Source organism: Salmo salar, chromosome ssa16 (genome assembly GCF_905237065.1).
Source record: "Salmo salar chromosome ssa16, Ssal_v3.1, whole genome shotgun sequence".
NCBI classification, from domain to species: domain Eukaryota; kingdom Metazoa; phylum Chordata; class Actinopteri; order Salmoniformes; family Salmonidae; genus Salmo; species Salmo salar.
In genome coordinates, this window is record NC_059457.1 from 86,537,141 (window position 1) to 86,681,319 (window position 144,179).

The 144,179-nt window shown below is 45.4% G+C and overlaps 5 protein-coding genes across 14 annotated transcripts in view; 2 read left to right on the plus strand and 3 right to left on the minus strand.

The window, feature by feature from the left end:
• Positions 1-23,146, plus strand: part of LOC106574804 (cullin-4A) — a 24,961-nt gene extending 1,815 nt beyond the window's left edge. The window contains exons 3-19 of one of the 2 annotated variants that reach the window (XM_045698383.1): positions 1,898-2,001; positions 6,508-6,577; positions 6,684-6,757; positions 7,024-7,186; positions 7,650-7,739; positions 7,865-7,947; positions 8,095-8,162; positions 9,289-9,407; positions 9,534-9,726; positions 9,903-10,118; positions 12,511-12,596; positions 15,049-15,156; positions 15,484-15,597; positions 16,385-16,490; positions 20,159-20,331; positions 21,212-21,364; positions 22,382-23,146. In XM_045698383.1, the coding sequence (XP_045554339.1) occupies positions 1,898-2,001; positions 6,508-6,577; positions 6,684-6,757; positions 7,024-7,186; positions 7,650-7,739; positions 7,865-7,947; positions 8,095-8,162; positions 9,289-9,407; positions 9,534-9,726; positions 9,903-10,118; positions 12,511-12,596; positions 15,049-15,156; positions 15,484-15,597; positions 16,385-16,490; positions 20,159-20,331; positions 21,212-21,364; positions 22,382-22,477 (2,016 nt within the window). In that variant the 3' untranslated portion in view covers positions 22,478-23,146. Of the gene's footprint in view, positions 1-1,897; positions 2,002-6,507; positions 6,578-6,683; positions 6,758-7,023; positions 7,187-7,649; positions 7,740-7,864; positions 7,948-8,094; positions 8,163-9,288; positions 9,408-9,533; positions 9,727-9,902; positions 10,119-12,510; positions 12,597-15,048; positions 15,157-15,483; positions 15,598-16,134; positions 16,195-16,384; positions 16,491-20,158; positions 20,332-21,211; positions 21,365-22,381 lie in introns of those variants that run through there. The other variant, XM_045698384.1, reaches the window with a different exon arrangement.
• Positions 23,147-28,024: 4,878 nt separating this feature from the next.
• Positions 28,025-56,243, plus strand: lamp1 (lysosomal-associated membrane protein 1). Its single transcript, NM_001165374.1, is given in 9 exon segments — positions 28,025-28,289; positions 40,446-40,564; positions 40,728-40,944; positions 41,988-42,149; positions 44,685-44,893; positions 45,046-45,171; positions 45,542-45,608; positions 45,931-46,098; positions 54,807-56,243. Coding segments are annotated over 9 exon segments (1,260 nt in total). The 5' UTR covers positions 28,025-28,237; the 3' UTR covers positions 54,947-56,243.
• A 103-nt stretch (positions 56,244-56,346) lies between these two features.
• LOC106574934 (growth hormone-regulated TBC protein 1-A) lies at positions 56,347-70,946 on the minus strand. 4 transcript variants are annotated; one of them, XR_006759874.1, is made up of 9 exons: positions 70,144-70,942; positions 68,260-68,411; positions 67,229-67,396; positions 64,754-64,878; positions 60,191-60,287; positions 59,683-59,855; positions 57,762-57,947; positions 57,236-57,475; positions 56,347-57,155 (listed from the first exon to the last, which is right to left on the minus strand). XR_006759874.1 is itself a non-coding variant. In XM_045698385.1 (8 exons), the coding sequence occupies exons 1-8, from the start codon at positions 70,254-70,256 to the stop codon at positions 57,383-57,385; spliced, it is 1,107 nt and encodes a 368-aa protein (XP_045554341.1). In that variant the 5' UTR covers positions 70,257-70,942; the 3' UTR covers positions 56,347-57,382. The 4 variants fall into 4 exon arrangements, 3 of the variants coding, with proteins under 3 accessions (XP_045554341.1, XP_045554342.1, XP_045554343.1); XM_045698385.1 differs by having other exon boundaries at positions 56,347-57,475; XM_045698386.1 differs by lacking the exon at positions 57,762-57,947 and having other exon boundaries at positions 56,347-57,475; positions 70,144-70,946.
• A 16,910-nt stretch (positions 70,947-87,856) lies between these two features.
• Positions 87,857-103,182, minus strand: LOC106574464 (protein ADP-ribosylarginine hydrolase-like protein 1). The gene is made up of 7 exons (XM_014150360.2): positions 102,711-103,182; positions 98,368-98,532; positions 97,980-98,105; positions 97,211-97,351; positions 97,003-97,130; positions 89,052-89,184; positions 87,857-88,885 (listed from the first exon to the last, which is right to left on the minus strand). The coding sequence occupies exons 1-7, from the start codon at positions 102,922-102,924 to the stop codon at positions 88,716-88,718; spliced, it is 1,077 nt and encodes a 358-aa protein (XP_014005835.1). The 5' UTR covers positions 102,925-103,182; the 3' UTR covers positions 87,857-88,715.
• Positions 103,183-108,951: 5,769 nt separating this feature from the next.
• LOC106594144 (DCN1-like protein 2) overlaps positions 108,952-144,179 on the minus strand; it is a 50,470-nt gene continuing 15,242 nt past the window's right edge. For 5 of the 6 annotated variants that reach the window (XM_045698404.1, XM_045698406.1, XM_045698405.1 and 2 more), the window contains exons 5-7: positions 115,761-115,843; positions 112,859-112,955; positions 108,952-112,515 (exon numbers count right to left, since the gene is read on the minus strand). In XM_045698404.1, coding sequence (XP_045554360.1) covers positions 112,436-112,515; positions 112,859-112,955; positions 115,761-115,843 — 260 coding nt within the window. In that variant the 3' untranslated portion in view covers positions 108,952-112,435. Of the gene's footprint in view, positions 112,516-112,858; positions 112,956-115,595; positions 115,629-115,760; positions 115,844-144,179 lie in introns of those variants that run through there. The other variant, XM_045698409.1, reaches the window with a different exon arrangement.

A 144,179-nucleotide genomic window follows, 5' to 3' on the forward strand; every position in this document is an offset into this window, starting at 1 on the left:
TCACCCTTTACTGTCTGTATCTGTACCATTACTCCAGCTGTCTTGTCATGTGACCTGCTGGTTGTCCTTTACTGTCTGTATCTGTACCATTACTCCAGCTGTCTTGTCATGTGACCTGCTGGTTGTCCTTTACTGTCTGTATCTGTACCATTACTCCAGCTGTCTTGTCATGTGACCTGCTGGTTGTCCTTTACTGTCTGTATCTGTACCATTACTCCAGCTGTCTTGTCATGTGACCTGCTGGTTGTCCTTTACTGTCTGTATCTGTGTACCATTACTCCAGCTGTCTTGTCATGTGACCTGCTGGTTGTCCTTTACTGTCTGTATCTGTACCATTACTCCAGCTGTCTTGTCATGTGACCTGCTGGTTGTCCTTTACTGTCTGTATCTGTGTACCATTACTCCAGCTGTCTTGTCATGTGACCTGCTGGTTGTCCTTTACTGTCTGTATCTGTACCATTACTCCAGCTGTCTTGTCATGTGACCTGCTGGTTGCCCCAGCCAGTCTGGGTTGGTGGTGCCAACTGACACCCTATTCCCTATGTGGTGTACTATTTAGGGTATAGGGTGCCATTTGGGACATTACCCGATTCCAGCTGGGGCAGCATAGATCGGTCCTAGGACACGCTGCCTCTCTAGTCTCAAAGTATTGGAGAGGAGCGCTGCTCCATGCCAGCCAGCAGGTTCTGTAGCTCACATCAGCAGTCAGTATACCCAACCACCGTGCTGACCGTTCACCAGCCTGTTGACTTGGTTAACCCTATCACTCTGACCGTTCACCAGCCTGTTGACTTGGTTAACCCTATCACTCTGACCGTTCACCAGCCTGTTGACTTGGTTAACCCTATCACTCTGACCGTTCACCAGCCTGTTGACTTGGTTAACCCTATCACTCTGACCGTTCACCAGCCTGTTGACTTGGTTAACCCTATCACTCTGACCGTTCACCAGCCTGTTGACTTGGTTAACCCTATCACTCTGACCGTTCACCAGCCTGTTGACTTGGTTAACCCTATCACTCTGACCGTTCACCAGCCTGTTGACTTGGTTAACCCTATCACTCTGACCGTTCACCAGCCTGTTGACTTGGTTAACCCTATCACTCTGACCGTTCACCAGCCTGTTGACTTGGTTAACCCTATCACTCTGACCGTTCACCAGCCTGTTGACTTGGTTAACCCTATCACTCTGACCGTTCACCAGCCTGTTGACTTGGTTAACCCTATCACTCTGACCGTTCACCAGCCTGTTGACTTGGTTAACCCTATCACTCTGACCGTTCACCAGCCTGTTGACTTGGTTAACCCTATCACTCTGACCGTTCACCAGCCTGTTGACTTGGTTAACCCTATCACTCTGACCGTTCACCAGCCTGTTGACTTGGTTAACCCTATCACTCTGACCGTTCACCAGCCTGTTGACTTGGTTAACCCTATCACTCTGACCGTTCACCAGCCTGTTGACTTGGTTAACCCTATCACTCTGACCGTTCACCAGCCTGTTGACTTGGTTAACCCTATCACTCTGACCGTTCACCAGCCTGTTGACTTGGTTAACCCTATCACTCTGACCGTTCACCAGCCTGTTGACTTGGTTAACCCTATCACTCTGACCGTTCACCAGCCTGTTGACTTGGTTAACCCTATCACTCTGACCGTTCACCAGCCTGTTGACTTGGTTAACCCTATCACTCTGACCGTTCACCAGCCTGTTGACTTGGTTAACCCTATCACTCTGACCGTTCACCAGCCTGTTGACTTGGTTAACCCTATCACTCTGACCGTTCACCAGCCTGTTGACTCTGCTAATCCTGTCTTTCCTGTTATAAAGCCACTAAACAGGCAGGGATGACTTCCAGAATTGAGGAATACTTAGTATGTTTCTCTCTCTGTTTCAGGCGGTGGAGAACCTGTGTTCGTATAAAGTCTCCCCTACACTCTACAAGCAGCTCCGTCAGGTCTGTGAGGACCATGTCCAGGCCCAGATACATCAGTTCAGAGAATATCCTTTCCACTGTGTGTCTGTGTCTTTGTGTATGAAAGTGTGCTCCTATATCTTTGCCAGTGTGTGTGGATGTTTATAAAAGCCTGTTTGGTAGGTTACAAGTCGACTTGATAAGAACATCTGTCATTTATGATGCTGCATGACAGTGTCTCCTCTGAGGAGATAAACATGTTTTATAGAAAAGTTGATTTGTATCGCTGCACCTTGTTTCTTGGCTATTTACATTGTTTTGTTCACAAGCTACGTTGTTTATCAATGTTTGGCTTTGCTTCAACTACCAGTGAAGACGTCAGACTAGTCTACTGTGTTATAACCTGGCTGGTTCCAGCCCTGAATGCTGATTGGCTGACAGCCGTGGTATGACAACATTTTGTACTGCTCTAATTACATTGGTAACCAGTTTATAATAGCAATAAGGCACCTTGGGGGTTTGTGGTATATGGCCAATATACCTCGGCTAAGAGCTGTATCCAGGCACCCTGTGATGTGTTGTGCTTAAGAACAGCCCTTAGCTGTTGTATATTAGCCACATACCACACCTCCTCGGGCCTTATTGCTTAAATATCTCACAGCCACACTGTCACGGACCATCCAGCGGCTGGAATACCATCATTGCCACGATAACCTTGGCCTGGGTCTCTCTGATAACACTTGTTTATCTGGTTAGTTGTGACTGGTGGGGCTTAAAAGGAACCTGGCAACCTCCTGTCTTAGAGCTGTCTTCTCAGCGGGCCGCTGTGTAGTAGTCTCTCTGTACCAGCTGTATGTCTTCTCAGCAGGCTGCTGTGTAGTAGTCTCTCTGTACCAGCTCTATGTCTTCTCAGCAGGCTGCTGTGTAGTAGTCTCTCTGTACCAGCTGTATGTCTTCTCAGCAGGCTGCTGTGTAGTAGTCTCTCTGTACCAGCTGTATGTCTTCTCAGCAGGCTGCTGTGTAGTAGTCTCTCTGTACCAGCTGTATGTCTTCTCAGCGGGCCGCTGTGTAGTAGTCTCTCTGTACCAGCTGTATGTCTTCTCAGCAGGCTGCTGTGTAGTAGTCTCTCTGTACCAGCTGTATGTCTTCTCAGCAGGCTGCTGTGTAGTAGTCTCTCTGTACCAGCTGTATGTCTTCTCAGCAGGCTGCTGTGCAGTAGTCTCTCTGTACCAGCTGTATGTCTTCTCAGCAGGCTGCTGTGCAGTAGTCTCTCTGTACCAGCTGTATGTCTTCTCAGCGGGCCGCTGTGCAGTAGTCTCTCTGTACCAGCTGTATGTCTTCTCAGGAGGCCGCTGTGCAGTAGTCTCTCTGTACCAGCTGTATGTCTTCTCAGGAGGCCGCTGTGTAGTAGTGTCTCTGTAAGAGCTGTATGTCTTCTCAGGAGGCTGCTGTGTAGTAGTCTCTCTGTACCAGCTGTATGTCTTCTCAGCGGGCCGCTGTGCAGTAGTCTCTCTGTACCAGCTGTATGTCTTCTCAGCGGGCTGCTGTGTAGTAGTCTCTCTGTACCAGCTGTATGTCTTCTCAGCAGGCTGCTGTGCAGTAGTCTCTCTGTACCAGCTGTATGTCTTCTCAGCAGGCTGCTGTGCAGTAGTCTCTCTGTACCAGCTGTATGTCTTCTCAGCAGGCTGCTGTGCAGTAGTCTCTCTGTACCAGCTGTATGTCTTCTCAGCGGGCTGCTGTGCAGTAGTCTCTCTGTACCAGCTGTATGTCTTCTCAGCAGGCTGCTGTGCAGTAGTCTCTCTGTACCAGCTGTATGTCTTCTCAGCAGGCTGCTGTGCAGTAGTCTCTCTGTACCAGCTGTATGTCTTCTCAGGAGGCCGCTGTGTAGTAGTCTCTCTGTACCAGCTGTATGTCTTCTCAGGAGGCCGCTGTGTAGTAGTGTCTCTGTAAGAGCTGTATGTCTTCTCAGGAGGCCGCTGTGTAGTAGTCTCTCTGTACCAGCTGTATGTCTTCTCAGCGGGCCGCTGTGTAGTAGTCTCTCTGTACCAGCTGTATGTCTTTTCAGCGGGTCGCTCTGTAGTAGTCTCTCTGTACCAGCTGTATGTCTTCTCAGCGGGCCGCTGTGTAGTAGTCTCTCTGTACCAGCTGTATGTAGTCTCTCTGTACCAGCTGTATGTCTTCTCAGCAGGCTGCTGTGCAGTAGTCTCTCTGTACCAGCTGTATGTCTTCTCAGCAGGCTGCTGTGTAGTAGTCTCTCTGTACCAGCTGTATGTCTTCTCAGCGGGCCGCTGTGTAGTAGTCTCTCTGTACCAGCTGTATGTCTTCTCAGCAGGCTGCTGTGCAGTAGTCTCTCTGTACCAGCTGTATGTCTTCTCAGCAGGCTGCTGTGTAGTAGTCTCTCTGTACCAGCTGTATGTCTTCTCAGCAGGCTGCTGTGCAGTAGTCTCTCTGTACCAGCTGTATGTCTTCTCAGCAGGCTGCTGTGCAGTAGTCTCTCTGTACCAGCTGTATGTCTTCTCAGCAGGCTGCTGTGCAGTAGTCTCTCTGTACCAGCTGTATGTCTTCTCAGCAGGCTGCTGTGCAGTAGTCTCTCTGTACCAGCTGTATGTCTTCTCAGGAGGCCGCTGTGTAGTAGTCTCTCTGTACCAGCTGTATGTCTTCTCAGGAGGCCGCTGTGCAGTAGTCTCTCTGTAAGAGCTGTATGTCTTCTCAGGAGGCTGCTGTGCAGTAGTCTCTCTGTACCAGCTGTATGTCTTCTCAGCGGGCTGCTGTGCAGTAGTCTCTCTGTACCAGCTGTATGTCTTCTCAGCGGGCTGCTGTGCAGTAGTCTCTCTGTACCAGCTGTATGTCTTCTCAGCGAGGCTGCTGTGCAGTAGTCTCTCTGTACCAGCTGTATGTCTTCTCAGCAGGCTGCTGTGCAGTAGTCTCTCTGTACCAGCTGTATGTCTTCTCAGCAGGCTGCTGTGCAGTAGTCTCTCTGTACCAGCTGTATGTCTTCTCAGCAGGCTGCTGTGCAGTAGTCTCTCTGTACCAGCTGTATGTCTTCTCAGCGGGCCGCTGTGTAGTAGTCTCTCTGTACCAGCTGTATGTCTTCTCAGCAGGCTGCTGTGTAGTAGTCTCTCTGTACCAGCTGTATGTAGTCTCTCTGTACCAGCTGTATGTCTTCTCAGCGGTCCGCTGTGTAGTAGTCTCTCTGTACCAGCTGTATGTAGTCTCTCTGTACCAGCTGTATGTCTTCTCAGCGGGCCGCTGTGTAGTAGTCTCTCTGTACCAGCTGTATGTCTTCTCAGCAGGCTGCTGTGTAGTAGTCTCTCTGTACCAGCTGTATGTCTTCTCAGCAGGCTGCTGTGTAGTAGTCTCTCTGTACCAGCTGTATGTAGTCTCTCTGTACCAGCTGTATGTCTTCTCAGCAGGCTGCTGTGCAGTAGTCTCTCTGTACCAGCTGTATGTCTTCTCAGCAGGCTGCTGTGTAGTAGTCTCTCTGTACCAGCTGTATGTCTTCTCAGCGGGCCGCTGTGTAGTAGTCTCTCTGTACCAGCTGTATGTCTTCTCAGCGGGCCGCTGTGTAGTAGTCTCTCTGTACCAGCTGTATGTCTTCTCAGCAGGCTGCTGTGCAGTAGTCTCTCTGTACCAGCTGTATGTCTTCTCAGCGGGCCGCTGTGTAGTAGTCTCTCTGTACCAGCTGTATGTCTTCTCAGCAGGCTGCTGTGTAGTAGTCTCTCTGTACCAGCTGTATGTCTTCTCAGCAGGCTGCTGTGCAGTAGTCTCTCTGTACCAGCTGTATGTCTTCTCAGGAGGCCGCTGTGTAGTAGTCTCTCTGTACCAGCTGTATGTCTTCTCAGGAGGCCGCTGTGTAGTAGTGTCTCTGTAAGAGCTGTATGTCTTCTCAGGAGGCCGCTGTGTAGTAGTCTCTCTGTACCAGCTGTATGTCTTCTCAGCGGGCCGCTGTGTAGTAGTCTCTCTGTACCAGCTGTATGTCTTTTCAGCGGGCCGCTCTGTAGTAGTCTCTCTGTACCAGCTGTATGTCTTCTCAGCGGGCCGCTGTGTAGTAGTCTCTCTGTACCAGCGGTATGTCTTCTCAGCAGGCTGCTGTGTAGTAGTCTCTCTGTACCAGCTGTATGTCTTCTCAGCGGGCCGCTGTGTAGTAGTCTCTCTGTTCCACTACGTTTGACATGTTGTTCATTTAGCAGACACTCTAATCAGAGATACTAACAGGAGAAATTAGGTTTACGGTGCTTTGCTTAATGGCACATAGACATATTTTCTCCTAGTCGGCTCGGGGATTCGAACCAGCAACTTTCCGGTTACTGGCCCAACTCTCCTAACCGCTAGGCTACCTGCCGCCCAGGGGGCACTTTGGACCTCTTCAGCCAGCTAGCTGCACACAGCGACACGCTGCTTGGACTGATGGCACATAAAACAATGAACATCCCTGTAACAGGGATCTCTATAAACTAACTACAGTTTGTAGTCATCGGAAGGTCATGTTTTTTAACCACAACCTGGTGCGACCCGAGGGCCCCGTCCAAAGAGAGAGTGTTTGACTGTTGTTTGATTGAATTGAGGCCCGTTCCTTAACCTTAGCGCCTCACAGAGTCCCTGGACAGCCTGTCTTTCCTGAAGAGGATGAACCGATGCTGGCAGGACCACTGCAGACAGACGGTTAGTCAGACAGCCTTTATCTCACCTTTGTGTTTATCATGTGATATTTCATGTATGTTGTAGATTAGTGTAATGTAAGTGTGTTGTGTAACCTGGTTTACTGCAGATCATGATCCGGAGTATCTTTCTGTTCCTGGATCGTACCTACGTGCTCCAGAACTCCCTGCTCCCCTCCATCTGGTAAGAGCCTTGTCCACTAGCTATTAGAAACACACACATTCATCCATTCTCTGGCAAACGGCTTTTCCTGTTCTGAGATGGGCAACGTTTGTTTCTGTCCTCTGACAGAGACCATGTCTGAAATGGTTCCCTATTCCTTACGTAGTGCACTACCTTTGACTAGGTCCTGATTGGGCTAAAAGAGTTCACTATGTAGGAAATAGGGTGCCGTTTGGGATGCAGACCGTTACTGTTCACCGTCCACCGTGACTGTGTGTGTTCCACAGGGATACCGGGCTGGAACTCTTCCGGAACCACATCGTGAGCGACGGGGCTGTCCAGAAGCGCACGGTGGATGGGATCCTGGAACAGATCGAACATGAACGCAACGGGGAGACCGTGGACCGCAGCCTTCTCCGCAGCCTACTGGGCATGCTCTCAGATCTGCAGGTGATTGGTCAATGCTTCATAAAGCTTGTCTTACCATTTGGCCAATGAACCAATCAAGTCAAGGCAGTCAATTGCTAGTCATATGAGTGCATTTTCTTAGCAGTCTAAAACTATTGTTCCATAGGCAGATAGTATGTAGATTCTCTGATCTCCTGGTGTCTATTGTCTCTCTCCTCAGGTCTATGTAGATTCTCTGATCTCCTGGTGTCTATTGTCTCTCTCCTCAGGTCTATGTAGATTCTCTGATCTCCTGGTGTCTATTCTCTCTCCTCAGGTCTATGTAGATTCTCTGATGTCCTGGTGTCTATTCTCTCTCCTCAGGTCTATGTAGATTCTCTGATCTCCTGGTGTCTATTCTCTCTCCTCAGGTCTATGTAGATTCTCTGATGTCCTGGTGTCTATTGTCTCTCTCCTCAGGTCTATGTAGATTCTCTGATCTCCTGGTGTCTATTGTCTCTCTCAGGTGTATAAAGAGTCGTTTGAGGAGCGTTTTTTGATGGAGACTAACAGACTGTACGCTGCAGAGGGACAGAGGCTGATGCAGGAACGAGATGTGAGTGACAACCGCCAATCAAATGCTTTAATTCCATATTATGACCACGCCCCTATATAGATAGCATACCTGACTTTCTCCTAGTGACGGTCATACGTGACGTGTGTGTGTGTGTGTGTGTCCAGGTGCCGGAGTACCTGCATCACGTGGCTCGTCGGTTGGAAGAAGAGAACGATCGTGTCATCAGCTACCTCGACCAGAGCACTCAGTAAGACCCGCCTCTTCCTCCACACCCCTTAGACTGACAGGCCTGTGCTCCAATCAGAGTACACTAGATCGTCTCACAGATTTACTTTCTCTTTCACCCCCTTGTCCATCTCTTTATCATGTCTCTCTCTCTGTTTGTATTCAACAGGAAGCCACTTATCTCTAATGTAGAGAAGCAGCTGCTTGGAGAACACATGACGGCCATCTTACAGAAAGGTATCTATCAGCAGTATGTGATATTGACCCTCTCCTCCAGGTCTCAGTATTCTGTTAGACGGTAACCGGGTGATATTGACCCTCTCCTCCAGGTCTCAGTATTCTGTTAGGCGGTAACCGGGTGATATTGACCCTCTCCTCCAGGTCTCAGTATTCTGTTAGACGGTAACCGGGTGATATTGACCCTCTCCTCCAGGTCTCAGTATTCTGTTAGACGGTAACCGGGTGATATTGACCCTCTCCTCCAGGTCTCAGTATTCTGTTAGGCGGTAACCGGGTGATATTGACCCTCTCCTCCAGGTCTCAGTATTCTGTTAGGCGGTAACCGGGTGATATTGACCCTCTCCTCCAGGTCTCAGTATTCTGTTAGACGGTAACCGGGTGATATTGACCCTCTCCTCCAGGTCTCAGTATTCTGTTAGGCGGTAACCGGGTGATATTGACCCTCTCCTCCAGGTCTCAGTATTCTGTTAGACGGTAACCGGGTGATATTGACCCTCTCCTCCAGGTCTCAGTATTCTGTTAGACGGTAACCGGGTGATATTGACCTCTCCTCCAGGTCTCAGTATTCTGTTAGACGGTAACCGGGTGATATTGACCCTCTCCTCCAGGTCTCAGTATTCTGTTAGACGGTAACCGGGTGATATTGACCCTCCAGGTCTCAGTATTCTGTTAGACGGTAACCGGGTGATATTGACCCTCTCCTCCAGGTCTCAGTATTCTGTTAGACGGTAACCGGGTGATATTGACCCTCTCCTCCAGGTCTCAGTATTCTGTTAGACGGTAACCGGGTGATATTGACCCTCTCCTCCAGGTCTCAGTATTCTGTTAGGTGGTAACCGGGTGATATTGACCCTCTCCTCCAGGTCTCAGTATTCTGTTAGACGGTAACCGGGTGATATTGACCCTCTCCTCCAGGTCTCAGTATTCTGTTAGACGGTAACCGGGTGATATTGACCCTCTCCTCCAGGTCTCAGTATTCTGTTAGGCGGTAACCGGGTGATATTGACCCTCTCCTCCAGGTCTCAGTATTCTGTTAGGCGGTAACCGGGTGATATTGACCCTCTCCTCCAGGTCTCAGTATTCTGTTAGATGGTAACCGGGTGATATTGACCCTCTCCTCCAGGTCTCAGTATTCTGTTAGATGGTAACCGGGTGATGGAGCTGGCTCTGCTCTACCAGCTCTTCAGTAAGGTGAAGGGAGGACTCCCCACTCTGCTGCAGCACTGGAGAGACTACATCAAGGTACGCTCTCTCCTGTCTCTCCTCTCTCTATACTACTCTCACTCGGTCTCTCTCTCTCCTCTCTATACTACTCTCACTCTGAAACACTTCTATTGATTCCTGTCTCACTGAGATGTCTCCTAACAGAGTTTTGGTGGTGAGATTGTGGGCACCCCAGAGAAGGATAAGGACATGGTTCAAGACCTGTTGGACTTTAAGGATAAGATGGACAACGTGGCTCAGGGCTGTTTCAACAGAAACGAGAGCTTCATCAACGCTATGAAGGAGGCCTTTGAAGCTTTCATCAACAACAGACCCAACAAACCTGCTGAACTCATCGGTGAGGACAAGACCGCTGTGTGTGCAAAGAGTCAGGGCAGGAGATATTTAAAGGCACCTACCTGGAATCTTAAAACAAATTGCTTATAATACCAGTCAGAGGTCCAACGCCTGGTATGTTGATATGAGTGTTTCCTGTATGTTTTATCTAACTGGCGATGTCCTGTCTCTGCACAGCGAAGTACGTGGACTGTAAATTGCGGGCGGGCAACAAGGAAGCTACCGAGGAGGAGATGGAGAGGATTCTAGACAAGATCATGATCATCTTCCGCTTCATCCATGGGAAGGATGTGTTCGAAGCCTTTTATAAGAAGGACCTTGCCAAACGCCTGCTGGTTGGGAAGAGTGCCTCCGTGGACGCTGAGAAGTCCATGCTGTCCAAACTCAAACACGGTAAGTTGTCCAAACTCAAACACTGTATGATAACAGGATAGAATGCAGTGATCTCCAATGCAGTGTTATGATATGTGTTGTAGCAGGCTTTGTCTGTGGGTAGGGACTAAAACTAACTTTTTGGTCTACCAGCCACTCCAGTTTTATTACCAGACAAAATATTGTTTTGTTACAAAAGAAACCAATGAGCAAGCTTTGTAATGCTTCAAAAACAAATGTATTACTAGTAAGAAGTGATGTGGTATAGTGCTAATCATTTTAACAAACCTTTTTAACCAAAACATCGCAGATGAGACATGTTAAGGTTACCGTGGCAACGATGGTACTCCAGCTGCTGCTGCCTGTGAGATATTAGAGTAGATGGTCTGACTCGTAGCTGATGTCTTCACTGGCAGATGAAGCAAAGTCAAACATTGAAACTCAAACGTAGCTTGTGAACAAAACAATGTAAATAGCCAAGGAACACAAGTTCTCACTTCAGTGGACTTTCCAGTAAATTAGACATCTATGCCTGTGCATCTTGAGCACTTTCAATCCCAGTGTTCACAGCTCCCCAGCCAGGCATTGTTGCTGCGCCTCACTGGAGATATATATATATATATATATATTTATTTATTTATTTATTTTAGAGGATACCTAGTTCTTTGTGATTATCTACCATCTATGAAACAAAATGACACAGTTACTGCAGCATTTATTTAGTTATAAATGTTCTCCTACTTGACTTCTAACTACATGTTTATTTGTAAATGTAAGTGAAATGCTCGAGCTCTGTTGCCCTGACCACCCACCAACATGGCTGGTGAAATAGACGTCTTCACCCACCAACATGGCTGGTGAAATAGACGTCTTCACCCACCAACATGGCTGGTGAAATAGACGTCTCACCCACCAACATGGCTGGTGAAATAGACGTCTCACCCACCAACATGGCTGGTGAAATAGACGTCTCACCCACCAACATGGCTGGTGAAATAGACGTCTCACCCACCAACATGGCTGGTGAAATAGACGTCTCTACCCACCAACATGGCTGGTGAAATAGACGTCTCACCCACCAACATGGCTGGTGAAATAGACGTCTCACCCACCAACATGGCTGGTGAAATAGACGTCTCACCCACCAACATGGCTGGTGAAATAGACGTCTCACCCACCAACATGGCTGGTGAAATAGACGTCTCACCCACCAACATGGCTGGTGAAATAGACGTCTCACCCACCAACATGGCTGGTGAAATAGACGTCTCACCCACCAACATGGCTGGTGAAATAGACGTCTCACCCACCAACATGGCTGGTGACATAGACGTCTCACCCACCAACATGGCTGGTGAAATAGACGTCTCACCCACCAACATGGCTGGTGAAATAGACATCTCACCCACCAACATGGCTGGTGAAATAGACGTCTCACCCACCAACATGGCTGGTGACATAGACGTCTCACCCACCAACATGGCTGGTGAAATAGACGTCTCACCCACCAACATGGCTGGTGAAATAGACGTCTCACCCACCAACATGGCTGGTGAAATAGACGTCTCACCCACCAACATGGCTGGTGAAATAGACGTCTTCACCCACCAACATGGCTGGTGAAATAGACGTCTCACCCACCAACATGGCTGGTGAAATAGACATCTCACCCACCAACATGGCTGGTGAAATAGACGTCTCACCCACCAACATGGCTGGTGAAATAGACGTCTCACCCACCAACATGGCTGGTGAAATAGACGTCTTCACCCACCAACATGGCTGGTGAAATAGACGTCTTCACCCACCAACATGGCTGGTGAAATAGACGTCTTCACCCACCAACATGGCTGGTGACATGGGCGTCTCTACCCGCCAATGTCAAAATCTACCCGCATTTGGCGGGTGTTTTTATTTTAGGCCCTGTGTCTGTGGGATAATGTCAAATGTCCTCCGGCAGATGCTGATTGTTGCCTCAGCAGGGAGGTTAGCCCATCGGTGGTTTGTCAATACCGCTGGTGTGTGACTGTAGAACCACCACCACAGTCAACAGGTCATGCAATGTATTTAAGCAGTAAGGCCTGTAGCAGGTGTGGTATAGGGCCAATACACCACGGCTAAGGGCTGTTCTTAAGCACGACGCAACGCGGAGTGCCTGGATACAGCCCTTAGCCATGGTATATTGGCCATGTACCACAAACTCCCGGAGGTGCCTTATTACTATTATAAACTGGTTATCAACGTAATTAGAGCAGTAAAAATAAATGTTTTGTCATACCCGTGGTATACGGTCTGATATACCACGGCTGTCAGCCAATCAGCATTCAGGGCTGGAACCAGCCCGTTTGTAATACTCTATAAAACTTGTTAACAGGAAGTGAGTGTGATGGTTTGTGACTTCCTGTCCCTGCAGAGTGTGGAGCGGCCTTCACCAGTAAGCTGGAGGGGATGTTTAAGGACATGGAGCTCTCCAAAGACGTCATGATCCAGTACAAACAGGTTAACACACACTCCTCTATCACTGAAGTAGTTACTGTAATTTACATTTACCACCAGGGAATCATAGATGCCATCTGACTTGAGACAATGTTGTCATCACTCCTCCGTGACGCTCGTCCCTCAACCCATCTGTCCTGTAGGTCACTCCTCCGTGACGCTCGTCCCTCAACCCATCTGTCTTGTAGGTCACTCCTCCGTGACGCTCGTCCCTCAACCCATCTGTCTTGTAGGACGTGGAACTCCTATTTGAATATTTAGTGTCCACCATTTTAAAATCAAAACATACTGTAGTTCCTCATTGTTTTATTTCACTGCGCTCTCGGTATGACTCCATGAAATAGGAAGAATAACTAGCTAAATTATTACAAATGTTGTGACGGGGATTTATCAGTTTGCAATTGTGAGAAGGAAGAAAACGGGTAGCTGTCTCCTGTACAAGTTGTGTGGCAGGACGTTGGTCACCAGTGCCGTGACTTTCAGCTGTGGAGCTGTTGTAGCTAGCTAGTCTACTGACATGGCTACAGTTGTAGCTAGCTAGCCTACTGACATGGCTACAGTTGTAGCTAGCTAGCCTACTGACATGGATACAGTTGTAGCTAGCTAGCCTACTGACATGGCTACAGTTGTAGCTAGCTAGCCTACTGACATGGCTACAGTTGTAGCTAGCTAGCCTACTGACATGGCTACAGTTGTAGCTAGCTAGCCTACTGACATGGCTACAGTTGTAGCTAGCTAGCCTACTGACATGGCTACAGTTGTAGCTAGCTAGCCTACTGACATGGCTACAGTTGTAGCTAGCTAGCCTACTGACATGGCTACAGTTGTAGCTAGCTAGCCTACTGACATGGCTACAGTTGTAGCTAGCTAGCCTACTGACATGGCTACAGTTGTAGCTAGCTAGCCTACTGACATGGCTACAGTTGTAGCTAGCTAGCCTACTGACATGGCTACAGTTGTAGCTAGCTAGCCTACTGACATGGCTACAGTTGTAGCTAGCTAGCCTACTGACATGGCTACAGTTGTAGCTAGCTAGCCTACTGACATGGCTACAGTTGTAGCTAGCTAGCCTACTGACATGGCTACAGTTGTAGCTAGCTAGCCTACTGACATGGCTACAGTTGTAGCTAGCTAGCCTACTGACATGGCTACAGTTGAAGTCGGAAGTTTACATACACTGAGGTTGGAGTCATTAAAACTCGTTTTTCAACCACTCCACAAATTTCTTGTTAACAAACTATAGCTTTGGCAAGTTGGTTAGGACATCTACTTTGCATCACACAAGTTATTTTTCCAACAATTGTTTACAGACAGATTATTTCACTTATAATTCACTGTGTCACAATTCCAGTGGGTCAGAAGTTTACAAACACTAAATTGACTGTGCCTTTAAACAGCTTGGAAAATTCCAGAAAATGTCATCGCTGTAGAAGCTTCTGATAGGATAATTGACATCATTTGAGTCAATTGGAGGTGTACCTGTGGATGTATTTCAAGGCCTACCTTCAAACTCAGTGCCTCTTTGCTTGACATCATGGGAAAATCTAAAGAAATCAGCCCAGACCTCAGAAAAAAAATGGTATTCCTCCACAAGTCTGGTTCATCCTTGGGAGCAATTTCCAAACACCTGAAGGTACCACGTTCATCTGTACAAACAATAGTACACAAGTATAAACACCATGGGGCCACGCAGCCGTCACACCACTCAGGAAGGAGACGCGTTCTGTCTCCTAGAGATTAATGTACTTTGGTGCGAAAAGTGCAAATCAATCCCAGAACAACAGCAAAGGACCTTGTGAAGACGCTGGAGGAAACAGGTACAAAAGTATCTATATCCACAGTAAAACGAGTCCTATATCGACAACCTGAAAAGCCGCTCAGCAAGGAAGAAGCCTCTGCTTCAAAACCGCCATAAAAAAGCCAGACTACGGTTTGCAACTGCACATGGGGACAAAGATCAAACTTTTTGGAAAAATGTCCTCTGGTCTGATGAAACACAAATGGAACTGTTTGTCCATAATGACCATCGTTATGTTTGGAGGAAAAAGGGGGAGGCTTGCAAGCCGAAGAACACCATCCCAACCGTGAATCACGGGGGTGGCAGCATCATGTTGTGGGGGTGCTTTGCTGCAGGAGGGACTGGTGCACTTCACAAAATGGATGGCATCATGAGGATGGAAAATTGTGGATATATTGAAGCAACATCTCAAGACATCAGTCAGGAAGTTGAAGCTTGGTCGCAAATGGGTTTTCCAAATGGACAATGACCCCAAGCATACTTCCAGAGTTGTGGCAAAATGGCTTGAATGTATTGAATCAGGTTGTCTGTCTCCTCCAGTACATGAATGTATTGAATCTGGTTGTCTGTCTCCTCCAGTATATGAATGTATTGAATCTGGTTGTCTGTCTCCTCCAGTACATGAATGTATTGAATCAGGTTGTCTGTCTCCTCCAGTACACCCAGAACCAGAGTGAGCCCAGCCAGCTGGAGCTAACAGTCAACATCCTCACCATGGGCTACTGGCCCTCCTACACTCCTATGGAGGTCCACCTGCCCCCTGAGGTATGTCTGTCTCTGTCTGTGTGTGGTTGGGTGGTGTGTATGCTAGCAAAAAGTATTGTGGAAGGTATGAATCTAATCTGAGTGTTGGTTAGGTTTTATGAAGCCTATATAAAGTTTCTCTCCCCTCCCTCCTCGCTCTTCCCCTCCCTCCTCGCTCTTCCCCTCCCTCCTCGCTCTTCCCCTCGCTCTTCCCCTCGCTCTTCCCCGCTCTTCCCCTCGCTCTTCCCCTCGCTCTTCCCCTCGCTCTTCCCCTCGCTCTTCCCCTCGCTCTTCCCCTCGCTCTTCCCCTCCCTCCTCGCTCTTCCCCTCCCTCCTCGCTCTTCCCAGATGGTGAAGCTCCAGGAGGTATTCAAGCTGTTCTATCTGGGGAAACACAGTGGCAGGAAGCTCCAGTGGCAGCCCACCCTGGGCCACGCTGTTCTGAAGACTGAGTTTAAAGAGGTGAGACTGAAGGGTATCCCTACAATAGTGCTTCTCTGGTCCTCAAATACCCACCAGGTTAAACATGCTGGGATACAATAGAAATGGTAGGTGAGGACCAGAGCAACACTGTCCTAGAAGATGGGCAGCTTTCTTTGTTTGAAATGTCAAATTTGTAATGCGTCTTTTACCAAGGAGCTGCAGGTCTCTGTTCCAGACGTGTCTAACTGTGTGTCTGTCTACAGGGTCAGAAGGAGCTGCAGGTCTCTCTGTTCCAGACGTGTCTAACTGTGTGTCTGTCTACAGGGTCAGAAGGAGCTGCAGGTCTCTCTGTTCCAGACGTGTCTCTAACTGTGTGTCTGTCTACAGGGTCAGAAGGAGCTGCAGGTCTCTCTGTTCCAGACGTGTCTCTAACTGTGTGTCTGTCTACAGGGTCAGAAGGAGCTGCAGGTCTCTCTGTTCCAGACGTGTCTCTAACTGTGTGTCTGTCTACAGGGTCAGAAGGAGCTGCAGGTCTCTCTGTTCCAGACGTGTCTCTAACTGTGTGTCTGTCTACAGGGTAAGAAGGAGCTGCAGGTCTCTCTGTTCCAGACGTGTCTCTAACTGTGTGTCTGTCTACAGGGTCAGAAGGAGCTGCAGGTCTCTCTGTTCCAGACGTGTCTCTAACTGTGTGTCTGTCTACAGGGTCAGAAGGAGCTGCAGGTCTCTCTGTTCCAGACGTGTCTAACTGTGTGTCTGTCTACAGGGTAAGAAGGAGCTGCAGGTCTCTCTGTTCCAGACGTGTCTCTAACTGTGTGTCTGTCTACAGGGTAAGAAGGAGCTGCAGGTCTCTCTGTTCCAGACGTTGGTGCTACTGATGTTCAACGAGGGGGAGGAGTTTAGCGTGGAGGAGATCAAATCAGCCACTGGCATAGGTACAGCTCCTCCCTCTGTCTGTCTGTCTGTCTGTCTGTCTTCATAGGTACAGCTCCTTCCTCTGTCTGTCTGTCTCTCTTCATAGGTACAGCTCCTCCCTCCCTCTGTCTGTCTGTCTTCATAGGTACAGCTCCTCCCTCCCTCTGTCTGTCTGTCTTCATAGGTACAGCTCCTCCCTCCCTCTGTCTGTCTGTCTTCAAGGTACAGTTCCCTCTGTGTCTTTTCATAGGTACAGCTCCTCCCTCCCTCTGTCTGTCTGTCTTCATAGGTACAGCTCCTCCCTCCCTCTGTCTGTCTGTCTTCATAGGTACAGCTCCTCCCTCCCTCTGTCTGTCTGTCTTCATAGGTACAGCTCCTCCCTCCCTCTGTCTGTCTGTCTTCATAGGTACAGCTCCTTCCTCTGTCTGTCTGTCTGTCTGTCTCTGTCTGTCTCTGTCTGTCTCTGTCTGTCTCTGTCTGTCTCTGTCTGTCTGTCTTCATAGGTACAGCTCCTTCCTCTGTCTGTCTGTCTGTCTGTCTGTCTGTCTGTCTGTCTGTCTGTCTGTCTGTCTGTGTCTGTCTGTGTCTGTCTCTGTCTGTCTCTGTCTGTCTTCATAGGTACAGCTCCTTCGTCTGTCTCTCTGTCTGTCTTCATAGGTACAGCTCCTTCGTCTGTCTCTCTGTCTGTCTTCATAGGTACAGCTCCTTCCTCTGTCTGTCTGTCTCTGTGTCTGTCTGTCTCTGTCTCTCTGTCTTCATAGGTACAGCTCCTTCCTCTGTCTGTCTGTCTCTGTGTCTGTCTGTCTCTGTCTGTCTTCATAGGTACAAAGGTCTACATGAATTTTCTCTGGTCCTTAGATCAAACTAACTACTCTCCTTATTTATCTCCAGTTTAGATTGATTAGGATCCCCTTTAGCCGATGCCAATGGTGACAGCTAGTGTTACTGGGCTCCGACACATTATGAAGAAGACATTAGACTGATTTTACAATGTACAAACATTTAAACATTAACATGTAGTCTTGTCATTGTAACCAGAAAATAAAGTAACATCACGGCACCAGGCCTCTCCCCATGTGACCTGCCTGTTGTCTGTCCGTTCCACATACATGTCAGTACACACACACACACACACACACTCACACGTAGGTCACATGGGGAGCGGCGTGGTGCTGTGATGTTTGCTGTCCACTTGCGCTCTGTAAGACAGAAGAGTTCCATGCAGTCATGGCTCTGTATAATACTGTACATTTCATTTGTTCTGGACCTGGGGACTGTGAAAAGACCCCTGGTGGCATGTCTGGTGTCAGTTGATTAAGCAAACCATTTGGAATTTCCAACAGTGTTTTTATAAAAACAAGAAGTGATGCAGTCAGTCTTTCCTCAGCTCTTAGCCAAGACAGACTGGCATGCATAGTTTCTATATTATCCCTCTGATTACAATGAAGAGCAAGACCTGCTCTGTTCTGGGCCAGCTGCAGCTTAACTAGGTTTTTCTTTGTAGCACTTGACCACATGACTGGACAATAATGAAGATGAGATAAAACTAGAGCCTGCAGGACTTGCTTTGTGGAGTCAAAAAGCAGAGCATCTCTTTATTACGGCTATTTAGTCTCCTCAACTTGTTCAACAGCCACACCATTCATTACCAGATTCAGCTGAGGTCTAGAACTTAGTGAATGATTTGTACCAAATACAATGCTCTTAGTTTTAGAGATGTTCAGGACTAGTTTATTACTGGCTACCCATTTCACAACAGACTGCAACTCTTTAAGGGTTTCAGTGACTTCACTAGCTGTGGTTTCTGATGTGTATATGGTTGAATCATCAGCATACACAGACACACATGCTTTGTTTAATGCCAGTGGCAGGTCATTGGTAAAAATATACTGAACAAAAAATGTGAACTCAACAATTTCAACAGTTTTACTGAGTTAGTTCATATAAGGAAATCGGTCAATTAAAATAAATAAATTAGGCCCGAATCTCTGGCGCAGCCAGTCTCAGCCAATCAGAATGAGGTTTTCCCCTCAAGGCTTTATTACAGACAGAAATACTGGTCAGTGTCATCAGCTGTCTGGGTGGCTGGTCTCAGACTAACCTGCAGCTGTGGCAGTCCTGGGCTGGTGTGGTAACAGGTGGTCTGCTGTTGTGAGGCCAGCTGTGGCAGTCCTGGGCTGGTGTGGTAACAGGTGGTCTGCTGTTGTGAGGCCAGCTGTGGCAGTCCTGGGCTGGTGTGGTAACAGGTGGTCTGCTGTTGTGAGGCCAGTTGTGGCAGTCCTGGGCTGGTGTGGTAACAGGTGGTCTGCTGTTGTGAGGCCAGCTGTGGCAGTCCTGGGCTGGTGTGGTAACAGGTGGTCTGCTGTTGTGAGGCCAGCTGTGGCAGTCCTGGGCTGGTGTGGTAACAGGTGGTCTGCTGTTGTGAGGCCAGCTGTGGCAGTCCTGGGCTGGTGTGGTAACAGGTGGTCTGCTGTTGTGAGGCCAGCTGTGGCAGTCCTGGGCTGGTGTGGTAACAGGTGGTCTGCTGTTGTGAGGCCAGCTGTGGCAGTCCTGGGCTGGTGTGGTAACAGGTGGTCTGCTGTTGTGAGGCCAGCTGTGGCAGTCCTGGGCTGGTGTGGTAACAGGTGGTCTGCTGTTGTGAGGCCAGCTGTGGCAGTCCTGGGCTGGTGTGGTAACAGGTGGTCTGCTGTTGTGAGGCCAGCTGTGGCAGTCCTGGGCTGGTGTGGTAACAGGTGGTCTGCTGTTGTGAGGCCAGCTGTGGCAGTCCTGGGCTGGTGTGGTAACAGGTGGTCTGCTGTTGTGAGGCCAGCTGTGGCAGTCCTGGGCTGGTGTGGTAACAGGTGGTCTGCTGTTGTGAGGCCAGTTGGACGTTCTGCCATATTATCTAAAACTACATTGGCTGCAGTTTATGGTAGATAAATGAACGTTCAATTCTCTGGCAACAGCTCTGGTGGACATTCCTGCAGTCAGCATGCCAATTGCACACTCCCTCAACTTCAGACGTCTGTGGCATTGTGTTGTGACACAACTGCACATTTTAGTTGCCTTTTATTGTCCCCAGCACAAGGTGCACCTGTGTAATGATCATGCTCTTCAATCAGCTTCTTGATAAGCCACACCTGTCAGGTGGATGGATTATCTTTGCAAAGGAGAAATGTTCACTAATGGGGATGTAAACAAATTTGTGCACAAAATTTGAGAGAAATGCGCTTTTTGTGGTTATGAAACATTTGTGGCTCTTATTTCTGCTCATGAAACATGGAACCAACACTTGTTGTGTTTATATTTTTGTTCAGTATAGAAAAAAGTAGAGGACTTTGAGCGGCACACCACACTTTACATGTTTGACATTAGAGAAGGTTCTATTAGATTACCATAGCGTAGATTCAGAGCTGTGGTTAGAAAACCCACGTTTTCTCAACCGGTTAGGGTCAATAATATCAAATGCTTCACTGAATTCTAACAGTACAGCTCCTGCAATCTGATCCATTTCTTTTAACCAGTCATCAGTGATTTGTGTCAGTGCCGTACATGTTGAGTGCCCTTCACATCACCTCTATCTCTCTTCTACATTAATCTCATTGTGTATTTGGGGTAAATAACATTTTGGCTCATTCATGAAACACAAGTCATTTCCCCAATTAAACTTGATGAAAGGAGGTAGTGTAACTGTGATCTGTGTCCCCAGAGGAGGGTGAGTTGAGGCGTACCCTGCAGTCTCTGGCCTGTGGGAAGGCGCGCGTCCTCAATAAAAGTCCCCGGGGGAAGGACATAGAAGACGGAGACCGCTTCAACTTCAACAACGACTTCAGACACAAACTGTTCCGCATCAAGATCAACCAGATTCAGATGAAGGAAACGGTAGGGTTAACACCTCTCTGTCTCTGTGAAGGAAACGGTAGGGTTAACACCTCTCTGTCTCTGTGAAGGAAACGGTAGGGTTAACACCTCTCTGTCTCTGTGAAGGAAACGGTAGGGTTAACACCTCTCTGTCTCTGTGAAGGAAACGGTAGGGTTAACACCTCTCTGTCTCTGTGAAGGAAACGGTAGGGTTAACACCTCTCTGTCTCTGTGAAGGAAACGGTAGGGTTAACACCTCTCTCTCTCTGTGAAGGAAACGGTAGGGTTAACACCTCTCTGTCTCTGTGAAGGAAACGGTAGGGTTAACACCTCTCTGTCTCTGTGAAGGAAACGGTAGGGTTAACACCTCTCTGTCTCTGTGAAGGAAACGGTAGGGTTAACACCTCTCTGTCTCTGTGAAGGAAACGGTAGGGTTAACACCTCTCTCTCTCTCTCTCTCTCTGTGTGAAGGAAACGGTAGGGTTAACACCTCTCTCGCGCTCTGTCTCTCGCGCTCTGTCTCTCGCGCTCTGTCTCTCGCGCTCTGTGTGTGTGTAAAGGAAACGGTAGGGTTAACACCTCTCTCTGTGAAGGAAACGGTACATTGTCAGGTCTGTGCCTGCCTGTTGAACAGAAAGGAGTGCTGACTCCTCTAATCATTCTGTCATATCAGACTAATTCATCCATATAATGGTGCTTTCCACTGAGGTTGACACCAAGTTCCCCTCATTTAAATCTTATTGCCTAAGTTTTGAGTTCTCCCTTGCCCATCGTTGGAGGAAGTGTGGCCATTATGCATTCACACAGTCAACTCCAGTTGGAGTCATTTCATTCAGGAAGTGAAACGTTCACAGAAAATAAATGGTGAATTACAATTGTGTGTGTGTGTGTGTGTGTCCAGGTGGAGGAGCAGGTGAGCACCACTGAGCGTGTGTTTCAGGACAGACAGTACCAGATCGACGCGGCCGTTGTACGCATCATGAAGATGAGGAAAACTCTGGGCCACAACCTGTTGGTGTCAGAACTATACAACCAGCTCAAGTTCCCCGTCAAGGTACTCTTTCATTTTCTCTCTCTCTCATTTCTTTCGCTTTTGTTCTTTTTTTCCTACTCTGAAATATAGTCGCATGCGAAACAGGCATTCACATCAAGTAAACTGCACTGTATACCCTCAGCTCTAAGCTGCATACCCTTCAGTCATTCCTGTGTTCTCTCCTCAGTGTCATTCCTCTGTGTTCTCTCCTCAGTGTCATTCCTCTGTGTTCTCTCCTCAGTGTCATTCCTCTGTGTTCTCTCCTCAGTGTCATTCCTCTGTGTTCTCTCCTCAGTGTCATTCCTCTGTGTGTTCTCTCCTCAGTGTCATTCCTCTGTGTGTTCTCTCCTCAGTGTCATTCCTGTGTGTGTTCTCTCCTCAGTGTCATTCCTGTGTGTGTTCTCTCCTCAGTGTCATTCCTCTGTGTTCTCTCCTCAGTGTCATTCCTCTGTGTTCTCTCCTCTGTGTCATTCCTCTGTGTTCTCTCCTCTGTGTCATTCCTCTGTGTTCTCTCCTCAGTGTCATTCCTCTGTGTTCTCTCCTCAGTGTCATTCCTCTGTGTTCTCTCCTCAGTGTCATTCCTCTGTGTGTTCTCTCCTCAGTGTCATTCCTCTGTGTGTTCTCTCCTCAGTGTCATTCCTCTGTGTGTTCTCTCCTCAGTGTCATTCCTCTGTGTGTTCTCTCCTCAGTGTCATTCCTCTGTGTGTTCTCTCCTCAGTGTCATTCCTCTGTGTGTTCTCTCCACAGTGTCATTCCTCTGTGTTCTCTCCTCAGCGTGTCATTCCTCTGTGTGTTCTCTCTCCACAGCGTGTCATTCCTCTGTGTGTTCTCTCTCCACAGCGTGTCATTCCTCTGTGTGTTCTCTCTCCACAGCGTGTCATTCCTCTGTGTGTTCTCTCTCCACAGCGTGTCATTCCTCTGTGTGTTCTCTCTCCACAGCGTGTCATTCCTCTGTGTGTTCTCTCTCCACAGCGTGTCATTCCTCTGTGTGTTCTCTCTCCACAGCGTGTCATTCCTCTGTGTGTTCTCTCTCCACAGCCTGGAGACCTGAAGAAGCGGATTGAGTCGCTGATCGACAGAGACTACATGGAGAGAGACAAGGAGAGTCCCAACCAGTACCACTATGTGGCCTGAGGGGGGCGCCACCTCCATCCTCACCACCCCTCCGGTGCCCTGCCAGTGGGCTCAGCTAGTCAGCATCAGCTGGCCCTGATATAGCCCCACCCCTCACCGCCCTTCTCCCCTGCTTCTGGGGCCCCAGCTCTGAGAGGGCCAGTCTGGAGGCCAGAGACCAACCTGGTCCAACACCAGCCCAGCCCACACCACCCTCGGGGCAGGGCAGGCTGGGTCCTGGGGCTGGAGGAGTCTGTCTGGTGGGTGGAAGGCCGGCCGGCACAAATCACCGCTGACGATGCTAACAACAAGAACAATGTAGCACTTTCTCAAATGTGTTGTTTTGGATGGGGGGGTGGGGGGGGGCTGTGATCATCCACATGTCTTTATCAGTCTCAGTTCCACTGTAGTTTAGCTCCTGTTGATGATCTTGTTTCTGTGAGGTAACTTAACGTACCGGCCTGGGGTAACACTGTGGCAGTGTTGTCAGACGGGGCAGGAACAGTTTGGGGGGGGGTCACATGGATACCGATACAAGGAGTGACAAGGGGAGGGATGATTTTGGGTCGGGAGACACTCTCCTGTGTTTTGACCAACACTTTCCACGCTCTGAATTTTGTAGACCAGATTGTATTCTTTGTAAGAGAGAGAAAGGAAACATGAATAAATTGATATTTAATGGAGAGTTAATTCATGGTGTGAACATCAAATGGATTGAGTACTTGTGTATAACATAAGTGGTGTGACTGAGTAGTTGGTTGACCTTGTGAGAAATAATCCTCGACTGAATCAAGTGTTCTCCGTTCATCCTTTCAACTGTGTTTACCAACATGATGTTAATGTGTGTCTATGGAGGGAGCTCCAGTCCCCGGGCCCGACGGGCGGCTCCAGTCCCCGGGCCCGACGGGCGGCTCCAGTCCCCGGGCCCGACGGGCGGCTCCAGTCCCCGGGCCCGACGGGCGGCTCCAGTCCCCGGGCCCGACGGGCGGCTCCAGTCCCCGGGCCCGACGGGCGGCTCCAGTCCCCGGGCCCGACGGGCGGCTCCAGGCCCCGGGCCCGACGGGCGGCTCCAGGCTCCGGGCCCGACGGGCGGCGCAAGTCCCCGGGCCCGACGGGCGGCGCAAGTCCCCGGGCCCGACGGGCGGCGCAGGCTCCCGGGCCCGACGGGCGGCTCCAGTCTCCGGGCCGACGGGCCGATGTGGTTTCTGCCTGTGAAGCGTAGTCATTCCTCAGAAACAAATTCTAATTGCTTTAGTGGGAGGAGCGTGAGTGACCTGTGATGTCAGATTCTGGTCCCAGCTGGTCTCCATCCCTGGGTGTCTAAAGTGGCTTCTTCTTGTCTCCTCTCCATCTCAACTAAAACTCAGTCTGTTTACCAGCAGGTTGCTATTGAATAATGAAATTATTTCACAAGTACAGTAAAGCAAGGTATTTTAAACTATTGCAATTCTCTTCAGTGAGGCTGCCCCTCCACTCCTCCCAACAGGATGTATGTGGCTTAGTGATGAGTCAGAGGAGCTGCTGCTGCTTGTAAGTGTTGCATTTAGAGTAGTCCTCTTATCACACCACCACCCCTACATTCTCAACAACCTTACTGGCTAGGAGCCCTGAAGAAATCAACCTTACTGGCCAGGACCCCTGAAGAAATCAACCTTACTGGCCAGGAGCCCTGAAGAAATCAACCTTACTGGCCAGGAGCCCTGAAGAAATCAACCTTACTGGCCAGGAGCCCTGAAGAAATCAACCTTACTGGCCAGGAGCCCTGAAGAAATCAACCTTACTGGCCAGGACCCCTGAAGAAATCAACCTTACTGGCCAGGAGCCCTGAAGAAATCAACCTTACTGGCCAGGAGCCCTGAAGAAATCAACCATGTTGTTTTAGTCAAATAAAACCCACATACGCACACACACTTTTACACATTTGAAACATACTATCTATGATGCCTAGTCACTTAACCTGCCTTCATGTACATATCTACCTCAAATAGCTCGTACCCCTGCATGTTAATCTGGTACTGGTACTTCCTGTATATAGCTCCACATTGATCTGGTACTTCCTGTATATAGCTCCACATATTGTATTCTGATATAGCTCCACATTCATCTTGATTCCTGTATATAGCTCCACGTTGATCTGGTACTCCTGTATATAGCTCCACATTCATCTGGTACTCCTGTATATAGCTCCACATTCATCTTGTACTTCCTGTATATAGCTCCACGTTGATCTGGTACTCCTGTATATAGCTCCACATTCATCTTGTACTTCCTGTATATAGCTCCACGTTGATCTGGTACTCCTGTATATAGCTCCACATTCATCTGGTACTTCCTGTATATAGCTCCACATTCATCTGGTACTTCCTGTATATAGCTCCACGTTGATCTGGTACTTCCTGTATATAGCTCCACATTCATCTGGTACTTCCTGTATATAGCTCCACATTCATCTGGTACTTCCTGTATATAGCTCCACATTCATCTGGTACTCCTGTATATAGCTCCACATTCATCTGGTACTTCCTGTATATAGCTCCACGTTGATCTGGTACTTCCTGTATATAGCTCCACGTTGATCTGGTACTTCCTGTATATAGCTCCATGTTGATCTGGTACTTCCTGTAATATAGCTCCATTGTGTATTTCATTCCTCTTGTTACCATTATTTTTTAACTGCATTGTTGGGTGGCTCGTAAGCAAGCATTTCACAGTGAAGTCTACACCAGTTGTATTCGGCGCATGTGGCAAATAAAATTTGATTTGATATATCTGTTTGGGCTTCTTACAGTCAAATTGCAGTCTACAAATATATTTTTTTATCAGCCCGCAACTGAATCTAGTTGATGATCCCTGGAATAGACGGATGAAACAGAAGACGAGCCACCAGTTGTCTCATATCTCGCCTTGATACTGCTTGTATCCCAAACGGCACCCTAGTCCCTATTTAGTGCACTACTTTTCACCAGAGCCCCTATAGGGTGCTGTGATAAGAGGTCAACATAACTATGTAGTGATAAAGGTCAGAGTAACAGTACTACTGGAAGTCCAGGCATTCATGGCTTCACTCATTCCTTCCCAGGTTCCCAGGTTCCCGCACCCCCTCCTCAATTGCTAGAGAGAGAGAGAAAGTCGATACACACCCCAAATGACACCCTATTCCCTATATAGTGCACTACGTTTGAACAGAGTCCTTAAGATCCATAGTGCTCTGGTCAAAAGTAGTGCACAATATAGGGAATAGGGTGCCATTTGAAACACCGAAACAGTCAGCTGACTGCCCAGGGCGGTACTCTACCCTGACCTGGCTCCTCACATGGCTCAGTCTCACTGCCTTTCCTCTTTACTATAAGATACTGACTACTGCTGTCTGCTGTTCCTCTTTACTATAAGATACTGACTACTGCTGTCTGCCGTCCTCTTTACTATAAGATACTGACTACTGCTGTCTGCCTTTCCTCTTTACTATAAGACACTGGCTACTGCTGTCTGCCTTTCCTCTTTACTATAAGATACTGACTACTGCTGTCTGCCGTCCTCTTTACTATAAGATACTGACTACTGCTGTCTGCCGTCCTCTTTACTATAAGATACTGACTACTGCTGTCTGCCTTTCCTCTTTACTATAAGATACTGACTACTGCTGTCTGCCTTTCCTCTTTACTATAAGATACTGGCTACTGCTGTCTGCCTTTCCTCTTTACTATAAGACACTGACTACTGCTGTCTGCCGTTCCTCTTTACTATAAGACACTGACTACTACTGTCTGCCGTCCTCTTTACTATAAGATACTGACTACTGCTGTCTGCCGTCCTCTTTACTATAAGATACTGACTACTGCTGTCTGCCTTTCCTCTTTACTATAAGATACTGACTACTGCTGTCTGCTGTTCCTCTTTACTATAAGACACTGACTACTGCTGTCTGCCTTTCCTCTTTACTATAAGATACTGACTACTGCTGTCTGCCTTTCCTCTTTACTATAAGATACTGACTACTGCTCTCTGCCTTTCCTCTTTACTATAAGATACTGACTACTGCTGTCTGCCGTCCTCTTTACTATAAGATACTGACTACTGCTGTCTGCCGTTCCTCTTTACTATAAGATACTGACTACTGCTGTCTGCTGTTCCTCTTTACTATAAGATACTGACTACTGCTGTCTGCCGTTCCTCTTTACTATAAGATACTGACTACTGCTGTCTGCCTTTCCTCTTTACTATAAGATACTGACTACTGCTGTCTGCTGTTCCTCTTTACTATAAGACACTGACTACTGCTGTCTGCCTTTCCTCTTTACTATAAGACACTGACTACTGCTGTCTGCCTTTCCTCTTTACTATAAGATACTGACTACTGCTGTCTGCCGTTCCTCTTTACTATAAGATACTGACTACTGCTGTCTGCTGTTCCTCTTTACTATAAGACACTGACTACTGCTGTCTGCCTTTCCTCTTTACTATAAGACACTGACTACTGCTGTCTGCCTTTCCTCTTTACTATAAGATACTGACTACTGCTGTCTGCCTTTCCTCTTTACTATAAGATACTGGCTACTGCTGTCTGCCGTCCTCTTTACTATAAGATACTGACTACTGCTGTCTGCCGTCCTCTTTACTATAAGACACTGGCTACTGCTGTCTGCCTTTCCTCTTTACTATAAGACACTGACTACTGCTGTCTGCCGTTCCTCTTTACTATAAGATACTGACTACTGCTGTCTGCCTTTCCTCTTTACTATAAGACACTGGCTACTGCTGTCTGCTGTTCCTCTTTACTATAAGATACTGACTACTGCTGTCTGCCTTTCCTCTTTACTATAAGATACTGACTACTGCTGTCTGCCTTTCCTCTTTACTATAAGACACTGGCTACTGCTGTCTGCCTTTCCTCTTTACTATAAGATACTGACTACTGCTGTCTGCCTTTCCTCTTTACTATAAGATACTGACTACTGCTGTCTGCCTTTCCTCTTTACTATAAGATACTGACTACTGCTGTCTGCCTTTCCTCTTTACTATAAGACACTGACTACTGCTGTCTGCTGTTCCTCTTTAACATAAGACACTGGCTACTGCTGTCTGCCGTTCCTCTTTAACATAAGACAATATACTTTATATATCTCTCCACATAGATCACAGACAAGTTATAAAACATTGGCTACCATCCTTTATTTAACCAGACAGGTCACATTGACATCTTTTCCAAGTGAGCCAAGACAGCAGTATACATAGTTAACCAACATAAAACACATAAATCTACTAGATCATTAGTACTTGTTTATCTGCTATGTAAATATGTTTTTCCTTTTTGAGTTTTGCTCGGCCTCCCCGTGGCCTATAAATAGCTGTTTTTAAATATCCAGAATGAAATAACCCATTCTATGATACAGTATTTTACAGTAGAAATCTGATTCTGATTTGAGCAGGGTTTGCCAGTAGTAGCATAGTACTGAGTTGTGTCTGGGAGGGGAGCTGTAATAAGAGGGTGTTGCTGGCCTCCTCACGTGACGGTGCTGGGTGCTTCTAAAGCTGGGTTCACGTGACTGGACGTTCCCTCCTCGTATGAAGGACATGAAAGGGAGCGATACTGTCCGGCTTCTGCAACATGCTCGGAAAACAGGACCACGAATAGGAAAAAAGATAAATAACCGCCAAATAAAGGGGACTAACAAGAAAAGGAAGGTAGATCTTTACTTTTCGGGGTTGTTATTGCACTGCCTGGACAGCTGCGTTGGACAAGCGGTGTGTGCTATCCATTAAACTGAACTCTGGACTTGAAACATGACTCGAACATGTCCGTTCGTTGTCGGGATCGCCTGCTTTGCGATTCTTGGTAAGTGTTTCTTATAGTGATGGTCGATCGAGGACCGTTACTGAGACGGAGGGGGAATGAAACGTCGTCATAATCTCCGCTAGTGTTATATTATCGTGTAGTATGGTGACTGTTAATTCGGCGTAAGGAATTTAGAAATAAATAGATAATTCTATAGGAGCATATGACATAAAGCATATTATTTTATTATGTATTTGAATATACGTTTTTATTTATGGACGTTTCAGTGTAACGTGTTATTTTTTTCTCTCTGTCGTATTTGTACACAACATGTTGATTTCGTCACGATGACCAGGACATGTTGTGTGACAGACAGTAGAAGGTCAAGTGAATCAAATGGGAACAGACAAACGGGCAGTTTGTTTTCCTAAAATCAACAACGCGTCTGTTTCTCTGTCAACCCATTGTTCCGGGAACGCTTCACGTGACCGTAGAGGTGCTTTGTGTGTTGAAACACTGGATCCTCTATGACCGACCATTAGCTGGCCGGTGGCCGCTCAGACTGACACACACACACACACACACACACGAACACACAGATGTGTTGTCACAACACTGTCAAGTCAATCGACTATAAGCTATAGGCCTAATGTAGGTTTGTTTCTACTGTTTTGTGGACAGTTTGTGTGCTGTGCTGCTGTTCATGGACCAGGTCACAGTTTGTGTGCTGTGCTGCTGTTCATGGACCAGGTCACAGCGCTAAGGTAATGTGCGGCTGCTGTTCATGGACCAGGTCACAGTTTGTGCGCTGTGCTGCTGTTCATGGACCAGGTACATTTTGCGTGTTGCTGTATGGACAGGTCACAGTTTGTGCGCTGTGCTGCTGTTCATGGACCAGGTCACAGTTTCATTGACATTTGAAACATTTGCCTTTATTTAATGTTGATAAGATCCAGGCCTACATAAGAAAGGGAATCAGGATGCTAAGGTGTGTGTGTGGTAGTTAACCTGTGATTACAGTTTTGAGTCACATGTCTTCTCTCTACTGCTGTGGAAACAGTGTTATAGTGTTATAGTGTGGTTGCTCTTTGTTTCAGTGTTTTGTGTGTGTGTGTGTGTGTGTGTGTGTGTTTTTTAGGGAGGATGTGAGGCAGGCAGGGTCATGTTCAACCCCTGGAGTAAATCTCCCTGAGTCATCACACACACACACACACACACACACACACACACACACCTTTCTGGTCTATATCTGTGTGATGTGATCAATCAGTTTATTCCAGTTAAGAATAAAAATGATTTGTATTTTAACAGTTCCAACCTAGACTAGTTTTCAACAATAATGTCTACAGTGAGATGTATAGTAGACCTGATCATTTCTACAGTGAGATGTACAGTAGGCCTGATCATTTCTACAGTGAGATGTACAGTAGGCCTGATCATTTCTACAGTGAGATGTGCAGTAGGCCTGATCATTTCTACAGTGAGATGTGCAGTAGGCCTGATAATTTCTATAGTGAGATGTGCAGTAGGCCTGATCATTTCTACAGTGAGATGTACAGTAGACCTGACCATTTCTACAGTGAGATGTACAGTAGGCCTGATCATTTCTACAGTGAGATGTACAGTAGACCTGATCATTTCTACAGTGAGATGTACAGTAGGCCTGATCATTGTTGATCTGTACTGTTACTTAGTGTTGCTCTATCAAAAAGCCTGCGTGTCTGTTATGTTCTGTGTGATGTGATCAATCAGTTTGTTCCAGTTCAGAATGAAAATGATTTATTGAATTTTAACAGCAGCATGTCTATTCTGGGCTCTGTTTATGACAGTGTAACATTTAGGTCATGCTCAGCCTTGAAACTGTTTCTGTACTTGTTTTTTAAGTAATCCAGAGTTGAGAACCCTGACTCACATAGATATGTGGTGCCAACTGGATCAGAACACCTACTGGCTTTCTCAGTCAGGCAGGAGACCCCTTCCTTCTGTAGATGAACAACCCAGAACTGTGTGAGTGTGTTCTCAGTCAGGCAGGAGACCACTTCCTGCTGTAGATGAACAACCTAGAACTGTGTGAGTGTGTTCTCAGTCAGGCAGGAGACCACTTCCTGCTGTAGATGAACAACCCAGAACTGTGTGAGTGTGTTTGCCTCAAACAGCATCTTGCTTCAATCAGTTTATTCCAGTTCATAATAATCATTTTATCTTCATCTGTACTGTTACTTAGTGTTGCACTATCAGTAGCTAACTTGCTTTGGTGAATGTTAGCTATTAGCTGTGTACAAGGCCAGGGGATTGTTTGAAAGAGAAACTCACATCTACTACTATGAGAGTTAGTTAGTGCTCCCTTATTTCTGCTTATCATCACCTGTTATAAAATGACAACATTGATTTGCTAGTTGACTTACTTTTCCACTGTCGAAGCGACGTTTCCTGAAGCATTCTGCCCTGTTCTGAAAGAACTCCCTGGGTTTACCGTCATGCTGTGGATGTTTGGTCAGGATGTGTCGTTTTATTAATTTGTTCCTTATGAGAGACTCATTACCAAGTACTTCCACACACAAAACACATTGTGGGTGCTCCTCGTTATAAGTTTGTATGAAAGAGAGAGAAACTCATCGCTGTATATGCGTTTCATGACAGTTGAGTCAGAACTTGCTGTGGCTAGCTTGACTCCATTTAATGACAGCGGTGAGTGGCAACAACAAGTCATTGGCTGACAGCGCATCATCTGCTGCTGAACCACAGTGCTGCGTCGTGTGGGTCGCGGAGTGATCTTCAAGAAAACCGCAGAAAAAAGACCCGGTAAACCGCGAACACATCTCCCTCTCCCTCACTCGCCCAGCTGCCGAACTGACCAGAGACCACTGCTTAAGCAGAAAGCGCACTGAACAGAGAGCAGATGCATTTGGCCAAATCAATTCCAGTAATGAATGAAACCAGAGCCAGCATCAGGCCTCGTCAGGCTCCTTGCTCTGGATGCTGATGACCTCATCTTAGATAGACAGGCTGTGTCCTCAAGTGGCACCCTATTCCTAATGTAGTGCACTACCTTAACCAGGGCCTATAGGGGATAGTGCACTACTTTTGACCAGGGCCTATAGGGGATAGTGCACTACTTTTGACCAGGGGCTAAAGGGGATAGTGCACTACTTTTGACCAGGGGCTAAAGGGGATAGTGCACTACTTTTGACCAGGGGCTAAAGGGGATAGTGCACTACTTTTGACCAGGGGCTATAGGGGATAGTGCACTACTTTTGACCAGGGGCTATAGGGGATAGTGCACTACTTTTGACCAGGGGCTATAGGGGATAGTGCACTACTTTTGACGAGGACCTATAGGGGATAGTGCACTACCTTTAACCAGGGCCTATAGGGCTGCTCAAAAATAGTCCTGGTCAAAGTAGTTCACTATATAGGGAATAGGGTGTCATTTAGAATTCACTCTTAGTTCATCTGACATTCATTCTGTCTGAACACTAGTGCTGATTTGGATGAATTGATCCTCTGAGGAGAGATAGGAAGCCAGTCTAGACTATTGAGGCACGCCCTCTGGTCAGGCACTCCTTAGCCACACACGAATAGCCTGACCTTTAAACAGTATGTCAGTAGACACATATTTAACCCCTCGACCTCTGTCTGTTGTGGTAGCCAGCAGCTGTAAATGAGTCTGAATAGTGCACTATATAGGGTGTGCCATTTGGAACACATAGTAGGTATTAATAGTCTGTAGTAGGCTGTGTGTGCCAGACTAGAGGGTTGGTAATAAAGGGTTTGGTAATGGTACATGCGAAGGAGGAGGGAGGGACCTGCCAGTTTTACATCTGTACTGTCATTACATCATCACGGGAAACATTCTAGAACTCCTCTCATGCTTGGAACTGAACTGCTAGAACTTAATCTGGTCGTACGGACAGGTGGTGATGCTTCTCAGCTGTAGACCTGAGGGTTCTGGATTATGTTCTAGACTTGTGTTCAGGCTGTGAAATCACTTATCTGTCTATCTAGATTGATATGTGACCTGAGTCCCTGTCTCAACTCTAGATTGATATGTGACCTGAGTCTCTGTCTCAACTCTAGATTGATATGTGACCTGAGTCCCTGTCTCAACTCTAGATTGATATGTGACCTGAGTCCCTGTCTCAACTCTAGATTGATATGTGACCGGAGTCCCTGTCTCTGTCTCAACTCTAGATTGATATGTGACCTGAGTCCCTGTCTCTGTCTCAACTCTAGATTGATATGTGACCTGAGTCCCTGTCTCTGTCTCAACTCTAGATTGATATGTGACCTGAGTCCCTGTCTCTGTCTCAACTCTAGATTGATATGTGACCTGAGTCTCTGTCTCAACTCTAGATTGATATGTGACCTGAGTCCCTGTCCCTGTCTCAACTCTAGATTGATATGTGACCTGAGTCTCTGTCTCAACTCTAGATTGATATGTGACCTGAGTCCCTGTCTCAACTCTAGATTGATATGTGACCTGAGTCCCTGTCTCAACTCTAGATTGATATGTGACCTGAGTCCCTGTCTCTGTCTCAACTCTAGATTGATATGTGACCTGAGTCCCTGTCTCTGTCTCAACTCTAGATTGATATGTGACCTGAGTCCCTGTCTCTGTCTCAACTCTAGATTGATATGTGACCTGAGTCCCTGTCCCTGTCTCAACTCTAGATTGATATGTGACCTGAGTCCCTGTCCCTGTCTCAACTCTAGATTGATATGTGACCTGAGTCCCTGTCTCAACTCTAGATTGATATGTGACCTGAGTCCCTGTCTCAACTCTAGATTGATATGTGACCTGAGTCCCTGTCTCAACTCTAGATTGATATGTGACCAGAGTCCCTGTCTCAACTCTAGATTGATATGTGACCTGAGTCCCTGTCTCTGTCTCAACTCTAGATTGATATGTGACCTGAGTCCCTGTCTCTGTCTCAACTCTAGATTGATATGTGACCTGAGTCCCTGTCTCTGTCTCAACTCTAGATTGATATGTGACCTGAGTCTCTGTCTCAACTCTAGATTGATATGTGACCTGAGTCCCTGTCCCTGTCTCAACTCTAGATTGATATGTGACCTGAGTCTCTGTCTCAACTCTAGATTGATATGTGACCTGAGTCCCTGTCTCAACTCTAGATTGATATGTGACCTGAGTCCCTGTCTCAACTCTAGATTGATATGTGACCTGAGTCCCTGTCTCTGTCTCAACTCTAGATTGATATGTGACCTGAGTCCCTGTCTCTGTCTCAACTCTAGATTGATATGTGACCTGAGTCCCTGTCTCTGTCTCAACTCTAGATTGATATGTGACCTGAGTCTCTGTCTCAACTCTAGATTGATATGTGACCTGAGTCCCTGTCCCTGTCTCAACTCTAGATTGATATGTGACCTGAGTCTCTGTCTCAACTCTAGATTGATATGTGACCTGAGTCCCTGTCTCAACTCTAGATTGATATGTGACCTGAGTCCCTGTCTCAACTCTAGATTGATATGTGACCTGAGTCCCTGTCTCAACTCTAGATTGATATGTGACCTGAGTCCCTGTCTCAACTCTAGATTGATATGTGACCTGAGTCCCTGTCTCAACTCTAGATTGATATGTGACCTGAGTCCCTGTCTCAACTCTAGATTGATATGTGACCTGAGTCCCTGTCTCAACTCTAGATTGATATGTGACCTGAGTCTCTGTCTCAACTCTAGATTGATATGTGACCTGAGTCTCTGTCTCAACTCTAGATTGATATGTGACCGGAGTCTCTGTCTCAACTCTAGATTGATATGTGACCGGAGTCTCTGTCTCAACTCTAGATTGATATGTGACCTGAGTCTCTGTCTCAACTCTAGATTGATATGTGACCTGAGTCCCTGTCTCAACTCTAGATTGATATGTGACCTGAGTCCCTGTCTCAACTCTAGATTGATATGTGACCTGAGTCCCTGTCTCTGTCTCAACTCTAGATTGATATGTGACCTGAGTCCCTGTCTCAACTCTAGATTGATATGTGACCTGAGTCCCTGTCTCAACTCTAGATTGATATGTGACCTGAGTCCCTGTCTCAACTCTAGATTGATATGTGACCTGAGTCCCTGTCTCAACTCTAGATTGATATGTGACCTGAGTCCCTGTCTCAACTCTAGATTGATATGTGACCTGAGTCCCTGTCTCTGTCTCAACTCTAGATTGATATGTGACCTGAGTCCCTGTCTCAACTCTAGATTGATATGTGACCTGAGTCCCTGTCTCAACTCTAGATTGATATGTGACCTGAGTCCCTGTCTCAACTCTAGATTGATATGTGACCTGAGTCCCTGTCCCTGTCTCAACTCTAGATTGATATGTGACCTGAGTCTCTGTCTCAACTCTAGCCCTCTACTACCCTCTGCTGGTCATTTCTTAGTACTGATGTTTCCCTGCACTGGATGGAGTTTGCTTGATGTTGTTGCTCAGGTTGTACAGTCGTGGCCAAAAGTTTTGAGAATGACACAAATATTAATTTCCACAAAGTTTGCTGCTTCTGTGTCTTTAGATATTTTTGTCAGATGTTACTATGGAATACTGAAGTATAATTACAAGCATTTCATAAGTGTCAAAGGCTTTTATTGACAATTACATGAAGTTGATGCAAAGAGTCAATATTTGCAGTGTTGACCCTTCTTTTTCAAGACCTCTGCAATCCGCCCTGGCATGCTGTCAATTAACTTCTGGGCCACATCCTGACCGATGGCAGCCCATTCTTGCATAATCAATGCTTGGAGTTTGTCAGAATTTGGGGGGTTTTGTTTGTCCACCCGCCTCTTGAGGATTGACCACACGTTCTCAATTTGATTAAGGTCTGGAGAGTTTCCTGGCCATGGACCTAAAATATCTATGTTTTGTTCCCAGAGCCACTTAGTTATCACTTTTGCCTTATGGCAAGGTGCTCCATCATGCTGGAAAAGGCATTGTTCGTCACCAAACTGTTCCTGGATGGTTGGGAGAAGTTGCTCTCGGAGGATGTGTTGGTACAATTCTTTATTTATGGCTGTGTTCTTAACCTCTCTAGGGTCGGCGGGACGAAATCGTCCCACCTACTCAACAGCCAGTTGAATCCCGTGGCGCGTTATTGAAATACCTTAGAAATGCTATTACTTCAATTTCTCAAACATATGACTATTTTACACCATTTTAAAGACAAGACTCTCGTTAACCTCTTACATCTAGACGTTCCGCTAGCGGAACACCTGCTCCAATATCCAATGATAGGCGTGGCGCGAATTACAAATTCCTCAAAAATACAAAAACTTCAATTTTTATATGACTATTTCACAGCATTTTAAAGACAAGACTCTCCTTTATCTAACCACACTGTCCGATTTCAAAAAGGCTTTACAGCGAAAGCAAAACATTAGATTATGTCAGCAGAGTACCAAGCCAGAAATAATCAGACACCCATTTTTCAAGCTAGCATATAATGTCACAAAAACCCAGAAGACAGCTAAATGCAGCACTAACCTTTGATGATCTTCATCAGATGACACACCTAGGACATTATGTTATACAATACATGCATGTTTTGTTCAATCAAGTTCATATTTATATCAAAAAACAGCTTTTTACATTAGCATGTGACGTTCAGAACAAGCATACCCCCCCGCAAACTTCCGGGGAATTTGCTAACAATTTACTAAATTACTCACGATAAACGTTCACAAAAAGCATAACAATTATTTTAAGAATTATAGATACAGAACTCCTCTATGCACTCGATATGTCCGATTTTAAAATAGCTTTTTGGTGAAAGCACATTTTGCAATATTCTAAGTACATAGCCCAGCCATCACGGGCTAGCTATTTAGACACCCGGCAAGTTTAGCACTCACCAATATCAGATTTACTATTATAAAAGTTTGATTACCTTTTGTTGTCTTCGTCAGAATGCACTCCCAGGACTGCAACTTCAATAACAAATGTTGGTTTGGTCCAAAATAATCCATCGTTATATCCGAATAGCGGCGTTTTGTTCGTACGTCCCAGACACTATCTGAAATGGTAAATCAGGGTCGTGCGCATGGTGCAATTCGTGACAAAAAAATTCTAAATATTCCATTACTGTACTTCGAAGCATGTCAACCGCTGTTTAAAATCAATTTTTATGCAATTTCTCGTAAAAAAGCGATAATATTCCGACCGGGAATCTCCTTTTCGGCAAACAGAGGAAAAATCACAAAGACGGGGGCGGCCAGGGCACGCGCCTAAGCCCACAGTCCCTTGATCGGCCACTTGAGAAAGGCGATAATGTGTTTCAGCCTGGGGCTGGGATGACGACATTCTGTTTTTTCCCGGGCTCTGAGCGCCCATGGAAGACGTAGGAAGTGTCACGTTAGAGCAGAGATCCTTTGTAAAAGATAGAGATGGCAAAGAAGTTCAAGAAATGGTCAGATAGGCCACTTCCTGTAAAGGAATCTCTCAGGTTTTGACCTGCCGTTTGAGTTCTGTTATACTCACAGACACCATTCAAACAGTTTTAGAAACTTTAGGGTGTTTTCTATCCAAAGCCAATAATTATATGCATATTCTAGTTACTGGGCAGGAGTAGTAACCAGATTAAATCGGGTACGTTTTTTATCCAGCCGTGAAAATACTGCCCCCTAGCCATAACAGGTTAATCTAACCACACTGTCCGATTTCAAAAAGGCTTTACAACGAAAGAAAAACATTAGATTATGTCAGCAGAGTACCCAGCCAGAAATAATCAGACACCCATTTTTCAAGCTAGCATATAATGTCACATAAACCCAAACCACAGCTAAATGCAGCACTAACCTTTGATCTTCATCAGATGACAATCCTAGAACATTATGTTATACAATACATGCATGTTTTGTTCAATCAAGTTCATATTTTTATCAAAAAACAGCTTTTTACATTAGCATGTGACGTTCAGAACTAGCATACCCCCCCGCAAACTTCCGGTGAATTTAATAAATTACTCACGATAAACGTTCACAAAAAGCATAACAATTATTTTAAGAATTATAGATACAGAACTCCTCTATGCACTCGCTATGTCCGATTTTTAAAATAGCTTTTCGGTGAAAGCAAATTTTGCAATATTCTCGTAAAAAAGCGATAATATTCCGACCGGGAAAGCGTGTTTAGGTTCAAAGACGAAAGAAAATAAAACATGGGGTCGACTCGTGCACGCGCCTCAGCCCATTGTCCTCTGATAGAGCACTTGCCAAAAGCGCTAATGTTTTTCAGCCAGTGGCTGGAATTACATCATTCAGCTTTTTCCCGCCTTCTGAGAGCCTATGGGAGCCGTAGGAAGTGTCACGTTACAGCAAAGATCCTCAGTCTTCAATAAACAGAGTCAAGAAGCTCAAGGAATGGTCAGAGAGGGCACTTCCTGTACAGAATCCTCTCAGGTTTTTGCCTGCCATATGAGTTCTGTTATACTCACAGACACCATTCAAACAGTTTTAGAAACTTTAGGGTGTTTTCTATCCAAAGCCAATAATTATATGCATATTCTAGTTTCTGGGCAGTAGTAATAACCAGATTAAATCGGGTACGTTTTTTATCCGGCTGTGTAAATACTGCCCCCTACCCCCAACAGGTTAAGCAAAATTGTGAGTAAGCCCACTCCCTTGGCTGAGAAGCAACCCCACACATGAATGGTCTCTGGATGCTTTACTGTTGGCATGACACAGGACTGATGGTAGCGCTCACCTTGTCTTCTCCGGACAAGCTTTTTTCCGGATGCCCCATACAATCGGAAAGGGGATTCATCAGAGAAAATGACTTTACCCCAGTCCTCAGCAGTCCAATCCCTGTACCTTTTGCAGAATATCAGTCTGTCCCTGATGATTTTCCTGGAGAGAAGTGGCTTCTTTGCTGCCTTTCTTGACACCAGGCCATCCTTCAAAAGTCTTCACCTCACTGTGTGTGCAGATGCACTCACACCTGCCTGCTGCCATTCCTGAGCAAGCTCTGCACTGGTGGTGTCCCGATCCCGCAGCTGAATCAACTTTAGGAGACGGTCCTGGCGCTTGCTGGACTTTCTTGGGCGCCCTGAAGCCTTCTTCACAACAATTGAACCACTCTCACTGAAGTTGTTGATGATCCGATAAAGGGTTGATTTAGGTGCAATCTTACTGGCAGCAATACCCTTGCCTGTGAAGCCCTTTTTGTGCAAAGCAATGATGACGGCACGTGTTTCCTTGCAGGTAACCATGGTTGACAGAGGAATAACAATGATTCCAAGAACCACCCTCCTTTTGAAGCTTCCAGTCTGTTATTCGAACTCAATCAGCATGACAGAGTGATCTCCAGCCTTGTCTTCGTCAACACTCACACCTGTGTTAACAAGAGAATCACTGACATGATGTCAGCTGGTCCTTTTGTGGCAGGGCTGATATGCAGTGGAAATGTTTTTGGGGGATTCAGTTAATTTGCATGGCAAAGAGGGACTTTGCAATTAATTGTAATTCATCTGATCACTCTTCATAACATTCTGGAGTATATGCAAATTGCCATCATACAAACTGAGGAAGCAGACTTTGTGAAAATTAATATTTGTGTCATTCTCAAAACTTTTGGCCATGACTGTACAGCAGCTGTGAGATGAGACTAGCACCACAACATTTCTAAACCAAGACTGCTTACGAAGTGCATCACACAGGAATGCTTGCGAAACAGACCAGGCCAGAGGTTTGGGGTTTGAGAAGTCAATAAGAGAAGTGAAGAATTCTTCCTTAGTAGTTGGTTTTCTCTAAATCTTGAGTCACAACCTAGATTGGAGGCGATGTCTGAAGTAGTTGAACATGTTATTACTCCATGTAAGAGGTTCTAGTTTGGCTGGTTCTAGTGAATGGTGATGGCCACCCAGGGGCTCCTGACAGAGTGACTGATTCAGAACTTCTCTTCAACCACTTGGATCCATTTTTATTCAGCCAGGTCAATCAGAGAACAGTGAAGTTATAGGATGTAATATGTATGTATGGTTTCTGTAACTGATGGAAACAAGTATTACGGTTTAAATAATCAATGGAACAATAAGCATTATAAAAGATAAAACCTTAACATACTGTGAACTGATCAAAGTACACGATAGTCCCAAGGTAATAGACAGGGGTTAGTAGGCTACAGTTAACCCAATATTTTTAAATGTTTTTATTTAACCTTTATTTAACTAGGCAAGTCAGTTAATAAGAACACATTTTTATTTACAATGACAGCCAAACCCAGACGACGCTGGGCCAATTCTGCACCGCCCTATGGGACTCCCAATCATGGCCGGATGTGATTCAGTCTGGATTCGAACCAGGGACTGTAGTGACGCCTCTTGCACTGAAATGTAGTGCCTTAGACCACTGCGCCACCCTAATATAATATAATGTGCCCTAGTGCCGTCGATAGGCTATAAAACATCATCATATATATATATATATATATATATATTTATATATATATTAGTGTGTGTGTTATATATATATATATATTTTTAAACATAAAGGACCGTAAGTAGCATAATGTGAACCACAACGTGGTCCTTAGGTCAATACATACCTGAATGGGCCCTAGCAAACCATATGCTAAAGGCTACTAGTTAGCATTATCATACAACATGGGTTCTACAATCTATTAACAGTATGTCCTTAATATAGCACAGGACACAGATAACTCGCTTAGTCAAGAAGGCATACTGGAGAGTTCTCTGATGGCTACCAAACAATGTCTGGTGTAGTGTGTGTGAATGGTGGTCAGCTGGTGACATCTGACGCGTCAGGTGAGCGGTCAGGTGACTTGGCGGCCATTTTGGAGAAACACTTTGCCACTGTGATAGTGAGTTTGATAGTGAACTGGGAATAATCCACAACACTCCAACCTCATGAGAGTGAAAAACTTGTAATTTTCCTGAAAAACAACTTAATGTCAAAGGAGGGTCTTTGATTTGACGGCATGCACACGTGCAGTTTGGCATGAGACCACCGTTAGAACAGATAACGTGTTTCTGCACATGCGCTTGATATCACTTTATAAGCCTGATCATGGATTTCTATTGGAGAAGCAGTTTCTGCCTGTCTTCATACTGTACTGACTGATAATACTACTCAGGTTGTGTGACAGTAGTCCAGTCAGTCATGGTTATAGTGGTAATGATGATATCTCCTCCCAGGTTGTGTGACAGTAGTCCAGTCAGTCATGGTTATAGTGGTAATGATGATATCTCCTCCCAGGTTGTGTGACAGTAGTCCAGTCTCAGGTCACTCTGGAGGTGACAGAGGGAAACTCCACCTGTATAAAAGCTGAACTCTCCGCCTCCTTCTCCATCACCTATGACACCGCCAACGGCACGGTAAACTACATCCCCCACAATCCTCTCCGGCTTAGAGAAACAGATTGTACATTTGATAATGTCCTGAACATAAGTCTCTCTTCCCAAGACAACTGTGTGCATGAGTTTGGGCAAACCATACTATCCTGAACATGTTTTAAATGTACAAACTTCTTCTCTCCAGCGTACGGTGATGGTGCCCCTCCCAGGGTCGGCGGTGGTGGGTGTGGCCAGCTCGTGTGGGGGTGACGGCCGCTCCCCCTGGCTCGTGGCGTTGTTCGGGGATGGCCACGCCCTGGGCCTCGGCTTCTCATCCAATGACAGTCTGTACAGCGTTGCTAAACTCACCCTGCAGTATAACCTCAGTGATGTCTCCAACTTCCCAGAGGCCAACAGCACCGGTGAGAAAGAGACACACACACACACACACACACACACACACACACATTAACACACGGAGGCACGCTTTGCGCATACACACACACACACACACACACACACATTAACACACGGAGGCACGCTTTGCGCATACACACACACACACACACACACACACACACACACACACACACACATTAACACACGGAGGCACGCTTTGAACACGCATACACACACACACACACACACACACACATTAACACACGGAGGCACGCTTTGCGCATACACACACACACACACACGGGCGCACACACACACACACACACATTAACACACGGAGGCACGCTTTGCGCATACACACACACACACACACACACATTAACACACGGAGGCACGCTTTGCGCATACACACACACACACAACAAACCACACACACACACACATTAACACACGGAGGCACGCTTTGCACAACACACACACACACACACATTAACACACGGAGGCACGCTTTGCACACACACACACACACATTAACACACGGAGGCACGCTTTGCACATACACACACACACACATTAACACACGGAGGCACGCTTTGCGCATACACACACACACACACATTAACACACGGAGGCACGCTTTGCGCATACACACACACACACACACACATTAACACACGGAGGCATGCTTTGCGCATACACACACACACACACACATTAACACACGGAGGCATGCTTTGCGCATATACACACACACACACACATTAACACACGGAGGCACGCTTTGCGCATACACACACATACTAACACACGGAGCCACGCTTTGCGCATACACACACACACACACACACACACATTAACACACGGAGGCACGCTTTGCGCATACACACACACACACACACACATTAACACACGGAGGCACGCTTTGCGCATACACACACACACACACACACACATACTAACACATGGAGGCACGCTTTGCGCATACACACACACACACACACACACATTAACACACAGAATGGATTATTTGATTTCTGACCAATGTGTCTTGTCTGTTTTTCTACAGATGTGGTAACTGTGGAGACGACCTCTGTAGGGATGGTTGCTAGGGTCAACACCACCTACAGATGTATCAGCGCCTCACCTGTCATTGTGGGAGGAGCCACCGTCACCTTCTCTAACGTCACCATGGAAGCCTTCATGACAGGAGAGGATCTGAGCTCCAACGGTACAGCCCCCAATCCCACCCTTTTCCCTAGATAGTGCACTACTTTGGACCAGGGATCATTTGGGATGCACCCTTATTGTCCATCACTGACCATTAACCACTGACCATCAACCATTAACAACTGTACACTGGCCATCAACCATTAACAACTGTACACTGACCATTAACAACTGTACACTGACCATCAACCATTAACAACTGTACACTGACCATCAACCATTAACAACTGTACACTGACCATCAACCATTAACAACTGTACACTGACCATTAACAACTGTACACTGACCATCAACCATTAACAACTGTACACTGACCATCAACCATTAACAACTGTACACTGACCATCAACCATTAACAACTGTACACTGAACACCATTAACAACTGTACACTGACCATCAACCATTAACAACTGTACACTGACCATCAACCATTAACAACTGTACACTGACCATCAACCATTAACAACTGTACACTGACCATCAACCATTAACAACTGTACACTGACCATCAACCATTAACAACTGTACACTGACCATCAACCATTAACAACTGTACACTGACCATCAACCATTAACAACTGTACACTGACCATCAACCATTAACAACGGTACACTGACCATCAACCATTAACAACTGTACACTGACCATCAACCATTAACAACTGTACACTGACCATCAACCATTAACAACTGTACACTGACCATCAACCATTAACAACTGTACACTGACCATCAACCATTAACAACTGTACACTGACCATCAACCATTAACAACTGTACACTGACCATCAACCATTAACAACTGTACACTGACCATCAACCATTAACAACTGTACACTGACCATCAACCATTAACAACTGTACACTGACCATCAACCATTAACAACTGTACACTGACCATCAACCATTAACAACTGTACACTGACCATCAACCATTAACAACTGTACACTGACCATCAACCATTAACAACTGTACACTGACCATCAACCATTAACAACTGACCATCAACCATTAACAACTGTACACTGACCATCAACCATTAACAACTGTACACTGACCATCAACCATTAACAACTGTACACTGACCATCAACCATTAACAACTGTACACTGACCATCAACCATTAACAACTGTACACTGGCCATCAACCATTAACAACTGTACACTGACCATCAACCATTAACAACTGTACACTGACCATCAACCATTAACAACTGATACCATTAAACTGACCATCAACCATTAACAACTGTACACTGACCATCAACCATTAACAACTGTACACTGACCATCAACCATTAACAACTGTACACTGACCATCAACCATTAACAACTGTACACTGACCATCAACCATTAACAAGTAACTGACCATCAACCATTAACAACTGTACACTGACCATCAACCATTAACAACTGTACACTGACCATCAACCATTAACAACTGTACACTGACCATCAACCATTAACAACTGTACACTGGCCATCAACCATTAACAACTGTACACTGGCCATCAACACTTTGGTTATTCCTTTACATGTTTGACTTTGACCATTTACCTTATGGTGTTTAAATGAACAGTATGAGGCTATTGACCCGTGTTGTGTGATAGCTGGTCTGAACCGTATGAGGGTATTGACCCGTGTTGTGTGATAGCTGGTCTGAACCGTATGAGGGTATTGACCCGTGTTGTGTGATAGCTGGTCTGAACCGTATGAGGGTATTGACCCGTGTTGTGTGATAGCTGGTCTGAACAGTATGAGGGTATTGACCCGTGTTGTGTGATAGCTGGTCTGAACAGTATGAGGGTATTGACCCGTGTTGTGTGATAGCTGGTCTGAACAGTATGAGGGTATTGACCCGTGTTGTGTGATAGCTGGTCTGAACAGTATGAGGGTATTGACCCGTGTTGTGTGATAGCTGGTCTGAACCGTATGAGGGTATTGACCCGTGTTGTGTGATAGCTGGTCTGAACCGTATGAGGCTATTGACCCGTGTTGTGTGATAGCTGGTCTGAACCGTATGAGGGTATTGACCCGTGTTGTGTGATAGCTGGTCTGAACAGTATGAGGGTATTGACCCGTGTTGTGTGATAGCTGGTCTGAACCGTATGAGGCTATTGACCCGTGTTGTGTGATAGCTGGTCTGAACCGTATGAGAGTATTGACCCGTGTTGTGTTGTGTGATAGCTGGTCTGAACCGTATGAGGCTATTGACCCGTGTTGTGTTGTGTGATAGCTGGTCTGAACCGTATGAGGGTATTGACCCGTGTTGTGTGATAGCTGGTCTGAACAGTATGAGGGTATTGACCCGTGTTGTGTGATAGCTGGTCTGAACCGTATGAGGGTATTGACCCGTGTTGTGTGATAGCTGGTCTGAACCGTATGAGGGTATTGACCCGTGTTGTGTGATAGCTGGTCTGAACCGTATGAGGGTATTGACCCGTGTTGTGTGATAGCTGGTCTGAACCGTATGAGGGTATTGACCCGTGTTGTGTGATAGCTGGTCTGAACCGTCTGTACTGTTCTTCCCAGAGAGTGTGTGTACTGCTGACCAGAGCTTCACCACAGCCCCGCCTCCACCCCCCTCCACCACCACAGCAGCCCCCGCCCCCGTCCCCACCCCCCCTGGAACCCCCAGCCAGGGCAGCTACTCTGTCTCCAATAGCAACGGGACCGTCTGTCTGCTGGCCCGCATGGCACTGCAGCTCAACATCTCCCACTTCTCTGCCTCGCAGAATAAGGTAACCCACACGCTCATGTACACACACACACACACACACACACACACACACACACACACACACACACACACACACACACACACACATACACTCACACACACACATTGTCTGAGAAACACACAATAACCTGTCCCTCTCCTCCTCTTTGACAGACTATCCAGGAAGTAGTAAACCTGCTGCCCAATCAGACGACCAGCTCAGGATCATGTGACCCCACCAGCGCCACCCTGGTGCTGACGCAGGCCAATGCCACAAACCTCAGCTTCCTGTTTACTCTGGTGACATCATCACTCTACTGTTTACCTGTCTGTCAGTCTTTTACACTTTTGTGTGTGTCTGTGTCTGTCTGCCTCCCTGCCTGTCTGGTTATCAGTCTGTCTGTCTCCCTGTCTGTTTACCGGTCTGCCTGTCTGTCAGTCTCTTTACCTATCTGTCTGTCTGCCTGTCTGTCGGTCTCTTTACCTATCTGTCTGTCTGCCTGTCTGTCGGTCTCTTTACCTATCTGTCTGTCTGCCTGTCTGTCGGTCTCTTTACCTATCTGTCTGTCTGCCTGTCTGTCTGTCTCTTTACCTATCTGTCTGTCTGCCTGTCTGTCTGTCAGTTCTCTCTCCTCTCCTCCGTGACTGATGTTCTTTCTTCTCTTTCCAGAACAGCACGTCTAACAGGTACCACCTGACTGGTCTGTCTGTGGTAGCAGCTTGGTCTGATATGACAGGTTAGTGTTTCCTCTGTTATCAATAGTGTCCATATAGACCAAACAGGACTGAGATTATATATACTACCCCTCACCTTTACCACCTCTCTCTATCTATCTCTCTATCTATCTCTCTTTCTATCTCTCTCTCTCTAGCTCTCTCTAGCTCTCTATCTATCTCTCTTTCTATCTCTCTCTCTCTCTCTCTAGCTCTCTCTAGCTCTCTATCTATCTCTCTGTTGAGGATTTACTGTTCCATAACAATGTCTGGATCTCTGTTCACCTCTACCTCTCTACACTACCCCTCTCTCTCTCCCTCCGTCCTGTCTCTCCCTCCCTCCAGCCCCGTTCAACACCAGTAACAGTAGTCTGGACTACCAGCGTGGCTCCCTGGGCCGTAGCTACATGTGTATTTCAGAACAGACTCTGGTTGTAGACCAGAACTTCTCCCTCAACACCTTCCAGCTGCAGGTCCAGCCCTTCGGCATCACCAGAGGACAGTTCGCACAAGGTACTGGATACGATCTAATCTAGTGTTCTCTCTCTCTACCCTTTCATATGATCTATCCATCTCTCTTCTCTCTCTCTACCCTTTCATATGATCTATCCATCTCTCCTCTCTCTCTCTACCCTTTCATATGATCTATCCATCTCTCCTCTCTCTCTCTAACCTTTCATATGATCTATCCATCTCTCCTCTCTCTCTCCACCCTTTCATATGATCTATCCATCTCTCCTCTCTCTCTCTACCCTTTCATATGATCTATCCATCTCTCCTCTCTCTCTCCACCCTTTCATATGATCTATCCATCTCTCCTCTCTCTACCCTTTCATATGATCTATCCATCTCTCCTCTCTCTCTACCCTTTCATATGATCTATCCATCTCTCTCCTCTCTCTACCCTTTCATATGATCTATCCATCTCTCCTCTCTCTCTCTACCCTTTCATATGATCTATCCATCTCTCCTCTCTCTCTACCCTTTCATATGATCTATCCATCTCTCCTCTCTCTCTCTACCCTTTCATATGATCTATCCATCTCTCCTCTCTCTCTCTACCCTTTCATATGATCTATCCATCTCTCTCTACCCTTTCATATGATCTCTCCTCTCTCTCTCTACCCTTTCATATGATCTATCCATCTCTCCTCTCTCTCTCTACCCTTTCATATGATCTATCCATCTCTCCTCTCTCTCTCTACCCTTTCATATGATCTATCCATCTCTCCTCTCTCTCTCTACCCTTTCATATGATCTATCCATCTCTCCTCTCTCTCTCTACCCTTTCATATGATCTATCCATCTCTCCTCTCTCTCTCTACCCTTTCATATGATCTATCCATCTCTCCTCTCTCTCTAACCTTTCATATGATCTATCCATCTCTCCTCTCTCTCTACCCTTTCATATGATCTATCCATCTCTCCTCTCTCTCTCTACCCTTTCATATGATCTATCCATCTCTCCTCTCTCTCTCTCTCACCCTTTCATATGATCTATCCATCTCTCCTCTCTCTCTCTACCCTTTCATATGATCTATCCATCTCTCCTCTCTCTCTACCCTTTCATATGATCTATCCATCTCTCCTCTCTCTCTATCCTTTCATATGATCTATCCATCTCTCCTCTCTCTCTCTACCCTTTCATATGATCTATCCATCTCTCCTCTCTCTCTCCCCTTTCATATGATCTATCCATCTCTCCTCTCTCTCTCCACCCTTTCATATGATCTCTCCTCTCTCTCTACCCTTTCATATGATCTATCCATCTCTCCTCTCTCTCTCCACCCTTTCATATGATCTATCCATCTCTCCTCTCTCTCTCCACCCTTTCATATGATCTCTCCTCTCTCTCTACCCTTTCATATGATCTATCCATCTCTCCTCTCTCTCTCTACCCTTTCATATGATCTATCCATCTCTCCTCTCTCTCTCTACCCTTTCATATGATCTATCCATCTCTCCTCTCTCTCTCTACCCTTTCATATGATCTATCCATCTCTCCTCTCTCTCTACCCTTTCATATGATCTATCCATCTCTCCTCTCTCTCTCTATCCTTTCATATGATCTATCCATCTCTCCTCTCTCTCTCTCTACCCTTTCATATGATCTATCCATCTCTCCTCTCTCTCTCTACCCTTTCATATGATCTATCCATCTCTCCCTCTCTCTCTCTACCCTTTCATATGATCTATCCATCTCTCCTCTCTCTCTCTACCCTTTCATATGATCTATCCATCTCTCCTCTCTCTCTCTACCCTTTCATATGATCTATCCATCTCTCCTCTCTACCCTTTCATATGATCTATCCATCTCTCCTCTCTACCCTTTCATATGATCTATCCATCTCTCCTCTCTACCCTTTCATATGATCTATCCATCTCTCCTCTCTCTCTCTACCCTTTCATATGATCTATCCATCTCTCCTCTCTCTCTCTACCCTTTCATATGATCTATCCATCTCTCCTCTCTCTCTCTACCCTTTCATATGATCTATCCATCTCTCCTCTCTCTCTACCCTTTCATATGATCTATCCATCTCTCCTCTCTCTCTCCACCCTTTCATATGATCTATCCATCTCTCCTCTCTCTCTCCACCCTTTCATATGATCTATCCATCTCTCCTCTCTCTCTCTACCCTTTCATATGATCTATCCATCTCTCCTCTCTCTCTCTACCCTTTCATATGATCTATCCATCTCTCCTCTCTCTCTCTACCCTTTCATATGATCTATCCATCTCTCCTCTCTCTCTCTACCCTTTCATATGATCTATCCATCTCTCCTCTCTCTCTCTACCCTTTCATATGATCTATCCATCTCTCCTCTCTCTCTCTCTACCCTTTCATATGATCTATCCATCTCTCCTCTCTCTCTCTACCCTTTCATATGATCTATCCATCTCTCCTCTCTCTCTCTACCCTTTCATATGATCTATCCATCTCTCCTCTCTCTCTCTACCCTTTCATATGATCTATCCATCTCTCCTCTCTCTCTATCCTTTCATATGATCTATCCATCTCTCCTCTCTCTCTACCCTTTCATATGATCTATCCATCTCTCCTCTCTCTCTCTACCCTTTCATATGATCTATCCATCTCTCCTCTCTCTCTCTACCCTTTCATATGATCTATCCATCTCTCCTCTCTCTCTCTACCCTTTCATATGATCTATCCATCTCTCCTCTCTCTCTCTCTACCCTTTCATATGATCTATCCATCTCTCCTCTCTCTCTACCCTTTCATATGATCTATCCATCTCTCCTCTCTCTCTCCACCCTTTCATATGATCTATCCATCTCTGCTCTCTCTCTCTACCCTTTCATATGATCTATCCATCTCTCCTCTCTCTCCCTACCCTTTCATATGATCTATCCATCTCTCCTCTCTCTCTCCACCCTTTCATATGATCTATCCATCTCTCCTCTCTCTCTCCACCCTTTCATATGATCTCTCCTCTCTCTCTACCCTTTCATATGATCTATCCATCTCTCCTCTCTCTCTCTACCCTTTCATATGATCTATCCATCTCTCCTCTCTCTCTCTACCCTTTCATATGATCTATCCATCTCTCCTCTCTCTCTCTACCCTTTCATATGATCTATCCATCTCTCCTCTCTCTCTACCCTTTCATATGATCTATCCATCTCTCCTCTCTCTCTACCCTTTCATATGATCTATCCATCTCTCCTCTCTCTCTCTATCCTTTCATATGATCTATCCATCTCTCCTCTCTCTCTCTACCCTTTCATATGATCTATCCATCTCTCCTCTCTCTCTCTACCCTTTCATATGATCTATCCATCTCTCCTCTCTCTCTCTACCCTTTCATATGATCTATCCATCTCTCTCTCTCTACCCTTTCATATGATCTATCCATCTCTCCTCTCTCTCTACCCTTTCATATGATCTATCCATCTCTCTCTCTCTCTCTCTACCCTTTCATATGATCTATCCATCTCTCCTCTCTCTCTCTACCCTTTCATATGATCTATCCATCTCTCCTCTCTCTCTCTACCCTTTCATATGATCTATCCATCTCTCCTCTCTCTCTCTACCCTTTCATATGATCTATCCATCTCTCCTCTCTCTCTACCCTTTCATATGATCTATCCATCTCTCCTCTCTCTCTCCACCCTTTCATATGATCTATCCATCTCTCCTCTCTCTCTCCACCCTTTCATATGATCTATCCATCTCTCCTCTCTCTCTCTACCCTTTCATATGATCTATCCATCTCTCCTCTCTCTCTCTACCCTTTCATATGATCTATCCATCTCTCCTCTCTCTCTCTACCCTTTCATATGATCTATCCATCTCTCCTCTCTCTCTCTCTCGCCACCCTTTCATATGATCTATCCATCTCTCCTCTCTCTCTCTACCCTTTCATATGATCTATCCATCTCTCCTCTCTCTCTCTAACCTTTCATATGATCTATCCATCTCTCCTCTCTCTCTCTACCCTTTCATATGATCTATCCATCTCTCTCTCTACCCTTTCATATGATCTATCCATCTCTCTCTCTACCCTTTCATATGATCTATCCATCTCTCCTCTCTCTTTCTACCCTTTCATATGATCTATCCATCTCTCCTCTCTCTCTCTACCCTTTCATATGATCTATCCATCTCTCCTCTCTCTCTCTACCCTTTCATATGATCTATCCATCTCTCCTCTCTCTCTCTACCCTTTCATATGATCTATCCATCTCTCCTCTCTCTCTCTCTACCCTTTCATATGATCTATCCATCTCTCCTCTCTCTCTCTACCCTTTCATATGATCTATCCATCTCTCCTCTCTCTCTCTAACCTTTCATATGATCTATCCATCTCTCCTCTCTCTCTCTACCCTTTCATATGATCTATCCATCTCTCCTCTCTCTCTCCACCCTTTCATATGATCTATCCATCTCTCCTCTCTCTCTCTACCCTTTCATATGATCTATCCATCTCTCCTCTCTCTCTCTACCCTTTCATATGATCTATCCATCTCTCCTCTCTCTCTCTACCCTTTCATATGATCTATCCATCTCTCCTCTCTCTCTCTACCCTTTCATATGATCTATCCATCTCTCCTCTCTCTCTCTACCCTTTCATATGATCTATCCATCTCTCCTCTCTCTCTCTACCCTTTCATATGATCTATCCATCTCTCCTCTCTCTCTCTACCCTTTCATATGATCTATCCATCTCTCCTCTCTCTCTCTACCCTTTCATATGATCTATCCATCTCTCCTCTCTCTCTCTACCCTTTCATATGATCTATCCATCTCTCCTCTCTCTCTACCCTTTCATATGATCTATCCATCTCTCCTCTCTCTACCCTTTCATATGATCTATCCATCTCTCCTCTCTCTCTCTACCCTTTCATATGATCTATCCATCTCTCCTCTCTCTCTCTACCCTTTCATATGATCTATCCATCTCTCCTCTCTCTCTCTCTACCCTTTCATATGATCTATCCATCTCTCCCTCTCTCTCTCTACCCTTTCATATGATCTATCCATCTCTCCTCTCTCTCTCTCTACCCTTTCATATGATCTATCCATCTCTCCTCTCTCTCTCTCTCTACCCTTTCATATGATCTATCCATCTCTCCTCTCTCTCTCTCTCTACCCTTTCATATGATCTATCCATCTCTCCTCTCTCTCTCTACCCTTTCATATGATCTATCCATCTCTCCTCTCTCTCTCTACCCTTTCATATGATCTATCCATCTCTCCTCTCTCTCTCACCCTTTCATATGATCTATCCATCTCTCCTCTCTCTCTCTACCCTTTCATATGATCTATCCATCTCTCTCTCTCTCTCTACCCTTTCATATGATCTATCCATCTCTCCTCTCTCTCTCTAACCTTTCATATGATCTATCCATCTCTCCTCTCTCTCTCTACCCTTTCATATGATCTATCCATCTCTCCTCTCTCTCTCTACCCTTTCATATGATCTATCCATCTCTCCTCTCTCTCTCTACCCTTTCATATGATCTATCCATCTCTCCTCTCTCTCTCTACCCTTTCATATGATCTATCCATCTCTCCTCTCTCTCTCTACCCTTTCATATGATCTATCCATCTCTCCTCTCTCTCTCTACCCTTTCATATGATCTATCCATCTCTCCTCTCTCTCTACCCTTTCATATGATCTCTCCTCTCTCTCTACCCTTTCATATGATCTATCCATCTCTCCTCTCTCTCTCCACCCTTTCATATGATCTATCCATCTCTCCTCTCTCTCTCCACCCTTTCATATGATCTCTCCATCTCTCCTCTCTCTCTCCACCCTTTCATATGATCTATCCATCTCTCCTCTCTCTCTCCACCCTTTCATATGATCTATCCATCTCTCCTCTCTCTCTCCACCCTTTCATATGATCTCTCCTCTCTCTCCACCCTTTCATATGATCTATCCATCTCTCCTCTCTCTCTCCACCCTTTCATATGATCTCTCCTCTCTCTCTACCCTTTCATATGATCTATCCATCTCTCTTCTCTCTCTCTACCCTTTCATATGATCTATCCATCTCTCCTCTCTCTCTACCCTTTCATATGATCTATCCATCTCTCCTCTCTCTCCACCCTTTCATATGATCTATCCATCTCTCCTCTCTCTCTCCACCCTTTCATATGATCTCTCCTCTCTCTCCACCCTTTCATATGATCTATCCATCTCTCCTCTCTCTCTCCACCCTTTCATATGATCTCTCCTCTCTCTCTACCCTTTCATATGATCTATCCATCTCTCCTCTCTCTCTCTACCCTTTCATATGATCTATCCATCTCTCCTCTCTCTCCACCCTTTCATATGATCTATCCATCTCTCCTCTCTCTCTCTACCCTTTCATATGATCTATCCATCTCTCCTCTCTCTCTCACCCTTTCATATGATCTATCCATCTCTCCTCTCTCTCCACCCTTTCATATGATCTATCCATCTCTCCTCTCTCTCCACCCTTTCATATGATCTCTCCTCTCTCTCCACCCTTTCATATGATCTATCCATCTCTCCTCTCTCTCTCCACCCTTTCATATGATCTCTCCTCTCTCTCTACCCTTTCATATGATCTATCCATCTCTCCTCTCTCTCTTCACCCTTTCATATGATCTATCCATCTCTCCTCTCTCTCTCTACCCTTTCATATGATCTATCCATCTCTCCTCTCTCTCTCTACCCTTTCATATGATCTATCCATCTCTCCTCTCTCTCTACCCTTTCATATGATCTATCCATCTCTCCTCTCTCTCTCTACCCTTTCATATGATCTATCCATCTCTCCTCTCTCTCTCTACCCTTTCATATGATCTATCCATCTCTCCTCTCTCTCTCTACCCTTTCATATGATCTATCCATCTCTCCTCTCTCTCTCTACCCTTTCATATGATCTATCCATCTCTCCTCTCTCTCTCTACCCTTTCATATGATCTATCCATCTCTCCTCTCTCTCTCTACCCTTTCATATGATCTATCCATCTCTCCTCTCTCTCTCTACCCTTTCATATGATCTATCCATCTCTCCTCTCTCTCTCTACCCTTTCATATGATCTATCCATCTCTCCTCTCTCTCTCTACCCTTTCATATGATCTATCCATCTCTCCTCTCTCTCTAACCTTTCATATGATCTATCCATCTCTCCTCTCTCTCTCTCTACCCTTTCATATGATCTATCCATCTCTCTCTCTCTCTCTCTCTCTACCCTTTCATATGATCTATCCATCTCTCCTCTCTCCTCTCTCTCTCTACCCTTTCATATGATCTATCCATCTCTCCTCTCTCTCTCTACCCTTTCATATGATCTATCCATCTCTCCTCTCTCTCTCTACCCTTTCATATGATCTATCCATCTCTCCTCTCTCTCTCTACCCTTTCATATGATCTATCCATCTCTCCTCTCTCTCTCTACCCTTTCATATGATCTATCCATCTCTCCTCTCTCTCTACCCTTTCATATGATCTATCCATCTCTCCTCTCTCTACCCTTTCATATGATCTATGTATCTCTCCTCTCTCTCTCTACCCTTTCATATGATCTATCCATCTCTCCTCTCTCTCTCTACCCTTTCATATGATCTATCCATCTCTCCTCTCTCTCTCTACCCTTTCATATGATCTATCCATCTCTCCTCTCTCTCTCTACCCTTTCATATGATCTATCCATCTCTCCTCTCTCTCTCTACCCTTTCATATGATCTATCCATCTCTCCTCTCTCTCTCTACCCTTTCATATGATCTATCCATCTCTCCTCTCTCTACCCTTTCATATGATCTATCCATCTCTCCTCTCTCTCTATCCTTTCATATGATCTATCCATCTCTCCTCTCTCTACCCTTTCATATGATCTATGTATCTCTCCTCTCTCTCTCTACCCTTTCATATGATCTATCCATCTCTCCTCTCTCTCTCTACCCTTTCATATGATCTATCCATCTCTCCTCTCTCTCTCTCTCTACCCTTTCATATGATCTATCCATCTCTCCTCTCTCTCTCCACCCTTTCATATGATCTATCCATCTCTCCCCTCTCTCTCCACCCTTTCATATGATCTATTCATCTCTCCTCTCTCTCTACCCTTTCATATGATCTATCCATCTCTCCTCTCTCTACCCTTTCATATGATCTATCCATCTCTCCTCTCTCTCTACCCTTTCATATGATCTATCCATCTCTCCTCTCTCTACCCTTTCATATGATCTATCCATCTCTCCTCTCTCTACCCTTTCATATGATCTATCCATCTCTCCTCTCTCTCTCTACCCTTTCATATGATCTATCCATCTCTCCTCTCTCTCTCTACCCTTTCATATGATCTATCCATCTCTCCTCTCTCTCTCTACCCTTTGTCAATGGTTGTCCTTGATTAGAAGTTCTCTATTTGTATCAATGAACTTGACATTATTTTTTCTGTTTGTGTTTCTCCCTCCCTCCTCTCTCCCTCCACATCCCTCCTCTCTCTCCCTCCACATCCCTCCTCTCCCTCCCTCCACATCCCTCCTCTCCCTCCTCTCTCTCCCTCCACATCCCTCCTCTCATCCCTCCTCTCTCTCCCTCCACATCCCTCCTCTCTCTCCCTCCACATCCCTCCTCTCCCTCCCTCCACATCCCTCCTTTCCCTCCCTCCACATCCCTCCTCTCCCTCCCTCCACATCCCTCCTCTCTCTCCCTCCACATCCCTCCTCTCTCTCCCTCCACATCCCTCCACACCCCTCCTCTCCCTCCCTCTAGCGGAGGAGTGCCAGTTGGATCAGGATAACATGTTGATTCCCATCGTTGTGGGAGCCGCTCTGGCCGGCCTGGTTCTCATCGTTCTCATCGCTTACCTCATCGGCAGGAAGAGGAGCCATGCTGGATACCAGACCATCTGAGAACACTGACACACAACCTGTGTGTATCAAACGGCACCCTATTCCCTATATAGTGCACTACTTTTGACCAGAGGTCTATGGGGTAGTGCACTACTTTTGACCAGAGGTCTATGGGGTAGTGCACTACTTTTGACTAGAGGTCTATGGGGTAGTGCACTACTTTTGACTAGAGGTCTATGGGGTAGTGCACTACTTTTGACTAGAGGTCTATGGGGTAGTGCACTACTTTTGACCAGAGGTCTATGGGGTAGTGCACTACATTTTTAGTCATTTAGCAGACGCTCTTATCCAGAGCGACTTACAGTAGTGAATGCATACATTTCATAAAACATTTTTTTTCCCTCCGTACTGGTCCCCCGTGGGAATCGAACCCACAACCCTGGCATTGCAAACACAATGCTCTACCAACTGAGCCACACGGGACTAGAGGTCTATGCGGATTCTGGTCAAACTTAGTGCACAATATAGGGAGTCTTTTCAGACAGACTGCAGAGAGCCTGACGCTCCAACCAACCACTGCTACTGATGACTGACTGGACCATGTACAAACCCAGCCCTCTCTGCAGTGTGTGTGTGTCCTCTGTATATTGTTATTCACAGCAGCTCATGCTCAGCTACCTACTAACAGACTACTGCCTGGTCAAACCTACTATCCCCCTCGTCTCTCTGTCTCTAGCCCATCTCCACTGCAGCTGGCTCAGTATACCTTTTTAGTTCTGATATCATTTCATGTTTGACTTGGGTGGATTCTCGCTTTAAAAGGAATTTAAAGATTTTTTAAAAATAAATCTGATATTAAATGATAGTATTCTCTTATGGAAGAGTGGGTCTTTGCTAGAACCACGTTTTGTGGTGGACTCAACCAGCTTCCCTTCCTTCCTCATCTCCTTTCCTTCAGGACCACCATCTTTTCTATGACATCACCTAGGGAGGTCTGAAGACTCCTGTGGGGGGAAAAAGGGAAACTTCAATGTCTAACAACTCCACTGTGGTCAGAAATACTGACCGGATTATCTTGTATGTCACAAGAACATTTGACAGGCCGTATGTGGGGGGTTGTGTTTTTACTGCATTTCAAAACAAAGGGGTGTGGACGGTGTTGGACTGAGGAACAGAACAAGCTGGTTACCTGATGGATGTGTTGAACTGGTGTGAAATATAGTGGAACTCTTCCTCTCCTCCCATGAGATTGTGTTGATATCGATTGTAGCAAGTTGATCTGATTTTTGTAGAGAATGCTTTGATCATTTTTCTTATATGCGTCTTGCTAAGGTCAATAAAAGACATTTGAAACTTTCTTCTGCTTCCTGAGTTGAGAATAGATGGGGTTTGTAGTTCCCAGCATTAGAGACTACAGGGACTACAAACGTATCAAAAAACAGACGGGGGTCACACGATTGTGAAGGAGGATTGAGTCAGTAGTTTATTTAATAGTGTCTGGTGTACAAAGAATCAGGGTAGTTTATAGTGAACTAAAACGGACACTATCATTCATGTACGACAACATACCATATGCTTCTAGTCTACTTCTCATCACTCAGGAGAAGAGTGCAAAGTCATAGAATCTTGTTCTTAAATAAATGTTAATTCCAGTTAACATGAGCTTCAGTCAGCAACATGAATCTCACATCTCAATTGGCACCCTAGTCCCTATATAGTGCACTACTTTTGTAGGGAATAGGGTGCCACAATGGAATCCTCAGTTAGCAGGGTGTGAGTTAAGACATGCTACATGTATACATTCAGGGCTGGTTTCCCCCAATGCAGATGAACACCAATGCTGGACTAAAAGTCATGTTACTTCCTGCATCTCTACAGTGCACTGTGCAGCCACCATTTGATGAATGATATCCAGCGATGTCAGTCTGGTAAACTCACCTGATGTGTCCGCTGCTGTCTGATCATCTCGGCTTTCTGCTAAATGTCACTTACTGCCAAACCACATCGCATCTGAGCGGATTCCATGTTTTCATGTCCATTCACTAAATATTTTTATTTCATGTGACTTTCATACAGTAATGATAATAGTGTAATAGCCAAAAGGTTTCATTGGCATCTTTGTTGTTAACTACTGTGATTCTCATGTTTAACCGGTACGGCGTACCCCCACAGCATAGTTATTCATTTACCGGTACTCCTAACACCTTATTTTCATCCCTAGTAGTCTACATAGCTACATGGTAGTCTACATAGCTACATGGTAGTCTACATAGCTACATGGTAGTCTACATAGCTACATGGTAGTCTACATAGCTACATGGTAGTCTACATAGCTACATGGTAGTCTACATGGTAGTTATGCTAAAGAGTACACAACAGTCTAGGACACTGTCCCAACAGTGAGGGATAGGATCCGAGGAGAGGAGACCATTAAGGAGTGTTGGGACCCAGCCCGGAATGTGCAGTGTGTTTGATTGACAGGTCAGGAGGATGGGGTCAGGACTCCTCAGCGATGATGCGCGCTCGACACCTCTCCCGGAGCTTGGTGATGGTTGCCATGGAGAGGCTTCCGGGTTCTGTGAAGATTTTCTGGGAAAGCAGCAAGACAAAGGATTACAGAGGGATGAACAGAGATTATTATGGTGTACAGCTAACCTTGTGGGGACACACAATTTAGTCCCACTTAAAATCCTATTTTCCCTAACTGTAACCCGTACTCTTACCCTAACCTAAACCCCCGTAGAAATAGCATTTCACCTTGTGGGACTAACAAAATGTCCCCAGTTGGTCAACTTTTTGTTTGTTTGCTATTCCACAAGAATAGTTAAAACACATCCACACACACACATTCATTTCAGTGTGTGTGTGTGTGTACCTGCATGAAGGTGTGGCAGTCCTCTATAAAAGGCCCTCTGGTCATGTGTTTGAAGCTGTCACAGACGTCAGGCAGGGAACCGGCCTGTTGGACCTCAGCCTGCTGGTTCCTTATCAACGTCAGAGCCACACGGAACAGTATCTTAGAACCCTCGTAGAACAGACAGTCCCAGATACGCAGAACCGTCTGAGGACGAGAACCAAGGAGAGAGACGAGAGAGTCAGGCTTAAATGGGCCGCAGGACAGTCGGGCTCAATGGGCCGCAGGACAGTCGGGCTCAATGGGCCGCAGGACAGTCGGGCTCAATGGGCCGCAGGACAGTCGGGCTCAATGGGCCGCAGGACAGTCGGGCTCAATGGGCCGCAGGACAGTCGGGTTTAATGGGCCGCAGGACAGTCGGGTTTAATGGGCCGCAGGACAGTCGGGCTCAATGGGCCGCAGGACAGTCGGGCTTAATGGGCCGCAGGACAGGTCATCAAGCTGAGATGGTACAGTGACACTAGGCATGGTGATGAAATATGTAAAGATTGATCTTCATTATGCTGTCTCATTCTTCCCTTCCTGCTGCTCCAGGACACAGCCCTGGACTTAGTTCAGCTCAGCAGACTGATCTCCTGACACACAGAACACATCCTGCCCTGTAAACCTGATTCAGTCCTGTGGTGGGGCTGTGCCATTCTGCCCTGTAAACCTGATTCAGTCCTGTGGTGGGGCTGAGTGCCATTCTGCCCTGTAAACCTGATTCAGTCCTGTAAACCTGATTCAGTCCTGTGGTGGGGCTGAGTCCCATTCTGCCCTGTAAACCTGATTCAGTCCTGTGGTGGGGCTGAGTCCCATTCTGCCCTGTAAACCTGATTCAGTCCTGTGGTGGGGCCGAGTGCCATTCTGCCCTGTAAACCTGATTCAGTCCTGTGGTGGGGCCGAGTGCCATTCTGCCCTGTAAACCTGATTCAGTCCTGTGGTGGGGCCGAGTGCCATTCTGCCCTGTAAACCTGATTCAGTCCTGTGGTGGGGCCGAGTGCCATTCTGCCCTGTAAACCTGATTCAGTCCTGTGGTGGGGCTGAGTGCCATTCTGCCCTGTAAACCTGATTCAGTCCTGTGGTGGGGCCGAGTGCCATTCTGCCCTGTAAACCTGATTCAGTCCTGTGGTGGGGCTGAGTGCCCATTCTGCCCTGTAAACCTGATTCAGTCCTGTGGTGGGGCCGAGACCCATTCTGCCCTGTAAACCTGATTCAGTCCTGTGGTGGGGCCGAGTCCCATTCTGCCCTGTAAACCTGATTCAGTCCTGTGGTGGGGCCGAGTGCCATTCTGCCCTGTAAACCTGATTCAGTCCTGTGGTGGGGCCGAGTGCCATTCTGCCCTGTAAACCTGATTCAGTCCTGTGGTGGGGCCGAGACCCATTCTGCCCTGTAAACCTGATTCAGTCCTGTGGTGGGGCCGAGTCCCATTCTGCCCTGTAAACCTGATTCAGTCCTGTGCTGGGGCCGAGTCCCATTCTGCCCTGTAAACCTGATTCAGTCCTGTGGTGGGGCCGAGTCCCATTCTGCCCTGTAAACCTGATTCAGTCCTGTGGTGGGGCCGAGTCCCATTCTGCCCTGTAAACCTGATTCAGTCCTGTGGTGGGGCCGAGTCCCATTCTGCCCTGTAAACCTGATTCAGTCCTGTGGTGGGGCCGAGTGCTCATTCTGCCCTGTAAACCTGATTCAGTCCTGTGGTGGGGCTGAGTCTCTGATAAAGCTCAGCACTGATAAAACATTATTTAATAGCCCTTCTACAACAGATCACTGACCCAAACCTGACTGGGTGTTTACATGTTCAATAGTTACATCAACTTAGTAATAGTACTCCAACAACAACGAAGATTTGGCCAAAGTTCTCTCCTTGCTTTTCAACCCCCCCCATCCCCCCCATCCCCCTCACCTCTACAGGCAGGACGTCTATGTAGAGACAGATGAACCACCTGGAGACCACCAGGGTCCACATGACGTTGTGTTGCCCCATGGCCTGCCACACAACTGGGGCTTTGGTCCTCACAAGCTCCCCTAAAACCTCCTGGTCCATCTTCAGCCCCAGCATGGCCGGGGTGTAGTAGTCTGGACAGGAGACAGACAGGACACAACTTAGTATCAACAGTCCCTTCCATTACACGGTTGCTTTTTTACTGTCTTCAAGGGACAGCGCGCACACACACACACCTCAAAGATATGAGCCCTGAACTCAGTGACGAATGTGATCTCAGATCAAATCCACCTGTTTGTCAGAGTGGAGCCCGACTATGGCAGAACAGGAAGTGAGGTAGTGGGTTGGGGCGTGATTTAATTTCCTGTGTGACATCATCGGATTACCCCCTCCGTGTGACGGGACATGGTTCTTAACGAGGCTCAGACCATGTGACCTCCACTGGGTTATACATAGACCCACTACCCACCTGGTAGTATCCTGCTCAGTAGAGTGTCCATCAGCCAGAATGATTTCTCCTCATCTTTAGTGATGATGATGAGGTACCCAGCGATGAAGTTCATGCCCTGAAGACAAGACAGTTTAAATACATATGAATATTACATTTCAGCCACAATAAATGGTTAATAGTTATGCAACAGTGTTTAAGGTGATGTCTGTAGGTTGTAGACATCCTCTCCTTGACAGCTTAGTGAGGGACACAAGCCATTCTAATTCAACAGCCCTCTCTCTCCCTCTCTCCCTGCTAATACAGCCTGTTGCTAAGAGGAAGAGAGAACAGGTCTGTATTCTGGAAAATTAGTTCAGAGAGGGAGACATGAACAGAGATACACAAGAGTCCCAAATGGAACCCTTATTCGCTATATAGTGCACTACTTTAGACCAGGGCCCTATATAGTGCACTATTTTTGACCAGGGCCCATGGCACCCTATTCCCTATATAGTGTACTACATTTGACCAGAGTCCTATTCCCTATATAGTGCACTAATTTTGACCAGGGCCCATGGCACCCTATTCTCTAGTAACTATTGGAATTGATGTGATTTAATGTGTCTTTGATGGTCAAAAAGACAGGCTAATAAACAGAGAAGCAGACAATACGAGAGACAGACAGACTAATAAACAGAGAGACAGACAGGCTAATAAACAGAGAAGCAGACAATACGAGAGACAGACAGGCTAATAAACAGAGAAGCAGACAATACGAGAGAGACAGACAGGCTAATAAACAGAGAAGCAGACAATACGAGAGAGACAGACAGGCTAATAAACAGAGAAGCAGACAATACGAGAGAGACAGACAGGCTAATAAACAGAGAAGCAGACAATACGAGAGACAGACAGACTAATAAACAGAGAAGCAGACAGGCTAATAAACAGAGAAGCAGACAGGCTAATAAACAGAGAAGCAGACAGGCTAATAAACAGAGAAGCAGACAATACGAGAGAGACAGACAGACTAATAAACAGAGAAGCAGACAATACGAGAGACAGACAGACTAATAAACAGAGAAGCAGACAATACGAGAGAGACAGACAGGCTAATAAACAGAGAAGCAGACAATACGAGAGAGACAGACAGACTAATAAACAGAGAAGCAGACAGGCTAATAAACAGAGAAGCAGACAGGCTAATAAACAGAGAAGCAGACAGGCTACAGGACTAATAAACAGAGAAGCAGACAGGCTAATAAACAGAGAAGCAGACAGGCTAATAAACAGAGAAGCAGACAGGCTAATAAACAGAGAAGCAGACAGGCTAATAAACAGAGAAGCAGACAGGCTAATAAACAGAGAAGCAGACAATACGAGAGAGACAGACAGACTAATAAACAGAGAAGCAGACAATACGAGAGAGACAGACAGACTAATAAACAGAGAAGCAGACAATACGAGAGAGACAGACAGACTAATAAACAGAGAAGCAGACAATACGAGAGAGACAGACAGGCTAATAAACAGAGAAGCAGACAATACGAGAGAGACAGACAGACTAATAAACAGAGAAGCAGACAATACGAGAGAGACAGACAGACTAATAAACAGAGAAGCAGACAATACGAGAGAGACAGACAGGCTAATAAACAGAGAAACAGACAGACTAATAAACAGAGAAGCAGACAGGCTAATAAACAGAGAAGCAGACAGGCTAATAAACAGAGAAGCAGACAGGCTAATAAACAGAGAAGCAGACAATACGAGAGAGACAGACAGACTAATAAACAGAGAAGCAGACAGGCTAATAAACAGAGAAGCAGACAGGCTAATAAACAGAGAAGCAGACAGGCTAATAAACAGAGAAGCAGACAGACTAATAAACAGAGAAGCAGACAGACTAATAAACAGAGAAGCAGACAATACGAGAGAGACAGACTAATAAACAGAGAAGCAGACAATACGAGAGACAGACAGGCTAATAAACAGAGAAGCAGACAATACGAGAGAGACAGACAGACTAATAAACAGAGAAGCAGACAGGCTAATAAACAGAGAAGCAGACAGGCTAATAAACAGAGAAGCAGACAGGCTAATAAACAGAGAAGCAGACAGGCTAATAAACAGAGAAGCAGACAGGCTAATAAACAGAGAAGCAGACAGACTAATAAACAGAGAAGCAGACAATACGAGAGACAGACAGACTAATAAACAGAGAAGCAGACAATACGAGAGAGACAGACAGACTAATAAACAGAGAAGCAGACAATACGAGAGAGACAGACAGGCTAATAAACAGAGAAACAGACAGACTAATAAACAGAGAAGCAGACAGGCTAATAAACAGAGAAGCAGACAGGCTAATAAACAGAGAAGCAGACAGGCTAATAAACAGAGAAGCAGACAGGCTAATAAACAGAGAAGCAGACAATACGAGAGAGACAGACAGACTAATAAACAGAGAAGCAGACAGGCTAATAAACAGAGAAGCAGACAGGCTAATAAACAGAGAAGCAGACAGACTAATAAACAGAGAAGCAGACAGACTAATAAACAGAGAAGCAGACAGACTAATAAACAGAGAAGCAGACAATACGAGAGAGACAGACTAATAAACAGAGAAGCAGACAGACTAATAAACAGAGAAGCAGACAGACTAATAAACAGAGAAGCAGACAATACGAGACAGACAGACTAATAAACAGAGAAGCAGACAATACGAGAGACAGACAGACTAATAAATAGAGAAGCAGACAGACTAATAAACAGAGAAGCAGACAATACGAGAGACAGACAGGCTAATAAACAGAGAAGCAGACAATACGAGAGACAGACAGACTAATAAATAGAGAAGCAGACAGACTAATAAACAGAGAAGCAGACAGACTAATAAACAGAGAAGCAGACAATACGAGAGAGACAGACAGACTAATAAACAGAGAAGCAGACAGACTAATAAACAGAGAAGCAGACAGACTAATAAACAGAGAAGCAGACAGACTAATAAACAGAGAAGCAGACAGACTAATAAACAGAGAAGCAGACAATACGAGAGACAGACAGACTAATAAATAGAGAAGCAGACAGACTAATAAACAGAGAAGCAGACAATACGAGAGACAGACAGACTAATAAATAGAGAAGCAGACAGACTAATAAACAGAGAAGCAGACAATACGAGAGACAGACAGACTAATAAATAGAGAAGCAGACAGACTAATAAACAGAGAAGCAGACAGACTAATAAACAGAGAAGCAGACAATACGAGAGAGAGACAGAGAGGACTGACTCTCCACACACCAAACCTTCAACCATAATGCTGCTTCTTTGCATTGCAAAAGGCTGAAAATCTCCCTATCAAATCACACACAACCACACACACAGTAGCCTTGTCTATTCGACATGCCATTCCAACTATAGAATTCCCATTTAGGAACAAAAGCTGATTGAATGATCGAGGAAGGGTTGGGATTCCTGAAAAGGCTAGCAGATAATGCCAGGACCAGCCACAGGGGGCACTGTGAACACAGTGCAGTAGCAGTGGGGCTGAGAAACAATAGAACTGTGTTTCCCACCTCCAGTCTTCCAGGACCCCCTGATCCAACTCAATCAGGTGTGCTGGTCCGGGGCTACAACAATAATGTGTACTGTTGGGGGTACTGGAGGACTGGAGTTGGGCACCACTGGAGTAGAGGACTGGAGTTGGGCACCACTGGAGTAGAGGACTGGAGTTGGGCACCACTGGAGTAGAGGACTGGAGTTGGGCACCACTGGAGTAGAGGACTGGAGTTGGGCACCACTGGAGTAGAGGACTGGAGTTGGGCACCACTGGAGTAGAGGACTGGAGTTGGGCACCACTGGAGTAGAGGACTGGAGTTGGGCACCACTGGAGTAGAGGACTGGAGTTGGGCACCACTGGAGTAGAGGACTGGAGTTGGGAACCACTGGAGTAGAGGACTGGAGTTGGGAACCACTGGAGTAGAGGACTGGAGTTGGGCACCACTGGAGTAGAGGACCGGAGTTGGGAACCACTGGAGTAGAGGACCGGAGTTGGGAACCACCGGAGTAGAGGACCGGAGTTGGGAACCACCGGAGTAGAGGACTGGAGTTGGGAACCACCGGAGTAGAGGACCGGAGTTGGGAACCACCGGAGTAGAGGACTGGAGTTGGGAACCACCGGAGTAGAGGACTGGAGTTGGGAACCACCGGAGTAGAGGACTGGAGTTGGGCACCACTGGAGTAGAGGACTGGAGTTGGGAACCACTGGAGTAGAGGACTGGAGTTGGGAACCACTGGAGTAGAGGACTGGAGTTGGGCACCACTGGAGTAGAGGACCGGAGTTGGGAACCACTGGAGTAGAGGACCGGAGTTGGGAACCACTGGAGTAGAGGACCGGAGTTGGGAACCACTGGAGTAGAGGACTGGAGTTGGGAACCACTGGAGTAGAGGACTGGAGTTGGGAACCAGTGACTAAGCCTGTAAAGTGGAATCTGAGGCTGCCTGTGGGCTCTGGTCTAAAGTAGTGCACTATATAGGGAATAGGGTGCCATTTGGGATGCAGTAAATAACGGTCAGGTGTAACAGGATAAACGTACTTGACAGTAGCCCACAGCTGGGTTGTGGTGTCCGTACGCTAGCAGCACGTTGTACAGGGTTTTCTGGAGACATGGGTTGGACGTCTTGCGGAACTGGACGTTGTCAGGAAAGGTTCTGTTCAGGTCTGCCAGGGAGGGAGGGATGGAGGTGGTTAGAATCACCACCAAAAATAACCTGCTGCCAACTCCACAAACATCTCTAACCCTTTCAGCTATTTGTCAAAGCCGAGTACATACAGAGAGAAATATCTCAGAGCTCAAGCTCCCATGTTCAGGTCTATATCAGCTAACCCGTGATGATCTATATCAGCTAACCCGTGACGGTCTATATCAGCTAACCCGTGACGATCTATATCAGCTAACCTGTTCAGGTGTATATCAGCTAACCCGTGACGATCTATATCAGCTAACCCGTGATGATCTATATCAGCTAACCCGTGACGATCTATATCAGCTAACCTGTTCAGGTGTATATCAGCTAACCCGTGACGATCTATATCAGCTAACCTGTTCAGGTGTATATCAGCTAACCCGTGACGATCTATATCAGCTAACCTGTTCAGGTGTATATCAGCTAACCCGTGACGATCTATATCAGCTAACCCGTGACGATCTATATCAGCTAACCCGTGACGATCTATATCAGCTAACCCGTGACGATCTATATCAGCTAACCCGTGACGATCTATATCAGCTAACCCGTGACGATCTATATCAGCTAACCCGTGACGATCTATATCAGCTAACCCGTGACGATCTATATCAGCTAACCCGTGACGATCTATATCAGCTAACCCGTGATGATCTATATCAGCTAACCTGTTCAGGTGTATATCAGCTAACCCGTGACGATCTTTATCAGCTAACCTGTTCAGGTGTATATCAGCTAACCCGTGATGATCTATATCAGCTAACCTGTTCAGGTGTATATCAGCTAACCCGTGACGATCTATATCAGCTAACCCGTGACAATCTATATCAGCTAACCCGTGACGATCTATATCAGCTAACCCGTGACGATCTATATCAGCTAACCCGTGACGATCTATATCAGCTAACCTGTTCAGGTGTATATCAGCTAACCCGTGACGATCTTTATCAGCTAACCCGTGACGATCTATATCAGCTAACCCGTGACGATCTATATCAGCTAACCCGTGACGATCTATATCAGCTAACCTGTTCAGGTGTATATCAGCTAACCCGTGATGATCTATATTAGCTAACCTGTTCAGGTGTATATCAGCTAACCCGTGACGATCTCTATCAGCTAACCTGTTCAGGTGTATATCAGCTAACCCGTGATGATCTATATCAGCTAACCCGTTCAGGTGTATATCAGCTAACCCGTGACGATCTATATCAGCTAACCCGTGACGATCTATATCAGCTAACCCGTGACGATCTATATCAGCTAACCCGTGACGATCTATATCAGCTAACCCGTGACGATCTATATCAGCTAACCCGTGACGATCTATATCAGCTAACCCGTGACGATCTATATCAGCTAACCCGTGACGATCTATATCAGCTAACCCGTGACGATCTATATCAGCTAACCTGTTCAGGTGTATATCAGCTAACCCGTGACGATCTATATCAGCTAACCCGTGATGATCTATATCAGCTAACCCGTGATGATCTATATCAGCTAACCTGTTCAGGTGTATATCAGCTAACCTGTGATGATCTATATCAGCTAACCCGTGATGATCTATATCAGCTAACCCGTGATGATCTATATCAGCTAACCCGTGATGATCTATATCAGCTAACCCGTGATGATCTATATCAGCTAACCCGTGATGATCTATATCACCTAACCCGTGATGATCTATATCAGCTAACCCGTGATGATCTATATCAGCTAACCCGTGATGATCTATATCAGCTAACCCGTGATGATCTATATCAGCTAACCCGTGATGATCTATATCAGCTAACCCGTGATGATCTATATTAGCTAACCCTTGATGATCTATATCAGCTAACCTGTTCAGGTGTATATCAGCTAACCCGTGATGATCTATATTAGCTAACCCGTGATGATCTATATTAGCTAACCTGTTCAGGTGTATATCTGCTAACCTGTGATGATCTATATCAGCTAACCCGTGATGATCTATATTAGCTAACCCGTGATGATCTATATCAGCTAACCCGTGATGATCTATATTAGCTAACCCGTGATGATCTATATTAGCTAACCTGTTCAGGTGTATATCAGCTAACCCGTGATGATCTATATCAGCTAACCTGTTCAGGTGTATATCTGCTAACCTGTGATGATCTATATCAGCTAACCCGTGATGATCTATATCAGCTAACCTGTTCAGGTGTATATCTGCTAACCTGTGATGATCTATATCAGCTAACCCGTGATGATCTATATCAGCTAACCTGTTCAGGTGTATATCTGCTAACCTGTGATGATCTATATTAGCTAACCCGTGATGATCTATATTAGCTAACCTGTGCGTATGGAGTCTACCAGCTTGGGGTCATGCTGTTGCTTCGTAGTGTCCAGTAGAGAGTGATAGTAGCCTGGGTTCCTCTCCAGGTGCTCCTGGGCCCCGCTGGCTGACATCCAGATCAACCCTCGGTGCTCGTTGGGCACGCCCTTACGCACATACCGCTTCACTGTGGGAGTGCTTCATGAGTCAGTGATGCAACTTAAGTCTATTTTTCGCTCTCACACACACCCCCAAGAAGCAGCATGAACAAAAACACTGATTTGACGTGAACACCTGCCAAATGTATAAGCTGGAAGTGGAAGCCAAAGTATTTTCCATTTGTTTACTCCAATTGGGGGGAGGGGTGGTAGGGTTAAGGGAAAATAATCGAAACATTTTTTTTTTTTTTAAATAACATATTTACAAAACAACATTTAAAAAAAAATTAAATACAGTACCAGTTAAACCTTTGGACACACCTACTCATTCAAGGGTTTCTCTTTATTTTGACTATTTTCTACATTGTAGAATAACAGTGAAGACATAACTATGAAATATCACATTTGGAATCGTGTAGTAACCAAAAAAAGTCTCAAACAAATGAAAATATATTTTATACTTGAGATTCTTCAAAGTAGAAAAGTTGAATCTTTGCCTTGAGGACAGCATTGCACACTCTTGGCAGTCTCTCAACCAGCCTGGTTAGAGAAGAGAAGACAATGCTTCTACTAGTCAAGACTCAATCTCACAGACACAAACATGACTCGAGTTGTGCTACCGCGGTAACCTCCCGCCCTTAACTGGGGCAGGTGAACATTTTTGTCTAATCTGTGATATTTTGGTTAAAAGACTTGGAATACAAAAAATATAATGAAACAAAATACCACATTACTTCTTAGATGTATTGTTTTAGAAACATTACAATGTATACTCATCAGTTTTTTGGTGTTTTGTTGGTTTCATTTTAGCAGAAAACAATATTTTTGCTGGTAAAAAATATCTACCTGCCACTAAAAAGTGTATTTTATGCTCTGATGAAGTCCCACTCACCCTTGATGCTCTTCTCCAGCCGTCCCGGGCCCTGCAACAGCTTGGACCATCTGATGGACCTCCTGGTGAGCACGGCCAGGTACTCTGACATCAACTCCTCATACGACTCATAGTCAAAGTCCTCCAACCGCTCAAAGCCATACGGGTCCACACTGAAACAGAGTCACAGCCATACGGGTCCACACTGAAACAGAGTCACAGCCATACGGGTCCACACTGAAACAGAGTCACAGCCATACGGGTCCACACTGAAACAGAGTCACAGCCATACGGGTCCACACTGAAACAGAGTCACAGCCATACGGGCCCACACTGAAACAGAGTCACAGCCATACGGGCCCACACTGAAACAGAGTCACAGCCATACGGGCCCACACTGAAACAGAGTCACAGCCATACGGGCCCACACTGAAACAGAGTCACAGCCATACGGGCCCACACTGAAACAGAGTCACAGCCATACGGGTCCACACTGAAACAGAGTCACAGCCATACGGGCCCACACTGAAACAGAGTCACAGCCATACGGACTCTAGCTAGCAGGAGTGAGAAACTAAGTCAATCTAAAGGGAATAGTGAGTGACGAGCGTAGTGAGACTGGTTTTTCCAGAGGACTAGATTTAATAAGAGCAATGATATCATGTGGATTAGTGACCTAATGGGATTTTCCCACTGTAGCTGGGTGAATACTGAAAGGTGGTTGCATAAGACCACACTATGGAAAGGAGGAGCAAGAGGAAAGGAAGAAGGAGAGGAAGAATGAGGAAAGGAGGAGAGGAAAGGAAGAAGGCAAGGAGAGGAAGAATGAGGAAAGGAGGAGAGGAAAGGAAGAAGGCGAGGAGAGGAAAGGAAGAGGAAAGGAGGAGAGGAAAGGAAGAAGGCGAGGAGAGGAAAGGAAGAGGAAAGGAGGAGAGGAAAGGAAGAAGGCGAGGAGAGGAAGAATGAGCCCTGAGAGGCCACCAAGGTTATTATTGTAAACTAAAATCATGAAAAAAAGTTTGAAACTAAGAAACGATTATATTTTACTCCAAAACTATTATAAATAAAAATATATGTTTAAATCATGATGTATGTTAACTAATAGAAATAAAAACTAATATAAAAACACTAAACTATAATAACCTTGGGGGCCACAATGCGTACCCGATCATGTAGAAATATACAACCGAGAAAAAAAGTCTGAACTTCTCAGTGCAAAGCTGTGTTGAAGTAAGTAGCGTAGGCCTACTGTTTTGGTTGGGAACTTTCCTAGCCAGCAATGTTCATCGACTGCACTGTGTTTCAATGTTCACAACAGCGGAGGACTCCTGTGCGTAGCACAACACGTGTGACTAGCTACTAAAACGTGTAGTCTCCATGGTGGTGTGACTAGCTACTAAAACGTGTAGTCTCCATGGTGGTGTGACTAGCTACTAAAACGTGTAGTCTCCATGGTGGTGTGACTAGCTACTAAAACGTGTAGTCTCCATGGTGGTGTGACTAGCTACTAAAACGTGTAGTCTACTAAAACGTGTCGTCTCCATGGTGGGGGACGGGGTGTCGGGTGGAGGTTCCCAGGCAGTTTGGAATAGTGCACATGCCATTACGAAGGACTGAGTCCAACAGTCCTCGCATTCTCAACACAACTAGCTAGCTAACTACTGTATGAGGTAACTTTGCAAAACACAAGTACAACCAAGCAACACCTGCCATGGTTTGTCGCTAGCCAGCTTGACTAGTTAGCGTTGGCCATTTTCTTTACATAACTCTCCCTAAAATGGTTTAACTTTTGTGTAACGCTAAGAAGATTCAATTGTCAGGTGTATGGTGGTAGGGACGGGCAAAACTATGCGAAGCTTCTTGGCCAGCTAGTTTGTTAAGTTGCTGGCTATAAAGAGTGGCTACCTGTGAACTCTCTCTCTGGCGCTGCTGCCGCTGGGAGGACAGATGATAGTGGAGTTCAGGCTTCGAAGTTGAGGCGAGCGAACCCTGTTCTCTTTCATGGTTTTCTTTTCCATGAGTGAAGACAGATATATTCCAGATATGCCGTGGAAATATGGCCTTAACGTTTAGTTAATTTCAGTAGGCTATTCTGTAGTCCAAAAGTTGAAACGATATCGCTGCTCTCTCCATGAAGCGAGTCCCACAACTGCAAATCCCAGGCGTGGACTCGGATGGCGACCAGGGACAGGAGGAGTCTCTCGATGTCCCAGACAGTCAAACAGGGATTTGTATTGACCCACCCGAGGCACAAGCTAATTTACCTGGAAGAGGAGAGTAAAGTGTCTCGATCTTTCATCCTAACTGGAAGAGAGAAACCCGTTTATGCACCTGGGTTTTTTATTTTGGTGGCTGAAACTGGAGAACAACCGCAACAACAATGTTAAACGCGATCGGCTGACTCCACAGCGTGTCGAAACATGGTCCATCATTAATAAATATGTAGAAATGTCTATGAATCCGCCGGGTGGTTTGTTACCATGTTCTCCAAGGTAGACTGCGTGAGCTCCGCTTAGCCTCGGGGCACCTGTCAATCAAGCATGAGCGGGAAATAGAACCGCCCTCTCATAAATATTCTAGGTACGCAACTCCAAAACGATCTGCGATGAAATAATTAACCTATTCAATTATATATAATCACATCTCATTTTCTTAAATTAATCTTCGTTATATAGTTGGTTTACAAAATGTCCACAATGCCACGTCATGATAACGGAATGGGGAAACCCTTCTGATGCTTACCTTAAGCCACTCCCCCTGACAGGTGATTTTTACAGTAGATGACGTCATGCATCACACATGCCATGACAAAATCCTTGTAAAAAAAATCAATGTTAAAGTTTCTAAAATGTATATTTGAAGTAGCTACAACTTCAAATTAATATTAATCTAAGGACTTTAAGGACATATCCTTATACACAGTTTTTTTCCAGAAACGAATGTGTGTGTATGCATGTGTGTTTGAGCATAACCCATCAATAAAAGTGCACATCGTCCATTTCTTAGCATAAAATAGTGTGTTTAGGGCTGTTTTTCCAACCGTCAGTGAAAGGCGACTGGTGTGAATAGTATGAGATAAGTGGCTTATTTCCCCAGGTTATAGTCCATGTCTGTAGCCAAAACACTGGCAGTGAGGGCACATTTACTGTGTGGGGGTAGTAGAACATCTAGCTGGCACACAAACAACCTGTGTGTGGTGTGTGGGTGTATCTGGGACCTTGGAAATATTCCAGAAAAAAATTAACCCTCTGGTGTCAACATTTGAACAAAGATTCTCTTGTAAACTTCATTGATACATGTAGTGGCCAAATATGTCCCTAATTTCTGAGATTATTCTAATGACATTAAATGAAATGTATGGTGCCTTAGTTCTGGTTTACTTGTGATAATGACAATAGTCACGAGCCTTAGGGAGAGTACAGATACGCCAAGGTCAGTAGAGCTAACTCAAACAGGCTAATGAATGAAAGGTTGATTAGAAGGGAACAGTAAAACTGTTTCAGATTGATCACAACGTCAACAATACAATAACTACAAGATAAGGGATTGAGTTTCTTTAATCTGATAAAGAGCAGAGGTTCATTTGACTCGGTTGTCATAGTTACAGTTTAAGTCCTGATATTATTGCTTCACATTGTTTTCCACGAAGATCCCATTCTAAAGATTAGGCTTAGTTTAGTCAATGTTTAACACCGCTGTTCTGTTTGTCTTTCCACTGTTACAGTACGGACCACACACACACACACACACACACACACACACACACACACACACACACACTACTCTACACGTAGAGTGTAGGCTGCTTCCTGCAACACCACGGCTTTCAGAGGACAGCAACACATGGGATAGCTAGCATGACCTTGAAGGTGTATTGTGTTTCACTGTGAGGAGAGAGAAAGTTCAGAAGGCTTTTATCTTTCACAGACAGACGCATCACTGAACTCAGAGTGAGTGAACGAGTGACTTAGAAATTAAAGGTATCTGTGAATCGGATGATTTTGGGTTTATAAATCAGTTTCGCTGAAGGGTCGCCGTAGTTTAACGTCCTGTACTTTGGTCTCTCCTGCTTTTCTGTCTGTAGTCTTTCTGGCTCTGCAACACTTGAACCACGCATAGTGATGACATCCTCTTTGTGTGACATCACAGCGCTACCCTGCCCCTCCCCCTCCTGACATATCACCTCTCCCTCCTCACTTTGCAGTGCCATGGGGACATTTACTTCCTGTTTGGCTTCATGTGGGCGGGGCTCCTGGTTGGACGTTGTGGGCGCTGATGGCAGGAAGCAAAGGTCAAGATCAGGGGTTGTGGGGACAGAGGTCATGACATCAGGGGTCGTAGATTCAGAAGGTGGGGGTGAGAGGCTGGTGTTAAGGGCCTGGCCCAGTTCCGATGGTTCTGATTCTGAGCCGTAGGCCATCCTAGGGATGGGGTATCTGGGCTGGCCTCTCTGGGTGGACCGGGGTTGGGGTGGATCCATGTACTGTTTTCTCCAGGGGTAGGAGAGATGTGAGCCTTCCAGGGTCCTGGTTTTGGACCCTAACCCTGAGTATTTCTGTGCTGGTGGATCCACAGAGGAAGCTAGGGCCCACACAGGAGGACAAGGGAGCAGCGTTGCCAGGTACCCAGACTGCAAGGCCTCTACCTCAGGTATCCCTACCTGGGGTGCTGGGGGAGACCACTGGACCACTGCAGCAGAGCAGAGCAGCTCTACCTGCCCATAGCTGAGCTCCTGACCTAAGACCTGTATCTTTAATTCCTGATCTGAAACCTGTACCTTGACCTCCTGACCTGTAACCTGTACCTTGACCTCCTGACCTGAAACTTCAACGTCACTGTCTTGATCAGGATCCTGATTCTCCTGATGTGAAGCCTGTACCACCACTTCCTGACCCACTGAAGCCTTAACTTCAATGTTTTCACTCTGAACCTTTAGCTCCTTGTCAAACTCTGAACCATGGCCTTCTAGTCTTTGACCTGAGCTAACAATCTGTTCTTGGTTCGTACCCTGAATCTCTACCTGTTGTTTCATACCCAGAGTCTCTACCTGTTGGTTCATCCCCAGAGTCTCTACCTGTTGGTTCATACCCAGAGTCTCTACCTGTTGGTTCATTCCCAGAGTCTCTACCTGTTGGTTCATACCCAGAGTCTCTACCTGTTGGTTCATACCCAGAGTCTCTACCTGTTGGTTCATCCCCAGAGTCTCTACCTGTTGGTTCATCCCCAGAGTCTCTACCTGTTGGTTCATACCCAGAGTCTCTACCTGTTGGTTCATACCCAGAGTCTCTACCTGTTGGTTCATACCCAGAGTCTCTACCTGTTGGTTCATACCCAGAGTCTCTACCTGTTGGTTCATCCCCAGAGTCTCTACCTGTTGGTTCATACCCAGAGTCTCTACCTGTTGGTTCATCCCCAGAGTCTCTACCTGTTGGTTCATTCCCAGAGTCTCTACCTGTGGGTTCATTCCCAGAGTCTCTACCTGTTGGTTCATACCCAGAGTCTCTACCTGTTGGTTCATCCCCAGAGTCTCTACCTGTTGGTTCATACCCAGAGTCTTTACCTGTTGGTTCATACCCAGAGTCTCTACCTGTTGGTTCATTCCCAGAGTCTCTACCTGTTGGTTCATACCCAGAGTCTCTACCTGTTGGTTCATACCCAGAGTCTCTACCTGTTGGTTCATACCCAGAGTCTCTACCTGTTGGTTCATACCCAGAGTCTCTACCTGTTGGTTCATCCCCAGAGTCTTTACCTGTGGGTTCATTCCCAGAGTCTCTACCTGTGGGTTCATTCCCAGAGTCTCTACCTGTGGGTTCATTCCCAGAGTCTCTACCTGTGGGTTCATTCCCAGAGTCTCTACCTGTTGTTTCATACCCAGAGTCTTTACCTGTTGATTAGCGCCCCAAACTTCTACCTCCTTAATTGAATCCTGAATCTGACCTTCAGCTTCTTGATCTGAACCCGGACCCCTTATCTGCTTATTGACTACAGGCTGACCTTTCACCTTCTGATTCCAGTTCCTCCCTTTTCTGTTTTGAGGTGAATCCTTCAGACCAGCTACTGTCTTCTCTGATACTCCATCTCCTTCCTGCACTCCAGAGGGGTTCTCTTTCCTCTGCTGTCCCCAGCCTTTACTCTTAACCTGCTGCTTCACTGAACTCTGACCTTTGATGGGTTGACCTGGTTGACCTAAGCACTGTTGTCCCTCTTCTTCCTGACGACTCACTAATTCTTTGACAAGACCTTTGACTTTGACTTTACCAGGTGAGCTGGTACCAGGAGAAGAGCTTTTCTTCAGGCAACTCACGTCACTTCCTCGTTGCACCATCGCCATGGTTTCAAACTTGTCCATTATGGCAGACAGTAGCTGCCCCTTGCCGATCGGTCGGGGTCTTTTCGACGCTCCTCCCCCCTGTGTGGCCCCTCCCCTCTCTTTCTGCGTTGCTGCGGCAAACCTGGCCAGCACATCCTTAACAGTGTTCCCCTTTCTCACTCCACGTCCTGTTTTGGGAATGCAGCCCTCAACCTGTCCACTAGGGGTCTCTCTGCCATGGCTCTGGCTCCCACAGCCTCCCCCTCCACCTCCTCTGGAGGACAGTGCCAGGGCCCCCACCTCCCGGCGGTGAGTGAGCGGAGGGTTGGGGGTGTTCCTCAGGAACTTGGCCTGGAGAAGCTGGAAGGAGGAGAGGCGCCTTGAGACGTCACTCCCTGCTGGTCGACCTCCACACCTGCTGAACTGGGGCACCTCCAGCCCTAACCTCTCAGGGGGCCTCATGGTGGGGCTCCGGCTGGGCAGGTCCTGGGTCAAGTAGTGGAGCAGGCTCTCCAGAACCCCTCTGAGCTCCGGGCGGGTCGTCCGGTCCCAAACCAGTCTCCTCAGGGCGCTGGTGTCCACAATGAGGCCTGATGGCCCTGCATTCGCTGCTCTCTCTGCTCTGTAGGGAAACAGAAGGGCCTAGCTTTGTTCTCAGGACAGAACAGGGACCATAGAAATAGAATCTAGATTATATTTCTCTGACAGAAACATTCTGTGAGAGTGCTGACTAACCTCTATCATCTCTGTACTACTATAACCTCTACCATCTCTGTACTATAACCTCTACATTCTCTGTACTACTATAACCTCTACCATCTCTGTACTACTATAACCTCTACCATCTCTATACTACTATAACCTCTACCATCTCTATACTACTATAACCTCTACCATCTCTATACTACTATAACCTCTACCATCTCTGTACTACTATAACCTCTACCATCTCTATACTACTATAACCTCTACCATCTCTATACTACTATAACCTCTACCATCTCTGTACTACTATAACCTCTACCATCTCTGTACTACTATAACCTCTACCATCTCTATACTACTATAACCTCTACCATCTCTGTACTACTATAACCTCTACCATCTCTATACTACTATAACCTCTACCATCTCTATACTACTATAACCTCTACCATCTCTATACTACTATAACCTCTACCATCTCTATACTACTATAACCTCTACCATCTCTGTACTACTATAACCTCTACCATCTCTATACTACTATAACCTCTACCATCTCTATACTACTATAACCTCTACCATCTCTATACTACTATAACCTCTACCATCTCTGTACTACTATAACCTCTACCATCTCTGTACTACTATAACCTCTACCATCTCTATACTACTATAACCTCTACCATCTCTATACTACTATAACCTCTACCATCTCTATACTACTATAACCTCTACCATCTCTATACTACTATAACCTCTACCATCTCTATACTACTATAACCTCTACCATCTCTATACTACTATAACCTCTACCATCTCTATACTACTATAACCTCTACCATCTCTATACTACTATAACCTCTACCATCTCTATACTACTATAACCTCTACCATCTCTATACTACTATAACCCTCTACCATCTCTATACTACTATAACCTCTACCATCTCTATACTACTATAACCTCTACCATCTCTATACTACTATAACCTCTACCATCTCTATACTACTATAACCTCTACCATCTCTATACTACTATAACCTCTACCATCTCTATACTACTATAACCTCTACCATCTCTATACTACTATAACCTCTACCATCTCTATACTACTATAACCTCTACCATCTCTATACTACTATAACCTCTACCATCTCTATACTACTATAACCTCTACCATCTCTGTACTACTATAACCTCTACCATCTCTGTACTACTATAACCTCTACCATCTCTATACTACTATAACCTCTACCATCTCTATACTACTATAACCTCTACCATCTCTATACTACTATAACCTCTACCATCTCTATACTACTATAACCTCTACCATCTCTATACTACTATAACCTCTACCATCTCTATACTACTATAACCTCTACCATCTCTATACTACTATAACCTCTACCATCTCTGTACTACTATAACCTCTACCATCTCTGTACTACTATAACCTCTACCATCTCTGTACTACTATAACCTCTACCATCTCTATACTACTATAACCTCTACCATCTCTATACTACTATAACCTCTACCATCTCTGTACTACTATAACCTCTACCATCTCTGTACTACTATAACCTCTACCATCTCTATACTACTATAACCTCTACCATCTCTGTACTACTATAACCTCTACCATCTCTATACTACTATAACCTCTACCATCTCTATACTACTATAACCTCTACCATCTCTATACTACTATAACCTCTACCATCTCTATACTACTATAACCTCTACCATCTCTGTACTACTATAACCTCTACCATCTCTATACTACTATAACCTCTACCATCTCTGTACTACTATAACCTCTACCATCTCTATACTACTATAACCTCTACCATCTCTGTACTACTATAACCTCTACCATCTCTATACTACTATAACCTCTACCATCTCTATACTACTATAACCTCTACCATCTCTATACTACTATAACCTCTACCATCTCTGTACTATAACCTCTACCATCTCTATACTACTATAACCTCTACCATCTCTATACTACTATAACCTCTACCATCTCTATACTACTATAACCTCTACCATCTCTATACTACTATAACCTCTACCATCTCTATACTACTATAACCTCTACCATCTCTGTACTACTATAACCTCTACCATCTCTGTACTACTATAACCTCTACCATCTCTATACTACTATAACCTCTACCATCTCTATACTACTATAACCTCTACCATCTCTATACTACTATAACCTCTACCATCTCTATACTACTATAACCTCTACCATCTCTATACTACTATAACCTCTACCATCTCTATACTACTATAACCTCTACCATCTCTATACTACTATAACCTCTACCATCTCTATACTACTATAACCTCTACCATCTCTATACTACTATAACCTCTACCATCTCTATACTACTATAACCTCTACCATCTCTGTACTACTATAACCTCTACCACTACTCTATACTACTATAACCTCTACCATCTCTATACTACTATAACCTCTACCATCTCTATACTACTATAACCTCTACCATCTCTGTACTATAACCTCTACCATCTCTATACTACTATAACCTCTACCATCTCTATACTACTATAACCTCTACCATCTCTGTACTACTATAACCTCTACCATCTCTATACTACTATAACCTCTACCATCTCTATACTACTATAACCTCTACCATCTCTATACTACTATAACCTCTACCATCTCTGTACTACTATAACCTCTACCATCTCTGTACTATAACCTCTACCATCTCTATACTACTATAACCTCTACCATCTCTATACTACTATAACCTCTACCATCTCTATACTACTATAACCTCTACCATCTCTATACTACTATAACCTCTACCATCTCTATACTACTATAACCTCTACCATCTCTATACTACTATAACCTCTACCATCTCTATACTACTATAACCTCTACCATCTCTATACTACTATAACCTCTACCATCTCTGTACTATAACCTCTACCATCTCTATACTACTATAACCTCTACCATCTCTGTACTACTATAACCTCTACCATCTCTGTACTACTATAACCTCTACCATCTCTATACTACTATAACCTCTACCATCTCTATACTACTATAACCTCTACCATCTCTGTACTACTATAACCTCTACCATCTCTATACTACTATAACCTCTACCATCTCTGTACTACTATAACCTCTACCATCTCTATACTACTATAACCTCTACCATCTCTATACTACTATAACCTCTACCATCTCTATACTACTATAACCTCTACCATCTCTATACTACTATAACCTCTACCATCTCTGTACTACTATAACCTCTACCATCTCTATACTACTATAACCTCTACCATCTCTATACTACTATAACCTCTACCATCTCTGTACTATAACCTCTACCATCTCTATACTACTATAACCTCTACCATCTCTATACTACTATAACCTCTACCATCTCTATACTACTATAACCTCTACCATCTCTATACTACTATAACCTCTACCATCTCTATACTACTATAACCTCTACCATCTCTATACTACTATAACCTCTACCATCTCTGTACTACTATAACCTCTACCATCTCTGTACTACTATAACCTCTACCATCTCTGTACTACTATAACCTCTACCATCTCTATACTACTATAACCTCTACCATCTCTATACTACTATAACCTCTACCATCTCTGTACTATAACCTCTACCATCTCTATACTACTATAACCTCTACCATCTCTATACTACTATAACCTCTACCATCTCTGTACTACTATAACCTCTACCATCTCTATACTACTATAACCTCTACCATCTCTATACTACTATAACCTCTACCATCTCTATACTACTATAACCTCTACCATCTCTATACTACTATAACCTCTACCATCTCTATACTACTATAACCTCTACCATCTCTATACTACTATAACCTCTACCATCTCTATACTACTATAACCTCTACCATCTCTATACTACTATAACCTCTACCATCTCTATACTACTATAACCTCTACCATCTCTATACTACTATAACCTCTACCATCTCTGTACTACTATAACCTCTACCATCTCTATACTACTATAACCTCTACCATCTCTGTACTATAACCTCTACCATCTCTATACTACTATAACCTCTACCATCTCTATACTACTATAACCTCTACCATCTCTATACTACTATAACCTCTACCATCTCTATACTACTATAACCTCTACCATCTCTATACTACTATAACCTCTACCATCTCTATACTACTATAACCTCTACCATCTCTATACTACTATAACCTCTACCATCTCTATACTACTATAACCTCTACCATCTCTATACTACTATAACCTCTACCATCTCTGTACTACTATAACCTCTACCATCTCTGTACTATAACCTCTACCATCTCTGTACTACTATAACCTCTACCATCTCTGTACTATAACCTCTACCATCTCTATACTACTATAACCTCTACCATCTCTATACTACTATAACCTCTACCATCTCTGTACTATAACCTCTACCATCTCTATACTACTATAACCTCTACCATCTCTGTACTACTATAACCTCTACCATCTCTGTACTATAACCTCTACCATCTCTATACTACTATAACCTCTACCATCTCTATACTACTATAACCTCTACCATCTCTGTACTATAACCTCTACCATCTCTATACTACTATAACCTCTACCATCTCTATACTACTATAACCTCTACCATCTCTGTACTACTATAACCTCTACCATCTCTGTACTACTATAACCTCTACCATCTCTGTACTATAACCTCTACCATCTCTGTACTACTATAACCTCTACCATCTCTGTACTACTATAACCTCTACCATCTCTATACTACTATAACCTCTACCATCTCTGTACTACTATAACCTCTACCATCTCTGTACTATAACCTCTACCATCTCTATACTACTATAACCTCTACCATCTCTATACTACTATAACCTCTACCATCTCTATACTACTATAACCTCTACCATCTCTATACTACTATAACCTCTACCATCTCTGTACTACTATAACCTCTACCATCTCTATACTACTATAACCTCTACCATCTCTATACTACTATAACCTCTACCATCTCTGTACTATAACCTCTACCATCTCTATACTACTATAACCTCTACCATCTCTATACTACTATAACCTCTACCATCTCTGTACTACTATAACCTCTACCATCTCTATACTACTATAACCTCTACCATCTCTATACTACTATAACCTCTACCATCTCTATACTACTATAACCTCTACCATCTCTGTACTACTATAACCTCTACCATCTCTGTACTACTATAACCTCTACCATCTCTATACTACTATAACCTCTACCATCTCTGTACTACTATAACCTCTACCATCTCTGTACTACTATAACCTCTACCATCTCTATGCTACTATAACCTCTACCATCTCTATACTACTATAACCTCTACCATCTCTATACTACTATAACCTCTACCATCTCTGTACTACTATAACCTCTACCATCTCTGTACTACTATAACCTCTACCATCTCTATACTACTATAACCTCTACCATCTCTATACTACTATAACCTCTACCATCTCTATACTACTATAACCTCTACCATCTCTATACTACTATAACCTCTACCATCTCTATACTACTATAACCTCTACCATCTCTGTACTACTATAACCTCTACCATCTCTGTACTACTATAACCTCTACCATCTCTGTACTACTATAACCTCTACCATCTCTATACTACTATAACCTCTACCATCTCTATACTACTATAACCTCTACCATCTCTGTACTACTATAACCTCTACCATCTCTATACTACTATAACCTCTACCATCTCTGTACTACTATAACCTCTACCATCTCTGTACTACTATAACCTCTACCATCTCTGTACTACTATAACCTCTACCATCTCTGTACTATAACCTCTACCATCTCTATACTACTATAACCTCTACCATCTCTATACTACTATAACCTCTACCATCTCTGTACTACTATAACCTCTACCATCTCTATACTACTATAACCTCTACCATCTCTATACTACTATAACCTCTACCATCTCTATACTACTATAACCTCTACCATCTCTATACTACTATAACCTCTACCATCTCTATACTACTATAACCTCTACCATCTCTGTACTACTATAACCTCTACCATCTCTATACTACTATAACCTCTACCATCTCTATACTACTATAACCTCTACCATCTCTATACTACTATAACCTCTACCATCTCTGTACTACTATAACCTCTACCATCTCTATACTACTATAACCTCTACCATCTCTATACTACTATAACCTCTACCATCTCTATACTACTATAACCTCTACCATCTCTGTACTATAACCTCTACCATCTCTATACTACTATAACCTCTACCATCTCTATACTACTATAACCTCTACCATCTCTGTACTACTATAACCTCTACCATCTCTATACTACTATAACCTCTACCATCTCTGTACTACTATAACCTCTACCATCTCTGTACTACTATAACCTCTACCATCTCTATACTACTATAACCTCTACCATCTCTATACTACTATAACCTCTACCATCTCTATACTACTATAACCTCTACCATCTCTATACTACTATAACCTCTACCATCTCTGTACTACTATAACCTCTACCATCTCTGTACTACTATAACCTCTACCATCTCTGTACTACTATAACCTCTACCATCTCTATACTACTATAACCTCTACCATCTCTGTACTACTATAACCTCTACCATCTCTATACTACTATAACCTCTACCATCTCTGTACTACTATAACCTCTACCATCTCTATACTACTATAACCTCTACCATCTCTATACTACTATAACCTCTACCATCTCTGTACTATAACCTCTACCATCTCTATACTACTATAACCTCTACCATCTCTGTACTACTATAACCTCTACCATCTCTGTACTACTATAACCTCTACCATCTCTATACTACTATAACCTCTACCATCTCTGTACTATAACCTCTACCATCTCTATACTACTATAACCTCTACCATCTCTATACTACTATAACCTCTACCATCTCTGTACTACTATAACCTCTACCATCTCTATACTACTATAACCTCTACCATCTCTATACTACTATAACCTCTACCATCTCTGTACTACTATAACCTCTACCATCTCTATACTACTATAACCTCTACCATCTCTATACTACTATAACCTCTACCATCTCTATACTACTATAACCTCTACCATCTCTATACTACTATAACCTCTACCATCTCTATACTACTATAACCTCTACCATCTCTATACTACTATAACCTCTACCATCTCTGTACTACTATAACCTCTACCATCTCTATACTACTATAACCTCTACCATCTCTATACTACTATAACCTCTACCATCTCTATACTACTATAACCTCTACCATCTCTATACTACTATAACCTCTACCATCTCTATACTACTATAACCTCTACCATCTCTATACTACTATAACCTCTACCATCTCTATACTACTATAACCTCTACCATCTCTATACTACTATAACCTCTACCATCTCTATACTACTATAACCTCTACCATCTCTATACTACTATAACCTCTACCATCTCTATACTACTATAACCTCTACCATCTCTATACTACTATAACCTCTACCATCTCTATACTACTATAACCTCTACCATCTCTATACTACTATAACCTCTACCATCTCTATACTACTATAACCTCTACCATCTCTATACTACTATAACCTCTACCATCTCTATACTACTATAACCTCTACCATCTCTATACTACTATAACCTCTACCATCTCTATACTACTATAACCTCTACCATCTCTATACTACTATAACCTCTACCATCTCTATACTACTATAACCTCTACCATCTCTATACTACTATAACCTCTACCATCTCTATACTACTATAACCTCTACCATCTCTATACTACTATAACCTCTACCATCTCTATACTACTATAACCTCTACCATCTCTATACTACTATAACCTCTACCATCTCTATACTACTATAACCTCTCCTCTACTATAACCTCTACCATCTCTATACTACTATAACCTCTACCATCTCTATACTACTATAACCTCTACCATCTCTATACTACTATAACCTCTACCATCTCTATACTACTATAACCTCTACCATCTCTGTACTACTATAACCTCTACCATCTCTATACTACTATAACCTCTACCATCTCTATACTACTATAACCTCTACCATCTCTGTACTACTATAACCTCTACCATCTCTATACTACTATAACCTCTACCATCTCTATACTACTATAACCTCTACCATCTCTATACTACTATAACCTCTACCATCTCTGTACTACTATAACCTCTACCATCTCTGTACTACTATAACCTCTACATTCTCTGTACTACTATAACCTCTACATTCTCTGTACTACTATAACCTCTACCATCTCTATACTACTATAACGTCTACCATCTCTGTACTACTATAACCTCTACCATCTCTATACTACTATAACCTCTACCATCTCTATACTATAACCTCTACCATCTCTATACTACTATAACCTCTACCATCTCTGTACTACTATAACCTCTACCATCTCTGTACTATAACCTCTACCATCTCTATACTACTATAACCTCTACCATCTCTATACTACTATAACCTCTACCATCTCTATACTACTATAACCTCTACCATCTCTATACTATAACCTCTACCATCTCTATACTACTATAACCTCTACCATCTCTGTACTACTATAACCTCTACCATCTCTATACTACTATAACCTCTACCATCTCTATACTACTATAACCTCTACCATCTCTATACTACTATAACCTCTACCATCTCTATACTACTATAACCTCTACCATCTCTGTACTACTATAACCTCTACCATCTCTGTACTATAACCTCTACCATCTCTATACTACTATAACCTCTACCATCTCTATACTACTATAACCTCTACCATCTCTGTACTACTATAACCTCTACCATCTCTGTACTATAACCTCTACCATCTCTATACTACTATAACCTCTACCATCTCTATACTACTATAACCTCTACCATCTCTATACTACTATAACCTCTACCATCTCTATACTACTATAACCTCTACCATCTCTATACTACTATAACCTCTACCATCTCTATACTACTATAACCTCTACCATCTCTATACTACTATAACCTCTACCATCTCTATACTACTATAACCTCTACCATCTCTATACTACTATAACCTCTACCATCTCTGTACTACTATAACCTCTACCATCTCTATACTACTATAACCTCTACCATCTCTGTACTATAACCTCTACCATCTCTATACTACTATAACCTCTACCATCTCTATACTACTATAACCTCTACCATCTCTGTACTACTATAACCTCTACCATCTCTGTACTACTATAACCTCTACCATCTCTGTACTACTATAACCTCTACCATCTCTATACTACTATAACCTCTACCATCTCTATACTACTATAACCTCTACCATCTCTGTACTACTATAACCTCTACCATCTCTGTACTACTATAACCTCTACCATCTCTATACTACTATAACCTCTACCATCTCTATACTACTATAACCTCTACCATCTCTATACTACTATAACCTCTACCATCTCTATACTACTATAACCTCTACCATCTCTATACTACTATAACCTCTACCATCTCTATACTACTATAACCTCTACCATCTCTATACTACTATAACCTCTACCATCTCTATACTACTATAACCTCTACCATCTCTGTACTACTATAACCTCTACCATCTCTATACTACTATAACCTCTACCATCTCTATACTACTATAACCTCTACCATCTCTCTACTATAACCTCTACCATCTCTATACTACTATAACCTCTACCATCTCTATACTACTATAACCTCTACCATCTCTATACTACTATAACCTCTACCATCTCTATACTACTATAACCTCTACCATCTCTATACTACTATAACCTCTACCATCTCTATACTACTATAACCTCTACCATCTCTGTACTATAACCTCTACCATCTCTATACTACTATAACCTCTACCATCTCTATACTACTATAACCTCTACCATCTCTGTACTATAACCTCTACCATCTCTATACTACTATAACCTCTACCATCTCTGTACTACTATAACCTCTACCATCTCTGTACTACTATAACCTCTACCATCTCTATACTACTATAACCTCTACCATCTCTGTACTACTATAACCTCTACCATCTCTATACTACTATAACCTCTACATTCTCTGTACTACTATAACCTCTACCATCTCTGTACTACTATAACCTCTACCATCTCTATACTACTATAACCTCTACCATCTCTATACTACTATAACCTCTACCATCTCTATACTACTATAACCTCTACCATCTCTATACTACTATAACCTCTACCATCTCTATACTACTATAACCTCTACCATCTCTATACTACTATAACCTCTACCATCTCTATACTACTATAACCTCTACCATCTCTATACTACTATAACCTCTACCATCTCTGTACTACTATAACCTCTACCATCTCTGTACTATAACCTCTACCATCTCTATACTACTATAACCTCTACCATCTCTGTACTATAACCTCTACCATCTCTATACTACTATAACCTCTACCATCTCTATACTACTATAACCTCTACCATCTCTGTACTACTATAACCTCTACCATCTCTATACTACTATAACCTCTACCATCTCTATACTACTATAACCTCTACCATCTCTATACTACTATAACCTCTACCATCTCTATACTACTATAACCTCTACCATCTCTATACTACTATAACCTCTACCATCTCTATACTACTATAACCTCTACCATCTCTATACTACTATAACCTCTACCATCTCTACCATCTCTATACTACTATAACCTCTACCATCTCTGTACTACTATAACCTCTACCATCTCTATACTACTATAACCTCTACCATCTCTATACTACTATAACCTCTACCATCTCTGTACTACTATAACCTCTACCATCTCTATACTACTATAACCTCTACCATTCTCTGTACTACTATAACGCTCTACCATCTCTGTACTACTATAACCTCTACCATGGACAATGAATTATTTATACATAACAGAATATTAATTCCTTGTTCGGTACATTAGCTACAGCAGTAGATTTAGGGATGATTTACATTTCCAGTGAGTGTTCTAGCAGTGTAGAATTGTTTAGTTGATCTGTAACAGGGACTGTTTAGTTGATCTGTAGCAGGGACTGTTTAGTTGATCTGTAGCAGGGACTGTTTAGTTGATCTGTAACAGGGACTGTTTAGTTGATCAGTAACAGGGACTGTTTAGTTGATCAGTAACAGGGACTGTTTAGTTGATCAGTAACAGGGACTGTTTAGTTGATCAGTAACAGGGACTGTTTAGTTGATCAGTAACAGGGACTGTTTAGTTGATCTGTAGCAGGGACTGTTTAGTTGATCTGTAGCAGGGACTGTTTAGTTGATCTGTAGCAGGGACTGTTTAGTTGATCTGTAACAGGGACTGTTTAGTTGATCTGTAACAGGGACTGTTTAGTTGATCTGTAACAGGGACTGTTTAGTTGATCAGTAACAGGGACTGTTTAGTTGATCAGTAACAGGGACTGTTTAGTTGATCTGTAACAGGGACTGTTTAGTTGATCTGTAGCAGGGACTGTTTAGTTGATCTGTAGCAGGGACTGTTTAGTTGATCTGTAGCAGGGACTGTTTAGTTGATCAGTAACAGGGACTGTTTAGTTGATCTGTAACAGGGACTGTTTAGTTGATCTGTAACAGGGACTGTTTAGTTGATCAGTAACAGGGACTGTTTAGTTGATCAGTAACAGGGACTGTTTAGTTGATCTGTAACAGGGACTGTTTAGTTGATCAGTAACAGGGACTGTTTAGTTGATCTGTAGCAGGGACTGTTTAGTTGATCTGTAGCAGGGACTGTTTAGTTGATCAGTAACAGGGACTGTTTAGTTGATCTGTAACAGGGACTGTTTAGTTGATCTGTAACAGGGACTGTTTAGTTGATCTGTAACAGGGACTGTTTAGTTGATCAGTAACAGGGACTGTTTAGTTGATCAGTAACAGGGACTGTTTAGTTGATCTGTAACAGGGACTGTTTAGTTGATCAGTAACAGGGACTGTTTAGTTGATCTGTAACAGGGACTGTTTAGTTGATCTGTAACAGGGAGGTGGGGGTAAGTAGAGAAGAGAGAGAAACAGACTATTGGTGGTTTCTAGGGTCCTGGTACAGTGAGGTGGCTATGTCCCAATTATCTATCCTTCCTCCCAGAGTGTGCACTTGTTCACTTCCCTTCACTGATTTGAAAGGAAATGACTGGTATAAGAAATGTGGTGGACAGAATATGGTGGTGGAGTGCACACTTCGGCAGAAAGGAGATATTATTGGGACACATCACCGGTGTTAGTTAGGATTGACCTCTGACCTCTACAGCATTATAAAGACAGTAGCAAAGAGAGACGCGGACCTCAGAGGTAATATATAGATATCCACTTTAATCTGATAACAACACGATTATTATCATGGCAGGCACCATGTCACTCGTGGTGAATCCACAGCAGACAATAATAAACCAAAACATGAGATGAGTACAAATAACAGACTAAGAGTGGATCCCAAATAACACCCTAGGGCACTACCTTTGACCTGGGCACATAGGGTTCAGGTCAAAAGTAGTGCACTATATAGGGAACATATACTATATGGGGGGGACAGACTAATAACAAGCCTGTTGTTTAAATCACATTTACACAGGACCGTCTTCTTTGTCTACAATCACGTTTTAAACCCAGGACCGGTGTATGTACAGTATGTAGGGATGTTAGTTCATCCATGTTCATCTATAGATGAGAACACACTCTGGAATCTATGGAATAGTTACATTACATATCCAGTTTAGGAGTTCCAATTCTGATTCTGATTCAGTTCCACATGAATGACTTTATTATTTTTTTTTAAACAAAACACTTCTGGAACTGGAAAGGGAACAGAACTATTCCAGAGACCCCAGCAGGAGCAGTTGAGAGAGAGAGATAGAGAGGAGGGTACAGGCCGGGCTAGGGGGGGCTGCAGTGCTGTGGGATAGGTAGGTAGCAGAGGAGGCTGGTAGGAGGAGATATAGAAGGACAGGCTCATCGTAATGGCTGGAATGGAATAAATGGAACAGTAGCATATGTATTCCCCTTCAACCATTACAATGAGCCGTCTTCCTATAGCTCCTCCCAGCAGCCTCCACTGGTAGGTAGGTGAGCAGCCAGTAGCCAGCCATGGTGGAGTCATTCATGTGTAGTTCCTATGTCGGCCAGAAGAGGGCGGTGTGGGCAGGGTGGTGGTGTTACTTTTCTGTGCTCCTCTCTGCGGAGGCTGCCTTGTACAGCTCGGCTCCGAGCTCCTCCAGTCGCGTGCGTCGGTCCACATACTGGTGCAGCCCTTCAGGGACCTGGGACAGGCCGAACAGGAGACCATACAGACAGCCTGCTATCAGCCCTGTGGCACTGCTCTCCCCTGGGGGACACAATGACTAGGTCAGAGAAGATACTAATGGCAAGGACACACACACACACACAAATAAATATACAAACACAACAAGAACACACACACACTTACCTACACAACTCTTATATAGACTACTTACACGGACAACAAACAAATGCACACACACACAGCCCACCTCCGTGGAACATGGCGCGGCGGCAGAGCTGGGTCCAGTCGGAGCCTGAGGCCAGGAGAGCATCGTAGGCTATCATGGGAGCATCATGACCCCTCCGTCCAGCCCGGCCCTCTGAGCTCCAGCGCTTATACACCTGGAGAGAGGAGAACACACCTGGGTTAAATACTTCTACACCTGGAGAGAGGAGAACACACCTGAGGTAAATACTTTAAATACTTCTACACCTGGAGAGAGGAGAACACACCTGAGTTAAATACTTCTACACCTGGAGAGAGGAGAACACACCTGAGTTAAATACTTCTACACCTGGAGAGGAGAACACACCTGAGGTAAATACTTTAAATACTTCTACACCTGGAGAGAGGAGAACACACCTGAGTTAAATACTTCTACACCTGGAGAGGAGAACACACCTGAGGTAAATACTTCTACACCTGGAGAGAGGAGAACACACCTGAGTTAAATACTTCTACACCTGGAGAGGAGAACACACCTGAGGTAAATACTTCTACACCTGGAGAGAGGAGAACACACCTGAGTTAAATACTTCTACACCTGGAGAGGAGAACACACCTGAGTTAAATACTTCTACACCTGGAGAGAGGAGAACACACCTGAGTTAAATACTTCTACACCTGGAGAGGAGAACACACCTGAGTTAAATACTTCTACACCTGGAGAGGAGAACACACCTGAGTTAAATACTTCTACACCTGGAGAGAGGAGAACACACCTGAGTTAAATACTTCTACACCTGGAGAGGAGAACACACCTGAGGTAAATACTTCTACACCTGGAGAGGAGAACACACCTGAGGTAAATACTTCTACACCTGGAGAGGAGAACACACCTGAGTTAAATACTTCTACACCTGGAGAGGAGAACACACCTGAGTTAAATACTTCTACACCTGGAGAGAGGAGAACACACCTGAGTTAAATACTTCTACACCTGGAGAGAGGAGAACACACCTGGGTTAAATACTTCTACACCTGGAGAGAGGAGAACACACCTGGGTTAAATACTTCTACACCTGGAGAGAGGAGAACACACCTGAGTTAAATACTTCTACACCTGGAGAGGAGAACACACCCGAGTTAAATACTTCTACACCTGGAGAGAGGAGAACACACCCGAGTTAAATACTTCTACACCTGGAGAGGAGAACACACCCGAGTTAAATACTTCTACACCTGGAGAGAGGAGAACACGCCTGAGTTATATACTTCTACACCTGGAGAGGAGAACACACCTGAGTTAAATACTTCTACACCTGGAGAGAGGAGAACACGCCTGAGTTAAATACTTCTACACCTGGAGAGAGGAGAACACACCTGAGTTAAATACTTCTACACCTGGAGAGGAGAACACACCCGAGTTAAATACTTCTACACCTGGAGAGAGGAGAACACGCCTGAGTTATATACTTCTACACCTGGAGAGGAGAACACACCTGAGTTAAATACTTCTACACCTGGAGAGAGGAGAACACGCCTGAGTTAAATACTTCTACACCTGGAGAGAGGAGAACACACCTGAGTTAAATACTTCTACACCTGGAGAGGAGAACACACCTGAGTTAAATACTTCTACACCTGGAGAGGAGAACACACCTGAGTTAAATACTTCTACACCTGGAGAGAGGAGAACACACCTGAGTTATATACTTCTACACCTGGAGAGAGGAGAACACACCTGAGTTAAATACTTCTACACCTGGAGAGAGGAGAACACGCCTGAGTTAAATACTTCTACACCTGGAGAGAGGAGAACACACCTGAGTTATATACTTCTACACCTGGAGAGGAGAACACACCTGAGTTAAATACTTCTACACCTGGAGAGGAGAACACACCTGAGTTAAATACTTCTACACCTGGAGAGAGGAGAACACACCTGAGTTATATACTTCTACACCTGGAGAGGAGAACACACCTGAGTTAAATACTTCTACACCTGGAGAGGAGAACACACCTGAGTTAAATACTTCTACACCTGGAGAGGAGAACACACCTGAGTTAAATACTTCTACACCTGGAGAGAGGAGAACACACCTGAGTTAAATACTTCTACACCTGGAGAGGAGAACACACCTGAGTTAAATACTTCTACACCTGGAGAGAGGAGAACACACCTGAGTTAAATACTTCTACACCTGGAGAGAGGAGAACACACCTGAGTTAAATACTTCTACACCTGGCGAGGAGAACACACCTGAGTTAAATACTTCTACACCTGGAGAGGAGAACACACCTGAGTTAAATACTTCTACACCTGGAGAGGAGAACACACCTGAGTTATATACTTCTACACCTGGAGAGAGGAGAACACACCTGAGTTAAATACTTCTACACCTGGAGAGGAGAACACACCTGAGTTAAATACTTCTACACCTGGAGAGGAGAACACACCTGGGTTAAATACTTCTACACCTGGAGAGGAGAACACACCTGAGTTATATACTTCTACACCTGGAGAGGAGAACACACCTGAGTTATATACTTCTACACCTGGAGAGGAGAACACACCTGAGTTAAATACTTCTACACCTGAAGAGATGAGAACACACCTGAGTTAAATACTTCTACACCTGGAGAGGAGAACACACCTGAGTTAAATACTTCTACACCTGGAGAGGAGAACACACCTGAGGTAAATACTTCTACACCTGGAGAGAGGAGAACACACCTGAGTTAAATACTTCTACACCTGGAGAGGAAAACACACCTGAGTTAAATACTTCTACACCTGGAGAGAGGAGAACACACCTGAGTTAAATACTTCTACACCTGGAGAGAGGAGAACACACCTGAGTTAAATACTTCTACACCTGGAGAGAGGAGAACACACCTGAGTTAAATACTTATACACCTGGAGAGAGGAGAACACACCTGAGTTAAATACTTCTACACCTGGAGAGGAGAACACACCTGGGTTAAATACTTCTACACCTGGAGAGAGGAGAACACACCTGAGTTAAATACTTCTACACCTGGAGAGGAGAACACACCTGAGTTAAATACTTCTACACCTGGAGAGAGGAGAACACACCTGAGTTAAATACTTCTACACCTGGAGAGGAGAACACACCTGAGTTATATACTTCTACACCTGGAGAGGAGAACACACCTGAGTTAAATACTTCTACACCTGGAGAGAGGAGAACACACCTGAGGTAAATACACTGCTCAAAAAAATAAAGGGAACACTTAAACAACACAATGTAACTCCCAAGTCAATCACACTTCTGTGAAATCAAACTGTCCACTTAGGAAGCAACACTGATTGACAATAAATTTCACATGCTGTTGTGCAAATGGAATAGACAACAGGTGGAAATTATAGGCAATTAGCAAGACACCCCCAATAAAGGAGTGGTTCTGCAGGTGGGGAGCAAAGACCACTTCTCAGTTCCTATGCTTCCTGGCTGATGTTTTGGTCACTTTTGAATGCTGGCGGTGCTTTCACTCTAGTGGTAGCATGAGACGGAGTCTACAACCCACACAAGTGGCTCAGGTAGTGCAGCTCATCCAGGATGGCACATCAATGCGAGCTATGGCAAGAAGCTTTGCTGTGTCTGTCAGCGTAGTGTCCAGAGCATGGAGGCGCTACCAGGAGACAGGCCAGTACATCAGGAGACGTGGAGGAGGCCGTAGGAGGGCAACAACCCAGCAGCAGGACCGCTACCTCCGCCTTTGTGCAAGGAGGAGCAGGAGAAGCACTGCCAGAGCCCTGCAAAATGACCTCCAGCAGGCCACAAATGTGCATGTGTCTGCTCAAACGGTCAGAAACAGACTCCATGAGGGTGGTATGAGGGCCCGACGTCCACAGGTGGGGGTTGTGCTTACAGCCCAACACCGTGCAGGACGTTTGGCATTTGCCAGAGAACACCAAGATTGGCAAATTCGCCACTGGCGCCCTGTGCTCTTCACAGATGAAAGCAGGTTCACACTGAGCATGTGACAGACGTGACAGAGTCTGGAGACGCCGTGGAGAACGTTCTGCTGCCTGCAACATCCTCCAGCATGACCGGTTTGGCGGTGGGTCAGTCATGGTGTGGGGTGGCATTTCTTTGGGGGGCCGCACAGCCCTCCATGTGCTCGCCAGAGGTAGCCTGACTGCCATTAGGTACCGAGATGAGATCCTCAGACCCCTTGTGAGACCATATGCTGGTGCGGTTGGCCCTGGGTTCCTCCTAATGCAAGACAATGCTAGACCTCATGTGGCTGGAGTGTGTCAGCAGTTCCTGCAAGAGCAAGGCATTGATGCTATGGACTGGCCCGCCCGTTCCCCAGACCTGAATCCAATTGAGCACATCTGGGACATCATGTCTCGCTCCATCCACCAACGTCACGTTGCACCACAGACTGTCCAGGAGTTGGCGGATGCTTTAGTCCAGGTCTGGGAGGAGATCCCTCAGGAGACCATCCGCCACCTCATCAGGAGCATGCCCAGGCGTTGTAGGGAGGTCATACAGGCACGTGGAGGCCACACACACTACTGAGCCTCATTTTGACTTGTTTTAAGGACATTACATCAAAGTTGGATCAGCCTGTAGTGTGGTTTTACACTTTAATTTTGAGTGTGACTCCAAATCCAGACCTCCATGGGTTGATAAATTGGATTTCCATTGATTATTTTTGTGTGATTTTGTTGTCAGCACATTCAACTATGTAAAGAAAAAAGTATTTCATAAGATTATTTCTTTCATTCAGATCTAGGATGTGTTGTTTAAGTGTTCCCTTTATTTTTTTGAGCAGTATACTTCTACACCTGGAGAGAGGAGAACACACCTGAGTTAAATACTTCTACACCTGGAGAGGAGAACACACCTGAGGTAAATACTTCTACACCTGGAGAGAGGAGAACACACCTGAGTTAAATACTTCTACACCTGGAGAGAGGAGAACACACCTGAGGTAAATACTTCTACACCTGGAGAGAGGAGAACACACCTGAGTTAAATACTTCTACACCTGGAGAGGAGAACACACCTGAGTTAAATACTTCTACACCTGGAGAGAGGAGAACACACCTGAGTTAAATACTTCTACACCTGGAGAGAGGAGAACACACCTGAGTTAAATACTTCTACACCTGGAGAGGAAAACACACCTGAGTTAAATACTTCTACACCTGGAGAGATGAGAACACACCTGAGTTATATACTTCTACACCTGGAGAGAGGAGAACACACCTGAGTTAAATACTTCTACACCTGGAGAGGAGAACACACCTGAGGTAAATACTTCTACACCTGGAGAGTGGAGAACACACCTGAGGTAAATACTTCTACACCTGGAGAGGAGAACACACCTGAGTTAAATACTTCTACACCTGGAGAGTGGAGAACACACCTGGGTTAAATACTTCTACACCTGGAGAAAGGAGAACACACCTGAGTTAAATACTTCTACACCTGGAGAGATGAGAACACACCTGAGGTAAATACTTCTACACCTGGAGAGAGAGAACACACCTGAGTTAAATACTTCTACACCTGGAGAGGAGAACACACCTGAGTTAAATACTTCTACACCTGGAGAGAGGAGAACACACCTGAGTTAAATACTTCTACACCTGGAGAGAGGAGAACACACCTGAGTTATATACTTCTACACCTGGAGAGGAAAACACACCTGAGTTAAATACTTCTACACCTGGAGAGAGGAGAACACACCTGAGTTAAATATTTCTACACCTGGAGAGGAGAACACACCTGAGTTATATACTTCTACACCTGGAGAGGAGAACACACCTGAGTTAAATACTTCTACACCTGGAGAGAGGAGAACACACCTGAGTTAAATACTTCTACACCTGGAGAGAGGAGAACACACCTGAGTTAAATACTTCTACACCTGTAGAGAGGAGAACACACCTGAGTTAATTACTTCTACACCTGGAGAGGAGAACACACCTGAGTTAAATACTTCTACACCTGTAGAGAGAACACAGCTTGGTCAAATACATCTGTCAAATTGCCCTCGCTGGAAGCCTGTGTTTCAGACATAAGGAAGTGGATGGCTGCAAATGTTCTACTTTTAAACTCGGACAAAACAGAGATGCTTGTTCTAGGTCCCAAGAAACAAAGAGATCTTCTGTTAAATCTGACAATTAATCTTGATGGTTGTACAGTCGTCTCAAGTAAAACTTTGAAGGACCTCGGCGTTACTCTGGACCTTGATCTCTCTTTTGACGAACATATCAAGCCTGTTTCAAGGACAGCTTTTTTCCATCTACGTAACATTGCAAAAATCACAAACTTTCTGTCCAAAAATGATGCAGAAAAATGAATCCATGCTTTTGTCACATCTAGGTTAGACTACTGCAATGCTCTACTTTCCGGCTACCCGGATAAAGCACTGAATAAACTTCAGTTAGTGCTGAACACGGCTGCTAGAATCTTGACTAGAACCAAAAAATGTGATCATATTACTCCAGTGCTAGCCTCTCTACACTGGCTTCCTGTTAAGGCAAGGGCTTATTTCAAGGTTTTCCTGCTAACCTACAAAGCATTACATGGGCTTGCTCCTACCCATCTTTCCGATTTGGTCCTGCCGTACATACCTACACGTACGCTACGGTCACAAGATGCAGGCCTCCATATTATCCCTAGAATTTCTAAGCAAACAGCTGGAGGCAGGGCTTTCTCCTATAGAGCTCAATTTTTATGGAATGGTCTGCCTACCCATGTGAGAGACACAGACTCGGTCTCAATCTTTAAGTCTTTATTGAAGACTCATCTCTTCAGTAGGTCCTATGATTGAGTGTAGTCTGGCCCAGGAGTGTGAAGGTGAACGGAAAGGCACTGGAGCAACGAACTGCCCTTGCTGTCTCTGCCTGGCCGGTTCCCCTCTCTCCACTGGGATTCTATTACGGGGGCTGAGTCACTGGCTTACTGGTGCTCTTCCATGCCGTCCCTAGGAGGGGTGCGTCACTTGAGTGGGTTGAGTCACTGACGTGATCTTCCTGTCTGGGTTGGCGCCCCCCCTTGGGTTGTGCCGAGGCGGAGATCTTTGTGGGCTATACTCGTCCTTGTCTCAGGATGGTAAGTTGGTGGTTGAAGATATCCATCTAGTGGTGTACACTTTGCTTTGGCAAAGTGGGTGGGGTTATATCCTGCCTGTTTGGCCCTGTCCGGGGGTATCGTCGGATGGGGCCATAGTGTCTCCTGACCCCTCCTGTCTCAGCCTCCAGTATTTATGCTGCAGTAGTTTATGTGTCGGGGGGCTAGGGTCAGTCTTTATCTGGAGTATTTCCCCTGTCTTATCCGGTGTCCTGTGTGAATTTAAGTATGCTCTCTCTAATTCTTTATTTCTTTCTCTCTCTCGGAGGACCTGAGCCCTATGACCATGCCTCAAGACTACCTGGCCTGATGACTCCTTGCTGTCCCCAGTCCACCTGGCCGTGCTGCTGCTCCAGTTTCAACTGTTCTGCCTGCGGCTATGGAACCCTGACCTGTTCACCGAACGTGCTACCTGTCCCAGACCTGCTGTTTTCAACTCTCTAGAGACAGCAGGAGCGGTAGAGATACTCTCAATGATCGGCTATGAAAAGCCAACTGGCATTTACTCCTGAGGTGCTGACTTGTTGCACCCTCGACAACCACTGTGATTATTATTATTTGACCCTGTTGGTCATCTATGAACATTTGAACATCTTGGCCATGTTCTGTTATAATCTCCACCCGGCACAGCCAGAAGAGGACTGGCCACCCCTCATAGCCTGGTTCCTCTCTAGGTTTCTTCCTAGGTTCTGGCCTTTCTAGGGAGTTTTTCCTATCCACCATGCTTCTACACCTGCATTGCTTGCTGTTTGGGGTTTTAGGCTGGGTTTCTGTACAGTACTTTGAGATATCAGCTGATGTAAGAAGGGCTTTATAAATACATTTGATTTGAAATATCTTTAAATATCCAGTTTGCCAGGTAGAGTGGAACCAATAGATGACCTTGTCTGTCTCCTCAGCGTTGTAGGTGTCAGGAAACAGTGGCTTGTTCTGCCCCTCCTCCTCCACGCCTCTCTCCTCCAGGTAGAACTGCCACTTAGCCTCGAAGTAGAACCACTTCTCCTGGTACTCTGCAGTGGACACGACATACAGTACCATTTAATTACACACACACACACACACACACAAACACACACACACACACACACACCTGCCATGTGGCGTATGGTCTTCTTACAGTACTCCTCAGCCTTGGGGATGACCTTCATGAGGTCGCGACCCCAGGTCACCAGTGGTTTGCCCTGCACCGCGTACGACGCAAACAGAGCCGTGGTCAGAGAGCCCAGGAAACCTGTTGGAGTCAGCCAGGTCAGTGTTATGTCATTATAGATGGTGAAACCAGGTAAATCCAGTGAGCCCACTCCCAGATCTGTTGCTGTTGTCTTCCCTATAGGAGTTGGTAAGACACTAACCTCGTCCCCAGGCTAATCACTAGAGCAAGACAGCACAAACAGATGTGGGACCAGGCTAGTTATACAACAGGCTATACTATAATGTCTAGCCTATGGTACCTGTAGGGTGGTTGTGGGTCATGGTGTATGGTACCTGTAGGGTGGTTGTGGGTCATGGTGTATGGTACCTGTAGGGTGGTTGTGGGTCATGGTGTATGGTACCTGTAGGGTGGTTGTGGGTCATGGTGTATGGTACCTGTAGGGTGGTTGTGGGTCATGGTGTATGGTACCTGTAGGGTGGTTGTGGGTCATGGTGTATGGTACCTGTAGGGTGGTTGTGGGTCATGGTGTATGGTACCTGTAGGGTGGTTGTGGGTCATGGTGTATGGTACCTGTAGGGTGGTTGTGGGTCATGGTGTATGGTACCTGTAGGGTGGTTGTGGGTCATGGTGTATGGTACCTGTAGGGTGGTTGTGGGTCATGGTGTATGGTACCTGTAGGGTGGTTGTGGGTCATGGTGTATGGTACCTGTAGGGTGGTTGTGGGTCATGCGCCCCGTCTCAATGCTGACCTCCACTAGGTTGTCTAGCCTCTCAGGCTGCCAGTACTTCATCCCCACACACATGGCCTTGGTGGCTGCTCCAAACCCAGAACCTGGAGAGAACCCGTCAGGACAATGACTACATGGAGAGAACCCACCAGAACAATGACCACATGGAGAGAACCCACCAGAACCCATCATGACAATGACCACATGGAGAGAACCCACCAGAACCCACCAGGACAGTGACCACATGGAGAGAACCCACCAGGACAGTGACCACATGGAGAGACAAAGAGAGAGACTGCACATGTGCAGGTTTAACTGAACCCTACTAAACCATGTCACCATCAGGGGTCTGTTGTGACCTCTGACCTTTCTCATTGAAGGGCGTGTGCCAGGCCAGCAGGAAGTTGTTGGGTTTGAGGTGAGCACATCCCTCCACGGTGGCTGGGTCAGGAGGGCGACCCTGGAGAGACGCCATGGCCTCAACATACACCCTTACCAGCTCCCTGTAGAGGTCCTCCAAACACCAGTAGTCTGGAACAACACAGAACACATCACAGTTTACACACAGCACAGTTAACACATCACAGTTTACACACAGCATAGTTACCACATCACAGTTTACACACAGCATAGTTACCACATCACAGTTTACACACAGCACAGTTAACACATCACAGTTTACACACAGCACAGTTAACACATCACAGTTTACACACAGCATAGTTACCACATCACAGTTTACACACAGCACAGTTAACACATCACAGTTTACACAACAACACAGTAAACAACTGTAAATCGATCAGTCTGGAAGCTTGTCATTAAATACACTTGCAAAGGGCCAACTATGCATCATGATGCATACTGTGAAAAGGTAGACACACACACACACACACACACACACACACACACACACACACACACACACACACACACACACACACAGTGGTTGGGAGTCAGACACTGTCTGTCCATGGGGGGACGTACCAGCCAGATGAGAGTCTATGTTTTGATGTTCAGCCTGCTGTGCTTAGATTATACCATGTGATCTGCTGGGGGGGGCTCCACACGTGTGAATCATGGGTTTGTGCATATGCTTTTGTGTGTGTCATTTGTGTGGTGTGTGTGTGTGTGTGTGTGTGTGTGTGTGTGTGTGTGTGTGTGTGTGTGTGTGTGTGTGTTTGTCACCTCTGATTCAGGAGCAGAGGGCTTTGGGCTCAGGGACTCACACCCAGGACATGGAGGAACCAGACGGGTGTCAGGGAGAGAGGGATGGGCTGTTCCAGTCAGTGTGGGCGTAAAGAAGAGGAGTGATGGGGGGATTACTGGTGTCAAAATAACTGAATGAAAATCATTCATTCCATCTTCTCATCCTAGTTTACCAGACAAGACAAGCGGTGTGAATACCCTTCACTACACTGTCTACCTCCTAAATATAACCCTATTCTCTACACTGTCTACCTCCTAAATAGAACCCTATTCTCTACACTGTCTGGCTCCTAAATGGCACCCTCTATTATAGTGCATTACTTCTGACCAGGGCCCATCTGGCTCGGGTCAAACGTAGTGCACCATGTGGAATAGGCCCTAGTCAGAAATAGTGGACTATGGGAAAAGGGTGCCATTTGGAACAGAACCTGTGTTTAGAACCAGTTGCCTGCAATCTAACCAGTCATGTCTTGATGTACCATCTCTGAAGCCCTTTCCCCTTGTTCCAGGACAATTGTTCCTATCCGTCTCTTTTTCATGGTCCTTCGAGCCGGATAGGGTTGTATACATCCCTACTTTATCAAGGAGGGGTTTGATGTTGGGTACTTGTTGCTGTTTGACCTATGCTTTGTTACACATCAGGTTTGATATTCACAAAGCATCTCAAAGTAAGAGCACTGATCTAGGACCATTTCTACATGTTAGGTCATAATGAATAAGATAACATGGACAGAACCCTATTCTCTACACTGTCTACCTCCTAAATAGAACCCTATTCTCTACATTGTCTACCTCCTAAATAGAACCTTATTCTCTCCACTGTCTACCTCCTAAATAGAACCTTATTCTCTCCACTGTCTACCTCCTAAACATAACCCTATTCTCTACACTGTCTACCTCCTAAACATAACCCTATTCACCACACTGTCTACCTCCTAAATTTAACCCTCTTCTCTATGCATCCTTCTTTGGGATGCTTTAAAAATACATGCCCAGCATCACTGTTCTCATGATACGTAGGCCGGCCTAGGCTGTAATAAAGGCCTATACTTGCGCGGGCCAAGAGATACATTACTGTCCCCTGTGGTATATGGATCAGGACGGTGTGTATTAAGCGTTTCAGAGTAGGAGTGCTGATCTAGGATCATTTCCTATCTGTCCATTCATTATAATCTAACAAGAAACACAGATACCACATCAGTACTCCTAGATCTTTTGTGAATATGGACCCAGATCAGAGTTTATAACATAGGCCTATACCTGCGTGGGCCAAGACTAGATACACTGAAATCTTCCATCACCCTCCTCCTCCTCCTCTCTACTCCCCACCTCCTCCTGTCCTCCTCTCCTCTCTTCCTCTCCTCTCCCCACCTCCTCCATGATCTGTGCTATAGATCAGATCAGTATTGTTTGCTTCCAGCTCCTGTCAGTTTCAGTGATTCATGGTGGTTGTCTGGCCTGACTTGGTGAGAGTCCCAAATTACACCCTATTCCTTATATAGTGCGCTAGTCTTATGGAGTGGGTGGCTGGTCAAAAGTAGTGCACTACATAGGGAATAGGGTGCCATTTGGGACACATGCCAGGCTGTGTTGTTGGAATGCGGCTAAGCAGCAGGCTTATCCGTAAGGCTGTCATCTCTCTATAGGAGCACTGCTGGCTTTGAACACAATCCACCGGCCAAATACGATACAGGATCACCAAGGGGGATAGCTACTGTGATGAGACCTGGTCTCTCTATTGTTCTCCTCTGCCTGAGGACAGGCTCATGTTCTCCTCCCTAGTTCTATTTTGGACTTATCTGATCTGGCAGCTCCAGACTCCAGGTCAGCGGTCGGTAGGAGACATGTGTGCTGTCCCCCTATAGAACTGGTCCCAGATCTGTTCCTGCTGTCTTGCTAACTCCCAGTTGTGTAAAGTACTTCCAAGTAAAAATACTTAAAAGTACTACTTAAGTAGTTTGTACGTAAGTAGTCTGTACTTTAATTTACTATTTATATTTTTCACAACTTTTACTTTTACTTCACTACATTCCTAAAGGAAATGATTTACTTTTTACTCCTTACATTTTGAATGCTTAGCAGGACAGAAAAATGGTCTAATTCACACACTTATCAAGAGAACATCTTTGTTCATCCCTACTGCCTCTGATCTGGCGATATATTTTAGCAATTACATTTATTTTTGAAACTGAAGTATATTTAAAACCAAATACTTTTACTCAAGTAGTATTTTACCGGGTGACTTTCACTTTTACTTGAGTCATTTTCTATTAAGGCATCTTTATTTTTAATCAAGTATGACAATTGGGTACTTTTTCCACAACTGTTAACTATGGTCTTGCCAATTCCATTGCCATGAGCATAGGAGTTGGCAAGACAGCACAAACAGATCTGGGCTAGACTCCTCTGATGAAGAGATTAAGAGTAGATGTGATGACATGTGAAGGTGTTTGGGATTACGGCCTGCGCTGAGTCATTTCTGACTGCTATAGGGATTATGGTGTCAGCCAGGCATTGTCCGGAAGAAATATGTCCCATTGAGTGATTAGGAGTTTCCACAGACTGCTATTCTGGTCTCTGTGTAAAATCAGACTGGACAGGTGTGTGTGTGATTGAGGAGAGTTTAGGTACGTCCCCCAACCCTCTACGCCCCCCAACCCACTACGTCCCCCAACCCCCTACGTCCCCTAACCCTCTACCTCCCCTAACCCTCTACCTCCCCTAACCCTCTACCTCCCCTAACCCTCTACCTCCCCTAACCCTCTACGTCCCCTAACCCTCACGTCCCCTAACCCTCTACCTCCCCTAACCCTCTACCTCCCCCTAACCCTCTACCTCCCCTAACCCTCTACGTCCCCCAACCCTCTACGTCCCCAACCCTCTACGTCCCCTAACCTCTACGCCCCTAACCCTCTACGCCCCTAACCCTCTCGTCCCCTAACCCTCACGTCCCCTAACCCTCTACGTCCCCTAACCCTCTACGCCCCTAACCCTCTACGCCCCCTAACCCTCTCGTCCCCTAACCCTCTACGTCCCCTAACCCTCACGTCCCCTAACCCTCTACGCCCCTAACCCTCTACGCCCCTAACCCTCTACGCCCCTAACCCTCTACGCCCCTAACCCTCTACGTCCCCTAACCCTCTACGCCCCCTAACCCTCACGTCCCCTAACCCTCTACCTCCCCTAACCCTCTACGTCCCCCAACCCTCTACGCCCCCCAACCCTCTACGTCCCCTAACCCTCTACGCCCCTAACCCTCTACGCCCCTAACCCTCTACGTCCCCTAACCCTCACGTCCCCTAACCCTCTACGTCCCCTAACCCTCTACGTCCCCTAACCCTCTACGCCCCTAACCCTCTACGCCCCTAACCCTCTACGCCCCTAACCCTCTACGTCCCCTAACCCTCTACGTCCCCTAACCCTCTACGCCCCTAACCCCCTACGTCCCCTAACCCTCTACCCCCCCATATCTAACCTCTGTGGGTATGTACTGTCCTCACCTGTGATGAGGGCCTCAGCGGTGGTCATGTGCATCAGGGCTCCGTCACTGAGGGGCCAGTTGTCAGGGTCCAGTTTCAGAGCCCCAAGGCCCCCCAGAGAGGCCAGCTCTTTCTGGATCTGTGGCCCAGAGGGGCAGCTCTCCCAGCGGCCCTTACGGTAGCCCAGGGCATCCCCCACCCCCGCTAGGACCATACCAGCCTGGAACTTCTCCATGAGGGTTAGGGTTCAAGATGCCCACCAACCTTGACTAAAATGAAGAATGAGCTGTAATGTAGGTTTCAATAGGAAGACTAGTTCAGTTTCAGTCCTTCTCTATACCGACTGACTGACGCAGCTACAGAGAACACAGGCTCCAGGTAGACAGTCTCTCTCTACGGGTTCTAGAGAACACAGGCTCCAGGTAGACAGTCTCTCTCTACGGGTTCTAGAGAACACAGGCTCCAGGTAGACAGTCTCTCTCTACAGGTTCTAGAGAACACAGGCTCCAGGTAGACAGTCTCTCTCTACGGGTTCTAGAGAACACAGGCTCCAGGTAGACAGTCTCTCTCTACGGGTTCTAGAGAACACAGGCTCCAGGTAGACAGTCTCTCTCTACGGGTTCTAGAGAACACAGGCTCCAGGTAGACAGTCTCTCTCTACGGGTTCTAGAGAACACAGGCTCCAGGTAGACAGTCTCTCTCTACGGGTTCTAGAGAACACAGGCTCCAGGTAGACAGTCTCTCTCTACGGGTTCTAGAGAACACAGGCTCCAGGTAGACAGTCTCTCTCTACGGGTTCTAGAGAACACAGGCTCCAGGTAGACAGTCTCTCTCTACGGGTTCTAGAGAACACAGGCTCCAGGTAGACAGTCTCTCTCTACGGGTTCTAGAGAACACAGGCTCCAGGTAGACAGTCTCTCTCTACGGGTTCTAGAGAACACAGGCTCCAGGTAGACAGTCTCTCTCTACGGGTTCTAGAGAACACAGGCTCCAGGTAGACAGTCTCTCTACGGGTTCTAGAGAACACAGGCTCCAGGTAGACAGTCTCTCTCTACGGGTTCTAGAGAACACAGGCTCCAGGTAGACAGTCTCTCTCTACGGGTTCTAGAGAACACAGGCTCCAGGTAGACAGTCTCTCTCTACGGGTTCTAGAGAACACAGGCTCCAGGTAGACAGTCTCTCTCTACGGGTTCTAGAGAACACAGGCTCCAGGTAGACAGTCTCTCTCTACGGGTTCTAGAGAACACAGGCTCCAGGTAGACAGTCTCTCTCTACGGGTTCTAGAGAACACAGGCTCCAGGTAGACAGTCTCTCTCTACGGGTTCTAGAGAACACAGGCTCCAGGTAGACAGTCTCTCTCTACGGGTTCTAGAGAACACAGGCTCCAGGTAGACAGTCTCTCTCTACGGGTTCTAGAGAACACAGGCTCCAGGTAGACAGTCTCTCTCTACGGGTTCTAGAGAACACAGGCTCCAGGTAGACAGTCTCTCTACGGGTTCTAGAGAACACAGGCTCCAGGTAGACAGAGTCTCTCAGAAACACTATAGTCCTCTTCTAGAAGCCTGAGAAAGTGTTCCTCTGGTTAAACAGACAGAGCTTCTAGAGCTTCTCCGCAGCCTGCTGGTAAACAACAGTCCACTGTCCGTCTGGTCCACCTATCCTCAGGGGACTCTCTGACTCTCTGACACTCTCTGACGCTGTCACACGCTGTGTTGCTCTCTGGTCTGGTAATCTAATGGTCTAATGGTGTGTTCTTCCTAAACTGGATGGGGACGGGCCGTGGTTGGAGCTCTTTTTAACTGTGAACGGTAGCAGTACAGTCCCCACCCCCATAGCTCTCCAGCTCATCTATCAGCCTAATCACCAGTCACTCTCTCTCACTCAGTCTAACACACAAGGACACACACACACACACATCTTTATCAGCAGTCTCTGTGTGTGTAGAGGCACTGGGCTGCGATCAGGTGTCTCCTAAAAAGGCAATACCCTCGTCCCCAGAACTCCAGGGCTACAGCCAGGGCTGGAGGGTTAGAGGGCTGGAGGGTTAGAGGGCTGGAGGGTTAGAGGGCTGGAGGAAGGGAGGGCTGGAGGAAGGGAGGGCTGGAGGAAGGGAGGGCTGGAGGAAGGGAGGGTAGGAGGGTTAGAGGGCAGGAGGAGGGGAGGGTAGGAGGGTTAGAGGGCTGGATTAGAGGCTTGGAGGAAGGGAGGGTAGGAGGGTTAGAGGGCTGGATTAGAGGCCTGGAGGAAGGGAGGGTAGGAGGGTTAGAGGGCTGGATTAGAGGGCTGGAGGAAGGGAGGGTAGGAGGGTTAGAGGGCTGGATTAGAGGGCTGGAGGAAGGGAGGGTAGGTGGGTTAGAGGGCTGGATTAGAGGGCTGGAGGAAGGGATGGTAGGAGGGTTAGAGGGCTGGATTAGAGGGCTGGAGGAAGGGAGGGTAGGAGGGTTAGAGGGCTGGATTAGAGGGCTGGAGGAAGGGAGGGTAGGAGGGTTAGAGGGCTGGATTAGAGGGCTGGAGAAAAGGAGGGTAGGAGGGTTAGAGGGCTGGAGGAGGGGAGGGCTGAAACCCCAGGGCAATAACCAGGGCTGGAGGGTTAGAGGGTGGAGGAGGGGAGGACTGAAACCCCAGGGCAATAACCAGGGCTGGAGGGTTAGAGGGTGGAGGAGGGGAGGACTGAAACCCCAGGGCAATAACCAGGGCTGGAGGGTTAGAGGGTGGAGGAGGGGAGGACTGAAGCCCCAGGGCAATAACCAGGGCTGGAGGGTTAGAGGGTGGAGGAGGGGAGGACTGAAACCCCAGGGCAATAACCAGGGCTGGAGGGTTAGAGGGTGGAGGAGGGGAGGACTGAAGCCCCAGGGCAATAACCAGGGCTGGAGGGTTAGAGGGTGGAGGAGGGGAGGACTAAAGCCCCAGGGCAATAACCAGGGCTGGAGGGTTAGAGGGTGGAGGAGGGGAGGACTGAAGCCCCAGGGCAATAACCAGGGCTGGAGGGTTAGAGGGCTGGAGCCCCAGAGGGCTGGAGGAGGGGTGGGCTGGAGGGTTTGAGGACTGGAGCTCCAGGGTTATAACCAGGGCTGCAGGAGGAGAGGACTGGAGCTCCAGGGTTATAACCAGGGCTGGAGGAGGAGAGGACTGGAGCTCCAGGGTTATAACCAGGGCTGGAGGAGGAGAGGACTGGAGCTCCAGGGTTATAACCAGGGCTGGAGGAGGAGAGGACTGGAGCTCCAGGGTTATAACCAGGGCTGGAGGAGGAGAGGACTGGAGCTCCAGGGTTATAACCAGGGCTGGAGGAGGAGAGGACTGGAGCTCCAGGGTTATAACCAGGGCTGGAGGAGGAGAGGACTGGAGCTCCAGGGTTATAACCAGGGCTGGAGGAGGAGAGGACTGGAGCTCCAGGGTTATAACCAGGGCTGGAGGAGGAGAGGACTGGAGCTCCAGGGTTATAACCAGGGCTGGAGGAGGAGAGGACTGGAGCTCCAGGGTTATAACCAGGGCTGGAGGAGGAGAGGACTGGAGCTCCAGGGTTATAACCAGGGCTGGAGGAGGAGAGGACTGGAGCTCCAGGGTTATAACCAGGGCTGGATGAGGAGAGGACTGGAGCTCCAGGGGTTATAACCAGGGCTGGAGGAGGAGAGGACTGGAGCTCCAGGGTTATAACCAGGGCTGGAGGAGGAGAGGACTGGAGCTCCAGGGTTATAACCAGGGCTGGAGGAGGAGAGGACTGGAGCTCCAGGGTTATAACCAGGGCTGGAGGAGGAGAGGACTGGAGCTCCAGGGTTATAACCAGGGCTGGAGGAGGAGAGGACTGGAGCTCCAGGGTTATAACCAGGGCTGGAGGAGGAGAGGACTGGAGCTCCAGGGTTATAACCAGGGCTGGAGGAGGAGAGGACTGGAGCTCCAGGGTTATAACCAGGGCTGGAGGGGTTAGAGGACTGGAGCTCCAGGGTTATAACCAGGGCTGGATGAGGAGAGGACTGGAGCTCCAGGGTTATAACCAGGGCTGGAGGAGGAGAGGACTGGAGCTCCAGGGTTATAACCAGGGCTGGAGGAGGAGAGGACTGGAGCTCCAGGGTTATAACCAGGGCTGGAGGAGGAGAGGACTGGAGCTCCAGGGTTATAACCAGGGCTGGAGGAGGAGAGGACTGGAGCTCCAGGGTTATAACCAGGGCTGGAGGAGGAGAGGACTGGAGCTCCAGGGTTATAACCAGGGCTGGAGGAGGAGAGGACTGGAGCTCCAGGGTTATAACCAGGGCTATAGGAGGAGAGGACTGGAGCTCCAGGGTTATAACCAGGGCTGGATGAGGAGAGGACTGGGGGGATGGACGGTTAGAGGACTGGGGGGATGGACGGTTAGAGGACTGGGGGGATGGACGGTTAGAGGACTGGGGGGATGGACGGTTAGAGGACTGGGGGATGGACGGTTAGAGGACTGGGGGGATGGACGGTTAGAGGACTGGGGGGATGGACGGTTAGAGGACTGGGGGGATGGACGGTTAGAGGACTGGGGGGGATGGACGGTAGGCTCTGTGTCAGATGGACCAGTAGGTCTAGTGTTGAGGACCCCTCCCTCCCCACTGGGGCAGGATAAGACTGGAGTGTTAATCAGCCCCCCTCCCTTGTTACTCCTCATCACCCCTAAACCCTCTCTCATTCTCACCAACAAACCAACCCCCTCCCTTGTTACCCCTCATCACCCCTAAACCCTCTCTCATTCTCACCAACAAACCAACCCCTCCTCCCTTGTTACCCCTCATCACCCCTAAACCCTCTCTCATTCTCACCAACAAACCAACCCTCCTCCCTTGTTACCCCTCATCACCCCTAAACCCTCTCTCATTCTCACCAACAAACCAACCCCCCTCCCTTGTTACCCCTCATCACCCCTAAACCCTCTCTCATTCTCACCAACAAACCAACCCCCCTCCCTTGTTACCCCTCATCACCCCTAAACCCTCTCTCATTCTCACCAACAAACCAACCCTCCTCCCTTGTTACCCCTCATCACCCCTAAACCCTCTCTCATTCTCACCAACAAACCAACCCTCCTCCCTTGTTACCCCTCATCACCCCTAAACCCTCTCTCATTCTCACCAACAAACCAACCCCCCTCCCTTGTTACCCCTCATCACCCCTAAACCCTCTCTCATTCTCACCAACAAACCAACCCCCTCCCTTGTTACCCCTCATCACCCCTAAACCCTCTCTCATTCTCACCAACAAACCAACCCCCCTCCCTTGTTACCCCTCATCACCCCTAAACCCTCTCTCATTCTCACCAACAAACCAACCCCCCTCCCTTGTTACCCCTCATCACCCCTAAACCCTCTCTCATTCTCACCAACAAACCAACCCCCTCCCTTGTTACCCCTCATCACCCCTAAACCCTCTCTCATTCTCACCAACAAACCAACCCTCCTCCCTTGTTACCCCTCATCACCCCTAAACCCTCTCTCATTCTCACCAACAAACCAACCCTCCTCCCTTGTTACCCCTCATCACCCCTAAACCCTCTCTCATTCTCACCAACAAACCAACCCCCCTCCCTTGTTACCCCTCATCACCCCTAAACCCTCTCTCATTCTCACCAACAAACCAACCCCCCCTCCCTTGTTACCCCTCATCACCCCTAAACCCTCTCTCATTCTCACCAACAAACCAACCCTCCTCCCTTGTTACCCCTCATCACCCCTAAACCCTCTCTCATTCTCACCAACAAACCAACCCCCTCCCTTGTTACCCCTCATCACCCCTAAACCCTCTCTCATTCTCACCAACAAACCAACCCCTCCTCCCTTGTTACCCCTCATCACCCCTAAACCCTCTCTCATTCTCACCAACAAACCAACCCTCCTCCATTGTTACCCCTCATCACCCCTAAACCCTCTCTCATTCTCACCAACAAACCAACCCTCCTCCCTTGTTACCCCTCATCACCCCTAAACCCTCTCTCATTCTCACCAACAAACCAACCCTCCTCCCTTGTTACCCCTCATCACCCCTAAACCCTCTCTCATTCTCACCAACAAACCAACCCTCCTCCCTTGTTACCCCTCATCACCCCTAAACCCTCTCTCATTCTCACCAACAAACCAACCTCCCTCATCCTTAACCTTTGCACCTAAACTGTCCCTAAAAGCTTCCCCCCCTCTCATTCTGAACGGCGCTGCCCGTGCGCCCAGACGCCGTAATGGGACAGAGACAACATTGTGATCTCGTAACATCTCTGTGAAACCCTGAACAAAACAGATGGATACAAAGTCTCTCGTTCCATTTGTGTTAAAAACAACATGCTTTATTGACGGGACCTTCCTTTGCCAAAACAAAGTAATGTATAATGTCTCCATAGCAGAAAGACAAATGTTTTAAATGCTTTTTCTTTTCTCTCAGTGAAAATAATACTGACGTGATGAGCTGAATATGACTAACGCACAGACAGTCAACACACTGGACACTCTCTCAGCGCGTACCGTAGTGTACCGTACCGTACCTCACCGTAGTGTACCGTACCTCACCGTACCGTACCTCACCGTACCGTAGTGTACCTCACCGTACCGTACCTCACCGTACCGTAGTGTACCGTACCGTAGTGTACCGTACCTCACCGTACCGTACCTCACCGCACCGTAGTGTACCGTACCGTACCTCACCGTACCGTAGTGTACCGTACCATAGTGTACCGTACCTCACCGTACCGTAGTGTACCGTACCTCACCGTAGTGTACCGTACCTCACTGTAGCGTAGTGTACCGTACCGTACCGTGTTCGTTGTGTAGGAAGTTCAGAGGAGAAATGGACGTCTCTCTCTCTTCCATAGTCTCAGTCTTCTCCTGTCGTTACACGTCAACACTGAACAGAATGTTTTTATTACTTCCCCCAGATGTGAGTGCAATTGTCTAAGAACATGTGGCATAACAAGTGTAACTTAGACATACCTCCCAAATAGCACCCTATTCCCTACATAGTGCAAAGTTAAGGTGCCATTTGGGAGACAGACGAGGTGCAGCCCAAAATCTCAGGAACATTTCCAGAGAATGAAGGAGAACTCCTATTACCTGCTGTGTTAGAGGAATCATGTCTGTTACTGAGATGGTCCGTGTGTGTGTGTGTGTGTGTGTGGGGTAGCTAGTAGACGTGTCTCAGTCTGGTCTGATGAAAGTACTATAACATTCACTTCACTGGGCTGGCTAGCAGTAACCCATGACGACTAACCAAAACAACACTAACAACTGAAACTGTTTAAAAACAGAACTGGGGCATGTTGACAAGCATTTCACTACACCTGCAATAACATCTGATAAACACCTGTATGTGACCAATAACATGAGATTTGATTTAAACTGCTGCTGTAGACGGAATACGATTCATAGATTCAACTATGAACTATATACAGTGTTGTAGACTGAATATGATTCATAGATTCAACTATGAACTATATACAGTGTTGTAGACTGAATATGATTCATAGATTCAACTATGAACTATATACAGTGTTGTAGACTGAATATGATTCATAGATTCAACTATGAACTATATACAGTGTTGTAGACTGAATATGATTCATAGATTCAACTATGAACTATATACAGTGTTGTAGACTGAATACGATTCAACTATGAACTATATACAGTGTTGTAGACTGAATATGATTCATAGATTCAACTATGATCTATATACAGTGTTGTAGACTGAATATGATTCAACTATGAACTATATACAGTGTTGTAGACTGAATACGATTCAACTATGAACTATATACAGTGTTGTAGACTGAATATGATTCATAGATTCAACTATGAACTATATACAGTGTTGTAGACTGAATATGATTCATAGATTCAACTATGAACTATATACAGTGTTGTAGACTGAATATGATTCATAGATTCAACTATGAACTATATACAGTGTTGTAGACTGAATATGATTCATAGATTCAACTATGAACTATATACAGTGTTGTAGACTGAATACGATTCATAGATTCAACTTCCTGTGCGTTGCTTGTGAAAATCAAAGAAGTGCCAGACCAACAGTCTGGTCTCTGGTGATGTGAGCAGTTACACCCCAAACAAACCAACTCAGATCAAACGGAAAGCTTGGAGACATGGCGCATCCCAAATGGACAAACCTGTTCCCTATATAGTGCACTACTTTTCACCAGTACTATATAGGGAATAGGGTACAGTTTGGGACGCGGCCTAGAAATCTGAGGACCTCGTACACATTTCAAATACTTCTTCCTCTCTCTCATGATTATAAATGTCATTGTGTCTTTTTTATATTGTATTCATTATTCTAAAATGGTATATCTATACATGAATCCTATGGTTCCAGTATGTTCCAACTGTAGCAATAGTATTTCTGCTGGTGTTGAGCTTTAAAGCATGCTGCTCTGTTGGTCGGTCCGGTTCTATCTGAATACCACAGTGGATCTGAACTGGGCCTGTATTCCTAAAGCGTCTCAGAGTAGTAGTGCTGATCTAGGATCAGGTCCTCTCTGTTCATGTGATCTCACTCATTATTATCTAAATGGCTAAACTGATCCCAGATCAGCACTAGGATCTGGTCCTCTCTGGTATTCATTATTATCTAAAAGGCTAAACTGATCCCAGATCAGCACTAGGATCTGGTCCTCTCTGGTATTCATTATTATCTAAAAGGCCAAACTGATCCCAGATCAGCACTAGGATCTGGTCCTCTCTGGTATTCATTATTATCTAAAAGGCCAAACTGATCCCAGATCAGCACTAGGATCTGGTCCTCTCTTGTATTCATTATTATCTAAAAGGCCAAACTGATCCCAGGTTAGCACTCCTACTCTCAAAAGCTTTGTGGATACAGACCCTGAACCTCACATATTAACAACAAAACTGACCCAACTTTTACACGTTAGATTGAAATGGAAGCAGAACATTACACTGGCGTTGGATTGGATGACGACCACATCCCTCACCTCTGATTCGATGATAAGAAACTCAATGATAATAATAAAACAGTTGTTGTTGTTCTTCCGTCCACTCAGCCGCTTAACGCTCAACCAGAAACACATGCAGAACCTCCAAGCTCCTAGTTCATCCATCATGGGCCGGCAGAGAGGACAGTCTTACTACTGTGGGATCAGACCACAGGAGGTTGGTGGCACCTTAATAGGGGAGGATGGGCTCGTGGTAATGTCTGGAGCGGAGTCAGTGGGATGGTTTCCATTCCATTCGCTCCGTTCCAGACATTATTATGAGCCGTCCTCCCCTCAGCAGCCTCCACTGGATCAAATATCACACCCTTCTGTCGGTCTGCAGAGAGCAAACCGGCCATCCCTCTCTGCCCTTCTGTTTGCTCTCCCTGGTCGTTCTTTAGTAAGGAGGGGGCGGGGCCGGGTGGGGGGGGTGGGACCAGAGCACCAGTTCTAGAATCTATAAACACACCCACTGATCTGATGGTGGCTGGTGTATGGTACTGTAGTCGCTGGCCGATCACTTTGATCCAGCCAGCCAATGGGAGCAGAGCTCATAGCTCCGCGACGATCCTACCCCCTGCTGACAGCCCGCCTCCCGGAGTGACTCAGTCCCAAAACAAAGAAAAAAGATAACTTCCTCTTCCTGTTGTTGTTTTCCTTCTCTCCGATTGGCTGTCATGTCGCTCCCCAGCCCCTGATTGGCAGCTCAGTCTCACAAACTTGGACAGTCTTGTAGAAGTCTCTTTTTGGCTGGTGTGTATAAAATCCTCAGCCCCTGCTGGGAACTGGGTATGACCTATATGGTTTTACGCTTGCTCCCTGTCACGATTGGCCGGGCAAATTCCACAAAGTCGTCTATGAGGACGGGCCAAGCTCCTGAGTGGGCAGAAAAGGGTCACATGATTAGCTGCATAGTTAGTGATTGGCAGAAATGTTTTGATAGTGATTGCACTGTATGGTAGAAGTCCCAATCCCTAACTGCTGACTCCAGGTCAGATCTTAGTTATACGCCTAGTGGTTATGGATATGGGGGTAGAGGAATCCTGGATCTGAGGTCAGGGTGGGCAGGGTGTATGTTTTATTGGTCCTACAGAAATATTTGGCTGCGTTTCAAATGGCACCCTAATCCATATCTAGTGCACTATGGTGCCTGGTCAAAAGTAGAGCACAGGAAAAGGTGCCATTTGGGACCCATCCTTAATAGGTGGTTATATCTCACCTTCCTCGTCGTAGTTGGACATGTCGTCTGCGATCATGTTACCAAAGTCCAGTAGCAGGTTCCACGTGTCTTTGGGGATCGACCGCTTATGATGCTCCTGCATTAATCACACAGATAGATGACATCAGAGATTATGATGCTCCTGCATTAATCACACAGATAGATGACATCAGAGATTATGATGCTCCTGCATTAATCACACAGACAGATGACATCAGAGATTATGATGCTCCTGCATTAATCACACAGACAGATGACATCAGAGATTATGATGCTCCTGCATTAATCACACAGACAGATGACATCAGAGATTATGATGCTCCTGCATTAATCACACAGACAGATGACAGAGATTATGATGCTCCTGCATTAATCACACAGACAGATGATATCAGAGATTATGATGCTCCTGCATTAATCACACAGACAGATGACATCAGAGATTATGATGCTCCTGCATTAATCACACAGACAGATGACATCAGAGATTATGATGCTCCTGCATTAATCACACAGACAGATGACATCAGAGATTATGATGCTCCTGCATTAATCACACAGACAGATGACAGAGATTATCATGCTCCTGCATTAATCACACAGACAGATGACATCAGAGATTATGATGCTCCTGCATTAATCACACAGACCGATGACATCAGAGATTATGATGCTCCTGCATTAATCACACAGACAGATGACAGAGATTATGATGCTCCAGCATTAATCACACAGACAGATGACATCAGAGATTATGATGCTCCTGCATTAATCACACAGACAGATGACATCAGAGATTATGATGCTCCTGCATTAATCACACAGATAGATGACATCAGAGATTATGATGCTCCTGCATTAATCACACAGATAGATGACATCAGAGATTATGATGCTCCTGCATTAATCACACAGACAGATGACATCAGCGATTATGATGCTCTTGCATTAATCACACAGATAGATGACATCAGAGATTATGATGCTCCTGCATTAATCACACAGACAGATGACATCAGAGATTATGATGCTCCTGCATTAATCACACAGATAGATGACATCAGAGATTATGATGCTCCTGCATTAATCACACAGACAGATGACATCAGAGATTATGATGCTCCTGAATTAATCACACAGACAGATGACATCAGAGATTATGATGCTCCTGCATTAATCACACAGATAGATGACATCAGAGATTATGATGCTCCTGCATTAATCACACAGATAGATGACATCAGAGATTATGATGCTCCTGCATTAATCACACAGACCGATGACAGAGATTATGATGCTCCTGCATTAACCACACAGACAGATGACAGAGATTATGATGCTCCTGCATTAATCACACAGACAGATGACATCAGAGATTATGATGCTCCTGCATTAATCACACAGACCGATGACATCAGAGATTATGATGCTCCTGCATTAATCACACAGACAGATGACAGAGATTATGATGCTCCTGTATTAATCACACAGACAGATGACATCAGAGATTATGATGCTCCTGCATTAATCGCACAGACAGATGACATCAGAGATTATGATGCTCCTGCATTAATCACACAGACAGATGACATCAGAGATTATGATGCTCCTGCATTAATCACACAGACAGATGACATCAGAGATTATGATGCTCCTGAATTAATCACACAGACAGATGACATCAGAGATTATGATGCTCCTGCATTAATCACACAGATAGATGACATCAGAGATTATGATGCTCCTGCATTAATCACACAGATAGATGACATCAGAGATTATGATGCTCCTGCATTAATCACACAGACCGATGACAGAGATTATGATGCTCTTGCATTAACCACACAGACAGATGACAGAGATTATGATGCTCCTGCATTAATCACACAGACAGATGACATCAGAGATTATGATGCTCCTGCATTAATCACACAGACCGATGACATCAGAGATTATGATGCTCCTGCATTAATCACACAGACAGATGACAGAGATTATGATGCTCCTGTATTAATCACACAGACAGATGACATCAGAGATTATGATGCTCCTGCATTAATCACACAGACAGATGACATCAGAGATTATGATGCTCCTGCATTAATCACACAGACAGATGACATCAGAGATTATGATGCTCCTGCATTAATCACACAGATAGATGACATCAGAGATTATGATGCTCCTGCATTAATCACACAGATAGATGACATCAGAGATTATGATGCTCCTGCATTAATCACACAGATAGATGACATCAGAGATTATGATGCTCCTGCATTAATCACACAGACAGATGACATCAGAGATTATGATGCTCTTGCATTAATCACACAGATAGATGACATCAGAGATTATGATGCTCCTGCATTAATCACACAGACAGATGACATCAGAGATTATGATGCTCCTGCATTAATCACACAGATAGATGACATCAGAGATTATGATGCTCCTGCATTAATCACACAGACCGATGACATCAGAGATTAGGATGCTCCTGAATTAATCACACAGACAGATGACATCAGAGATTATGATGCTCCTGCATTAATCACACAGATAGATGACATCAGAGATTATGATGCTCCTGCATTAATCACACAGACCGATGACATCAGAGATTATGATGCTCCTGCATTAATCACACAGACAGATGATATCAGAGATTATGATGCTCTTGCATTAATCACACAGATAGATGACATCAGAGATTATGATGCTCCTGCATTAATCACACAGACAGATGACATCAGAGATTATGATGCTCCTGCATTAATCACACAGATAGATGACATCACCAGAGACTATGGATACATGGAGGAAACCCCTAGACTCTGTCCAGAGTAGTATATTATTTAGGGAACAGCCATTAATACAGACTGGCATCCACTCCACTCACCAATAGAAACCTGTTCCAGAGGTCCAGGAACTTGAATCGACCTGTTAGAACCAGGTTCCAGTAGGCTACAGCCATCTCCAGATCTGATACAGAGAGAAGAGGGGTTAGTAACACCATCAGTAGACTACAGGTCTGATACAGAGAGAAGAGGGGTTAGTAACACCATCAGTAGGCTACAGCCATCTCCAGGTCTGATACAGAGAGTAGAGGGGTTAGTAACACCATCAGTAGACTACAGGTCTGATACAGAGAGAAGAGGGGTTAGTAACACCATCAGTAGACTACAGTCATGTCCAGGTCTGATACAGAGAGTAGAGGGGTTAGTAACACCATCAGTAGACTACAGTCATCTCCAGATCTGATACAGAGAGAAGAGGGGTTAGTAACACCATCAGTAGACTACAGTCATCTCCAGGTCTGATACAGAGAGTAGAGGGGTTAGTAACACCATCAGTAGACTACAGGTCTGATACAGAGAGAAGAGGGGTTAGTAACACCATCAGTAGACTACAGTCATCTCCAGGTCTGATACAGAGAGTAGAGGGGTTAGTAACACCATCAGTAGACTACAGACTACAGGTCTGATACAGAGAGTAGAGGGGTTAGTAACACCATCAGTAGACTACAGACTACAGGTCTGATACAGAGAGAAGAGGGGTTAGTAACACCATCAGTAGACTACAGGTCTGATACAGAGAGAAGAGGGGTTAGTAACACCATCAGTAGACTACAGACTACAGGTCTGATACAGAGAGTAGAGGGGTTAGTAACACCATCAGTAGACTACAGTCATCTCCAGGTCTGATACAGAGAGAAGAGGGGTTAGTAACACCATCAGTAGACTACAGTCATCTCCAGGTCTGATACAGAGAGTAGAGGGGTTAGTAACACCATCAGTAGACTACAGACTACAGGTCTGATACAGAGAGTAGAGGGGTTAGTAACACCATCAGTAGACTACAGGTCTGATACAGAGAGTAGAGGGGTTAGTAACACCATCAGTAGACTACAGTCATCTCCAGGTCTGATACAGAGAGAAGAGGGGTTAGTAACACCATCAGTAGACTACAGTCATGTCCAGGTCTGATACAGAGAGTAGAGGGGTTAGTAACACCATCAGTAGACTACAGGTCTGATACAGAGAGTAGAGGGGTTAGTAACACCATCAGTAGACTACAGTCATGTCCAGGTCTGATACAGAGAGTAGAGGGGTTAGTAACACCATCAGTAGACTACAGTCATCTCCAGGTCTGATACAGAGAGTAGAGGGGTTAGTAACACCATCAGTAGACTACAGTCATGTCCAGGTCTGATACAGAGAGTAGAGGGGTTAGTAACACCATCAGTAGACTACAGTCATCTCCAGGTCTGATACAGAGAGAAGAGGGGTTAGTAACACCATCAGTAGACTACAGACTACAGGTCTGATACAGAGAGTAGAGGGGTTAGTAACACCATCAGTAGACTACAGTCATCTCCAGATCTGATACAGAGAGTAGAGGGGTTAGTAACACCATCAGTAGACTACAGACTACAGGTCTGATACAGAGAGTAGAGGGGTTAGTAACACCATCAGTAGACTACAGTCATCTCCAGATCTGATACAGAGAGTAGAGGGGTTAGTAACACCATCAGTAGACTACAGTCATCTCCAGGTCTGATACAGAGAGTAGAGGGGTTAGTAACACCATCAGTAGACTACAGTCATGTCCAGGTCTGATGCAGAGAGTAGAGGGGTTAGTAACACCATCAGTAGACTACAGTCATCTCCAGGTCTGATACAGAGAGAAGAGGGGTTAGTAACACCATCAGTAGACTACAGACTACAGGTCTGATACAGAGAGTAGAGGGGTTAGTAACACCATCAGTAGACTACAGACTACAGGTCTGATACAGAGAGAAGAGGGGTTAGTAACACCATCAGTAGACTACAGACTACAGGTCTGATACAGAGAGTAGAGGGGTTAGTAACACCATCAGTAGACTACAGACTACAGGTCTGATACAGAGAGAAGAGGGGTTAGTAACACCATCAGTAGACTACAGTCATCTCCAGGTCTGATACAGAGAGTAGAGGGGTTAGTAACACCATCAGTAGACTACAGGTCTGATACAGAGAGTAGAGGGGTTAGTAACACCATCAGTAGACTACAGTCATCTCCAGGTCTGATACAGAGAGTAGAGGGGTTAGTAACACCATCAGTAGACTACAGCATCTACAGGTCTGATACAGAGAGAAGAGGGGTTAGTAACACCATCAGTAGACTACAGTCACTACAGGTCTGATACAGAGAGAAGAGGGGTTAGTAACACCATCAGTAGACTACAGTCATCTCCAGGTCTGATACAGAGAGTAGAGGGGTTAGTAACACCATCAGTAGACTACAGACTACAGGTCTGATACAGAGAGAAGAGGGGTTAGTAACACCATCAGTAGACTACAGTCATCTCCAGGTCTGATACAGAGAGAAGAGGGGTTAGTAACACCATCAGTAGACTACAGTCATCTCCAGGTCTGATACAGAGAGTAGAGGGGTTAGTAACACCATCAGTAGACTACAGTCATCTCCAGGTCTGATACAGAGAGAAGAGGGGTTAGTAACACCATCAGTAGACTACAGTCATCTCCAGGTCTGATACAGAGAGTAGAGGGGTTAGTAACACCATCAGTAGACTACAGACTACAGGTCTGATACAGAGAGTAGAGGGGTTAGTAACACCATCAGTAGACTACAGACTACAGGTCTGATACAGAGAGTAGAGGGGTTAGTAACACCATCAGTAGACTACAGTCATCTCCAGGTCTGATACAGAGAGTAGAGGGGTTAGTAACACCATCAGTAGACTACAGACTACAGGTCTGATACAGAGAGAAGAGGGGTTAGTAACACCATCAGTAGACTACAGTCATCTCCAGGTCTGATACAGAGAGAAGAGGGGTTAGTAACACCATCAGTAGACTACAGACTACAGGTCTGATACAGAGAGTAGAGGGGTTAGTAACACCATCAGTAGACTACAGTCATCTCCAGGTCTGATACAGAGAGAAGAGGGGTTAGTAACACCATCAGTAGACTACAGTCATCTCCAGGTCTGATACAGAGAGTAGAGGGGTTAGTAACACCATCAGTAGACTACAGACTACAGGTCTGATACAGAGAGAAGAGGGGTTAGTAACACCATCAGTAGACTACAGCCATCTCCAGGTCTGATACAGAGAGTAGAGGGGTTAGTAACACCATCAGTAGACTACAGTCATCTCCAGGTCTGATACAGAGAGAAGAGGGGTTAGTAACACCATCAGTAGACTACAGTCATCTCCAGGTCTGATACAGAGAGTAGAGGGGTTAGTAACACCATCAGTAGACTACAGTCATCTCCAGGTCTGATACAGAGAGTAGAGGGGTTAGTAACACCATCAGTAGACTACAGGTCTGATACAGAGAGTAGAGGGGTTAGTAACACCATCAGTAGACTACAGGCTACAGGTCTGATACAGAGAGAAGAGGGGTTAGTAACACCATCAGTAGACTACAGTCATCTCCAGGTCTGATACAGAGAGTAGAGGGGTTAGTAACACCATCAGTAGACTACAGGTCTGATACAGAGAGAAGAGGGGTTAGTAACACCATCAGTAGACTACAGGTCTGATACAGAGAGTAGAGGGGTTAGTAACACCATCAGTAGACTACAGTCATCTCCAGGTCTGATACAGAGAGAAGAGGGGTTAGTAACACCATCAGTAGACTACAGTCATCTCCAGGTCTGATACAGAGAGAAGAGGGGTTAGTAACACCATCAGTAGACTACAGTCATCTCCAGGTCTGATACAGAGAGAAGAGGGGTTAGTAACACCATCAGTAGACTACAGTCATCTCCAGGTCTGATACAGAGAGTAGAGGGGTTAGTAACACAATCAGTAGACTACAGTCATCTCCAGGTCTGATACAGAGAGTAGAGGGGTTAGTAACACCATCAGTAGACTACAGACTACAGGTCTGATACAGAGAGTAGAGGGGTTAGTAACACCATCAGTAGACTACAGACTACAGGTCTGATACAGAGAGTAGAGGGGTTAGTAACACCATCAGTAGACTACAGACTACAGGTCTGATACAGAGAGTAGAGGGGTTAGTAACACCATCAGTAGACTACAGTCATGTCCAGGTCTGATACAGAGAGTAGAGGGGTTAGTAACACCATCAGTAGACTACAGTCATCTCCAGGTCTGATACAGAGAGTAGAGGGGTTAGTAACACCATCAGTAGACTACAGTCATGTCCAGGTCTGATACAGAGAGTAGAGGGGTTAGTAACACCATCAGTAGTCTACAGACTACAGGTCTGATACAGAGAGTAGAGGGGTTAGTAACACCATCAGTAGACTACAGTCATGTCCAGGTCTGATACAGAGAGAAGAGGGGTTAGTAACACCATCAGTAGACTACAGGTCTGATACAGAGAGAAGAGGGGTTAGTAACACCATCAGTAGACTACAGACTACAGGTCTGATACAGAGAGTAGAGGGGTTAGTAACACCATCAGTAGACTACAGGTCTGATACAGAGAGTAGAGGGGTTAGTAACACCATCAGTAGACTACAGGTCTGATACAGAGAGTAGAGGGGTTAGTAACACCATCAGTAGACTACAGTCATCTCCAGGTCTGATACAGAGAGTAGAGGGGTTAGTAACACCATCAGTAGACTACAGTCATCTCCAGGTCTGATACAGAGAGAAGAGGGGTTAGTAACACCATCAGTAGACTACAGTCATGTCCAGGTCTGATACAGAGAGTAGAGGGGTTAGTAACACCATCAGTAGACTACAGTCATCTCCAGGTCTGATACAGAGAGTAGAGGGGTTAGTAACACCATCAGTAGACTACAGGTCTGATACAGAGAGAAGAGGGGTTAGTAACACCATCAGTAGACTACAGTCATGTCCAGGTCTGATACAGAGAGTAGAGGGGTTAGTAACACCATCAGTAGACTACAGTCATCTCCAGGTCTGATACAGAGAGTAGAGGGGTTAGTAACACCATCAGTAGACTACAGTCATGTCCAGGTCTGATACAGAGAGTAGAGGGGTTAGTAACACCATCAGTAGACTACAGACTACAGGGCTGATACAGAGAGTAGAGGGGTTAGTAACACCATCAGTAGACTACAGTCATCTCCAGGTCTGATACAGAGAGTAGAGGGGTTAGTAACACCATCAGTAGACTACAGGTCTGATACAGAGAGTAGAGGGGTTAGTAACACCATCAGTAGACTACAGTCATCTCCAGGTCTGATACAGAGAGTAGAGGGGTTAGTAACACCATCAGTAGACTACAGACTACAGGTCTGATACAGAGAGTAGAGGGGTTAGTAACACCATCAGTAGACTACAGTCATCTCCAGGTCTGATACAGAGAGTAGAGGGGTTAGTAACACCATCAGTAGACTACAGTCATCTCCAGGTCTGATACAGAGAGTAGAGGGGTTAGTAACACCATCAGTAGACTACAGGTCTGATACAGAGAGTAGAGGGGTTAGTAACACCATCAGTAGACTACAGTCATCTCCAGGTCTGATACAGAGAGAAGAGGGTTTAGTAACACCATCAGTAGACTACAGGTCTGATACAGAGAGTAGAGGGGTTAGTAACACCATCAGTAGGCTACAGACTACAGGTCTGATACAGAGAGTAGAGGGGTTAGTAACACCATCAGTAGACTACAGGTCTGATACAGAGAGTAGAGGGGTTAGTAACACCATCAGTAGACTACAGTCATGTCCAGGTCTGATACAGAGAGTAGAGGGGTTAGTAACACCATCAGTAGACTACAGTCATCTCCAGGTCTGATACAGAGAGTAGAGGGGTTAGTAACACCATCAGTAGACTACAGGTCTGATACAGAGAGAAGAGGGGTTAGTAACACCATCAGTAGACTACAGGTCTGATACAGAGAGTAGAGGGGTTAGTAACACCATCAGTAGACTACAGGTCTGATACAGAGAGTAGAGGGGTTAGTAACACCATCAGTAGACTACAGTCATCTCCAGGTCTGATACAGAGAGTAGAGGGGTTAGTAACACCATCAGTAGACTACAGTCATCTCCAGGTCTGATACAGAGAGAAGAGGGGTTAGTAACACCATCAGTAGACTACAGTCATGTCCAGGTCTGATACAGAGAGTAGAGGGGTTAGTAACACCATCAGTAGACTACAGTCATCTCCAGGTCTGATACAGAGAGTAGAGGGGTTAGTAACACCATCAGTAGACTACAGGTCTGATACAGAGAGAAGAGGGGTTAGTAACACCATCAGTAGACTACTATCCAGGTCTGATACAGAGAGTAGAGGGGTTAGTAACACCATCAGTAGACTACAGTCATCTCCAGGTCTGATACAGAGAGTAGAGGGGTTAGTAACACCATCAGTAGACTACAGTCATGTCCAGGTCTGATACAGAGAGTAGAGGGGTTAGTAACACCATCAGTAGACACAGACTACAGGTCTGATACAGAGAGTAGAGGGGTTAGTAACACCATCAGTAGACTACATCTCCAGGTCTGATACAGAGAGTAGAGGGGTTAGTAACACCATCAGTAGACTACAGGTCTGATACAGAGAGTAGAGGGGTTAGTAACACCATCAGTAGACTACAGCCAGGTCTGATACAGAGAGTAGAGGGGTTAGTAACACCATCAGTAGACTACAGACTACAGGTCTGATACAGAGAGTAGAGGGGTTAGTAACACCATCAGTAGACTACAGTCATCTCCAGGTCTGATACAGAGAGTAGAGGGGTTAGTAACACCATCAGTAGACTACAGGTCTGATACAGAGAGAAGAGGGGTTAGTAACACCATCAGTAGACTACAGGTCTGATACAGAGAGTAGAGGGGTTAGTAACACCATCAGTAGACTACAACCAGGTCTGATACAGAGAGTAGAGGGGTTAGTAACACCATCAGTAGACTATCAGGTCTGATACAGAGAGAAGAGGGGTTAGTAACACCATCAGTAGACTACAGGTCTGATACAGAGAGTAGAGGGGTTAGTAACACCATCAGTAGACTACAGTCTTCAGGTCTGATACAGAGAGTAGAGGGGTTAGTAACACCATCAGTAAACAGACTACAGGTCTGATACAGAGAGTAGAGGGGTTAGTAACACCATCAGTAGACTACAGGTCTGATACAGAGAGTAGAGGGGTTAGTAACACCATCAGTAGACTACGTCCAGGTCTGATACAGAGAGTAGAGGGGTTAGTAACACCATCAGTAGACTACATCTCCAGGTCTGATACAGAGAGTAGAGGGGTTAGTAACACCATCAGTAGACTACAGACTACAGGTCTGATACAGAGAGTAGAGGGGTTAGTAACACCATCAGTAGACTACAGGTCTGATACAGAGAGAAGAGGGGTTAGTAACACCATCAGTAGACTACAGGTCTGATACAGAGAGTAGAGGGGTTAGTAACACCATCAGTAGACTACAGTCATGTCCAGGTCTGATACAGAGAGTAGAGGGGTTAGTAACACCATCAGTAGACTACAGGTCTGATACAGAGAGAAGAGGGGTTAGTAACACCATCAGTAGACTACAGTCCAGGTCTGATACAGAGAGTAGAGGGGTTAGTAACACCATCAGTAGACTACGCAGGTCTGATACAGAGAGTAGAGGGGTTAGTAACACAATCAGTAGACTACAGGTCTGATACAGAGAGTAGAGGGGTTAGTAACACCATCAGTAGACTACAGTCATGTCCAGGTCTGATACAGAGAGTAGAGGGGTTAGTAACACCATCAGTAGACTACAGTCATCTCCAGGTCTGATACAGAGAGTAGAGGGGTTAGTAACACCATCAGTAGACTACAGGTCTGATACAGAGAGAAGAGGGGTTAGTAACACCATCAGTAGACTAGATCCAGGTCTGATACAGAGAGTAGAGGGGTTAGTAACACCATCAGTAGACTACAGGTCTGATACAGAGAGAAGAGGGGTTAGTAACACCATCAGTAGACTACAGTCATCTCCAGGTCTGATACAGAGAGTAGAGGGGTTAGTAACACCATCAGTAGACTACAGGTCTGATACAGAGAGAAGAGGGGTTAGTAACACCATCAGTAGACTACAGTCATCTCCAGGTCTGATACAGAGAGTAGAGGGGTTAGTAACACCATCAGTAGACTAGCCAGGTCTGATACAGAGAGAAGAGGGGTTAGTAACACCATCAGTAGACTACAGGTCTGATACAGAGAGAAGAGGGGTTAGTAACACCATCAGTAGACTACAGACTACAGGTCTGATACAGAGAGAAGAGGGGTTAGTAACACCATCAGTAGACTACAGGTCTGATACAGAGAGTAGAGGGGTTAGTAACACCATCAGTAGACTACAGGTCTGATACAGAGAGAAGAGGGGTTAGTAACACCATCAGTAGACTACAGGTCTGATACAGAGAGAAGAGGGGTTAGTAACACCATCAGTAGACTACAGGTCTGATACAGAGAGAAGAGGGGTTAGTAACACCATCAGTAGACTACAGGTCTGATACAGAGAGAAGAGGGGTTAGTAACACCATCAGTAGACTACAGGTCTGATACAGAGAGTAGAGGGGTTAGTAACACCATCAGTAGACTACAGGTCTGATACAGAGAGTAGAGGGGTTAGTAACACCATCAGTAGACTATCATCAGGTCTGATACAGAGAGTAGAGGGGTTAGTAACACCATCAGTAGACTACAGGTCTGATACAGAGAGTAGAGGGGTTAGTAACACCATCAGTAGACTACAGGTCTGATACAGAGAGTAGAGGGGTTAGTAACACCATCAGTAGACTACAGGTCTGATACAGAGAGAAGAGGGGTTAGTAACACCATCAGTAGACTACAGGTCTGATACAGAGAGTAGAGGGGTTAGTAACACCATCAGTAGACTACAGGTCTGATACAGAGAGTAGAGGGGTTAGTAACACCATCAGTAGACTACAGGTCTGATACAGAGAGTAGAGGGGTTAGTAACACCATCAGTAGACTACAGGTCTGATACAGAGAGTAGAGGGGTTAGTAACACCATCAGTAGACTACAGGTCTGATACAGAGAGTAGAGGGGTTAGTAACACCATCAGTAGACTACAGGTCTGATACAGAGAGTAGAGGGGTTAGTAACACCATCAGTAGACTACAGGTCTGATACAGAGAGAAGAGGGGTTAGTAACACCATCAGTAGACTACAGGTCTGATACAGAGAGAAGAGGGGTTAGTAACACCATCAGTAGACTACAGGTCTGATACAGAGAGAAGAGGGGTTAGTAACACCATCAGTAGACTACAGGTCTGATACAGAGAGAAGAGGGGTTAGTAACACCATCAGTAGACTACAGTCATCTCCAGGTCTGATACAGAGAGTAGAGGGGTTAGTAACACCATCAGTAGACTACAGTCATCTCCAGGTCTGATACAGAGAGAAGAGGGGTTAGTAACACCATCAGTAGACTACAGGTCTGATACAGAGAGAAGAGGGGTTAGTAACACCATCAGTAGACTACAGTCATCTCCAGGTCTGATACAGAGAGTAGAGGGGTTAGTAACACCATCAGTAGACTACAGGTCTGATACAGAGAGTAGAGGGGTTAGTAACACCATCAGTAGACTACAGGTCTGATACAGAGAGTAGAGGGGTTAGTAACACCATCAGTAGACTACAGGTCTGATACAGAGAGTAGAGGGGTTAGTAACACCATCAGTAGACTACAGTCATCTCCAGGTCTGATACAGAGAGTAGAGGGGTTAGTAACACCATCAGTAGACTACAGGTCTGATACAGAGAGAAGAGGGGTTAGTAACACCATCAGTAGACTACAGGTCTGATACAGAGAGTAGAGGGGTTAGTAACACCATCAGTAGACTACAGGTCTGATACAGAGAGAAGAGGGGTTAGTAACACCATCAGTAGACTACAGTCATCTCCAGGTCTGATACAGAGAGAAGAGGGGTTAGTAACACCATCAGTAGACTACAGTCATGTCCAGGTCTGATACAGAGAGAAGAGGGGTTAGTAACACCATCAGTAGACTACAGTCATGTCCAGGTCTGATACAGAGAGTAGAGGGGTTAGTAACACCATCAGTAGACTACAGTCATCTCCAGGTCTGATACAGAGAGTAGAGGGGTTAGTAACACCATCAGTAGACTACAGGTCTGATACAGAGAGAAGAGGGGTTAGTAACACCATCAGTAGACTACAGGTCTGATACAGAGAGTAGAGGGGTTAGTAACACCATCAGTAGACTACAGGTCTGATACAGAGAGTAGAGGGGTTAGTAACACCATCAGTAGACTACAGGTCTGATACAGAGAGAAGAGGGGTTAGTAACACCATCAGTAGACTACAGGTCTGATACAGAGAGAAGAGGGGTTAGTAACACCATCAGTAGACTACAGGTCTGATACAGAGAGTAGAGGGGTTAGTAACACCATCAGTAGACTACAGGTCTGATACAGAGAGTAGAGGGGTTAGTAACACCATCAGTAGACTACAGGTCTGATACAGAGAGTAGAGGGGTTAGTAACACCATCAGTAGACTACAGGTCTGATACAGAGAGTAGAGGGGTTAGTAACACCATCAGTAGACTACAGGTCTGATACAGAGAGTAGAGGGGTTAGTAACACCATCAGTAGACTACAGGTCTGATACAGAGAGTAGAGGGGTTAGTAACACCATCAGTAGACTACAGGTCTGATACAGAGAGTAGAGGGGTTAGTAACACCATCAGTAGACTACAGGTCTGATACAGAGAGAAGAGGGGTTAGTAACACCATCAGTAGACTACAGGTCTGATACAGAGAGTAGAGGGGTTAGTAACACCATCAGTAGACTACAGGTCTGATACAGAGAGAAGAGGGGTTAGTAACACCATCAGTAGACTACAGGTCTGATACAGAGAGTAGAGGGGTTAGTAACACCATCAGTAGACTACAGGTCTGATACAGAGAGTAGAGGGGTTAGTAACACCATCAGTAGACTACAGGTCTGATACAGAGAGAAGAGGGGTTAGTAACACCATCAGTAGACTACAGGTCTGATACAGAGAGAAGAGGGGTTAGTAACACCATCAGTAGACTACAGTCATCTCCAGGTCTGATACAGAGAGTAGAGGGGTTAGTAACACCATCAGTAGACTACAGTATTCCAGGTCTGATACAGAGAGAAGAGGGGTTAGTAACACCATCAGTAGACTACAGGTCTGATACAGAGAGAAGAGGGGTTAGTAACACCATCAGTAGACTACAGTCATCTCCAGGTCTGATACAGAGAGTAGAGGGGTTAGTAACACCATCAGTAGACTACAGGTCTGATACAGAGAGTAGAGGGGTTAGTAACACCATCAGTAGACTACAGGTCTGATACAGAGAGTAGAGGGGTTAGTAACACCATCAGTAGACTACAGGTCTGATACAGAGAGTAGAGGGGTTAGTAACACCATCAGTAGACTACAGTCATCTCCAGGTCTGATACAGAGAGTAGAGGGGTTAGTAACACCATCAGTAGACTACAGGTCTGATACAGAGAGAAGAGGGGTTAGTAACACCATCAGTAGACTACAGGTCTGATACAGAGAGTAGAGGGGTTAGTAACACCATCAGTAGACTACAGGTCTGATACAGAGAGAAGAGGGGTTAGTAACACCATCAGTAGACTACAGTCATCTCCAGGTCTGATACAGAGAGAAGAGGGGTTAGTAACACCATCAGTAGACTACAGAGTCCAGGTCTGATACAGAGAGAAGAGGGGTTAGTAACACCATCAGTAGACTACAGTCATGTCCAGGTCTGATACAGAGAGTAGAGGGGTTAGTAACACCATCAGTAGACTACAGTCATCTCCAGGTCTGATACAGAGAGTAGAGGGGTTAGTAACACCATCAGTAGACTACAGGTCTGATACAGAGAGAAGAGGGGTTAGTAACACCATCAGTAGACTACAGGTCTGATACAGAGAGTAGAGGGGTTAGTAACACCATCAGTAGACTACAGGTCTGATACAGAGAGTAGAGGGGTTAGTAACACCATCAGTAGACTATCAGGTCTGATACAGAGAGAAGAGGGGTTAGTAACACCATCAGTAGACTACAGGTCTGATACAGAGAGAAGAGGGGTTAGTAACACCATCAGTAGACTACAGGTCTGATACAGAGAGTAGAGGGGTTAGTAACACCATCAGTAGACTACAGGTCTGATACAGAGAGAAGAGGGGTTAGTAACACCATCAGTAGACTACAGGTCTGATACAGAGAGTAGAGGGGTTAGTAACACCATCAGTAGACTACAGGTCTGATACAGAGAGTAGAGGGGTTAGTAACACCATCAGTAGACTACAGGTCTGATACAGAGAGTAGAGGGGTTAGTAACACCATCAGTAGACTACAGGTCTGATACAGAGAGTAGAGGGGTTAGTAACACCATCAGTAGACTACAGGTCTGATACAGAGAGTAGAGGGGTTAGTAACACCATCAGTAGACTACAGGTCTGATACAGAGAGAAGAGGGGTTAGTAACACCATCAGTAGACTACAGGTCTGATACAGAGAGTAGAGGGGTTAGTAACACCATCAGTAGACTACAGGTCTGATACAGAGAGTAGAGGGGTTAGTAACACCATCAGTAGACTACAGGTCTGATACAGAGAGTAGAGGGGTTAGTAACACCATCAGTAGACTACAGGTCTGATACAGAGAGTAGAGGGGTTAGTAACACCATCAGTAGACTACAGGTCTGATACAGAGAGTAGAGGGGTTAGTAACACCATCAGTAGACTACAGGTCTGATACAGAGAGTAGAGGGGTTAGTAACACCATCAGTAGACTACAGGTCTGATACAGAGAGTAGAGGGGTTAGTAACACCATCAGTAGACTACACACAGGTCTGATACAGAGAGTAGAGGGGTTAGTAACACCATCAGTAGACTACACAGGTCTGATACAGAGAGAAGAGGGGTTAGTAACACCATCAGTAGACTACTTCCAGGTCTGATACAGAGAGTAGAGGGGTTAGTAACACCATCAGTAGACTACAGGTCTGATACAGAGAGTAGAGGGGTTAGTAACACCATCAGTAGACTACAGGTCTGATACAGAGAGTAGAGGGGTTAGTAACACCATCAGTAGACTACAGGTCTGATACAGAGAGTAGAGGGGTTAGTAACACCATCAGTAGACTACAGGTCTGATACAGAGAGTAGAGGGGTTAGTAACACCATCAGTAGACTACAGGTCTGATACAGAGAGTAGAGGGGTTAGTAACACCATCAGTAGACTACAGGTCTGATACAGAGAGTAGAGGGGTTAGTAACACCATCAGTAGACTACAGGTCTGATACAGAGAGTAGAGGGGTTAGTAACACCATCAGTAGACTACAGGTCTGATACAGAGAGTAGAGGGGTTAGTAACACCATCAGTAGACTACAGGTCTGATACAGAGAGTAGAGGGGTTAGTAACACCATCAGTAGACTACGTCCAGGTCTGATACAGAGAGTAGAGGGGTTAGTAACACCATCAGTAGACTACAGTCATCTCCAGGTCTGATACAGAGAGTAGAGGGGTTAGTAACACCATCAGTAGACTACCTCCAGGTCTGATACAGAGAGAAGAGGGGTTAGTAACACCATCAGTAGACTACAGGTCTGATACAGAGAGAAGAGGGGTTAGTAACACCATCAGTAGACTACAGGTCTGATACAGAGAGTAGAGGGGTTAGTAACACCATCAGTAGACTACAGGTCTGATACAGAGAGTAGAGGGGTTAGTAACACCATCAGTAGACTACAGGTCTGATACAGAGAGTAGAGGGGTTAGTAACACCATCAGTAGACTACAGGTCTGATACAGAGAGTAGAGGGGTTAGTAACACCATCAGTAGACTACAGGTCTGATACAGAGAGAAGAGGGGTTAGTAACACCATCAGTAGACTACAGGTCTGATACAGAGAGTAGAGGGGTTAGTAACACCATCAGTAGACTACAGGTCTGATACAGAGAGTAGAGGGGTTAGTAACACCATCAGTAGACTACAGGTCTGATACAGAGAGAAGAGGGGTTAGTAACACCATCAGTAGACTACAGTCATCTCCAGGTCTGATACAGAGAGTAGAGGGGTTAGTAACACCATCAGTAGACTACAGTCATCTCCAGGTCTGATACAGAGAGAAGAGGGGTTAGTAACACCATCAGTAGACTACAGTCATCTCCAGGTCTGATACAGAGAGTAGAGGGGTTAGTAACACCATCAGTAGACTACAGGTCTGATACAGAGAGTAGAGGGGTTAGTAACACCATCAGTAGACTACAGGTCTGATACAGAGAGAAGAGGGGTTAGTAACACCATCAGTAGACTACAGGTCTGATACAGAGAGAAGAGGGGGTGACAGGGAGGTTAAACATCATCATCAGAGTGGTGCAGTGGTCTCAGGCTAGAGGTTCTGGGTTCGAGTCCAGGCTCTGTTGTAGCCAGCCGCGACTGGGAGACCCATGGGGCGGTGCACAACTGGCCCAGCATCATCCGGGTTAGGGAAGGGTTTGGCCGGCAGGGGTATCCTTGTCCCATTGCGCACTAGCGTCTCCTGTGGCGAGCCAGGCACAGTGCAAGCTGACTGCGGTCGGGTGCAATGCACTCTGACACGGTCGCCAGGTGTACAGGGTTTCCTCTGACACATTGGTGCGGCTGGCTTCCTGGTTAAGTGGCATTGTGTCAAGAAGCAGCTTGGTTGGGTTGTGTTTCAGAAGACGCACGACTCTCAACCTTCACCTCTCCTGAGTCTGTACAGGAGTTGCAGCGATGAGACAAGACTGTAACTACCAATTGGATACCACAAAATTGGAGAAAAGGGGGTTAAAATGAGTTATTTTTTAATCATTGGGCAAGTTGGCTACAACAACAACATTCATTCAAACAAATATTATGTTTTTCTTTATCTATTTTTATCCTTTTTTCTCCCCAATTTCGTGGTATCCAATTGGTAGTTACAGTCTTGTCTCATCGCTGCAACTCCTGTACAGACTCAGGAGAGGTGAAGGTTGAGAGTCGTGCGTCTTCTGAAACACAACCCAACCAAGCTGCTTCTTGACACAATGCCACTTAACCAGGAAGCCAGCCGCACCAATGTGTCAGAGGAAACCCTGTACACCTGGCGACCGTGTCAGAGTGCATTGCGCCCGGCCCGCCACAGGAGTCATTACAGCGCGATGGGAAATGGACATCCCGGGCCGGCCAAACCCTCCCCTAACCCGGACGACGCTGCCTCATGAGTCTCCCGGTCGCGGCCGGCTGCGACACAGCCTGGGATTGAACCAGGATCTGTAGTGACGCCTCAGCAGTGCCTTGGAAAGCTGCACCACTCGGGAGGGTGTTATGTTTTTCTGTTTCTATGGAGTCGGAATAGTTTGATAACTGCTGACCTTGGAGTTAGTGTGTGACTGAGAGCGACAGAGATAAAGAGAGAGAGAGAGCGACAGAGATAAAGAGAGAGAGAGAGAGCGACAGAGATAAAGAGAGAGAGAGAGAGCGACAGAGATAAAGAGAGAGAGAGAGAGCGACAGAGATAAAGAGAGAGAGAGCGACAGAGATAAAGAGAGAGAGAGAGAGCGACAGAGATAAAGAGAGAGAGAGAGCGACAGAGATAAAGAGAGAGAGAGAGCGACAGAGATAAAGAGAGAGAGAGAGCGACAGAGATAAAGAGAGAGAGAGAGCGACAGAGATAAAGAGAGAGAGAGAGCGACAGAGAAAGAGAGAGAGCGACAGAGAAAGAGAGAGCGACAGAGATAAAGAGAGAGCGACAGAGATAAAGAGAGAGCGACAGAGATAGAGAGAGAGAGCGACAAAGATAAAGAGAGAGAGAGAGCGACAGAGATAAAGAGAGAGAGAGAGCGACAGAGATAAAGAGAGAGAGAGAGCGACAGAGATAAAGAGAGAGAGAGAGCGACAGAGATAAAGAGAGAGAGCGACAGAGATAAAGAAAGAGAGAGAGCGACAGAGATAAAGAGAGAGAGAGAGCGACAGAGATAAAGAGAGAGAGAGCGACGAGATAAAGAGAGAGAGAGCGACAGAGATAAAGAGAGAGAGAGCGACAGAGATAAAGAGAGAGAGAGCGACAGAGATAAAGAGAGAGAGCGACTGAGATAAAGAGAGAGAGAGAGCGACAGAAAGAGATTGAGGAGGTGGCATTTAGGGCCGGGACAATACCAGTATCACCATAGTCGTTAGCATCATCGCAAGAAAACCAAACACGAAGTGGATTTAACTTGTTTAGGAAAACAGCCCTACTGTTGGAATCAAACTTTATGTTGTCATCCAGTCTCATGTATTTATTACCCAGCTATAGAACACTATGTCTAACACACAGCAGGTTATTAATCAAACTTTATGTTGTCATCCAGTCTCATGTATTTATTACCCAGCTATAGAACACTATGTCTAACACACAGCAGGTTATTAATCAAACTTTATGTTGTCATCCAGTCTCATGTATTTATTACCCAGCTATAGAACACTATGTCTAACACACAGCAGGTTATTAATCAAACTTTATGTTGTCATCCAGTCTCATGTATTTATTACCCAGCTATAGAACACTATGTCTAACACACAGCAGGTTATTAATCAAACTTTATGTTGTCATCCAGTCTCATGTATTTATTACCCAGCTATAGAACACTATGTCTAACACACAGCAGGTTATTAATCAAACTTTATGTTGTCATCCAGTCTCATGTATTTATTACCCAGCTATAGAACACTATGTCTAACACACAGCAGGTTATTAATCAAACTTTATGTTGTCATCCAGTCTCATGTATTTATTACCCAGCTATAGAACACTATGTCTAACACACAGCAGGTTATTAATCAAACTTTATGTTGTCATCCAGTCTCATGTATTTATTACCCAGCTATAGAACACTATGTCTAAAACACAGCAGGTTATTAAAGGACCAGAGACTTGTCTGCTTCCTGCTTTCATTTTAGCCATGGAAAATGTACTGCGATACTGGTATCATCACAGCCCTGGTGACATTACAGTGTCTGACAGAGAGTTACAGCCCTAGTGACATTACAGTGTCTGACAGAGAGTTACAGCCCTAGTGACATTACAGTGTCTGACAGAGAGTTACAGTCCTAGTGACATTACAGTGTGACAGAGAGTTACAGCCCTAGTGACATTACAGTGTGACAGAGAGTTACAGCCCTAGTGACATTACAGTGTGACAGAGTTACAGTCCTAGTGACATTACAGTGTCTGACAGAGAGTTACAGTCCTAGTGACATTACAGTGTGACAGAGAGTTACAGCCCTAGTGACATTACAGTGTGACAGAGAGTTACAGCCCTAGTGACATTACAGTGTGACAGAGAGTTACAGCCCTAGTGACATTACAGTGTCTGACAGAGAGTTACAGTCCTAGTGACATTACAGTGTCTGACAGAGTTACAGTCCTAGTGACATTACAGTGTCTGACAGAGAGTTACAGCCCTAGTGACATTACAGTGTGACAGAGAGTTACAGTCCTAGTGACATTACAGTGTCTGACAGAGAGTTACAGTCCTAGTGACATTACAGTGTGACAGAGAGTTACAGCCCTAGTGACATTACAGTGTGACAGAGAGTTACAGTCCTAGTGACATTACAGTGTGACAGAGAGTTACAGCCCTAGTGACATTACAGTGTGACAGAGAGTTACAGTCCTAGTGACATTACAGTGTGACAGAGAGTTACAGTCCTAGTGACATTACAGTGTGACAGAGAGTTACAGCCCTAGTGACATTACATTGTGACAGAGAGTTACAGTCCTAGTGACATTACAGTGTGACAGAGAGTTACAGTCCTAGTGACATTACAGTGTGACAGAGAGTTACAGTCCTAGTGACATTACAGTGTCTGACAGAGAGTTACAGCCCTAGTGACATTACAGTGTGACAGAGAGTTACAGTCCTAGTGACATTACAGTGTCTGACAGAGAGTTACAGTCCTAGTGACATTACAGTGTGACAGAGAGTTACAGCCCTAGTGACATTACAGTGTGACAGAGTTACAGCCCTAGTGACATTACAGTGTCTGACAGAGAGTTACAGCCCTAGTGACATTACAGTGTGACAGAGAGTTACAGTCCTAGTGACATTACAGTCTGACAGAGAGTTACAGCCCTAGTGACATTACAGTGTGACAGAGAGTTACAGTCCTAGTGACATTACAGTGTGACAGAGAGTTACAGCCCTAGTGACATTACAGTGTCTGACAGAGAGTTACAGTCCTAGTGACATTACAGTGTGACAGAGAGTTACAGCCCTAGTGACATTACAGTGTGACAGAGTTACAGCCCTAGTGACATTACAGTGTCTGACAGAGAGTTACAGCCCTAGTGACATTACAGTGTCTGACAGGGAGTTACAGTCCTAGTGACATTACAGTGTGACAGAGAGTTACAGCCCTAGTGATATTACAGTGTCTGACAGAGAGTTACAGTCCTAGTGACATTACAGTGTGACAGAGAGTTACAGTCCTAGTGACATTACAGTGTCTGACAGAGAGTTACAGCCCTAGTGACATTACAGTGTCTGACAGAGTTACAGCCCTAGTGACATTACAGTGTGACAGAGAGTTACAGCCCTAGTGACATTACAGTGTCTGACAGAGAGTTACAGCCCTGGTGACATTACAGTGTGACAGAGAGTTACAGTCCTAGTGACATTACAGTCTGACAGAGAGTTACAGTCCTAGTGACATTACAGTGTGACAGAGAGTTACAGTCCTAGTGACATTACAGTGTGACAGAGAGTTACAGCCCTAGTGACATTACAGTGTCTGACAGGGAGTTACAGCCCTAGTGACATTACAGTGTCTGACAGAGAGTTACAGCCCTAGTGACATTACAGTGTGACAGAGAGTTACAGTCCTAGTGACATTACAGTGTCTGACAGAGAGTTACAGTCCTAGTGACATTACAGTGTCTGACAGGGAGTTACAGCCCTAGTGACATTACAGTGTCTGACAGAGTTACAGCCCTAGTGACATTACAGTGTCTGACAGGGAGTTACAGCCCTAGTGACATTACAGTCTGACAGAGAGTTACAGCCCTAGTGACATTACAGTCTGACAGAGAGTTACAGCCCTAGTGACATTACAGTGTCTGACAGGGAGTTACAGTCCTAGTGACATTACAGCGTCTGACAGAGAGTTACAGCCCTAGTGACATTACAGTGTGACAGAGAGTTACAGTCCTAGTGACATTACAGTGTGACAGAGAGTTACAGTCCTAGTGACATTACAGTGTCTGACAGAGTTACAGCCCTAGTGACATTACAGTGTGACAGAGAGTTACAGTCCTAGTGACATTACAGTGTGACAGAGAGTTACAGTCCTAGTGACATTACAGTGTGACAGAGAGTTACAGCCCTAGTGACATTACAGTGTGACAGAGAGTTACAGCCCTAGTGACATTACAGTGTGACAGAGAGTTACAGCCCTAGTGACATTACAGTGTGACAGAGAGTTACAGTCCTAGTGACATTACAGTGTCTGACAGAGAGTTACAGTCCTAGTGACATTACAGTGTCTGACAGAGTTACAGTCCTAGTGACATTACAGTGTCTGACAGAGTTACAGCCCTAGTGACATTACAGTGTCTGACAGAGTTACAGTCCTAGTGACATTACAGTGTGACAGAGAGTTACAGTCCTAGTGACATTACAGTGTGACAGAGAGTTACAGCCCTAGTGACATTACAGTGTCTGACAGAGAGTTACAGTCCTAGTGACATTACAGTGTGACAGAGAGTTACAGTCCTAGTGACATTACAGTGTGACAGAGAGTTACAGCCCTAGTGACATTACAGTGTCTGACAGAGTTACAGTCCTAGTGACATTACAGTGTCTGACAGAGTTACAGTCCTAGTGACATTACAGTGTCTGACAGAGAGTTACAGTCCTAGTGACATTACAGTGTGACAGAGAGTTACAGCCCTAGTGACATTACAGTGTGACAGAGAGTTACAGCCCTAGTGACATTACAGTGTCTGACAGAGAGTTACAGTCCTAGTGACATTACAGTGTCTGACAGAGTTACAGCCCTAGTGACATTACAGTGTGACAGAGAGTTACAGCCCTAGTGACATTACAGTGTGACAGAGAGTTACAGTCCTAGTGAAATTACAGTGTGACAGAGAGTTACAGCCCTAGTGACATTACAGTGTGACAGACAGTTACAGTCCTAGTGACATTACAGTGTGACAGAGAGTTACAGCCCTAGTGACATTACAGTGTGACAGAGAGTTACAGCCCTAGTGACATTACAGTGTCTGACAGAGAGTTACAGCCCTAGTGACATTACAGTGTGACAGAGAGTTACAGCCCTAGTGACATTACAGTGTCTGACAGAGAGTTACAGCCCTAGTGACATTACAGTGTGACAGAGTTACAGCCCTAGTGACATTACAGTGTCTGACAGAGAGTTACAGCCCTAGTGACATTACAGTGTGACAGAGAGTTACAGCCCTAGTGACATTACAGTGTGACAGAGAGTTACAGCCCTAGTGACATTACAATGTCTGACAGAGAGTTACAGCCCTAGTGACATTACAGTGTGACAGAGAGTTACAGCCCTAGTGACATTACAGTGTGACAGAGAGTTACAGCCCTAGTGACATTACAATGTCTGACAGAGAGTTACAGCCCTAGTGACATTACAGTGTGACAGAGAGTTACAGCCCTAGTGACATTACAGTGTCTGACAGGGAGTTACAGTCCTAGTGACATTACAGTGTCTGACAGAGAGTTACAGTCCTAGTGACATTACAGTGTCTGACAGAGTTACAGCCCTAGTGACATTACAGTGTGACAGAGAGTTACAGCCCTAGTGACATTACAGTGTCTGACAGAGTTACAGCCCTAGTGACATTACAGTGTGACAGAGAGTTACAGTCCTAGTGACATTACAGTGTGACAGAGAGTTACAGTCCTAGTGACATTACAGTGTCTGAGAGAGTTACAGTCCTAGTGACATTACAGTGTCTGACAGAGAGTTACAGTCCTAGTGACATTACAGTGTGACAGAGAGTTACAGCCCTAGTGACATTACAGTGTCTGACAGAGAGTTACAGTCCTAGTGACATTACAGTGTGACAGAGAGTTACAGTCCTAGTGACATTACAGTGTGACAGAGAGTTACAGCCCTAGTGACATTACAGTGTCTGACAGAGAGTTACAGCCCTAGTGACATTACAGTGTGACAGAGAGTTACAGTCCTAGTGACATTACAGTGTGACAGAGAGTTACAGTCCTAGTGACATTACAGTGTGACAGAGAGTTACAGCCCTAGTGACATTACAGTGTGACAGAGAGTTACAGCCCTAGTGACATTACAGTGTGACAGAGAGTTACAGTCCTAGTGACATTACAGTGTGACAGAGAGTTACAGTCCTAGTGACATTACAGTGTCTGACAGAGAGTTACAGTCCTAGTGACATTACAGTGTCTGACAGAGTTACAGTCCTAGTGACATTACAGTGTCTGACAGAGTTACAGCCCTAGTGACATTACAGTGTCTGACAGAGTTACAGTCCTAGTGACATTACAGTGTGACAGAGAGTTACAGTCCTAGTGACATTACAGTGTGACAGAGAGTTACAGCCCTAGTGACATTACAGTGTCTGACAGAGTTACAGCCCTAGTGACATTACAGTGTCTGACAGAGAGTTACAGTCCTAGTGACATTACAGTGTGACAGAGAGTTACAGCCCTAGTGACATTACAGTGTCTGACAGAGAGTTACAGCCCTAGTGACATTACAGTGTCCGACAGAGTTACAGCCCTAGTGACATTACAGTGTGACAGAGAGTTACAGTCCTAGTGACATTAGTGTCTGACAGAGAGTTACAGCCCTAGTGACATTACAGTGTGACAGAGAGTTACAGCCCTAGTGACATTAGTGTCTGACAGAGAGTTACAGCCCTAGTGACATTACAGTGTGACAGAGAGTTACAGCCCTAATGACATTACAGTGTCTGACAGAGAGTTACAGTCCTAGTGACATTACAGTGTCTGACAGAGTTACAGCCCTAGTGACATTACAGTGTGACAGAGAGTTACAGCCCTAGTGACATTACAGTGTGACAGAGAGTTACAGTCCTAGTGACATTACAGTGTGACAGAGAGTTACAGCCCTAGTGACATTGCAGTGTCTGACAGAGAGTTACAGCCCTAGTGACATTACAGTGTGACAGACAGTTACAGTCCTAGTGACATTACAGTGTGACAGAGAGTTACAGCCCTAGTGACATTACAGTGTGACAGAGAGTTACAGCCCTAGTGACATTACAGTGTCTGACAGAGAGTTACAGCCCTAGTGACATTACAGTGTCTGAGAGAGTTACAGTCCTAGTGACATTACAGTGTGACAGAGAGTTACAGCCCTAGTGACATTACAGTGTGACAGAGAGTTACAGCCCTAGTGACATTACAGTGTGACAGAGAGTTACAGCCCTAGTGACATTACAGTGTCTGACAGAGAGTTACAGTCCTAGTGACATTACAGTGTCTGACAGAGTTACAGCCCTAGTGACATTACAGTGTGACAGAGAGTTACAGTCCTAGTGACATTACAGTGTGACAGAGAGTTACAGTCCTAGTGACATTACAGTGTGACAGAGAGTTACAGCCCTAGTGACATTACAGTGTGACAGAGAGTTACAGCCCTAGTGACATTACAGTATGACAAAGAGTTACAGTCCTAGTGACATTACAGTGTCTGACAGAGAGTTACAGTCCTAGTGACATTACAGTGTCTGACAGAGTTACAGCCCTAGTGACATTACAGTGTCTGACAGAGTTACAGCCCTAGTGACATTACAGTGTCTGACAGAGTTACAGTCCTAGTGACATTACAGTGTGACAGAGAGTTACAGTCCTAGTGACATTACAGTGTGACAGAGAGTTACAGCCCTAGTGACATTACAGTGTCTGACAGAGAGTTACAGTCCTAGTGACATTACAGTGTGACAGAGAGTTACAGTCCTAGTGACATTACAGTGTGACAGAGAGTTACAGCCCTAGTGACATTACAGTGTCTGACAGAGTTACAGTCCTAGTGACATTAGTGTCTGACAGAGAGTTACAGTCCTAGTGACATTACAGTGTGACAGAGAGTTACAGCCCTAGTGACATTACAGTGTGACAGAGAGTTACAGTCCTAGTGACATTAGTGTCTGACAGAGAGTTACAGTCCTAGTGACATTACAGTGTGACAGAGAGTTACAGCCCTAGTGACATTACAGTGTGACAGAGAGTTACAGCCCTAGTGACATTACAGTGTCTGACAGAGTTACAGTCCTAGTGACATTACAGTGTGACAGAGAGTTACAGTCCTAGTGACATTACAGTGTCTGACAGAGAGTTACAGTCCTAGTGACATTACAGTGTCTGACAGAGTTACAGCCCTAGTGACATTACAGTGTGACAGAGAGTTACAGTCCTAGTGACATTACAGTGTGACAGAGAGTTACAGTCCTAGTGACATTACAGTGTGACAGAGAGTTACAGCCCTAGTGACATTACAGTGTCTGACAGAGAGTTACAGCCCTAGTGACATTACAGTGTGACAGAGTTACAGCCCTAGTGACATTACAGTGTCTGACAGAGAGTTACAGCCCTAGTGACATTACAGTGTGACAGAGTTACAGTCCTAGTGACATTACAGTGTGACAGAGAGTTACAGTCCTAGTGACATTACAGTGTGACAGAGAGTTACAGCCCTAGTGACATTACAGTGTCTGACAGAGAGTTACAGCCCTAGTGACATTACAGTGTGACAGAGAGTTACAGCCCTAGTGACATTACAGTGTCTGACAGAGTTACAGTCCTAGTGACATTACAGTGTGACAGAGTTACAGTCCTAGTGACATTACAGTGTGACAGAGTTACAGCCCTAGTGACATTACAGTGTCTGACAGAGAGTTACAGTCCTAGTGACATTACAGTGTGACAGAGAGTTACAGCCCTAGTGACATTACAGTGTCTGACAGAGAGTTACAGTCCTAGTGACATTACAGTGTGACAGAGAGTTACAGCCCTAGTGACATTACAGTGTCTGACAGAGAGTTACAGCCCTAGTGACATTACAGTGTGACAGAGAGTTACAGCCCTAGTGACATTACAGTGTGACAGAGAGTTACAGCCCTAGTGACATTACAGTGTGACAGAGAGTTACAGTCCTAGTGACATTACAGTGTGACAGAGAGTTACAGCCCTAGTGACATTACAGTGTGACAGAGAGTTACAGTCCTAGTGACATTACAGTGTCTGACAGAGTTACAGCCCTAGTGACATTACAGTGTGACAGAGAGTTACAGCCCTAGTGACATTACAGTGTCTGACAGAGAGTTACAGTCCTAGTGACATTACAGTGTGACAGAGAGTTACAGCCCTAGTGACATTACAGTGTCTGAGAGAGTTACAGCCCTAGTGACATTACAGTGTCTGACAGAGAGTTACAGTCCTAGTGACATTACAGTGTGACAGAGAGTTACAGCCCTAGTGACATTACAGTGTGACAGAGAGTTACAGCCCTAGTGACATTACAGTGTCTGAGAGAGTTACAGCCCTAGTGACATTACAGTGTCTGACAGAGAGTTACAGTCCTAGTGACATTACAGTGTCTGACAGAGTTACAGCCCTAGTGACATTACAGTGTGACAGAGTTACAGCCCTAGTGACATTACAGTGTCTGACAGAGAGTTACAGCCCTAGTGACATTACAGTGTGACAGAGAGTTACAGCCCTAGTGACATTACAGTGTGACAGAGAGTTACAGCCCTAGTGACATTACAGTGTCTGACAGAGTTACAGCCCTAGTGACATTACAGTGTCTGACAGAGAGTTACAGCCCTAGTGACATTACAGTGTCTGACAGAGAGTTACAGCCCTAGTGACATTACAGTGCTGACAGAGAGTTACAGCCCTAGTGACATTACAGTGTGACAGAGAGTTACAGCCCTAGTGACATTACAGTGTGACAGAGAGTTACAGTCCTAGTGACATTACAGTGTCTGACAGAGAGTTACAGCCCTAGTGACATTGCAGTGTGACAGAGAGTTACAGCCCTAGTGACATTACAGTGTCTGACAGAGTTACAGTCCTAGTGACATTACAGTGTGACAGAGAGTTACAGCCCTAGTGACATTACAGTGTCTGACAGAGAGTTACAGCCCTAGTGACATTACAGTGTCTGAGAGAGTTACAGCCCTAGTGACATTACAGTGTGACAGAGAGTTACAGCCCTAGTGACATTACAGTGTCTGACAGAGAGTTACAGCCCTAGTGACATTACAGTGTCTGACGAGAGTTACAGCCCTAGTGACATTACAGTGTGACAGAGAGTTACAGCCCTAGTGACATTACAGTGTGACAGAGAGTTACAGTCCTAGTGACATTACAGTGTCTGACAGAGAGTTACAGCCCTAGTGACATTACAGTGTGACAGAGAGTTACAGCCCTAGTGACATTACAGTGTGACAGAGAGTTACAGTCCTAGTGAAATTACAGTGTGACAGAGAGTTACAGTCCTAGTGACATTACAGTGTCTGACAGAGAGTTACAGCCCTAGTGACATTACAGTGTGACAGAGAGTTACAGCCCTAGTGACATTGCAGTGTCTGACAGAGAATTACAGCCCTAGTGACATTACAGTGTGACAGAGAGTTACAGTCCTAGTGACATTACAGTGTGACAGAGAGTTACAGTCCTAGTGACATTACAGTGTCTGACAGAGAGTTACAGTCCTAGTGACATTACAGTGTGACAGAGAGTTACAGTCCTAGTGACATTACAGTGTGACAGAGAGTTACAGCCCTAGTGACATTACAGTGTCTGACAGAGTTACAGTCCTAGTGACATTACAGTGTCTGACAGAGAGTTACAGTCCTAGTGACATTACAGTGTGACAGAGAGTTACAGCCCTAGTGACATTACAGTGTGACAGAGAGTTACAGTCCTAGTGACATTACAGTGTCTGACAGAGAGTTACAGTCCTAGTGACATTACAGTGTCTGACAGAGAGTTACAGCCCTAGTGACATTACAGTGTGACAGAGAGTTACAGCCCTAGTGACATTACAGTGTCTGACGAGAGTTACAGTCCTAGTGACATTACAGTGTGACAGAGAGTTACAGTCCTAGTGACATTACAGTGTGACAGAGAGTTACAGCCCTAGTGACATTACAGTGTCTGACAGAGAGTTACAGTCCTAGTGACATTACAGTGTGACAGAGAGTTACAGCCCTAGTGACATTACAGTGTCTGACAGAGAGTTACAGTCCTAGTGACATTACAGTGTGACAGAGAGTTACAGCCCTAGTGACATTACAGTGTCTGACAGAGAGTTACAGCCCTAGTGACATTACAGTGTGACAGAGAGTTACAGCCCTAGTGACATTACAGTGTGACAGAGAGTTACAGCCCTAGTGACATTACAGTGTGACAGAGAGTTACAGTCCTAGTGACATTACAGTGTGACAGAGAGTTACAGTCCTAGTGACATTACAGTGTGACAGAGAGTTACAGCCCTAGTGACATTACAGTGTCTGACAGAGTTACAGCCCTAGTGACATTACAGTGTGACAGAGAGTTACAGCCCTAGTGACATTACAGTGTCTGACAGAGAGTTACAGTCCTAGTGACATTACAGTGTGACAGAGAGTTACAGCCCTAGTGACATTACAGTGTCTGACAGAGAGTTACAGCCCTAGTGACATTACAGTGTGACAGAGAGTTACAGCCCTAGTGACATTACAGTGTCGACAGAGAGTTACAGCCCTAGTGACATTACAGTGTCTGACAGAGAGTTACAGTCCTAGTGACATTACAGTGTCTGACAGAGTTACAGTCCTAGTGACATTAGTGTCTGACAGAGTTACAGCCCTAGTGACATTACAGTGTGACAGAGAGTTACAGCCCTAGTGACATTACAGTGTGACAGAGAGTTACAGCCCTAGTGACATTACAGTGTGACAGAGAGTTACAGTCCTAGTGACATTACAGTGTCTGACAGAGAGTTACAGCCCTAGTGACATTACAGTGTGACAGAGAGTTACAGCCCTAGTGACATTACAGTGTCTGACAGAGAGTTACAGTCCTAGTGACATTACAGTGTGACAGAGAGTTACAGCCCTAGTGACATTACAGTGTCTGACAGAGAGTTACAGCCCTAGTGACATTACAGTGTGACAGAGAGTTACAGCCCTAGTGACATTACAGTGTCTGAAGAGAGTTACAGCCCTAGTGACATTACAGTGTCTGACAGAGAGTTACAGTCCTAGTGACATTACAGTGTCTGACAGAGTTACAGTCCTAGTGACATTACAGTGCTGACAGAGAGTTACAGCCCTAGTGACATTACAGTGTCTGACAGAGAGTTACAGCCCTAGTGACATTACAGTGTCTGACAGAGAGTTACAGCCCTAGTGACATTACAGTGTCTGACAGAGAGTTACAGCCCTAGTGACATTACAGTGTGACAGAGAGTTACAGCCCTAGTGACATTACAGTGCTGACAGAGAGTTACAGCCCTAGTGACATTACAGTGCTGACAGAGAGTTACAGCCCTAGTGACATTACAGTGTGACAGAGAGTTACAGTCCTAGTGACATTACAGTGTCTGACAGAGAGTTACAGTCCCTAGTGACATTACAGTGTGACAGAGAGTTACAGCCCTAGTGACATTACAGTGTCTGACGAGAGTTACAGCCCTAGTGACATTACAGTCTGACAGAGAGTTACAGCCCTAGTGACATTACAGTGTCTGACAGAGAGTTACAGCCCTAGTGACATTACAGTGCTGACAGAGAGTTACAGCCCTAGTGACATTACAGGTCTGACAGAGAGTTACAGCCCTAGTGACATTACAGTGCTGACAGAGAGTTACAGCCCTAGTGACATTACAGTGTCTGACAGAGTTACAGCCCTAGTGACATTACAGTGTCTGACAGAGAGTTACAGTCCTAGTGACATTACAGTGTCTGACAGAGAGTTACAGCCCTAGTGACATTACAGTGTCTGACAGAGTTACAGCCCTAGTGACATTACAGTGTGACAGAGAGTTACAGCCCTAGTGACATTACAGTGTGACAGAGAGTTACAGTCCTAGTGACATTACAGTGTCTGACAGAGAGTTACAGCCCTAGTGACATTACAGTGTGACAGAGAGTTACAGCCCTAGTGACATTACAGTGTGACAGAGAGTTACAGCCCTAGTGACATTACAGTGTGACAGAGAGTTACAGCCCTAGTGACATTACAGTGCTGACAGAGAGTTACAGCCCTAGTGACATTACAGTGTCTGACAGAGAGTTACAGTCCTAGTGACATTACAGTGTGACAGAGA

What these genes read in the sequence shown, in the direction of transcription:
- LOC106574934 (XM_045698385.1), bottom strand. Translation starts at nt 70,256, where the DNA reads ATGGAAAAGAAAACCATGAAAGAGAACAGGGTTCGCTCGCCTCAACTT. An exon ending in GCCAGAGAGAGAGTTCACAG is followed by an intron (nt 68,412 to 70,143) that starts GTAGCCACTCTT and finishes ACTCTGTTTCAG; the next exon opens with TGTGGACCCGTATGGCTTTG. An exon ending in ACTGCCACACCTTCATGCAG is followed by an intron (nt 57,476 to 57,761) that starts GTACACACACAC and finishes CTGCTTTCCCAG; the next exon opens with AAAATCTTCACAGAACCCGG.
- LOC106574464 (XM_014150360.2), bottom strand. Translation starts at nt 102,924, where the DNA reads ATGGAGAAGTTCCAGGCTGGTATGGTCCTAGCGGGGGTGGGGGATGCC. An exon ending in CACGCCCTTCAATGAGAAAG is followed by an intron (nt 98,106 to 98,367) that starts GTCAGAGGTCAC and finishes GGTTCTCTCCAG; the next exon opens with GTTCTGGGTTTGGAGCAGCC. An exon ending in ACGCTGAGGAGACAGACAAG is followed by an intron (nt 89,185 to 97,002) that starts GTCATCTATTGG and finishes TCCTCTCTCCAG; the next exon opens with GTGTATAAGCGCTGGAGCTC.